Source organism: Toxotes jaculatrix, chromosome 11 (assembly GCF_017976425.1).
Source record: "Toxotes jaculatrix isolate fToxJac2 chromosome 11, fToxJac2.pri, whole genome shotgun sequence".
Taxonomy (NCBI): domain Eukaryota; kingdom Metazoa; phylum Chordata; class Actinopteri; family Toxotidae; genus Toxotes; species Toxotes jaculatrix.
The window spans coordinates 1160579-1302428 of NC_054404.1; the positions used below are offsets into that span (position 1 = coordinate 1160579).

The following is a 141850-nucleotide window of genomic DNA, read 5'->3' on the forward strand; positions in this document are numbered from 1 at the left end:
CTTGAAATCTGCACAGTTCTCCTCTGACTCTGCATACCTGCAAGCACTGCTCCCTGTGTGTGGGTTTGAATTTGTCCTCGTGCAGATGTGTGTGTGTGTGTGTGTGTGTGTGCGTGTGTTTGTGTGTGTGTATGTGTGAGTGTGTGTGTGTGTGTGTGTGTGTGTGTGTGTGTGTGTGAGTGTGTGAGTGTGTGAGTGTGTGTGTGTGTGTGTGTGTGTGAGTGAGTGTGTGGGCGTGTGTGTCTTTTAGCGTCCTAAATATAAGCTTGTCACATCGTCCACAGCGAAGCCACTGGACAGCTCAGCTGAGGCAGAGAAATGGTTTTAAGTGCTGCTGCTCTGCTCACACAGCCCAGTGGAAAGAACACACACACACACAGACGCGCACATGCGGGTGCGAACACACACACACACACATTTAAGACCAAGTGTGATATTTATGGAAGCTTGTGACAACCAATATTTCATGCATATATTCAAAATCTTTAAAGCCCAAAACTGTCAGTACTTCGCTTTTCCAGCACAGAAAAGAATTTTCTGCAACACGTCACATAAAAGTATCAGTGTGCATCAGGATAATAACCTCAGCAGACTACTGCCCATCTGGTCACAGATCTGACATATCGCTTGACCTGGTGCTCTTCACATCTGTCCTTCAGTGTACTGGATAACTGAGGGTCTTATAGAACAGTAATCATAATTATCACTGGTAAAAATAACACTGTACTAACCAAGTTAACATCTGAGATCTGTGAACGTGCTGACAAAATAAGAAACACGAGCAGGCAGATGATCAGACTTTGTTTGGTTAAACTGAGAGTGAACACACCTGAGATGTTGCTCACGACACCTAATTTCTCCTCATTCCAACTTTCCCAAACTGACGAGCTGACATTCACGCCCACGTCCCACTCTGAGACCATGAAGCCTCTGCTGCACAGGCAGAGACACACCCTGTGTGACTGGCTGTTATGTGCCCGGTCAGCGTGGCTCTGCTGTGGCAGAGGACCTGCTTGTCAATATGACAGATGCGTTCTCTGTGTCGAAGCACCGGCGGCTAAAGACAGACGCTGTGAAGGACTCTGTTTCTTCAACGTGCCCTTTAAAGTGACATATTTTGACTGAGGAGACCCCCCGTCCCCCTGTCCCCTCCCCCAGTCCGACCCCATGTGGTGAGACAGTACTACTAACACACTTCCTAAAGACTTCACAGTGTGTGCTAAAAGCTGCAGCACACACACACACTTGCACTCCCCTGAGCCGGTGCGCAAGAATGTGTACCTGTCAATCTGTGTTTACTGTGTGTGGACAGGTATCTCCACCTGTTAATGTCTGTGTCTGAGGCTGAAGTGAGATTTTTTTTTTCTATGTGTGTGTGTGTGTATGTGTGTGTGTGCTCACCCATGCTGTTGGTGGAGCTGCACCACATCAGCAGACAGCCGGTACACAGCAGGTTGAGTGATCCGAACAACAGGATCCTCCAGGACTGAAACGACAACAAACAAACACAATAACTGTTAAAGAACAATAACACAAGGTCGCGGCCCAGCAGAGCGCCTGTCATTCTGACGAGCACGCTTCTTTTTGTCCTTAAGCACATGAGCTTTTTGTTCATGATGTTTTGTTTTGAAAACAGAAAACAAAAATAATGTCATACTCAAATTCCCAACAGCTGGATAAATCTCTAGCGGTCAGCTGTAAGAATTCTGGGAAATAAAAAGTTTCCAGGAGAATCATAAGCACTTGATTGAGATATATCCGTATGGTACAGCAAATCTTAGATTATCACAGATATATCAGGGTGGGTTCATCTGTGGCCAGGGGCAAATAACAAAATATCCTGTCGGAAAAAGAAATACCAAAGAAATATCAAAGGCATGTTAGAAGCAGCTCAACCATGACGTAGTTTGTACACCACAGAGCACGTTTTTTCTATTTTTTAAAGAAGGCCCGCTGAGTTTGAAGAAAACTACTGACTAACATACGAACATAAAGCTGTGAGAAACATAACTAACTTAAATAAATGTTACTGGTGTGAACGCTGACACGGAGGAGAAATGAATCATAGCTGGTACATGTTTTATTGTTCTGCTGCACAGAATGAGCCAGTGTTACTCTCCTGCTTATTTAAGACCAGATCATTTCAGATCTTTAAAGACGCTTTAAGGACAAAAGTCAGAGAAACTCACAAGAGACAGATTCAAAAAATCAAAATGTGATTTTCTCTCTGACTTTTAAGCTTCAACAACGAGCTGATTAATCGAAGCGTTGACTGGCAGAAACTTAAACCGTACTGATAAACTGTAAGTACCCGGGCTCCAAGACATTATGATCTTTTTATGGACCAGACCATTTATTAATTTGCATATTAATTGATAATGACAGTAAATGTTTGTTGCAGCTCTAGTCATAGGCCAAGCTCTAAGAACACTGAATCCTACACTTCCCACAATGCAACTCAGCAGTGTCTTTCTTTAATCCCTTCTCACACACCACACCTGCAGGGTCTCCATTAAAAATCGTAGATAACCCTGACGACAGGAAGTCCCCCCAGAGCCACAGAAGACATTACACAACTGTGTTCACCAGCCGAGTCGTGCTCCCCCCAAACAGGGTTTCCCCAACTGTCAGTCAGTGTCCTGTGGCAGACACACACTCTGGCAGGTGACCAGCTGCTGTCTAATCTAAATCCAAACCTACAAACCGACTGGGAGCTGCTGGGTTTTGGCTGCTTTGGTGCGTCTCCTGCCCTGCAGTCCACCTGCTGTGCCGGGGATTTGGGTGAATTCTCTGACTGAACGAGGCCTGGCCGTGCGGCCTAACACGTTCCCCACCGTCTGAATCAGTTCATCACAGAAACGCCGGCTCAGGGGAAGGTCACATTCAGAACACGTGAGAGCAGAAAACAGGCTCAGTGCTGTGGAGCAGCGCTGCTCATCACTGATGTCTTCATGTTAGATCTTAACATTCAAAATACCAAGAAAGAAAAATACATTTACCAAAGTGATAGAAGTTCAGCAAACAACAAATCTGAAATACTGAAAATTAACTATCAGGGGCTTTGACAGTTTATTACTAACCATGTCCTGGATTAAACTACATTAATTCCATTACTCCAGAAAAACAACTGAATAAAACTCAATCAAAATCAAGAAATGTAAACGGTCTATTCATTTTTTCAGGACGTACAGAGAAAATAAATACTGTACCATGTAATAACTAAAGAAGGTGAAGAAGAAGAATCTGAACTTCTGTTCGACCGAGATTTTCTGTTTAAGAAAATGACATTTCACTGAATTATACAGATACACATCAGACTTAAACGGCAGAATAATTCATTTGTCCGTTCTTTCCAAAAACCCATATAACTATTACAAAAACAAGTGGCCACAGCTTTCTCATCTATCGTCAGTCATTTTAATTTAACGGCCTGAGTTTTGTGCCATTTTCTGATCGTACCTACCGAGGTTATCTGAGGAGGGGCAGCTGTGAGTCTATACGTGGCAGTCTGAAGAAAAGGAATTTCCTTCGTACAGAAATTCAGTGTGATGTAAGTTTACAAAACTAAATCTATTCAGTTACGGTTCAGAGAAGGTTGTGGTTAGGACTGCTGTTGTTTCCACGGCGAGGAGAGGCTTGTTGTGTGAGACCAGCTCATTTAGCTTCATTCAATCTGCATCTGAGCCCATTCAGCACTGTTCATCTGCCTGGATGTGAATTCAGCAGAATTTTCAATGAAGGAAAAAAATAAAACCTTGAGTCTGAACTGGCCCTCTGAGCCGAGCGTGTGTGTTCGTGTGTGTCAGAAGGAGGAAAAAAGAAATGGAACAAGGGAACGAGTGTGTGTGTGTGTGTGGTGTGTGTGTGTGGTGTGTGCGTGTGTGTCCCGGCCTGTCACTTCGTGTTGGAGTCATATGCCGTGGTGGGGAGCGCAGAGTGCTGTGAAATCTACAATTACTGTGGTGTGCTGTGTTATGACAGCACTGGGGCGTCTGGTGACAGCACTAGCCAGCGACAGGCATGGGAGACCCACAGTGTGTGCGTGCGTGCGTGCGTGTGCCCGTGCATGCATGCGTGCATGTGACTGTGTGTGCAAACATAGAGACAGCACTCGGCCCCAAACATTCCCAACCCCCCCCCCGCCCTTCTCTCTCTCACACACACGGCGCCTGGAGCAGGGTGCGCGGCCGCTGAATCCTGACGCTCTGCTGCCCCCGTCTGTCCGTCAGCGGCGTCTCTGTCCGGCGGCAGACCGGCGTGCCAGCGTATTGGGGTTACATGTGACAGTGGAGTGCCGGAGCCGCAGAGCCTGCACCGCGGCTCAGTCACCAGGTACCGTATTTAAGAAGGAGCCCCCCGCTGATGCCAGGCCTGATTACATCATCGCCGAGCGCCACGCCAAGTTGCCGCATCATCGGGCAGCGGCGGACAAATGTGTGTCATCATGGTGAGCGGAGGCGTGACTCACATTACCCTCTGAAAGAAAGGGGGACAGAAAGAGGGAGAGGACCGCTGCGCCGCAGACGGCTGGGGCGGTGTGTGCGGGGGTCTTCAGCCACTCTGAGCCCTGCAGCGCCGCCGCCTCCGCCGCCGCAACCTGCTGAGCCTCGCTTCCGGCGGCGCTGCAAATATACACGAAGAAAAAGAAAAGCCATCCTCTCCCGCTCTTTGTCTGCTCAGATCGGAGACACCAGGGCTCCGTGTCTCCAGGGTGGCCGTGTTCTTCTCTCAAAATAAACCTACTTACATAATGAATCGGCGGCGGCGGCGGCGGCCTGTAAACGCGGGCACTTCCGACCCGTTGCCGCAGCAGAAACGAGATGACGCCTGGTCCTCTCACTCTCCTGTCCTCCAGCCATGTCTTTCCTCTGCTAATGGCCTGATGTCCCTGTCCCACTTTTATCAGGACATTTTGTTACTGCAACGGTGGCTGATGAGTGAGCTCACACAGTTCACAGTGCCCGGTATAATTCTGTGTTACATTAAAAAAACGTTTTCCTGTGAATGGATCTGCTGATCTAAGCTAAAATAATGGACTTAAAACCACAAGCAAACTAAACTGTTGTGCAACTACCGATCTCCTTAATGCGCTGTAAGAAACTCAGTGTGGTTCACGGTGTCATAGTGAACCTTACTGGTCATTAACAGTCACACAATATCTTCTCCGGCTGTCGAGGTTTGTCAAAGCAGGGCTGAATAAAGGCACACTACAGAGGACATCCTGTCCTGCTTTGACTCTGACCATGTCTTTTTTTTTATAAATCTTTCAGTCTTCCAACTTTACGGCAGAGCAATAGGAAATCCTTCAAACACTCTGTTAAGCTATACGATGCGTGACTGATGGTCTGAGCTGCTTAGATCGTCTCTGCCCAGTTTTATCATGACAGCTGAAGGAGATGGAAGGATGGAGGGAGCCACCGCTGACAGTAAGCATCCACCTGTTTGTCCTGGTTTTATTCTTATACAGTAACAATGTGGGCACACCTGGTTTCACAGTTCGACAGGTGAGGTTCTTTCAGAAGCGCAGGAGAATATTACGCCCCTACATGTGAACAGATTTAGTTCTAGCAGAGGAAGAAATTTAATTATTTTCATTCCGTCCTCTGTGAACTGATGACAGAGGAAGTTACTAAGAAATTCATATCCTGTTTACTTTCACACATCCACACACCTGTGCAGTCACCGTGTAACCCCCCCCCCCCAAATCCTGAGGTAAGGGAGGTGTACGGGGAGGCGGTGTCTGAAGCGTGAAAACAAACACTTTGTTCAGATTTAAAAAAAAAAAAAAACAGATTCCAGCCCCGTCCATGTAAAAACTACCGGAACACCTGTATCAGTCAACCTGTGCCTGAAATCAGGCGTCGACAAGAATCAGTTTTATTTCACAACGTAAAACATAACGGGAGACACGAGGCGCTGAGGAAGCACATCTCAGCTTTCACCAGTTTGAACTGCGTTTGGTCCCTAAGCTGTGTACGACACCGTGTAATCCAATCCAAGGCTCTATGGGGAAGCAAGACCCCCTGCCACTGTGTGGTCAAAGTGGATTACAGCACAATAACGCTGATGCTGACACACACACACACACACAAACAATAACGTCTGAGCTCCTTTCATATTCATTATCATGTCTCCAGTGTTTTCACTGTAATTTTTCCACCCCTGTATGACTCTACATCTGTCCCTGTTTTGCTGTTACTACCCCCCCCCCCCCTCCCCCCGTCTCTAATTTTAGGAAAAAAATGATTTAGAAAATCTTTCCAAGCATTTGAACTAAACATGTTTTTAAAGGGGAACTGGGACAAACTCTGTTGTTGTTCCCTGTTTTCACAGAACAGAGTTTACTGTTGTTGCTGAGGAAATGTATGTTTATCGGGCAGGTCACAGCCCGAAGTAACAGTAGTACCTTTCTTAGCATTTAGGTCATGCTGTAAAAAAGAGATTTGTACACAGAATTTAAACAGGAAGTGAATCACTGAATCACTGACCTGAGTTTTCTCCTTCATTTACAGTCTGTGCTGTGCAGCTGTATGAACCTCCTGGATTTCTACCCAAAAAGTTATTGAAATGAGCTCAGACTAATTTTCACTGCAACTGGAAAAATCACTGACCCAGAGGAGGATGAATAAGGTAAGAACAGTTGAATCTTTCTTCGTTAACCACTGATTTAATGCTTCGACAAGCAAGCAGAACCGTTTGATTTATGCGTATTTATGGATAATTCACTCAATGTCGTCATTTAGTTTAATTTTAATTCAACTGCAGAAGAACAAAGAGCAGAATCTTTTGAGCGTTAGCTCTGGTGGAAGTTAGAGAGGTCGTTTTTCCTGCAGAAGTAGTTTGAAAACTTTCTGTGTAACTTCTGATGCATTGAATCACAGTGAAAACTGTGACTGACACGTCTCCAGGCCGAACACAGCTGCTGGTGTTTATGAGGGATGGTACTACAAATAAAGGTAAATTATGGAAGGAACGTTAAAGAGCTCCATATTTTATTTTTTTCTACTGGGGCATAAGGATTATCAAGTTCCATCTAAACAAAAGCAGCAATAAAAAAAGAGCAAAAGACGATATACAACAGGTGAAAATGGCCTAAAACCAATAGAAAAAACCTTTGACCAGCCACAGAGATGAAGACTATAGTATGAGGCTGTCCTATAATGGGAGGTCAATTTGCCAGACAGAGTGAACCAGCATTCAGCTCGTGGCTGATGGTTTTTTCACTCAGAAGACTTCATCCCTGCTGCTTTCACTGGAACATGGTGACCTACTAGGAAAACAGGATTACTGGAGGTGTTTGGGTTTGCCTCTGTGTATGAGACACAGCTTCTAACCAGCTTAAAGTATAATGGGATTAATAAAGTGAGGATTCTCCAGACACAAAACTATTGAGTGAAAACCAAGAAGAGGTTTGGATGATACAGATTTGGCTGACTGATAATCAACAGAGTGGAGCCAAAAAATACCAAAGACACAAACACACACAGACACACACACACACACACACACTTACTCGTCTATCTGAAGCAACCAGTCTGAATTCTTGCAGGAGTTTCCCCAGAACGGATCTGTGTGTCTTCCTGAATGGATGGATGGTGCCCTGCAAATTCAAACACATGAATAATAATTATCAAGACTAATTTTGAAAGAGAGAACAGATGATGAAATGTAGTCTGAAATACAGTGCTGTGCAGGAATGACATTTAAAGGTTCATCAGGTCTGTGATCGTAAAGCAGAGCAGGAGCCAAAGCCTGAGCTACACCACCACCAAGTGATGTGTTAGTGTATAACACCCACTTCAACTGAACAGGAACCTACAGAAAACGCTTTTTCTGAACTCTCGCTGAAAAAGAGGAATTTTGGATTCAATGTGGAAACAGAAAAAGGTTCAGCAGCAATCTGACATACCTGCAGATTGAATCCGATTTAATCGGAAGAGTAAAATAAATAAATACATTTACAAAAGATTACTGTAACTTCTGTTTGGCCTCCCTCATAAAACCCTCCATAAACTGCAACTGGTTCAAAACTCTGCTGCCCGTATCATCACACGCACCCCCTCCATCCAACACATCACACCCACTTTACAACATCTCCACTGGCTTCCAATCACACACCGCATCCGCTACAAAACACTTCCCCTCACTTTTAAAGCCATCCACAACCTCGCCCCTCCATATCTCTCCGACCTCCTCCATGCTGTCACACCTGTCCGCACCCTCAGATCCTCTTCCTCTGTCCATCTCACTGTCCCCTCTGCCCGCCTTGTTACCATGGGGAGCAGAGCATTCAGTCGCTCTGCCCCACAGCTCTGGAACTCTCTCCCACCCGACCTCCATAACACTGACTCACTCCCACATTTCAAATCTAAACTCAAAACTCATCTGTTCAGATTAGCTTACTCCCTCTGACCACAACTGCATTGTCTATTGTCTATCTTTAACTGTATTGTCTCTTTTTGTTTTATTGTTTTATTGTGTATGGTTTTATAATGTAAGGTGACCTCGAGTGTCAAGAAAGGCGCCTATAAATAAAATGTATTATTATTATTATTATTATTATTAAAAGATAAAGTAATTTTTTTACGTACCAAACTCTGCAACAAACAAAATAAGCAACATCAGCCAGCGTCTTCCTTAATATCAAAGATTAACCAAAGAAAAACTGCAGAGCTTCCAGTCTCTCAGAAGAATTTCTTCATTCATCTAAAAATCTACATTAACAAACTCTTTCTCTCTCTCTGCTCAACCTGCTGTAAAAAGCATGACTGCAGCGAGCTCTATGGGCTCCCCGTCTTCCTGGAATCAGTCAGTGTGCATGCATGTGCACTCCTACAGTGTTACAGGTAACAGTCATCAGCCCTGAAACCCATCTAATGGATAAAGCCACCATCAAAACCAGTAAAAGCCTCAGAGGTTACTCACCAAGACATATGTGTCGTGCTCGTGCTTCTTCCTGTGCATGGGGACGTCTGTGGAAGAAAACAGATGTCACTGTCAGCATGTTAAACAAAACCTGGTGGCAACAAGGCGTGAAAGTATGGCATGATACTGAACTCCAGGAAGTTACATGAACTGACTGTGACTAAAGGCTCCTGTGCTTTGGTGCAGATTATACTAATCAGTGTGTGTTTTTGCTTTAAAAAAAAGACAGATCAAATTCAAGTTCAGATTTTATTTCCACACGTGCACATTATATACATACACAGTCATGAACTGTTGTTTCTCATGAATCCCAGTGCAACATAGAACAGATGTTAAGGACAAGTGCAAAACAATACATACGTGAAAACCAAAATAAGTGGGAAACAGAGCAAAGCTAAACACTGTAAAACATTAACATGTGAGTCATCATAATGTCTGTCAGTTCTATTAACACTCACCAACAGCTTAGGTTAACAGAGAAAACTGACAACTCCTCTCTAGTTTGCTCCTCTGCTGATCATTTCACAAAACACGACAACACTTATGTTCTGTTTCGTGAAATGTCTGCAAATGAGAAAAAGAAAGATCGATTCGTACGCGAGCACGTACGAATCGATCTTTAGAAAATAAATTGAGAATCGATTTTATCAACACAGCTCTATGTTTAGGATTAAGTGTCATCTAGCCTCTCACCGAGAAACTACGGAGGCCTTCAGGTAACGTACAAACGCGAAAGAGCCAGTGTTTGGTTTGTCTGTTCTGGGCTACTGTAGAACATGGCGGTGCTCCGTGGAAGAGGACCCGCCCCCTACGTAGCTCATTCTAAGCCAAAGAAAATCCAGTGATTCTTAGTTCCAGGTTATTTTACACGAGCAAAAGCAAAGTTTGTAATATCATATTCCAAGTTTGACCGTAGATCCTCTTAAATCCTACACATCTGACCCGTAAGCTGCCTCCGTTAGCCCACCGGAGAACACACACACAAACGTTAACGTCAACATACAAGATACAAAGGCCCAAAACGACACACGGACGCTGCGCTGGTTTACACGAGTCGTTAAAACATTTTTAATGTTTGCGCTGTCGACATAACCAAGTAACGGCGGGATGAACAGAGAAACTCAGAAACAGCTGTTAGCAAAGATGGCTCAGCCGCCCGTTTGAATACGTGTTATTAGCCGTTAGCTTGTTAGCATAACAAACCTGAATCCTTGATGTTAATCACGTCCACCGACACCATATCAGGTTTATCCAGCGGGCCCACCTTTCTCTCGGTCACCCCGGACGGCACCACGTCCGGCTTAGGGCCGAACTTTCGGGGGTAAAAGTCCCCAGCATTGTGATAAGACAGACCCGAGGACGTGGACATCATTCCGTCCATTGCCATTTTGAACTTCCGGTACGTCTTCCTCTTCCTCTTCTTCTTTGGGCTTTTTATGGCACTTGGCATCATTACTGCCCCCTTCTGGCTGAAATCACCCGCTGTTGTCCGTTCGCAACAATGAAAAACGGATAGTTTTATTTCTTTGGGCAAAAATAAGACAATATGAATGAATGAATAACAAGTTTAGACGTCAACATTTCTAAATCAACTTCTGACATCTGCAACGACGGATCACAAGCAGACACTGTTGTGCTCTTAAAAATCTAAAAGCCTAAAATTCTGGGAAACACTGTTCTATGTGAGAGTAAACTCAAAATCTTAAGGTCTTAAGATAATCTTGGGCTATTGGAAAAGTGTCACATTTTTTTTGCCATTTTACAGGTAAAACAATTAACAGATTAATCAAAGAATATTTATCAGATAAACTGAATATGAAAATAGTTGCAGCCCTCATGGTTTTGGATGGTTAGAGAAAGAGACTTGCAGTCCTAATCTGTACAGCACTGCACTCCTTGTGCAGGTTAGTGCAGTCTGACGTTCTTTACAAGAGACTGAAAACACAATCATATCAACAAGACTGGAGCAAATACTATAAAACAATGGGGAACTAATGCATTCACCAAAAAAAAAAAAGAAATACAGATTAAATACAGAACATAATGTTAATGTTTCACTATGAATCCAGTTTGTTTGTTTCTGTTTGTTACAGTATTTTTGATCTAACTCTTATTTATATAGTCTCATTGGCCAGGTGTGGACCTGCTGCACCCGGAACTACCACAGAGGCATTATGGGTAGCCTACTTTGTCTGTTGACAGATTTTATCACCGTAACAGGGTCACAACAGTGCAAGACACAGTCACGAAACCTTACAGGTGTGTAGGTGTGTCGAGATAAAAATGAAGGCTAAGGTTGAAGATGGGTGTGGTTCACTGAGTACTCATGGGCTGGTATGTCAACGTGTCGGCAGGTGTCGCGGCGGGTGTGACCCCACGGCGGCGGTTTCCTGTTGGAAGTGTGTTTAATTGGCAGCACAGCTGAGCGCCTGCATGCGCAGTGAGGGCAGAAGGCTCAGGTTTGAGGGATGGAGAGCGATGATCATCTGACCGGCAGCCAACTGTCCATTCAAAAACATGAAATCCAACCACACAGCTGAAACAATAACACGTTCAAAGGAGCATATCTGTTCAAAAAGTAAAGTGAGGAACAAACTCAAAACTAAATCCATAAATAGTTTTTATTTATCCACTAGCTTCATACAATGAACAGAAAAATACTTAAATCAGATCAGGATTTACAGTGCTCTGTGTGTGTGTGTGTGTGTGTGTGTGTGTGTGTGTGTGTGTGCGTCACAGTCAGCAGGGTTTCAAAAATTATTCAAGAAATCAAAGAGTAAGAGAGAAAGAAGAGGAAGTGTGACAGAGGAGCGTGGAGATGTGCGCATTATGTCTGAGGCCCTGTGGAACTGTGTGTGTGGAATATATGGTTGCTCATTTGTATGGTGGTGAATGGAGATTTTTGTTTGCAAGAGTTTCTCAAGTGACACTGTGAGGCCCCCGAGCTGAGAGGGGGCCTGGGCAACCGACACTGAAATGCATAGAGAGAGAGAGAGAGAGAGAGAGAGCGGGAGGGGGGGGGTGGGGGGGTATGATGAAGGAAAGAGAGAAAGGAGTGATATCTTAGGACAGAGTGGTAGAAACCAAAGATCATAAAACTGGAATCTTATGAACAAGTGAAAGAGTGAGTGATATAAAAAGATGTTTACAAACAGAGGAAGAGTCAGACAGACAGATTTTTTTTGCTTTGTCTTTTGTCTGGTCTGTAGACTGCAGTGAAACAGTGTGGGTTTTCTCCATCTGGCCTGCAGCCTTCAGCAGCCTCAGATTAATGCCCCTTCGGCCCTTTGTGAGTTAAAACAACTCTGCTGTTCATTCACAGTGTTTGTGGAAGAAAAACGCAGCTTTTAAATATGACAGCAGCATCTGGATCCATCAAGAAGAACCTCTGTGTAGATTTGTTAGATGATGACGTGTAAACAGGCTCCGGTCAGGCTGTGAACAGAGATCACTGTGGTCAGAAACCCTCAGTTTGAGCAGGTCCATTGTTTCCAGATGGATGTTTGTGCGACACAGTAACACAATAAGCTCCCCAACTTTGTGTTAACAGTTTTTCTTTGTCCTTTTTGAAATGGCTTTTCAACAGCTGTGCAACTGAAACCGGAGGAGTGGAGGCTGCAGCAGGTTAACGAACATGGATCTGGATTCACATGTTTGGCTTTCGCGTATGAGTTTATGCTGATTGTCTGTTTGCTATGTGGTCACACTATCAAGTGAGTGACACAAGAGGCTGTAGTGCCATGCAGGGGAAGTAAGCAATGGTTCACTTTCACTGTAATCACAGAGAGAGGATATGAAATCAGATCTGCTGACACAAGCTGCTTCTTTACGAAACTACATCCTCTGACCTGACAACAAGCTGAACGTCCGACTGACGTCTGAAGCAGCAGCCACGTCTCTCATCCTGTCTCTTATTACGTTTCTATACCAAACTGCAGCAGCACATACGCTTTGTAGGAAGCTGAGTGTGACTGGGTCATGTTTTCTGAAAATCTAATGAGGAAATTCTCATTTGTACGATGGCAGAGGGAGATTTTTGTTTGCAAGAGTTTCTCAAGTAACGCTGTGACGCCCCTGAGCTGAGAGGGGGCCTGGGCAACCGACACTGAAATGTAGAGAGAGAGCGAGAGAGTCAGACAGACAGATTTCTTTTTGCTTTGTGGTGGAAGTCTGGTCTGTAGACTGCAGTGAAACAGTATGTACATATGGGTTTTCTCCATCTGGCCTGCAGCTTTCAGCAGCCTCAGATTAATGCCCCTTCGGCCCTTTGTGAGTTAAAACAACTCTGCTGTTCATTCACAGTGTTTGTGGAAGAAAAACGCAGCTTTTAAATATGACAGCAGCATCTGGATCCATCAAGAAGAACCTCTGTGTAGATTTGTTAGATGATGACGTGTAAACAGGCTCCGGTCAGGCTGCTAACAGAGATCACTGTGGTCAGAAACCCTCAGTCTGAGCAGGTCCATTGTTTCCAGATGGAGAAATGTTCATTTACATAATTGGTCAAATATGCTTCTACTGATCTTATCAATAAAATGTTCACAGACAAAATATTTGTTTTCCACCCAAGCGTCTGCTCTCGCAGTAAAATCTCTGCTCGCAGAGACGACAGCTTCCCTCCAGTTTGTTTGTTCATTGTCAGGTTAATGATTTGTTCAGTCTGCGCGGCTCTAATTAACAACACGTCCTCGTTATGTTCATCATGTAAAACATGGTCCGGTCGTCATTGATCCTTCTCTAAGGTATTTTTTGTATGTTAACATAGTTTCCAGGAGACTTGGCTGCTGGAGGAGTTTTATCAGCCTCATTCAGGACTGGATTCAGATTCCTCGGCCAACATCACTGATGTTCTCATTATTCGTACTGTTTCCATTACGCCCCCCCAACCCTCTGAGGACGGGGGTTCATGCTTTAAAGGCTCCTCTCTTGAGGCTTCTCCCATTTCCTCCTTTATGTCTCAGTTTTTGTTTCTTCTCGTTCTAGGAAATTTTTGGGGGCCAGTGGGAAACTGCTGCTGCTGTAAAAGCCTGGAAAGACCAACAAGACTCCGAACTGCAGCGAGAAACCAGACCTAAAGAGGAAGAAAGGGACGAGAGCGATGGCTGCAACTGGTCGTGAGTGTGTGTGTGTGTGTGTGTGTGTGTGTGTGTGTGTGTGTGTGTGTGTGTGTGTGTGTGTGTGTGTGTGTGTGTGTGTGTGTGTGTGTGTGTGTGGACGGGAAAGTGGGGGTCTGCAGTCAGTCTGTCAGCATGAACCTCCCATCTGGTGAACATTGTACGGGCATCTCCCATCAGTCACACCTCCATAAACAAACACAGACACACACAGACACACTCACACATACAAATTTCCTGTGTGTGTGTGTGTGTGTGTGTGTGTGTGTGTGTGTGTGTGTGTGTGTGTAGTAAAAGGAGGAGGAGGCACCAAGCACCTCCTCCTTCTTTTACTACTCCATACATTCTGTCGTTCCCTCTTTCTCAGTGCTCACTCACTCTCAGGGTAGCAGCAGATGGACGCTCAGCTGCACTGAGTGTTGTACTTGTGTGTGTGCGTGCGTGTGTATGTGTGTTTTAAGTTGAAGCTACACTTGAATTATTGTCTTTGACTCTTTGAGCTGCTGTTGTGATCTGTGCTGAATCAGGATGAGTTCTAACCCCTTCCACGATAAGCTGCAGTCCAGGATGGAGATGGCGAAGGAGCTCAGTGACGAGGAGAAGCTGTACAGATACAACGGGGTGTTGTACCCGCGCATCATGTGCCCCGAGGAGCATTTGAAGGCTCTGGAGAACATCGAGGCCAGAGAGGATGACATCATGCTGGTGGCGTATCCCAAGTGTGGTGAGTAATGGTGATTCAAAACTGTTATTTGATCCATGTGCTGTCACGATGCTATGACCTCTGACCCATGGATAATTTTACTAAATATTCCTACCAGAAACAGGCCCAGGGGCCCGAGGGATCAGGGGCCCCTGGGCCAGAGCCTCTGTTTGAAGTTAAAGGGACTTCATGACTGAGGTTTCTTCTTTGCTCCTGATCAGTGATTTAATGCTCAGACTTTAGTCTCTCCGATATTTAATCTCATAGATTTTTCCGTCCTAAGAGCAGCACAGTCTGATGAGGTGACAGCTGGACTCACAGATCAATGCAGTTATAGGTTTATCAGATGATAAAAACCTGGTTTGCAGCACTCAGAGAGGATTTTACAGCTCTGAAAAGTTACATTGGCAACTATTTTGTTTTGTGTCCAAATGAATTTGAGGTAAATGGTAGAAGAAACATGTGCAGGTGACAAAGTGATCTAACTGGAATATGTGATTGCATTTATCTGATTGGCCAATGCCTTGCCTCGCCAAATGACACAGCAAAAATTGAGACTGGCCGGCGTTTTCCACTGCGTCAAAACAAACTGGTTCCATTCAAATGAATGACTGGGCTGTATTTTTCCACACAGGGCTCAAACTGATCTGAATGCAGCATCAGAAACAAAAGAGGAAATGAAACCTGCAGTTCAGGTTTTCCATGATGGTTTCCTGTTGTAGAATATGTTGTCTCTTCATCTGCAGTGTGAAATAAATACTAAAGTCAAAGTGCAGTTTTCGTGTCTCTGTCACTCTGTGGTTTTAAGACTCAGAGGCGGGAACTTAAAAAACAGACTCTGCTCGCCACAAAGCTTCAGGAGGAACAGGCAGACAAAGACGAGGTCAGGAAAAGTAGCAGAGATCAAAAACCAGGAACACGAGAGACGAGGAACAAAGTCCAGCTGCACTGTGAGCAGTGAAAACACAAGCTTAACTCACCAGCAGGAAGATAATGAGGGACAGGTGGAGCTAATCAGGGCGGAGCAGACAACCACACAGGCGGGAAACACACAAGAGCAGGAAGCGAGGTATCTGAAACAAGGAGAGAGGTGAGCACGTCAAAATAAAACAGGAAATGACGAACAACTGACTGACAGTGAAGAAACTTAACCTCCAGAGCAGGACGGGACACGTCAGCCTGGCTCCTGTGCAGGAGCGGTGGGGGGGGCACATGTTTGCGCTCAGGGTCCCATGGTCTGCCCACGCCCTGCCCTCAGACCGCCATCCCTCTGGCAGCGATGTTAATGATTGTAACACCGGTGAAAGTGAAATGAGTGCAGAGTCAAACTGAAGTGAAATCCACTTCCTCAAAGAATCTCCCACCTTCTGCATTTAAATTAGTACTGACTGATAATAAATCTACTGATCCTGAAAAATCATATTAATCTCTTTACACTTTTACTTTTTCTGTGTATTTTATTGCTGTAAAATCAGTGTCAAGTTCAGTATCCAAATCAAAAGTTAAGTTGTTCAACCACCTAATTAGTCACGTTAACTGTGGAATGAGCCGCTGCATTGCCAAAGGAAATACTTCACTCAAGTTTCCAACTTGGCAGCAGAACAAAGCTTTGAAACACATGCAGCTCTCGGCCTTCACAGGCTGAACGACCTCTCGTTTCTCTTAACTTCTCATTAGACAGAAATAAATAAACTGGACAATATGATGTGCTTTTAAAGGAACGGTGAAACATTTTGGAAAATGTTCAGGTTGATATCAACCTCATGTCTGTGTCTGTGCAACAGAGCTGGAGTTAGGAAACAGTTAGCTTAGCATAACGACTGAAAGCAGGGGGAAACAGCTAGCAGCTAACAGCTAAAGCTCAGTGATCAACGTGTTGGATCTCCTTTGTTCTTTTGCAAACACAAACGCATAAAAAGGAAAGATTGTGGTCTGTGGTCTGTGGATCTTTCTTGTTGAACTGCAGTGACTGCATGCAGCTTCCTGAAGTCTTGTCGTCACAGTGAGGTTTCCAGGTTTGGTACCATCGTGTCTGCACAGAGACTAAAACCAAAATCTGTGCTCACAACTGCACCTGACAGCCCACGCTGTGGCTGGAGAAGCACTGCTCGTCTCAAAATGGCTGTAGCACGTCTCTGAAAATACTGAATCATTTCTCTAATGAATCATCATCTGGACCTCTCTTGAGTCCAGACACTAATGAGCAGGACAAATACATGAACATGGACTTCAGTTTCCTAATGTCTAACACAGCTCAGCTCTCAGCACAGTCAAACAGATAAATAACTAACAAATATGTTTCCTGATTTTTACATGAAGGAAGTGAAGTAATGAAAAACTGAAAAAGCTTCTTTCTTCTTGCTTCTTTCCACTCAGTTTGATGAGCTGCTGCAGAGACAGCAATCAGCACTCGCCACAAACATCTGCACAAAACCGGGAAAAACAGGAAAGCAGCAGCAAAATGTACCAACCAAACTGTAGCTGACGGTTCTGAAGCTCAGTGTTTACACGGCGCTCAGTTCATTTCTATGAGAATCAACCTGTAGAGACACTTGTCTCTATAGTGTCTTTCTCAGTGGAAACTAAATTTAAACCAGAGAAACTAAACTTTTCACCATTTCAAAAGTGTTGAACAAAGTTGTAAAGAGAGCAATGAATTGGTTTTAAAACCAGATTCTGCTCTTTAGTGCATCAAATAAAAGAGACTAAACGTTGACTGAGCAGGTTTTAGGTCGTGAGTTCCTTTTTACAGTAATGAACTGAAATGAACTGGTTGAATGAAAGGAAGAGATCAGTCTAAAAACTGATGGATGTTTGGAAATTCATCTGTTTTTTTTTTTGCACAGATTAAACAAATCACACATCACATATTAATCACAGCTGTTTTTTAATCTAACATGAAATTTCAAAGCTGACTCCTGAACAGCAACATGTGAGCTTTTCCTCACGTCACTTCACTGACATCACGTTTCAGGAGCTCTGGGCACTGAAAGGCATAAGTTTGCACCGTTACCTGAACAAATGTGGTGGTGATTTATTGATTTTTACAACCACCGTGTAACGCAGCCTTTAATCTCGTCCTCTGTCAGACACAGAGTGCTCACAGTGTGGTTTCACTGAAAGACAAGCGTGACATTCCTTCTGTCGCCGCAGTGCGTTTGAGGAATGTGACGTGTTTTCTTTTCAGGGAGGCGTTTACTTTTCAAAAGGCTTTTGCACGCCAGCTCGCTGGTGGAGAGACAACACGGAGACAGACGAGTTAATCACCTTCAGAGGAATGTTAGATTAAACACACCCGTCCCACATCTCTGTGCATAGGGGCCCGTTTGGACTTGGGCCCACATTGGGGTAACAGAGCTATTTATCTATGGGTGTAAGACTGTACACGCCTTCCTTCAGTCTGGCCAATGGGAGGCCTCTCTTTAAAAGGCTGAACGTCCACTTTAGATGTAACAGGCAGTTAAATCAGCCCCACACAGCAGACGGCCACAGATAATGGCTTCCTGACGTCTCTGTGATTTATGAGGGAGATACAGACAGATTAATCCGACCTTCACTTCAACACGTCTGCTGCTGTTTACAGCTCTGTTGTATTTATCTCCTCCACCACTTTCTGCGGGGGGTGTGTGTGTGTGTGTGTGTGTGTGTGTGTGTGTGTGTGTGTGTGTGTGTGTGTGTGTGTGTGTGTGTGTGTGTGTGTGTGTGTGTGTGTGAGAAGCCGGTCTTCTCAGAGATTTTGTTTCCTGATGCCATTTTCAGGTCACAAAGTGATTCTCAGTCACCTCAGGAAATAGCCAGGTGTTACCCTCAAAGCAGCCCCACCCAGATTCCACAGAAACAGCTCAGCTCCAGAGTGCTGGTTGGTTTCTGCCTGGGGGAAATACTGAAACAGCTGTGGATGGTGGGGGGGTCAATAGGTGCTCAACAAGTTTTTTACCCCAGGATCCTCTGTGAGGTCAATCCAGCATGTGTCCTCATGGAGACAAACACAGACTCGAGACCTTCACTTGGTCCATTATTTTCTTGTGTTGCGACATTATCACAGTCATTATCACTTACACACACAGACAAGTGTGATTTTACACTCATTTCATTTAAATGAAACCCAAACAAAAGCTTATTCTTGTGGACAGAAATGTTTTGCATCATTTGAATGACTTTTCCCTGTAACTCAGGTTCATCTTCAGCGTTTGGTTTGTGTAACTGAACAACACAACCTGTCTGAAACATGATGTGTGTGCAGGTTTTAACTGGATGGTGGGGGTGCTGAGGAAGATCATCGCAGAGGCCACGGGGGTGAAAACCGAATCCAGGATGCCGCCTCTGATCGAGTTCTTTGGACCGGAGGTCATAAAGGTACTCACTGGATGTGTGTGTGTGTGTGTGTGCGTGCGTGCGTGCGTGCGTGCGTGTGTGAATTCTGCTTTGGTGAAGTTTAGGGAAGGATCAGCAGCCTGGCTTATTTTACAGAAGTGGAGGAGCTTAAACTCACGGCACTGTGTAAATGCTGGTAACTGCCCTGTTCATTCCATGCTGTTCCTTTACTTTCGTCTCAGGTCATGGATAAAACTCCCTCTCCGAGGTTTCTGGGGACTCACCTGCATCCTGACAACATCCCCGCTTCCTTCTATGCAAAGAAAGTTAAGGTAAATTTCCAAAATTCTGCCGAGAGGCTTTCAGCTCAGGAACAAACGGATTCTCCTCACATGGCTGTAAAAACACACAACAGTAAAGGAGGTGAAGAGGTCACAGAGTTCGATCGAAGCTGGATCTTGGGTTTCAAATCTAATTTCGTAGTTATGGTGCCATAAGAAAAGCAGACCAGAAACAGAATCATACAGTTACGTCTGTAGTTTTTTTCCCTGTTTGTTTCTTTTTATTTGTCATAATTTTCATTTATTTCTTTTTGGATGATTTTATGATTCTCTCGTGTCTCTCCTTCCTCACTGATCCTTTCTTTGTTATTGTTCCGAAAACATGTCAGTGAAATATAATTTATGTATTTTGTGTGTTGTATTGTGTGTTGTTGTATGTGTTGTGCAGATGCTGGTGATCTTCAGGAATCCTAAAGACACTCTGGTTTCCTTCTATCATTTCTCCAACAACAACCCGGTCCTCCCATCCGGACAGTCCTGGGACTCCTTCTACTCTAACTTCATGAGTGGAGACGGTGAGAAACCCAGAAAAAGAAACAGCATTAAATGGACAGTGTGTGTGTTATTTTTTTTTATTGCTAACGAATCGTGAGAGAACAACGAAAGCATCCAGAACATTTCTAACCAAAAATAATGATCAGTTAACAAAACGTCCTCCTGACGACCACCTGACTCCTGACAGTTTTATGATGTTTGAGAAAGTCTGAACTAATCTCAGGTGATGTGGGGTCAGCGCCCACGTCACCTGGAGTTCAGCTGTGTTTATGGGCTAATAAACAGCGTAAACAGCCGACTCAGCAGGGTCGCTGTGGAAATATTGGACCCGTTTAACCCCGGGTGGATTTAAAGAACCGCTGCTGCTCCACTCAGTGAGTTTACAGAGCAGAGGAGGACAGTTTGTCGGTTTATAGACTGACTCATGATGAAATACTGTTATAAATGTTTTAGTGAAGCAGGGAAATAAATCATTTCAGTGTCATTACTCATTTTCAGTAATGATACTAAAACACTAAAACCTAACTCTAATCTTTATAACCGATATATCACTGCAGGGCGGCTGGATTAGACTGGATTAGTTCTGCTGAGTGGAACCTAAAGAACTGACAGCTTCACTATAAATCACCATCACTGCCCAGAGATTATGGAGCTGTAAAGGAAAGTTCACAGTTAAGGGATTTTACAACCGTCGGCCATGATATCAGAGACATTTTGATCTGTTTGACCGATCAGTTTATGAACCAAAGGTCTGTTTGGTTCTTTCCTGTCACTTCACACACGTAAAGACACCGAGGCGAAGTCTGAAACACTCAGGTTAATTATAACAGTTGTTTCAGCAGCATTACAGTGACCGTATGTTGAAATAGAGCTGAGTTTCATGAACCACTACACCTCTTTGGACCTCAGCACTCACTGCTGGATGTGTTTGTTGGTTCATTTTTGTTGTTGTTGTTGTGTGTGTGTGCATATGTGTGTGTGCATGTGTGTGTAGTGTCTTGGGGGTCATACTTTGACCACGCCTTGGCCTGGGAGAAGAGGATGGATGACCCTAATGTCATGATCGTCACCTACGAAGAGCTAAAACAGGTAGATCAGACACTGAGCGTTTTGTTTCTATCTGACAGAAAATGTTGGCTTTAAACAAACAATAATTATAATCATGTTCATTTTTACATATGAAATGTTCAAAAACCTCTTGTATTTGAATCAAATTGTTTGTGTGGCTTTGACGTTTTAAATTCGTTGATAAATTTCTGGTTCCTTTCTCATAGTTTTGCTGAATAGTTTCTACATTATCCGTAATTTTTCTGAGCGATCTGTCACACTGGACCTTCAGAGTCCTCCCTCACTGACACAGACCTGTAGCGGCTCTGATTCTGTTTCCTGTCCTGCAGGACCTGAGCGAGGGCATCCGTCACATCGCCAGCTTTTTTGGTTTCAGCCTGACGGAGGCTCAGGTCAAGCAGATCGCAGAAGAGAGCACCTTCACCGCCATGAAGGAGAGCTCGGCCAACTCCCACGGCACCATGGGAAACGTGATCTTCAGAAAAGGTGCCTGAGAGGCTCTACATTTTTCAGAGTGTTCTGTGTGGGACTGAAGAGAAACTGACTATAATTCGATCATTTTGCATCTGAAGACATTTGACAGTCCATCAGAATACAGGAGTTTACCTGTGCCATGTTTTTGTCCCTGAGCAGGTGAGGTCGGGGACTGGAGGAACCATTTTACACCTGAGCAGAGTCAAGAGATGGACGAGGCCTTCAACAAACACCTGGCAGGAACCAGACTGGGAGCCAAACTCAACTACCAACTACACTGCCAGTAGGAAGCAAGGAAGCAAGTGAGGAGGAAGGAAGGAAATGAAGGGAGAGTATGTAGGGGAGGAGTCTGGGGGACTTTTCTGCCCTGAGCTGAGTCGGACAGACCTCCCCTCAGTCAGGCGCTGCACAGATCCTTCTTCGCCTTGTTTGGACTGTAACCCCAACCATGGCATCAACCACTGAACCATGTTAACCTAAACTGGTAGAGGAGGTTGTTGGAGGCAGGGCAGAAACTGACAGGAAACACTGCCTGGGAGGCTCAGTTCAGGGCCAAAAGTCCCACTGTGAAAGGTTCGAGGAAAGACAGAAGAAAAAGACAAAAGAGAAGGAGCAAGAAGGGAAAAGGTGCTTTATGGTTTATGGAACTCCAATCTGTGAACATGTGCAGTTCTACAAGTTCTGCAGTGGAAGATATTAAAGGAGTAGTTTGACATTTTGGGAGGTCAGTGCTGCGCTCGAGTTAATTACTGTCCCCAGCAAAGAAACAGTCAGACACATGACCAACTGTAAATGGAGATGGATTCTGTAGATGGATTCTGTCACCACCGGACAGAGCCAGGTTACCTGTTTCACCTGTTTCCAGTCTTCTGGTTGGTCGTAGAGTGGAATCGATCTTCTCACCTCAATCTCTGCCAGAGCGAGAGTAAACGTGTTTCTCAAAAGGTCAAACTATTCCTTTTACCACCTCACAAGCAGCCATCTTTGGGTTCACCTGAAGTCTGGCTGTGTGCACTGTGCAGTTAAATATCAGGGAATAAAACCAGAGTTCAAAACATGACACACACACTGTTAATATATTGTTTTTTTTCCCTCAAGATTTTCACTTGAACATTAGAAGTTATTCAAATATGAGTCAGAGCAAAACTTAAAAAGCTCAATAATGAATTAATATTAATAGAAAGAGAACAGAGGTTTCTGAGGGAACCGTTTGTGAGTTTGTGGAGACAGAATATCCTGATGGAGGTGAAACACACCTCAAAATACGCAGCTCTTAAAGCTTAGATTTATCCTTTGGTGCCCCGTGTGGTGGTATCAAAAAGATTTGGTGGCAGACAGCCGTGCCTCGCATGAGCAGCTAAAGTCTCAGATGTCAGATTTTTCTCAGCACATGAATGTTAAGTCCCAGGTTGTTTTATTCACTGATGGTTGACACCTGTTTAAAACGCATAATGGCTGAATTCTCTGTATTCTGGCAGCTACATGAACCCAGGTTGATTTAACCCTGGAGACACTCACACTTCATTCTGGTTGTGAAACTGTGGCGCTGAAACAACACTGTGATGGGATTATGGGCTATTATAAACATGCACAATCACCGTTTGTACTGTGAGTATATTACATACTGCACACTTCATCTCTGTACACGGTCAGGATGAAAAATAAAAATCTTTTTCCAGATCACTTATCTGATCTCAGATTGTCTGACTCCATCTTTGCTGCTTGGGACTCCAATCAGTCTAATAACATGCATGGGACAAAAAACCAGATTCATGCTTCAAGAGCTTACAGGAGTGTTGCCATAGATACCGGAGGCACAGGACCTTTAATGATCTGTTACCCAACGAAAGAGGCTGTAACACAGAGAACAAAACAAACAAAAATAACAAACGTTTTCTAGTTCCTTTTTTGTACCAAAGAGAAGAACGTAACATTAATCCGAAGCAGTGTTTTAAAAGAAAAGTCAGAGGATATAGGAGGAGTAAAAGGCACAATTTAAAAGAGTTTGTTTTGAGGCCGGAAGTAAGTTCGTCGGTTTAATTGTGAAAGGGCTGACCGGATGTCTTGTTGTTACTGATGTGGCTAACTCGGGCTAACTCGACGTTGGTCCTCTGTTGAATTAATGACATCATTCGGGCTGCTGTCTGTCTCCATCTGCGACATGACACCTTCAGACAGTAACGGTTAGACGTTAATTTACGGTCTGCCGTTAAACTACACCCGGTAAGAGCTGCACGTTGAATCCGAGTCACGCTCCGCAATGATTCAGCGGATGTTTCTCGGCGCTAGCTAGCTAACGTTAGCCCGTGCTCTCCGCGCAGAGCGGAGCGGCGGTCCGGTGGAGCTAACGTTAGAGTTGGCTAATGAGGCTAAAGCCTGTGGGAGGAATCGACCTGTTACGCGGTTTCTTTAGACACAAAAAAGAAAGTGCAAAATGAAAATGTGCTGCTTGTTGTGTTTGTGACTCGGGGGCAGAGTCGCTGTTTGGCTGCTCCGGTCACCCGCTGCCGTCCAGTCTGTCCTCTTGGCTTTTATTCAGGTGGAAAATCGCACATACTCCGTGTAAATCACTGTGGTGTCAGGCGTCCACGTTGTCTTTGATCACAGGAATTACATAACGCGTTTACACACGAACACATAGGACGTACAGGTTCAGTGACTCATGTAATGAGCAACGTGAAATTATGCTTTAATCATTCAAGCCACTGTCGGACGCTTTGTCTGTGCTGATGATAGAGGATTGGACTCGAAGCAGCAGATCCAGGTACAGATTTCAAACTTTGCAATGCTGCTCGGGTCAGACTGGAGGGACGACAACAAACTGTACATTATTAATAGTTACCCTGGTTATTTAGGTTAATCAATGAATGACAGGTACCGGTCAGTAAGTTAGAGTAATCGTAATTATGAAATAATATCCATAAATCGCTGATATCCCATAGAGTAGGTCAGATGAGGAGACAGTGGGCCCCTGGACGCTGACAGGTAACAGGCCCCTGGCCCCTCATCATGTTTATAACATTACATCTGGTCTCACAGCGAATCACAGAACACACATTCATATATGAATTAAACTTTAAAAACGTATTAAAAATCGTAACTGATGTTGTACCAAACAAAACTAATATCAGAACAAAGTCTGTTGGTAACTCCAGTTTTTTTTCAGCATCACCCAGTTCTCAGTTTTTATTTATTTATTTCATTTATTTTAATTTAACTGTAATGATGATCAATTTCTCTGTTTTTCCAGATTTATAATTTAGTTTGTCAGAATATATGAAAACAGAGATATTAAACATGTTATCACACAGCACAAACATAAGCAGCACATCTTTAAGTTTCAGAAAATGGAGCCAGGGAATGTTTGGCATTTCCGACTGATGTCGACCTAAATGATCAATCAGTTACCAAGATAATAATATCTAGTAATATAGTACGTTTCTGTTAATTGATAAATTAATAGCTATGTTTCAGCTCTCAGTCTGACATATTTTTCTTTCACGATTAATCAGTTAACAATTTCGTCTGTAAAATTTCCAAAAAAAGTCAGTTCCCTGAGTTCAGGAAGACGTCAAGTCTACAACCCAAAGATATTCAGTGTTTTTTCTTGATAAATTATATTTATATTTTTTCTGTTAATTAAGTGATTAATGGTTTCAGGACTAATTGCTTCAGTTTTCTTTTTACATTTTCCAGGTGCAGAGTGATGCAGCAGAAGTTGTGTTCCAGAGGTTCTGGTTCTTTCCTCTTGGAGAGGAACGGGCAGGCCTGCGGCGCCGGCACTGACTCCATCACTTCCTGCGACCTTCCTTTCCGCTGCCCCCGCTGCGGTGAGCAGGAGCGTTTCCGCAGCCTGGCTTCGCTCCGCGCCCACCTGGAGTACCGCCACTCGTACCGCTCGCCGGACGTGATCACCGGTGGCTTCAGCATCACTGGGAAACTCCCCGACCCTTTGACAGCGGCGATTCCCTGGCACGACATGAGCCTGCCGACCCGCAGGGGGCAGCAGAGCGCGGGGAGGCCGCCTCATGCACGCTCCCTCAGTGACAGCAGAGACAGCGGATACCTCCATTCCTACAGCTCAGTGAGGCGGCGCACCCAGAGCGTTGGGGTGGGGACGCAGGCCGAGGAGGAGGAGGAGGAGGAAGATGAAGAGGAAGGGGTCACAGAAGATGAAGATGTAGGAGAAGAGGATGAGGAGGAAGACAATGGTGAAGAGAGAGATGGAGGCAGAAATGGGGAAGATATCAAAACATCGACTAAAAAGTCAGATGCAGGCCACCACCACCTCAACCACTATCACTTCCCGTTCCCTCCTCTGGCTCCTCTTGACCCCCCCCCTGACCCGGACCCGGACCTGGGCCTGGTTGGTGCGTTCAGATTTGTGTTCTTACCTAAGCTACACTTTTTGGAGCAAAGTCTGTTTCAGTGTCAGTGTTAAGTTCAGACTGCAGCTCAGGAGAAGCTTCAGTGGTCAGTGATCGTGATCACTGTATGAAACACTTCAGTCATGGTTGCATCTTATTTTCTTTCCTGTAACCACCAGAGCAGAACTCCTACTCGGGTTTGGAGACAGCGGCGGCCTCGGCCGCGGTGCGGCGGCGACTGGCCAGCATCCTGCGGGCGGCCGACAGCACCATGCAGCGCCGGCTGGCCAAGGTGAGCACGGAGCTGGCCCAAACCGACACGGAGCTCCTGTGTGAGCGTGCTCACTCGCAGCACCTGGCCCAGGAGAGGCAGGAGGTCGCAGAGCGGGAGAGGTCGTTGAGCCGGCAGGTGGACGTGGCTGTCATGGTGATCGCGGCGCTGAGGGAGCAGCTGAACGCCTCAGAGAATGAACTGGAACGACGAGAGAGGTAAGCAGGCAGCGGGTTAGACCAGTGTGGGCTGCTGAAGGGAAACCGGTGTGTGTCTCTGACATGAACGTCTCTCTGGAACCATCAGCGCTGAGAAGTACAGTGATTCATGTTCTGTCCTTGAACATGATGTTGGTTTTCCAGGGAGGTGATAACCATCCAGAGGTTTCTAGAAGCAGCAGCTCGACAGGAGACGTGCGGTAAAGTTCGAATCCAGCGTTTCATCGAGAACCTGCTGAGACGCATCGCTCTGGCCGAGAGACTGGTGGAGTATTACCAGGTTAACGGCAGTCCGCCACAGTGCAACCACTACAAGGTACAACAACACAACAGTCACGAACACAAACGCACACCAACTTCACATCACAGAGTTAAAGAAGAACCGTTTTCTGCTCAGATTTTTGAGTGAAAACATGAATCTTCTGTCTCCTCAGCAGCACCAGCAGGAAACTGATAATGGACCTCACAGAATTACGAAAAGCAGGTGAGTACCTGGGTCACCGCAGAATTCATGATCAGGCTGAGCTGTAACAGGTGAGCTGCTGCTGGTCTGAGTCAAAGCCAGAAGGTAAATCATTCATGAGGACTCCTGTGTTGTTGTCACATTTCTGAGTTGTCGTCATGTTTAATTCATCGTTAAACATGTGACGCTTTGTCCTCCCACTCAGTCCCTGGAGAGGGATTACCTGTCTGTCAGTGTGCTGTTCAGAGTGTGTGTGTGTGTGTCTCTGTGTGTGTGTGTGTGTATGTGTGTGTGTGTGTGTGTGTGAACCTCAGTCTAAGTGTGTTTTACACTTTGCTCATGTTCACGTGTCATTCCCAGGTCAGCGGGAGGTCAGCTGTCCTCGTCCGGTCTCCATGACAACAGGACCCAGTCCTCCTCCCAGTTCGGCAGCCGTCCTCCGTTCTCCAAACCAGGCGGGGAACGAGACCGGGAGCGGGAGCACCGGGAACGGCTGGCCCAGTCATCCAGGCTGTTCTGCCGACCCGAACACAGAGACGACATCTGGAACCACCAGCGCCGCCGGTCCGCCGGGTACGAGGCCTAGAACTGTAAGGAGACACCAGAGGGAGAGGACGTCAGCGGGTAAAACCTTCGAACACAGTGACTTTATTCCAGCGTGGTAACCTGTGGAAAAGTACTGCAAAGGTCACATTAAACTTAAAAGTAATTCCTCCTCAGTCCAGTTTTCCATTTAAAACAACACACTACACACACACACTCCATTAGATCACTGCAGTCTGTTACTTTGTCCTGAGGTGAACTCACAGAGCTCGAATCCATTTGTTTTGACCACAAACGTTTTGCCTTCATACTGAATGAGATCAGGCGTCTGAGGGAAACTGACTGGAGCACTGTCACAGGGTTTAAGAACAGAAAGCAGTGATCAGTTCTACTGTTTCAACACACTGGGATCACACTGTATTTAAGTACATAATAGTTTTTATCGTAAGGTTTTTTTTTATTGGCAACACTTTATTGTGTTATTTGTACTTTTCCATAGATTATTTACCTGAAATAAACCATTGTAAAGAGTGAACACTGGGCTGTTTTCAGCAGGATGTAACTGTGGCTGAACGTTCACTTTATTCACAGAGGTGAAAGAGAAATGAAACAAACGATGTGTCATCTCAGTCTTCAGTGCGTTCAGTACGTCCTGTATTTTAGAGAAACTTCAGGAAACAATGTGATTTTGTATTCACTGATCTAAGATCTGATTACAGTTCAGCTCTCATGAGGCAGTTTGAAGTTGAAGTTTTCTTCCTGAAGCAGTTGGACTGAGTGGAACTGGTTCCCAGTGATGATGCTGACTCGTCCTCTCCTCTGGTCCAACCTTCACGTCTCGGCCTGGTTCCCCAAAAGCTCCTGGTCAGTCCAGTTATCTTCTCTCTGTCTGTGCTTTCAAGGCTAAATGGCATCGATCGTTTGATGGGGTGGATTTTAAAATCATTAGCTGTGTCTAAAACAGTAATTAATGATTTAAACGACAGAGTCAGGCACATGTTTTGTACCTGAGACGGTATGTTACCCTAACCCTCACCCTCCTCCCTGCTCACATTTGGTTGGTTAAGCACAGACAGGAAGTTGATGACACCAGACCTGGGTCAGATGAACTTTGCATATAATTCTTGGCTTTTGTATAAAACAGGCTTCAGATGTTAGATGGTTGAGTTTCACTGCATTAGGACCAGTTCAGTTACTGTCTGGTAATTGTACATAGAGAGAGAAATGTTAGATTTGTTGACTTGAAAATACTTTATTGTGGTTTTTATTTTTCCAGGCAGTCGTGGTCCTTCTGTATGTCACCCACCAGTCTGCTGCCAAAGCAGGATTAAACCACTGATGTAGTGGAGGGTAAACACAGATATACAAGAGTATATACAACAGGTTTACCCACTTTTTGTTTTGAAGAATATTCCACCATCTTATTTTCCATCTGAGCCAGAGTCAGATGAGAAGACAGACACCAGTTTCATTTCTCTGCGTCCAGGACAAAGAGAGATTCAGGGTGTGTTAGCCTAGCTTAGCATAAAGACTGGATGGAGGGGGAATCTGCTAGCCTAGCTCCATCGAGGTGAGATGGAGGTGTCAAGTAATTCCAGGGGCACTTTTGTTGACAATAAGAGGAATATAGATTAAAAATATAGAACAACATCAGGTTTATCCTTTAGTTAAAGCTTCTGAAAGCGTGAATCATTCCACCCTGACGTCAGTCTCTGTGCTAAAGACTGTGGAAAACTGCAGGAATACCCTCCACTACATCAGCAGATAAAAGAAGCCATGTAGATGCAGGAGCAGCGTGGCCCAGCTCTGGAGGACACCGCACATATAACGAATGTACTCTGAGTTAGCGTATAGCTCATACTGAAGAGGTGCCGTGTTTTAAGACCTGGATCTGGCCTCGTCGTTCAGGCTTAAACTCGCACTCATTCACACAGAAACGGGTGGAGATTCTCCGATCACAAACGAGCGGCGTCGCGTCAGCGCTTTCATCCAAAGTGACTCTCAGTGCTGTGAACACGATCAGTGCATCTGCAGTAAACGACTCCCAGCGGCTTGTTGAACAGAATCATTCCTCTCTGCATCGTCCTGTACGATCTGTTTACACGTCCTTTTGCACTCATCCAGTCATAAGAATGTACATGTGAACGACGGTATTCGGTGTAAAGTGTATCTGTCGCTGGTTTAGGTTTCGTTGACAGTGTTCATAGATATTTTGTATACAAAGCTATTACATGTCGTCAAGTGGAAGCAGTAGTCCGACAGAACTTTAACTTGGCAGAACATTTATCTGGGTCACAAACACAAATCATGTCAAATCATTTTTTCTCTTTCAGCAGGGTGTCTGCAGGTCCTGGGAAGTCCTTAAATTATGTCAAGTAAATTCAAGGCTTTGGAGTTTGTCTTTACACAGTTACATAATACAGAAGCCACACGTTGGTGTGTTGCTGCTCTGCTGTGGTTATTCCACTCAGACTCTTCTGATCATCACCGTGATCTTCTTCTTCTTTTCTTTGTTGATCTTATTTAAATTTCTGATTGGCGTTAATAAGGTCATTAAATGTTTTAACTGGGAGTGAATGGAACTTGCAGGCACCCTCCCTCAGACTGAGCAGCAGTGCTGTCCATCACGATTTCTTCCAAATTTATCGGAAGTTGCCAATATTTTTAATCCAGATGCTGAACTGTTTTTTTTTCATCAGTTTAACGAAGTCAGATTGAAATATTCGAATTTCACTAATACCTGATGCTACGTGTTAAATGGAATATATACTGAATATAAAGTGTTAGTCATCAGTTTTTAAAGGGGCCCTGAAACACTGAGGGGCCAACATGAATTTGGTCAGTTATTACCTGCTTCTCGCCAAACTGCCCAGAGACGTGTGTGTGTGTGTGTGTGTGATTAGACTCGGTGAGTTTAGACACTGATGATCTGAGCCTGAGTGTTTCTGCTGCTGTTGATTAAAAACCCACTTTCTCTTCACTTTCCAGCAGCTGGAAGAACCAAGAACTGATAAACACACCGGTTTAAACAGGTGCCACAGGAGTCACACACACACATACACACACACACACACATACACACACACATACACACACACACACACACACACACACACACACACAGAGCTCGGTCAATCAGTGGCTCTGTGTTAACTAAACAAATAAGAAAATGTTCAGTGATGGAAACTCGTAGTCGTGTTTTGTTAGTTTCAGTTTTTTTGACTTTGAAATTCTTCTAAAGGTGAAAAGCATCGCTCTGCTGTGACTCTGCAGATTTCAGTCCTGGTACCTGTGGCTACCTGCTCTGCTCCGCTTATTGAAGCCAGGTGTCTTATTTACCTGGCGTTTAAAGAACGTGCTGATCACAGTTTGATGTTTCACTCTGAGGAAAAAACTAAATTCGAGTCGTGAGGCTTTTATGCAAACAGCAGCAGAACTGTGTGTGTGTGTGTGTGTCCGTGTGTGTGAGTTTCTGGTGCTCAGTCATTGGATGGTGGTAGAAGATGCATGATGCAGCCCTACTACTACTACACATGTAGCTGTTGTGTTACCGTGTTAGCATGCTTCATATGTAGCCAACAAAAGCAAAGTACTTATCTTATCTTGTACTGTGTGTACCTTTGTAGCAGAGCGAGGTTTATTTGAATGGGATTTGAAGGAGAGTTGCACTAATCCAACCTCGAGCTCGGAGCTCGGAGCTCGGAGCTGCTGGCTTTGGTTTGAGGGGAGTGTTGTTTGCTGGACAATCAGCAGGGTTCACACGCAGGCTTCGAAAAGTCCGGAAAATACATTTTATTACTTCTGTGTTTGGAAATGTTTTGGGGAAAATGTGGAAGCACGCTGTGGAACGGAGCGAGAAGAGAGGCTGAGACGTGGGTGAAAACATAACCAAGTATTAACTGGAGTTAATGTCAGTTTGATTATGACACTACTACCTTTGTTGCCGTGCGTCGGTAGAGATAGAGTTAGTTTCATGTTGTGTAAAACTGTTTCCGCGGCCAAGTTTAATATCCTTCAGTTCATCATGTGCGTCTGTAGGGACTTCATTCGCAGAAGTTAATCTCTAGTTTTGTGCCTTCACTCAAAAACTCTGTAGTCTGTATAACACTGTGCGAAATGCAATACTGTGAAGCCCTGGAATCCTTTTTATGTTGAAACGTGTCGGTCTGTGTGATAACGATTAAAGAACAAACATGACACCAGGATTATTACCGGAGTTATCACTGGTCATTACTGGCATCGGATTGTGTACTTTGCATTTGATTCAACCGTCGTTAAATCATCTGTACGTGTACACACAATAAACATACAGGAAACACACAGTAAACACACAGGAAACATAGTCACCTGTACACTGCTGAATCGGGGACTTGACACAACAGCAGCAACATGAAAACATTATATTAAAAACAATTAGAGTAACTTAGTGTCGGGCTGTTTTAATGGTGTTGTTGCAGTACCCACACACAGCCACTCGGTGTCACTGTTTAAAAACGGCCTGGGTTGCATCAGGCTTCACACTGTTTTGGTTTTTGACCCTTCGGGGTTCGACTTCTTGTTCTTCACCGACCGATTTCCAACATTTCCCAGAATTCTTGCTGTGAGCAGAGACGGTGGTTGTGACGGCAGACAGGGGACAGGCCTGAGTTTCTGTTCCCACACTGTCCTTTCTGCTGCTGCCACCAGGGGTCACCAGCGCCAGGCTTTTCAGTGGTGGGTTTGTGTGTTTGTGTGTTTGGAATATCACTGTCAGATTAACATCACACAGAGGAAGGAAAATGTTTGTACCTCGTTTTCTCTGATGATCCTCGTGCAGCAGAGTCGACTGTGCAGGTTCAGGTTGAATACACAACCACAGCTGATGGAAACGTTAACGTTTGTTTGGTAGTGACACAAAAATGTGTGTGTGAGTCAAGGTTTATCACGTGGTGTGTAAAACTGTGACAGCATCCAGATTTAGTGACGATGATGATGAAAACAGGACGTTCATCAGCAGACACCCACACACCCACACACACAGACACACACAGACACACAAAACCCCACATCATGATGACGACAGTGTCTCCACACTGGCTGTATTTGCCATCAGTTATTAATATGACTGCACACACACACACATGTAAGTTTGTCGTTTATTATTTGCATCACATTTGAGAACAAACAAGATTTCTAACATCTTTGTGTTTCAGTTTCAGTCACTGAGCAAAATCCCCCACTTCACTTCATATCAGCTGATAAATGAAAGTGGAAATATGAACATGCATCATTAAAGCATCAGCTGTTATCTGATCTGATCTGAGAGTAAACATATTAAAATTATAAAAACAATTGTTCTCTCACTCCAGGTTAAAGTTAGAGAACTTTGATCTATGATGTGAAATTATTATTTCTATACTTAAGACTATAACCGTGTTACCTGTACCTGTTATCACCTGAGGGCAGACGGGCACAGGTAAGATGAACAGAGGAGGGAGGAAGGAATGAGGGTCTGTGAGTGGGTTAATCTGACCCTGTGTGTGTGTATGCTGAGTGAGAACATAAGGAAGTCATTACCATGACAACACAGTTTTCCCAGGCGTTGGTGACGACTTCTCAAGTCCAAATTCTCCCAAATCCTGAGGGAAAACACAGAAACATGTTGAAGTGATAAAACTGAAGATCTCAGTCTGGTCAGTTTGTCTGAAGATGCTTCTTTTCCTCTGTTTTACAGGCGTCTGTCCGTCCTTCTTCTTCTTCTTCTTCTTCTTCTTCTTCTTCTTGTAATGATTTAATCAGACGTTTGACTCTTCATCTTCACAGACTCTTTACATCTCTGATGTTTAACAGACTTTTTAAGGCTGAAGAAGTTTGATGAATAGTTTTTTATTTACTGTGAAGTTTGTGAGTAAAAGTGAAGGATTTTTACTTTTATATTTTGTTCCAAACTTTGGGTCCTGGTGTTGAAGATGTTGACGGCGTCATCCTGATCTCATTATGTGTACTTTATCCATCAGAAGTGACTGCAGGTCTGTGAACTGGGGAAAGTTAGTCATTAGAACAGAGACGATCAGCTTCAACTCTTCTGTGAACTTACTGATCAGATTAGATGTGATTCGTATTTATGATTTGATGAGTTTTGTCTTCTCTTCAGCTGCTGCCATCCTGTCACCAAACGGCTCGTTTCTACATTTTAAAACAAAATGTTTTGTCTGTTTTTATTTATGCTTTTTTTCCCTAATTCATCAAACCATCTGTGTGTTGGGAAAAATGTCTGGGAGATGAACTTGAGGCCACAGCAGAATGTTCGATGGTTTGTTATGTTATGGTTCGTCACTGCATTACAGCATGTAAATAAATACAGCAGGCTGGTGTTGATCTTTCGTGGAGAGAGTAAACACGATAACACGGCGCTTTGACGTCACCTCGGAGGCTCACACAACGCTCTGGGTCCACACACTCGGCCGTGAAATCATCGCTTTGACGTTGGACAATCTCTGCAGAGCAAAAACTGTTTTCTGAAAGCGTCACGCGGCCGTATCAGTGTGAGCATCTACAGATTGTCACCCTGCAGGCCGGCCGCCGTCTCAGGCCATGTGGGCAACAGATAACAGATTTCTGTGAGCAGAGTCACAGCTGACACGACAGTCAGGCACAGAGCTGAGCTGTTGTTTGGCAGGCTGCACCGGGGAAGCTGTTCGAGGAGCTTTTATTGGCAGTTTTTCTGTTCTACTGACAGATAAAACACACATGACTGTGATGTTCACCGTATTTATCTGAGGGTTTTCACCCGTCTCTGCACAGAATGCTCAGTAAAGCCAACGGTTTGTTTCTGGAGTTGAGTTCACTTCATCGGCCACTTCCACAGTAAAACCCAGGGTTATGTGTGATGTCAGTGGCTGCATGTGAAGCTTCCCTGTGGGACTCTTTGGCCTCCACATCCAGTTTCCTGTCTTTACCCTGTGGACCAAAGCCTCTGTCACAAAACACATTTGGATCCACTCAAGTTGAAGTGTCTGAGGAACAACGGCACGCAATCCTCAGATTAGCCATATTTAGCTTTTACTACCACAGATTTATGATCCGAGCACAACGCCATGGTTATCAGGAGAAATAAGAACCGCTGCATGATGGAGAACAGAAGAAGAAGAAATTCAGCTTCCCTCACCGGCTGATGTGACCGATGAGAACACTCATAACTCATAACTCTCAGGGTCATAAATACCTATGTTAGTGAGTTTACTGCAACATGGAGACAAAAAGCAGCTGAAACACACACTTCCTCTGTACCTGTGGGCGTGGATGGATCACTGAGCAGGCTCAGGGGCCCGTGGGGACCGGCGGGGGGGGGGGGGGGGGGCGTGTTCAGGAGCGTTTGTGACCTTCACATCAGTGAAGTGCTGATGTTTCATCAGGTTTCTGCTAAATGTAACGTTCACTGACACTTACACGACGGAAAACCTCAAAAGAGCCTGTAGTCTACACACAACAATATACAGTGATTCTGCTGTTTACTGTTGTGTTATAAATATACAGGGCTGCGTGTGTGTGTGTGTGTGCAGTTCAGCTGGACAGCGACAGCCTGTTGCAGCACAGTAATTCATTGTGTTTGTTTGATTTGGAGGACGACCTACGCAGGGCTTCCACAGTTTGGCTCGACATCAGGTCTAAAACCGTCCGAGCTCTGAATCACGCCGTCTATTTTCAGCCCGCCTTCACTTCCTGCTAATAAAAACAACATGTTGCTTCAGGAGAACTGCGACGTCACGCGCTGACCTGCAAACACACCAGGGAGTATTTCTGGCGCACACACGAGGCCTCCGTGTCACACTGTGAGTAGGTGGATGTCAAACCGATTTTACGAGACGCGGGCCGAAGATTGCAGAGCTGAGGGGAAGTGAGGGGGTGAGCTGCGTGGGAGCAGGTGACATCTCCATGGATGGAGCCGTTTGTGTCCTCACGATCACCACAAGTTCACTCACAGCCTCAGCGCTCATTACAGTTTTACTGTGGGTGTTAAGGAGCCACCATCAGGATGTCCTGATGGACAGGAGGACTCGTCACACTCTGGATTCAGATCTGGGTCTGTTCACACCACAACGCGTGACAGATGATCTGATCCCAGGTGGACAGCTCGCATTAAACAGATCGACATCAGCTTCACTCACGAAACCAGCTCACAGAGACACAAAACCAGCTCACAGAGACACAAAACCAGCACACAGAGACACAAAACCAGCACACAGAGACACAAAACCAGCTCACAGAGACACAAAACCAGCTCACAGAGACACAAAACCAGCACACAGAGACACAAAACCAGCTCACAGAGACACAAAACCAGCTCACAGAGACACAAAACCAGCAGAGGAACCCAAAGGCATCAAGGACAGACCACGCTGAGACAGCTGACACGTCTGTGGCTGCTCTGTGTGAATGAATGAACGTAAACACACGGTGGCAGTTTCCTGCTCAGTGACCAGATGCTGTACGTTCCCTGGATGTAAACGCAGCTCTGTAGTTCTGTGGTTCACTAACGCTCCGAATCACAGAGGAAACGACAGGATGTGAACACAGCGGCTGCACGGCCTGATCATACACAGCACGTTCATACACAGCACAGTCATCTCAGGCTGTGCAGGCGACCTCAGAGGGTGAAGGCTGCAGCTCAGCTGGATGAAACCTGCTGACACCTTCACTGGACTTGAACTCAGGTCTGAGCAGGAGGCCTCTTTCTTTTCGTTGTGTCTCCATGTGGTTGTTGCAGCAGCTGCCACAGGTGCGACGCTCCTGTTAACTCCACACTGGCTTCATGAAGGTGATTAGCTGCAGATGTTCCTTTGTGGATGTGTTGCTGAGAGGAAATGACTGATGTTTTTAATGAAGTCAACTGAGGAAGAGAAAATCTTATCATGAGGAGTCACTTGGACGTGGAAACAAAAAAAAACGGCCGGTGTGAAGAGTCGTCTCCGTCCCACTGCTTCCTGTTTCTCTGCTTCCATCTCAGCAACAAACACAAATAAATCTGTTAACAAGCCGACAAATTCCACCAAGCAGAACCTGATAAAGACATCAGGTTGAATTTCCGTAAAAAGGAGGATGTCATCATCTCTCTTTTTATGAGAGAGAGTGTGTGTGTGTGTGTGTGTGTGTGTGTGTGTGTGTGTGTGGGTGGGTGTTTCCCAGTAGAAAGACGTCCAAATTAACTGCCTACGTCTTTATAATCAAATGCCAAACACGGAGGCCACAACAAGTGAGTCACGCTCACATACATGAGTCACTGCTGATATTGTGCAGCTTGAAGTGAGTCTCTTACTCACGAAAACAAAAATCAGACTTTCATTTTCACTGGTGTTTTATTTCACCGTCCTTCCATCTGGATCAGTGCGATGGAAAAGCTGTCACATGACCTCCTGACCCCAGACAGCTGAGTTTCACTCCAAAATGTGTTGGACGAACACGACGTCCACTCCTGGGTGTGTGTGTGTGTGTGGGGGGGGGGGGGGTCAGGTGAGGTCAGGTGTTCGTTGGATCATTTCAGACGTGAAACTGTGAAAAACACTGAAAAACTGAGACGAACAGCTTCTCCTCCACCTGTGAACATGTGCAGGTCCAGGTCTGGGGGGGCCCTGCAGGTCTGGGTTGGCCCTGCGGGTCTGGGGGAGCCCTGCAGGTCTGGGGGGGGGGCTGCAGGTCTGGGTTGGCCCTGCAGGTCTGGGGGGGCCCTGCAGGTCTGGGGGGGGCCCTGCAGGTCTGGGAGCAGCACAGCTCTGTTCCTCGGCCCCGGACCCTGATCACTCAGAACAACAGCTCTTTGTGTTTCTGTTCTTTTCTTCTTCTGTCACTGCAGTAAAACATCGTGTTAGCCGTTTGTTCAGTGCTGTTTAATCAGACGCAGTGTCAGCGTGTGAGCGGGGCAGTGTTCTCAGGATTGTGTGTCTTTGTGTCTCAGCTTTGTTGTTGACTTTTCCTTTCACTGTCAGCGCAGCGGAGACATTACACATGCTGACTGTTTGTATTTGATCATAACTGGGGACAGAGAGCATTAAGTTAAATATTCCGTGGCATGCTGGGTAATGTAGTTCATCCTCTGGGCAGTTGTTTGAATCGGAGGTTAATGTGTTCACTCAGAGTCGGATCATCGTGATCGTATGAAGAAAAGTGACAACAACCATCCCAACTCCGCTTCGTCAGTATTGGAATTAAACAGTTTACTGTAACTGGGCGCAGCAGTGATGGCCGAGCGGACTACGTATCCCACAATGCACGAGGTGTAAAGTGTAACGTGCAGACTGGTGCGGACGTGTTTGACAGTTCTTCAAAAATGGGGAACTGAAGTGAAAAAGACGGAGCGACGCTGAGTGAGGTTCGCCCTGAAACCACCCCCACATCACCCCTCCTCCGCCCGGTGCCTTTCTAACGCGAACCCTCATGTGTTCATCGGCGGAGAAGGCGAATGAATGAACACGTGAAGGAGCAGAAAACAGACGGTTTCCAGCGGCCAATGAACGTGGTGTCAGGCTGATCGAAGACAGGGGAAAAGAGCCGAGGTCCCACTCTGTCCTGAGGTGTGGCGCAGGTTTGCTGCCCTTCAGACGTTTCACGCGTAGTTTACTTTTCTTCAAATTATATTTGAACATGACATTGTGATATCTGAGCAGTTTAGATGAACATATTCATGGATGGATTGTGAGATGCCTGAGCACCGACGTGTAAAAGGCCCCCACCCTTCAAAGGGACGAGGCTCAGAGGATTGAGGTCGTTCGGGATCTATTTTCAGTCATTTTCTGTCTTTGTGTCTGTAATTTGTAGGTTTTTCGTCATTTGATTTACTTTTCAACAAGAAATATTAACAGTCACCCCACATGCAGGTTCTGGCCCCGGGGCTTCAAGGGGGTCAGGGGTCCCTGGGCCAGAAGCAGGTAGACCCCTCAGCCTGAAAACCCTCCCTGTCTGCCTTCGTAGCGTCTGTCATTTTTCATACTGATAAAAATATTTTTATATTTATCTTCTATTTATGTTTCTTGTGAATTCAGACTAATTAAACAGCACGGCGTCCCAAAGGGCCTAAAATCCGAGGACGAAGAATGTCTGCGGAGTGAGTCATCGCTGTGACAGACGATCTTCGGAGCTAGCCAGAGGCCACAGCTAACGATCGTCCAGCGGAGCCCGGACAGCCCGTTTCTCGTGTCGGTATGATGCCAGGCGACGGCAGCATGACCTCCATCGTTCAGAGAATCGCCCGACAGGCCCTCGTCACCTTCAGGAGCCCGCCCCGGGTCGGCGAGGACGCCGGTAAATCCTTCCTGGAGAACCTCGGTAAACTGAAGAGCCTGATGACGGAAGTGCAAGCCGCGGACCTGAAGCTCGTCCCGCGGAGAGCCGACGACAGCTCCCCCGGTGTGCCCTCTCCGCCCCCGTACCACCACGGCGCGCCCCCGGTCACCTACATGCACATCTGCGAGACGGACCAGTTCAGCATGGGGGTATTTCTGCTGAAAAGCGGCGCCTCCATTCCTCTGCACGACCACCCGGGGATGCACGGCGTGCTCAAAGTCATGTACGGCAAGGTCAGGATCAGCTGCTTCGACAGGCTGGAGCGGCCGGCCGGCAGCACGCAGGCGGCGCCGCCGCTTCCCGCGGCCCATATGGGCGCTCTGCGGCGCTCCGTGCTCCGCTCCACCGGGGAGTACACGGCGGAGAGCGGCCCGTGCGTCCTCTCCCCTGACCGGGACAACCTGCACCAGATCGACGCCGTGGACGGCCCGACGGCGTTCATGGACATCCTGGCCCCGCCGTACGACCCGGACGACGGCAGAGACTGTCACTATTACAGGGTTCTGACAGAAGCCGAGGTTCAGACCACGGAGCAGACGGAGCAGAAGGAGAAGGAGGTCTGGCTCATGGAGATCTCACAGCCTCCGGATTTCTGGTGCGGAGGGGAGCCCTACCCGGGCCCGGAGGTCTGCCTCTGATCCACCTGACTCACCTGCGGCCTCAGAATGTCTCCTTTTCTCGGGCTGGTCTGGTTTGTAGACCCTGTAGTGGCACAAGGTCGGACACGGTTGGACAGACTGGGCTAAATGAAGGAGAGTGTGATTCACAGGGTCAAACCCCGGGATTCATTTCAGACCAGGCAGAGCAGGTTTCCCTTTAGAGAAACGGTACAGCTCGACACCAGGTGACCTCAGCGACAGGTGCCGTTTACAGTTCTGCACAGGTGGAATACAACAACTCAAGTTTCCACTGGGCTCCGAGCAGAACAGGACCCAGCCAGTCCAGAGATCCCTCTGTGTGTCTGCACTGAGGACGTTAGAGTCAGGAAACAGATGAGTGGCTCGCTTCCTCATCATCTTCTCCTCAACTGTTTTCAGTTTTTAGAATTAAATCACATTTCCAGGATGCATTTGGTCCTTAGAGGGAGGAGACTTTTCAGGAGCAGCTAAATGTAAAGGTGTAACCAGGGAAAGTGTGTGTGTGGGGGAGGGGGGGGGGGGTATGTGTCAGAGGTTTGCTTCCTGCTGGGGTCACCTGTTGTCGACTGCTCAACAACTATGAAGACAACAAGCCCTAAAGGTTTTCTGCTCTGAGCTCAGTTTGATCACATGTGGACAGATTTAGTTTTTCATCGGCCTAAAAGGTTAAAAACTGAAAATCAGAACGATGTGAACAACAGGCTGAAATAAGACCCCGGGAGGGTTTTTTTTTTTTTTTGCATGAGTAATGCCAAGAAATGACAACTTGATGATGTGCAGGGTGCTAATGCTGCGTTCCAGAAAAGTCGGGAAATCTGAGTTTGCTGCTGGCATCTTAGCCGGAGTCATTGCCTCCACTTTTGATTCCAAGATGCAAAGTTCGGGCAAGATTTCAGAGAAGTTGAAGCATCACACAGCAGTGCTTCGAATGACCTTTACACTACATTTCAGCTTCTAGTGTTGCATGGCCTTCAGTCTAAAGGAAGTGCTTACTGGTGGTACGCAGCTCTTATATGAACAGTTTCCGTCCTATTTATCCGAAATATTATCTGTTGCATGAATGATGCATTCATAAAACACTGAAACATAACGTCTGGGTTTATAATGTGCTTGCTGAGAATTCCAGACTTCTGACTGCTTCTTGAATGCAGCATTAAAAGCCAGTCTGTCCTGAGCCCAGTTGGACCACAGAGGGACCGTGTCCGTGTCTTTTAACCGTCTTCCTGCTTCAGGCTTTGTGGTGTGTGTTTGTTCAGATGGAGATGTGAGCCTTCAGGTCTCTGCTGACGTGGTTCGGACTCTACGAACTGTCTGCCTGCCTTCTGTTTCTTCGGAGACAGTTTGCTCCTCAGGACTGTGTTTGTGATTTGTGATTGCTGACTGATTCTTCAGGTGTGAAGGACGTGCACTAAATCAGGCTTCGCTGCTCAGTGACCACAGAATAAGGATCTGAAGTGTGTGTGTCCCAGTTTGAGGTGGGACTGAATCAGGATTTCATGCTGTTGAAGGTTGTGTTTGTAATAAAGTTTAAAGAGTGAACAGTGATTATTAGCAGCTCAGACTGAACAAATCCTCTGCTACTTAAAATCAGCATTTACCTGTAAAGTAACACTGGTTCATGTCGGCGGCTTCATTCAAACGTTATGTGCACTACAGGAAAATGATGCTAACTCGATGCAGTGTGGGAAGTTAAACTGTTTGAAATGTGAAACGATAAATTTCCACTGACTTTTATTTCAGAGATGAAGAATAAAAACTTGCAGTTCAGGTCAGTGAGTGAGACCAACCTGCTCTGTGCTGTGTCGCTGTGGGAACGGAGACTCTTTGAATCAGGCCTGAGTCTACAGCAGATGCTCGTAGTTAAACGAACAGTGGCTGTATCCATGTGTTTCGCCTGTAATGAAGATTTTCTGTCTGTTCATATAAAATGTGCTGTTTATTTTTGCCTACATGCGTCTGCTTCGTTCACGTCCTTCACACAGCAGCTGCTGAACCATTACTCTGTGTAAAGTTCTCTGCAGAGAGGAGCATTATGGGTAGGTGTAGGCTGTAATACCACAAACTGGCCGCTGGGGGACATGTGTCTGGGAAAGTGAACGACAAAGACAGACAGTGACGGTGGTCGTCTGCGTTCAGAGAAATAAAAAAACTCCAGTTACATTCACACTTACACTAAACTGGGAAAACAGAAATCAGCCAAAAGCACGTTACAGTGGTCGGGCTGGTGTGTCCACATACTTTTGGCCTCATAGAGTAATTTAAGTACCTGAAAATGTTTTAAAGTGGGAAGAGCTCATGAGAACTGATGCTAAACAAATCAAATGGAAGTCTGAACATCTACTGTTGAAGATCATGTGACGTGATCGAAAGCTCCAGAAGAAATGTAGATGTTTTTAGATGTAGATTCACCAGCAGCTGGATGTGAGAGCCAAAATAAAGAGCAGCAGCGACGAGCAGCCACACCAACCGAACAACATTTATTTGCATCGACAAGAAGCATCAGTCCAGCAGAAGAAAAGCTTTAGTGCTCGACTTGTTTGCATAAAAATTTTCAAAACACAAAAACAGAACTTTTATTCGTCCAGTGACTCTTTCTCTTTCTCTCCATTTCACATTCATCAGGTAGAAATGCTGGTCAGATCTTTACGAGTGTCAACAGGTGTGTGAAACACCTGGAAACATCCAAAAATAAAAATCTATCCAGAGAGTAAACAGATTATCAGGCTACAGTCTCATAAAAACCCCGAGCATGTGACACGAGCAGTGTGGAACAAACCAGTGTCGACTCCTCATCAGGCCCGTTAGTAAAACTCTGACATGATACAAAACCTGGTTTAAAAAAGGCTCCATTTTGCTGCACTCAGCCAATGAAGTTTTCTCTAAGTTTCCCACCTCAGCCCCGCCTTATGTCTGACACCCCACCCCCCCATATGTTCATATGTTGCAGGGCGACATGTTACAGCACCAACAGTATAAAAACCACCACCATCATCAGTGATCTTCAGTCTCTGGCCTCACAACAGTACAGCACACACACACTGACTGTGTGTCTGTCTCCTGTAAAACCTGGAAATCATCCTTCAGCTTTGACACAAGTTCACATCTCCACCATCAGCCAGAGGAAGCGAAGGTTCCCAGCTCACCACCATCAAATCAGAATTTACAGTGTGGTGATGGTCAGTGATGGGGTGAGTCCTAAATTTCATTTTCCTCACTGCAAACATTTTTTTTTTTTTTGTTTTCAAGTGGAACAGTGTTTTTGTTTTGGACAAAGGGCAAAGTTGAAGTGAGGCTCCAAAAATCCCATTTGATTCCAGTGAAACTTTCATTTTTCTTAAAATAGATTTTGTGCATTTCACTGCAGCTGAAAGCAAACCACCCACAGCTGGAGGCTGTGCAGTAAAAACCCTCCTGCCTCTCAGATTCAGCTGACTTGCAGGATTTTGGTTCCGTCTTTGCAGCCTGAACTGTGACTGAATCCCTGAGAGCTTGAAGCACAGACCGTGAACACAACACTTTGCCACAGAGCTCTGAAGCTGTGAGCTGTAGCATCTCTGTCACACATTCTGTAACCGACTGTGTTTTAAAGAGCACTGACACCTGATGCTTCACATTCAGTCCTACAAACCAAACTCCCTTTACATTTCGCTGAATTTAACGCCAAAACGTCCAGCTTTGATCTGATGTGGCAAATCGTTTGTGGTAATAATCTGGACCAGAGAGGGATGAGTGAGGATTCGTGTTTTAGCTGATGTGATAAATAATGAAGGGATAATCAAACACACTCCCTGATTCTGAAGATATGGCTTCTTCGCTTTTCTGAGAGCAATAAACTACAAGATAAAGTCTGGGATCTGGGAGGAGGGGGTTGGGGGGGCAGGATGTGGAGCCCAAAGCTCGTGTTCACATCAAGTTTACATTCAGCAGCGTGGGGTCGAGCGCGGTGAGGATTAGGACGCAGAGGACTTTTTCTCCTTCTGCCGCAGGTGAATCTTCATGTGCCTCCTCCTCTCGTCGCTCCGGGCGAACTTCCTCCCGCACTGGTCGCAGGAGAAGGGTTTCTCCCCGGTGTGAGTGCGGATGTGGGTGGTGAGGTGGTCGCTGCGGCTGAAGTTCCTCATGCAGATGCGGCACTGGAAGGGTTTGTGCCCTGTGTGGATGCGCAGGTGCCGGCTCAGCTCGTCCGACCGGGAGAACCTGCGGTCGCAGCTCTCCGCTGGGCACGGGTACGGCCTCTGGTGGACGGGCGTCTTGCTCGGTCGGTTCGGGTACTTCCTGGGTCTCAAGATCGGCCTGAGAGGGAGGTTCTGGTGGCTGGGGAAGGCGGCGGCCATCGGACCTTCGGAGGCCGACGAGGGCGCACCGAGCGTAAAGTTCCTGATGGTGTTGAGAGGCGTGAGAGGCGGAGGAACCCTGAGGGAGTCCAGCGGGTACGAAAGGGATTTCCTCTCCGGGAAAGCCGTCTGGATGTCCCTCTGGCAGCTCTGCTGGTAGAAGCCTCCGTACTCGGGCATGATGGAGAGCAGCGCGGCGCCGTCCACAGTCGGTTTGGGCGCGGAGTTGTAGGACGGAGGCGGGTGGTAGGACACGGCGCAGGTGGACGTTGCCAGGTAGCTCCCTGCCGACTGGTCTTGGTAGATGTCCCCGCTGCAGGAGTAGGAAGGAGCCGGGTGCGGGTGCGGGTGAGGGTGAGGGGGCGCGTACATGTGGCTGATGTCCGGCTGGCCGTGCGCCATGGCAACGTCCCCCGCGTCCGCTGCGTCACCTCCTGCTCTTCCTGCGTAAATATCGGGAGATGCTGGAGGCGATCCAGACACAGTGGCCGGGCCCGGGGTGGCGATGTCCGCGCTGACCACGTTGATGATGTCCCCCGGCGTCCACGGTCCCCCTGCACCTCTGGAGTCCACAGAGAACTTGCCGGTGAACGCCACGGGGTGCGTGCGTAAAGTTGCCACGTACTGCGCCAAGTCGCCGTGGAGAGGCAGCTCAGGTGCGCTCTTCTCGTCGAACAGAAGAACACCTGAAACACGAGGAACAGTGCAGTCCGTCAGAGGGATCGCAGACCGGAAATAAAGGTTCACACTAACATCTGATGCCATGTTTGGCACCTTACAGAAAAATCACGACTTCATTACCCACATCATCTCTCACCTACCGTATCAATACAGATATTTTCCACTTTCATCCAAACCAAATGACACAAATTCTTACCGCCTTCATTCTCATCGGGTTTCCCTTCATGCTCTTCTTCTCCTACAGCCTCTTCTTTAAAAACAATGGAGCTGTGTGAAGGCAGCCCCCCCTGCGCCGTGTACACATCTTTAGGAACACTGTCTACAACGCTGCTGAGAGACGCAGAAACCTCGTCAGCTATTTTCGCGGTCATTCTGTCTCAGAGATGGAGATGAGGCGCTTTAAAGTGATGATGTGTTTAAGTCAGTTTTTCCAGTCCGCTGTCGGACTGAATCTCAAACATGATGAATATTTTCCCTCATTTTGTCTGTTCCGCCTCTCATCTCCTGTAAATAGCTCGTGGATGGTGCAGTATGGTTATGAAGGGAATCTCTAGGTGTCACGTCATTTGCCAAATATGGACTTGGATCTGGAAAAAAAAGAGGGAACTCCAGAAATAGGTCTGGTGGAGTTTTTCGTGACGAAACGTGGCAACAATCAAGATCCGCGCACCTTCGAGTTTAAAGGAAAATACACAAAACTGTCAACACAATAAACTGAAGTTTGTGATCTTATTTCAACACAAACATCAGCACGTGCTTCGTGCAGCTCGCGCCGTCTGGGAAAAAAAAGAAAGAAAAAAAAAGATGCTTCATTCGGAATTCCGGTCACACTTTGTCCATAAATGGATTCTCCGATGAGGTGAGAGGATCCCTGCCTGCTTATATGGCTGGTATCCGGGTTGTTGTGTTACATTGTGTTGTCTTTGTGCCAGATGAGCCCACACACTGACTCCACAGACCCATTTGTTTTCTCTCCTGCCTTGTCAGGAACAGATTACTGCTCTGACTTGCTATTGTTGGGCCGTTGCGTTAGATGATGTGATGAGTGAGAGAAGAATCATTTGATTCTTTGGCCTGAGGAGTTGGTTGGATTGGAGAGTGATGACAGAGCCTGAGGTTTGGAGGTTTAAATATACAGACACGTCTCATTAATCTCACTGATTTAACGGAAATCTGAAAGTTTTAAATCTACTTTCTTTTCTTTCTTATGAATAAAGAGCGTCAGGTCAGGAGCTCGTCTGTCTCCAACTGTGGTTCAGTCTTTCTCTAAAATCAGGAAACAAACAGACTCAAACTCTTTGTGCGTTTTCATTCCAGCTGTGGAGACTATCCCAGCATCCATTGCTCCAAAAGGAGGGAAACACACACAACATGTTATCAGTCATCACACAGGCAGACGCACACATCATGTCTGACAAAGATCCCTGTTTGTAGTAAGTCCAGAAATACTCCGTGAGCGAATGTAGTTAGTTACTTTCCAACACTGCAAACACCTGGAAACACACAAACACACTGATGAAGCTTCACTATCTCAACAGTTACTGGCCACGTTTCTATGAAATCCCAGCAGATATTCACAGATATTCATTGTCCCCAGAGGATGAACCGCTCTGATCCTGGACACGAGCTCTGGTGTTTAACAGGAAACTCAGACTGGATCCATCAAGGTGTTTGAGGTGTAAACGTTTGAGCATATTTAAACTGTGACCCTGCGTCTGTTTGATCGGTTAATGTGCTGATTAGAAAGACGACGAAGCTGCAGCCTTCTGCTGCGTCTCTGAGCCGCAGAGACGAACAGAGCGAGCAGGAGGACGGCAGCTCTCCGAGCCTTTTGAACGCCCACACTTACAAAAATGTTGGTGTGTATTGTCGTTGTGTGGCGAACCGCCCACCCTGTGGCAGATGGGGGTTTGGTTGGTCCATGCGCACACACACAAACACACACACACGCACTGCAATGAACAGACATGAGCTTAGGAAACACAAAAACACTCCCACACATACATGCATGCACACACACACACACACACACACACAAGTACACACTTTTACTTTCTCTCAGTGTAACTCACACACACACACTCACACTCTTAGTGAGTCCATGTAACAAACACACACACCAACACACACTTTCTCTGTCAGAATCTGTCGAACAAACACAAACCCACTCACACAAAATCTTTCCTTTTCCTCACACACACACACACACACACACACACACACACACACACACACTGCTCCGTGGGGACGGTGCCCTGCTTGCACCCTTCGCCCACGCTCCTCCGGGCCGCTGAGGCTCTGGGGGTTTTTTGGTTTTGTGTTTGGTGGCTCGAAGTGTCAGCCGGGGGTCCGGCGGCTCGGCAGACCCCACCACGCCGATTAATCATCTGTCATCTGTGGTTTTTGTTAATATGGATCTTTGTCTTGGTCCTCAAACGATGCCTGGGTCGGGCCGCCCGGCCTGCTTACCGCCTGCCACCCTCTTTTCCATTTCTGCAACCAAACGTCACAGAAAAACAACAAGAACAAGCAAACTGCAGATTTCGGAGGCTTTTTCTCTCCACGTCGAAGGTTTTCAGCAGCCATCGTCTGCTGCTCGAGCAAATGCTGTCGCCTTCAAACCTTCATACTCACAGCTCATTTCTGTCACAGTTACAGCAGGAGGAACAAAGCACCAGGCGGCTTTTCTTTGCTAACGACAAAGTCATTTGAAAACTTGCAGCTCAGCCTTCTCACTTCTGTGACACGACGCTGCTCATTTTTCTCATTCCTCTCATGCTAACTGCTGCTAGCTGCTTCACCAGCGATCCACTCTTTACTAACACGTCCCTGGGATTTAGAAAAACATTCAGTCATAAAAAATCTCCACTGATGTCTCTCTTCGGGCCTCAGCAGACTTTGTTGACATTTATCTGCCTTACTTTACGTAATTTATTATTTTAAGCGCCAAACATGTCAGTTTAAATGTTTTGAACTGACTTTTAATAATGAATCCCATCTTCTTTGCTGCTGCAGCAGTTTTTCCTCATGGATCTGTAGAGTTCCATCTTTGTTTTCACTTTGACTTTGTGATTTGTGCGTTTGAATGTTTTACAGATTTCTGAAATCCAGTCAGGTGGAATCGCATTTTCAGCAGAAGCTGCTCAGACTTTAAATAAACACCATAAATCATCTGGATTTTCTGCTGCCATTCACATCACAACACATCGGTCTTTTAAACAGATGGTGACTCACGCTTCTCCTGGTCTATCCTGCTGCACACGCTGGAAATTTAGGTTAAAACTGAGAATTCAATTATGAAGCAGTACAAATAAATGTTTGATAAATGATTCACTGAGGCCTTAAAGTACCTAAGACTCTTGCATGAAAGCACCTTAAGATTTAACTGATGTTAACCCAGTAGGTGTTGTTTAATTTGGCGAAGGGAAATTCCAGGCCTGGTTCAGACAAACAAATAAACCTAAATCATTCTGATATGATCGTGTTCTTTCTGTTAAAGCAGTAGGTGTTTCTCAGATTTCTCATTTTGGAATAACATTCTCGAGCAGCCTGCGGATGAGTCAGGGTTTTGGAGGTTTAGGCAATGAACCCACTAACCAAGCCATCAATAGAAGCGATTGCATATTCATGGGAAATGTATTGACTGCTGAGTGTCGGATAATAGACAGGCACATCAATGACCGCGGAGCTGCGGTGAATGGCTTCAACATTATCTCTGGGACCCAGAATGTGTCGTCGGCTGATATCCAATGAGGATAATTAGCTTTCTGAGGGATCAGGTTTCAAATCGCTTCGATAAAGTTTACGAAGCCAAAGAACCAAAGGTGGAAGAAGCCGTGACATGTTCGGACATTATCCAATAAAATCTGTGGCATTTCCCTTTTGCATTATTCGAAACTTTGAAAGCACAAAATGAAAGAAAAACAGAGAATAATCTGTGGACGAGTGGACGAGTGTATCTGCCCTTCACTTTTCTTTTACACTAACTGACAGATGACAGAAAAGTCCACGTTTAACATTTCGTTCTATAGAATTTTGTCACTAAAATAGGCATAAAAATGAGAAGATTATGAAAGCAGAGGCGATAATTAGGCTGCGACCACAAAACTCTGCAGATTTTCCTTCAGGTTTTACTATAATTTTGTTTTTAAAGCCTTTCGTACTGTTTCCACGTTGGACTGTTGTTTCTTTTTCAAAATTTCTTTTACCAGCCAAATTCTCAACTTTGCAGATGCAAATGCATTAAATTTAAACAATTTATGCACATTCATATGAAATTTCCAGATTAAAAAATCTAAAAATTTGGTAATGAACCATTATTTTCATCAAAGATTCATCTGCTGATTGTTTTCTGGATTAATGATTTAATCTTTTTGTCCGTATTTTTCCAGAAAGAAAAAAAATGTTGTTCAGCAGTTTAGCCTGAAAATGGACTGAAATGATGAAGCACTTATAAAGAGAAATGTCTAATTTTCTGTCAGTCGACTAATTGATTAAGTGAATAATCGTTTCAGCTCCACAGTAAATCAAATATCCGCTCTCACAGGAAGCTGTAAATATAAAGTGTAACTAACAACTCATTTCAGGCTTTTTGCCTCTGGCGTCTTCATAGTGAAGAAATCTTGGAGCTGCCATCAAGCTCAAGGAAACAAACTGCAGCGACACATATTTTATGAAGCCTGAAACTGAAGAAAAGCTTTACAAATAACTTTGGTTATCGCTATGTTTTTGCATTATTTGCCTTTACTGGTAAAACACTGATTTAAACTGTTTCCAGGTTTAAATGTTATTTAAACATTTGGACATTTCTGGATCTTTCTCTGCAACACAAACACACAAATACAAAAACTACACATCGCACTAATTAATGTTAATAAAACAAGGATTAATGCATGTAAATGTTGGTCATCAGAAGACACAGAACCATCAGTGAATGAATGAATGCATGTTTGTGGTCTGTTCTCCATCTTTTCGATGTCAGACAACATGATTTGTTCTATAAATTAATACATATAAAGATATTTATCAGCACAAATTGCTGTATTTGTCTTCATGATGTGAAGTTAGTCTGTGGGTTTACTCTCTACGACCTCCCAGCTTATACACAACTAAAGTGGATTTACACTCTTATGTGACAAATATCAAAATCACTTCAAACCTGCAGGGAAGACCAATCCTCCTTCTCCTCCGTCAGGGGTCCCACCAAGACCACGTCCACCGGGCCTCGTTCCAGAGAGATGGATGGAGAGACAGAAAGAGAAGGACCTGAGATGTTTCCTGAGACAAATGCCGCCCAACGTTCGTCCGTGCGACCACAAAGTTACCCGCTCCTCTGGGTTTCTGGCTTGTCCCCGGAAAGGGTCATCATCACCCGGGGTCTGAGTGGGCTGGCAATGACAAATAGAGAGAGAGAGCAAGAGAGAGTGAGAAGGAGAGAGAGAGAGAGAGTGTGTAGGGGGGAGAAACAATACAATTGTTCCCTCCTCACGTTGCTTCCACCCTCGCAGTTAAAATTGTTATGGTAATGAAGTGGATTTTTTGCTGGACAGCAGATTGTAACACAGAGATGTTTCTTTGACTGGAAGTGGAGGCCGGAGGTGTTCGGGTCAGCCAGAGAGCCCTGCCTCACCCTGGAGCAAGGCAGCTGCTGCTCTGGACACGAGGATGATGATGCTGGTGGTGGTGATGATGGTGATGATGATGATGATGATATGGTCAAACACTTTAAATATTAAAGTAGAAGTTTTGTTGAAAAAGTGAAAAGTTTGACCTGATGGTGGCGACAGATGCTCACTTCCATCCCTAAAACCACACAACTTGATCCAGCAGCTGAAGGCCATTTAAATCCCTATGTACTGTAATGTACTGTACTGTAATATAATAATAATACACATAATAATACACGATATTAAAGCAGCTATAGTCAATAGTTACAGATCAAATGACAACGTGAAAGGCGTCTCTGTTCGTGATGAACCTACAGAGAATTATCGGCTGAATCTGCAGCTGCTGTGAGTTTCTGACTGATTTTAACAAAATTTCCAGAAATTCAGCAAAGTTTCCAACAACTACTGTTACATAAAATATTAAGTTCAGTGCATTTAGATCAACATGAGGCGAATTCAGTTCATTTCACCCCATGTGCTGCGTAATTTGTTCCATGTGAAAGTAGGATAATAAGAAGGACTGCGTGTCCATGGTGTTCGTTCACAGATATCTGTGAGAGGGTCTGTGGGGAGAATCACTGAGGCCTTAGTGTGACAGTAAATTAAAAACCGATGCTACTGTTCTACCTGTTCTACAAGGTATTTTAACTAACTGTAGACATCAGGTATCAGATACATTCATAAAACAGAGAGTACTGAATCAGGTGAGGTCATCACCTTCAGCTGAAAACACACATGTGAACGTGGCTGTTTAAACAAACTGAGGCAAACAAGGCAACTGATGGTGTAAGAAAACAGCAAAAAGCTGATTTTTTTGTTTTGTGTATGTTTGTGTACGTGTGTGTGTGTGTGTGTGAGTGTGTGTGTGTGTGTGTGTAAGGGGTTGCCAGAGCAAAAAGGGCAACCCCCTCGTCCCCTTCAGGGGGCTGAGTGGGCGGACGGTCCAGATGGATTGCTGCTCGCCACTGGTCACATCATAAACCTGAAACAGACAAAGTGCATGAATGTACAAGATACTTTATTATTTGGCTGTTTTTTTTATTTATCACTTTATTTGTTGTTAGTGACTGAGGTAAAGCATTTGAATAGTGTTGTTTTGTTTGTTTATTTTGGAGAGACAGGCGGTTTTACTGAAATCACTCATCTGAACACTTTCAGGTCCTTTGTGTATTTGTATGATTCTGTATTTATGAACATTGAACAGAAAATCACTTATTTAAATGAGAATTCTTGTCACTGTGTTTGGATCCACTCTCCTTCCATAAAGGAACAGTAGCCACAACAATTTAATGAAAATTAGAGAAAATAGAAATAAATGAAAATAAGATTAAAATACATACACGTGTACATACACGTTAAATACATGTATGAACATATGAAATAGGTAATAAAAGTATAATACGGTGTTAAACGATTTTCTTATCAGAACCACCCAGACTCCAAAAACAATACAGAGCAGTTCACTTCCCATTATAGTCTGCGGTCTGTTTATGACTCATCATTTTAGTCTTTTATTAAATATTATTGCATCACTTGTTTGCAGAGAAGCCTCGTCCACAGGAGGAAGGTTCGGAGCCTGAGCCCGGGCGGCCCGGGCCGGGCCTCTGCGCCGTCAGCCCGGACGGACCAGCGGGTTTCACGGTAAACGAGCGTCGCTGTTACCTGCGCGCGCTCCTCGGCGGATAATCATTTAAAACCTCTCACATGAAACGGAGCAATGTCTCCATCTGCTGCGGCAACTTGGCCAGTTATAATGTTGTAACCTCCCGTGATGCCCCGCGCCAACGGCGTCACGTGTTCATCATGGCCAATGGCGTCGTTTGTTTGGCCGTTACTCTCCCGCTATTGGTCGATCAAAATTTAAAAGTACTGTTTGAAAAGTTTCTCTGCGGAGGCTTCAGAGCGCCACAGACTTCGGGACTGAGCCGTCGGAGGAGGAATTAGACGTTAAATAAATAACCTGTACATCATTTCACCGGTGGAAACAACAAACGGAATACGTTGTTAAAGGAGAGGAGGATTCGTGTACACCGTCACACGGTGAGTTATTTCAGATTAGCGCCGAGTACAGTTTGGCTAGCTTTAGCTAATAAGCTAATTTGTCGTTAGTTGAGTCGTTTCTTTCTCTCACAGCTTTAAACGGTGACTAAGCTCTGTCGGTGTTATATGTCAGCAGCCGTGAACAGTGACTGAAAACCGTCTCAGGAGCGTGGTTGTGTTTACGTGCTCATCTGAAGTGTGTAGCTTGACGGTGTTCCCAGATTAAACCCGCGGAGGAGAGCGTCTCTCTGCGACCATGGCTTCACACAACCACAGCGGAGTTAAACGGGAGGAGAAGGGGAGAAACATCCAGGTCGTCGTCAGATGCAGGTAATGGACAGAAAACCGATTTTCCTACATGTCGGTCTGGGATCCAGGTTTCAGTACCTGCTTCTCCGTGTGACACACAGGGTTTAAATCTGTTTAAATTAAACTGTGTGTAACGTGGCGGACATCTTGTGTTTCTAAATGAGTTTTTCAAGCTTGCTGTAGGCAGTGTTAATTTGGCTGGCAGAAAAATCACCAGCACTGTTGTCCCAGACCTCTGACTTTATCCACCCATGTTCTGCTGTTTGTACAGGTCATTGGTATAAATGATATTATTGGGGATGAATAAATATCCCCAATAATAAATATCTGGATTTTATCGTCTCTGCTATGACTGTGACACCTGTATTAAACTGCAGTCAGTGTGATATTACAACTCCTAAATTTAACTTGGTGAATGCCTCAGAAACTCAGTGTACAACCACTGTGTTCTGCATGTTGTTTTAATAAAAAAATTAAAAAGAATAATGGACCTGCTGCAGAAATGTGTTACTGAAACAGCCTTCTTCTCTTTTTGTGTCTGTCGTTTGCTGAGCATCTGAAAGATAAAACCCACAACACTTACTACTGCCTCTCCTGTGCTGCACTTTCAGACCTTTTAACACAGTGGAGCGTAAGTCGTCCTATGGCGTCATCGACTGTGATCAGAACAGGAAGGAGGTGATTGTGAAGACGGGAGGGATGAACGATAAGGCGTCACGAAAGACCTACACATTTGATATGGTGAGTGGATGCAGACGTTCAACATGCTGCTTCTGTCTTTATCGTGATTTATTTAATAGCAGCTTGCTGCTGCTGTTAAGAATCCATGTTGTTTTTTTTGGCTGCTGTTTCGTAAATCAAATGTCAGAAAACAGTGAAAGATATCTGCTGTAATTTCTCTGCAGCCTAAAATAATGAGTCTTCTAATGCCTTGTTTCTGCCAGACCAACAATCTAAAACCCCCAGATATCCAGTTTAGTATGAGGTTAGTATTCTTTTTATTCAGTTTTTCTAATGTAATCTTTCCTCAGGTGTTTGGTCCGGCTGCCAAACAGATCGACGTGTACAGGAGCGTCGTTTGTCCCATTCTGGATGAAGTCATCATGGGATACAACTGCACTGTCTTTGCGTAAGTTCTCTGCAGCTTAACCTATAAAATAACATCAACAAATCTTCATTTCTGCTCTGAACCGAGTCTGGGTCGGTGACGGTAATAAATCAGTGATGTGATTAAATCTAATTATTTGTGTTATTAATATAAAAGCTGGAGTTTTTATTGAAATAGAAGATGAGAGACTGTCCCCTCTCTGCTGTCTCGTTCAGCTATGGTCAGACTGGAACAGGAAAGACGTTCACCATGGAGGGAGAGAGGAGTCCAGATGAACAGTTCACCTGGGAGGAGGTGAGTCCAGACTCTTTAAAGGGGACTCTGATGTATTTCTGCTCCCTGCTTTTTTGCCGGCACTGACACGATCTTTATACAAGTCTGTTTCTGTTGGAATAAACACGATGAATTGTTGTTGTCAGGACCCTCTGGCCGGTATCATCCCCAGAACGCTGCACCAGATCTTTGAGAAGCTCTCTGAGAACGGCACCGAGTTCTCCGTCAAAGTCTCCCTGCTGGAGATCTACAACGAGGAGCTGTTTGACCTGCTCAGCCCCAGCGAGGATGTCAACGAGCGGCTGCAGCTTTTCGATGACCCACGCAACAAGGTTACTGTCGAACTGTGTGGTCCCAAAAAAAAAACCCAAATCAATCAATAAACATCTGCATTCACGATCCCAAGATATGTCATTTGAGAGACTCCTGTAGTTCGTGCAGCGTTCAGCTCAGTGCTCTGGCTGAACTCTGTGTTGCTTCTGCATTTTTAAAGGAAAACACTGTGGGATTTCCTTATTTTGCTTTTCCTCTGGACCAAAACAATAAAAATGTATTTTACTAAATGTGAAGCTTCTTTAACGGAGCACAGTGGATACAGATCCATTAAAATGTTCCCTGTTCAGCTGCAGTGATGGTCCTGCAGAACGAATGGGGATGTTGCTGCTGGTTTTTCACCCTGTGTTCTGACGACTGTGTTGTGTGTTGCAGCGTGGTGTAGTGGTGAAGGGTCTGGAGGAGGTGACGGTTCACAACAAAGATGAGGTTTATCAGATCCTGGAGAGAGGATCAGCCAAGAGGAGGACGGCCTCCACGCTCATGAACGCCTACTCCAGGTGCACGTCAGGAGGAAGCTGTAGTGCGATCGCACGTTGTCATGTGTTTTCTGTTTCTGTTTTCATAGTGGCTGCTGCAGTCACAGGAACAGCTGTGGGCAGTATTTACTACCTCGGCTGGTTCGTTCACAGATTTCAAACTTCACACACTTTGTGTTTTTTTTTTTTTCTCTCACTGTTTCCCTGTTTCGTCTGCAGTCGCTCCCACTCTGTGTTCTCGGTCACCATTCACATGAAGGAGATCACTCTGGATGGAGAGGAGCTGGTGAAGATCGGCAAACTCAACCTGGTAATAACCTCAGTGTGAAGAGCTTTAAAACAGAAGTCAGTAATGCTGAAGTGATAACTGTCCACAGTCATCGATCAGTAAGGCTTCTCATTAATTACTTTGCTGAAAACGATGCAATGATTAGTCAAACTAAATTTATCTCTTCTGTTTTTTGCATTTTGTAGATTAAACAATCTGCAGGTTAATCAGTAACTAGTTAGTTACAGTCCTACGGCCACTTAACTAAGATTAGAGTGTTTGTGAGGTGTCACCTATGAATGTTACTGCAGTCGAGCACTGTAAACGTCTCTCCCCTCCAGGTGGATCTGGCCGGCAGTGAGAACATCGGGCGCTCAGGTGCGGTGGACAAGCGAGCTCGCGAGGCGGGAAACATCAACCAGTCTCTGCTGACGCTGGGCAGAGTGATCACTGCTCTGGTGGAGAAGAGGCCGCACGTCCCGTACAGGTAGTGTGTGTGCCTGTGTGTCTGTGTATGTGTATGTGCATGTGAGAGCGGCTCTGTCCTGTGAACATGTTATATTTCCTTTTTAAACACTGTACAAAAACCAAACGTGTAAAGTTGTGGTTTCTTGCTTCTGATCAGGAAATAGTCAAAACCCTCAGTTCAGCCACAGCTTATCGTTTTTACCCTGACTGTTGTTTCTCTGGCTTCTTTTTATTCTCTGTAGCTCTTTAACATATTTAACGAGAGCAGAGGTGCAGATCTGTGCTACAGTCAAATGTTGGCTTTGAATCTTGTTGTTTACTGCTCGACATCTTGTCTTTTAAGTTGTTATTATACTAGTACGGCCCGACTTCTACTGACAGTGACGTTTAGGAGTTTGAAAAATCAGATTTACTCACAGGGTCTGATACAGAAGACTTGTTTTAAATAAATGTAACTACGTGTTAAGAACATATTACAGTGTAAAAGCCAGTTTGCCAGTTCTCTCTGTGGGACAAACTATGTAACAGCGACACTGTACTGCAGTTTCTTCAGCTGACATACAGACAGATACAGATACACCAGCCCGGCCGACTCACCGGTCCACACTGACTGTGTGTTCTCTTCCTACAGAGAGTCGAAGCTGACAAGAATCCTGCAGGACTCACTGGGAGGACGAACGAAAACGTCCATCATCGCCACAGTGTCGCCTTCATCCAGCAACCTGGAGGTACGTCCCGCTGTCTCTGTGAATACACGCTCACTCTGCTCTCTGAGATCAAATGTGTTTGTTTTAACACAGCTTGCTTATGAAGGTTTTAAAGTTCAGACGTCACACAGCTCCAGTGCACTTCACTCCTCTGACTCTGGATGTTGTTTCTCTCCGTGCAGGAGACTCTGAGCACGCTGGAGTACGCGAGCAGAGCCAAGAACATCATGAACAAACCTGAGGTCAACCAGAAACTCACCAAGAGGACGCTCATCAAGGTAGACGAGTCTGAGTAGAGCCGAGCTTCCTGTTCACGCCTGTTTGTGTTGGTGTGAAATCAGGCTCAAAGGGAAACGACTCGCTGATATGTCAGAAAACATCTTTGACTCGAACGACACGTTTCGACATCCTGAAGGAAAATGTTGATTTGTCTCCGCCTGTTCAGGAATACACAGAGGAGATTGAACGTCTGAAGCGTGACCTGGCCGCCACTCGAGACAAGAACGGAGTTTACCTGTCTGCGGAGAACTACGAGTAGGTCGCAGGAAGAACACAGAGGGGTCTTTTAGTTTTACCAGTTAAACTCGTGAGCTAAGGATTTCGTTTCTGGCCTAAATGCATCAGGAAAAAAATAATTCAACAAAAAAGTTTCAGCAGAGTACGAATTTTATCTGCGTAGAAAAATTCTTTATAGAGAAGACTCAGGCTGATGTATGTCTTTATGGGCAGTTTAAAAAGTATATTTATTTTTTGGTCGTGTACAGTCGCCTGTGGAGATGGTATGTAACAGATGAGCTGTGTGTGTGTGTGTGTGTGTGTGTGTGTGTGTTTCAGGGGTATGATGGTTCAGATCTCCGCTCATGAGGAGCAGATAGTAGAGTACACTGACCGGATCGCTGCCATGGAGGAGGAGCTCAGGAAGGTAGAGTCTGACTTTTCCTCTCACAGGTTTATTACTCAGAACTTATTATTATTAATAATAATAATTGTTATTACTCAGTGTTGCAGGTTGGTGCAGAGAGTTGTCACGTTATGGAAACTGAATATTTTCAGGGTTTTAGATTGAAGCAGGTGAAACCAGTGAACTGAAGACATGAATGTGGCCTCTAACAAACTTTTGGGCAGATGAGATGATTGAAAAGGTTTTATCAGTGTTTACACCATGAGCATGTTGACGTGTGAATAATATTCATGTGGCTGACATTCACACTTTCACACAGGCTCGTAGAAACCACTTGGCTGCTTGTAAGAGGAACTCAGATCTGTTTCTCGTAGCCGCCATTGTTTCTGCCTGTACCAGCTGTCCTCACACTTTGTCCCTCTGTGCAGGTGACTGAGCTGTTTGAGGACAGTAAAACCAGACTGGAGCAGTGCACTGTAAACCTGGATGAGAAGCAGCAGAGGTGATGATTACCCCCACCCCCCCCCCCCTCCCCCGCCCCCCCCCCCCCTCCCCCGCCCCAGCTAAGCTTGACAGATAAAAACACACAGAGTAAAAGAAGAGCCCTCTGGACAAACGGTTGCTTGCTGTTTTCAGGCTGGAGGAGACGAGCAGAGACCTGCAGCAGACCAAACAGAAGCTGAGTCAGGAGGAGTTCATCTGCTCGGAGCTCACTTCAGTCCAGGAAACCCTGTACGACACTGCTGGACAGGTACAGACTCGCTTTACTGAGGCCGACTTCACCACGACACACGATGCTTGAATTTACATGACAGGAGCGAACGTGCCGGTGTTTCTGCTCTGATGCTTCGTTAACTACATGCAGATCTTGGCTGGTTTGGTTTGTTTGCCGTCATTTGTTCCTCTTTTCTCTTCTTGTAACTTTCCCTGTGTATTAATAATGAATGCTGCGTGTCACTTCCTGTTATGCTGCTGTGTTTGGACCAAACTTCCCCCACTGGGAGATTTTTTACCTCGTTTGCATTCTGCTGTTTAAAAATAAAACCTGTGCCAGCAACAGTTCCATCAGTCTGAACATGAGATGGTCAGACGTGTCTGAACCGTACCGCTGAGCTTTAACCATGTGTTCTGTGTTTCCTCCTCTCAGCTGCTGACCACAGTGCACGCCAGCACCAGTGATGTATCAGGTCTCCATGACAAGCTGGACAGGAAGAGAAAGGTCACACAGTGCACAGATATCATACACTGAATGATTACCGTCAGACTTCCTCGTGTTTTATAGTATGAATATATGAATATTATCTGAGCCCTCAGTAGGTCAGGGGTCATGTTACACCGGGGATCAGATGTGAAGTGTTTTACAAACTTCTGTAACCGTGGACAAGCATCACACAGGAGTCGAGTCGTTCCTTGATAATTATTTCAAACGTTGACGATTATTTTATTTCTGTGGCTCAGATTAATCGACATCAGTTTGGCTCTGACACTGAGTCTAACTTAACACCTGATTTATGTTTGACTGAGCGATTGAAGGATGACTGTGTGTGTCGCTGTAGACCTGCATGAACATCAGTCGGATGTTGCATCAGGACTAACAGACACACACCTGATTGAAATTACAGGTGGAGCAGCACAACAGGCAGATCCAGCAGAGTTTTGCTCAGCGTATGGAGGGAGCGTTCAGCGCCATGCAGCGCTGCGTCCAGCAGCAAGGAGCCAAACACCACCACATGCTGAGCAGCTATTCACAGGCCGTCGGTAAGATCGGAGAGCTGCAGTGTGCGTTACAGCCACGACACGACGCCGCTGGACAGAACAAACAACACACTGATGATTTAGCTTTGCTGAGAGCGTTGACAGTAGAGGACGTGGACATGTAAAGTTGTTGTTGCTTTTATAGGTTCTCTGATCCGTGTCTCTGCCCGTTTATTCCTCTGCAGATGGTTTGCTTGTGATGAACGAGGCGGCCCTGAATGGAGCTCTGACCACCGTGGAGTCCTTCGTGGGTGGAGTCGGACAGCTGGTGGCCGAGGGCGTGGCTCGCTGTCAGGAGAGAGTGCAGCAGCAGGAGACGCTGTGTCTGCAGGACAAGGAGAGTCTGCTGCAGCTGCTGGTGAGGACCGGACCGCCCGCTCAGTGACAGTTTAACTGAAGGTTGATGTGTTTGGTTTGAAGCTGCTGTTTTCCTCAGACTTTGATTCCTGACAGGCTGAGTAATCGCTCGACTTCTTTCCTTCATTTGAGTTTTTTGTGCGTGTTTTTGTCTGGATGCAGGAGGAGCATCGGCAGGACATGGAGGAGGTCTTAGTGGTTCGGACTCTGATGGGTTTATCAGCTGTGAAGGAGCTCAATGACTCTCTGAGAGCGTCGGTGGAGACGCAGCGAGCTCTGGCCGACAAGGTCAGTACATGACTGTGTTTGTTTTATACCAGTAACACACTTAAATGTGTGAGTGTTTGATAATGTCTTTATCTGGAAATGCTTCTCTTCCAGAGATATCTCCTGTTCGTTGTGTAACCGTTACACACAAAGTTGTTTATTTCAAAGTAAAACGATGTTACTTATGCTTTTCATCACCAGCGATGGTGTCCGACATGTACCTCCGTATCACTCTGATCATGTTCCCCTCTCAGGTGGAGGCGATGAAGGAGATGGGTGTGTTTTTCAGTGGCCTGGTTCAGCAGCTGTCGGGGCTGCGTGAGGCCACCGTGCAGAGTCTGAGCGCCCTGCAGGCTGAACACCACAAGCTGGAGGACGAGATCCGACAGGCTCAGGAGAGACATCAGACGGTAAGAGCTGATCTGCAGCACCCGAGCAGGGACTGCTTCTTCTTTCTCTTTGTCCAGCAGCTTCTGTCCTGGTTGGGTTTGAATGTATGATGAAAAATCAGGGTGATTTGATCTAAGTTCACAGTTCACTAACATCATCGCTGTGCTTCCTTCTGTCAGGGTATGAAGCAGACCATCCAGTGTCTGCAGGACCAGCTCAACCTGCTGACCATGGAGACCCAGAGGGACTACACAGACCTGCGCTCGGCCTCCAGAGCTCTACAGAAACCTGTACAGAGCCTCCAGGAGAACATCAGCAGGTGAGACAAGGACAGACGAACAGACGTTCACCTGCAGGGTCTCTCTCTCAAACGTCTCTGTCAAACGTCAACGTTTCAAAATCCTAGAACAAAGAATGAAACACGTTTGTATTAAGTTTTGAAATGTGTTGAATATCCATTTGTTTCACATTGTCACCATCTTGTTTGTGGTATGTGCAGTGGCTGCAGTACAATAGAGCACCAGGCCTTGACCCAGGCGGACCTCCTCTCCTCCTCCTCCTCCTCCCTCGCCTCTTCGCTGCGACTGAACGCCGACGAGAGCCGGCAGACGGTGGAGGAGCTGACGGACTGCTGCTCCCACCTCCACAGCTCTGTGTCCGGTACCAGACTGATTATTTCTCCACTTGTCAAGCTTAAACTCACATCTGCTGTGCATTCAGTGTAAAGTTAACGCTGCTGATGTGTGACTGCAGGTCTGGTGGAGCGTGACCTCCAGTGGAGCGCCAGAGCCAGAGAGCACGCAGAGACCCGAGCCCAGGAACACCTCTCTCTGATGAGGAAGAGTTCCACTGAAGCTCAGACCCTGCACCAGGTAAAAAAAAAAAAAAAAAAAAAAAAAAAAAGAAGAAGCTGCTTGATTTCTTTCGATGAGACCATGAGATGTGAGAGGAGCTGGTACAGAAACACATCGTCGAAAATCTCCATGTCTCTTCCAGAGCGTCGCGACGTGCTGCACCGAACAGCTCCACAAAGCCAGGGACGAGCTGTCGTGCCGGCAGGAGGAGGCGAAGCGTGCTCTGATGGCCATGCAAAACCAGACCTCCCAGGACCGGACTGTCCTGGACCAACAGCGGGCTGAGCTACAGGACCACATGGAGACAAACCAACAGCTGGTCAGCGGCTTCCTGCAGGATGAGCTGCAGCAGGATGTTTCCACTGGTAAGTGATTCACCCTGCGTCTTTTTTTTTTTTTTTTTTTTTTTTTTTTTGTGTATTATTATTATCATCATGTAGTATACAGAGTCTTGTTCTCAAGTCACAAACCAGTTGCTGCTGTTGCCTTCAGGTGCCACCCCTCAGCGTCGGGAGTTTGTGTATCCCAGGCAGCTGGTGAAGTCGCGGCGCCGCAGCGAGCTGCTGGAGAGCCTGAGGAGGCAGCAGGAGGAGCTGCAAGCCGCAATGGAGGAGGAGGAGCCAGAGGAGGAGGACAAACACAGCCAGGTTGACCACGTACGTCATTGTATTTTTGTTTTTCCTCCCAGAGGCAGTGACACACATTTGAATCTGCCTCTGCAGTGTTGGACACAGGATGATTCCTCCAGTCGTTGGGTTAAATGAACCTCACTTAATATTTAATAGGCTGATTCTGCAGTCCTCTATTAATTGGTTCATTTTCACCTTGTTCCTCTTCGTTGTGTGTAGGACTCTCTGGAAGATGAGCTGAGTACCTGTAATGAAAGTTTGGCCACAGAGCCGTCCTTCATCGACGAGAACCTCGTCTTCAACGAGAGCAAACGCGTTCCCTTCTTCAAGGTGAGTGGCAAGAGTATTAAAACATATCTGGCATTCGTGATGTCCTGTTCTTTCTAATGAAAAGTAAAATCAGGCTTTAAGATTTTTTTCTGCAACTGACAAAAATAACTGAATCTACACTGTTGTAATTTCCCCTTTTCTTCCCAGCAGAAAAAAGGTGGTAAGAAGGAGACAAAGATCCCCACCAGGCCAAAAGGCTCCGAAAATGAAGCTGCATCAACGCCTCAGAAATCCAGACTGCCACTCCGCTGCCAGAACTAAATCTGTTAAAATATACCTTTAAATTCTTATTACTGCTCAGCTCTTTCTAACATTGTGAATCTCTTTGTCTTTTAAACATTAGGATGCTGTCTCATGAACTGTCACTTGTTTTAGTACCATAGTTGTCTCAACATTGTCGGGTTGCTTGTAAAATTAAAGAAGTTTATACTTGTTTTATTCTTTTGTTTGGTTGTTAAATTTGAGTAGAAAGCAGCGAATGAGCTGATGAACAGAATTCATCATGTTTGTCCAAAAATAAGGAACTAAGAGGAAAGCAACAGGATCTGTCTCAATATCCACAGGAAGTATTTGTAAGTGCTCAGGTAACATGTTTCCAGTGTTTCCTCACTGTGTAAGTCTGTGTCGACTGTTCAGGTGTCCCTGCATGGTGTAAGCACAGGTGAATTGTGAAGTTGAGTAATTTACAGCCTACATGATGAACTTAAACACGTAGCTCTGAATGCTGCTTCGTGGGAGGTGGTGCAGATTTCTTCTGTCTCAGCTCAGAGTGCTGGTAGCTGTACGTGTAAACCCTGAACAGAGCCAGGTGAGCTGCCCCCAAAGTGACTAACTGTTGCTTTTAATTCAGACAAACTGAGAAATGCATTGGGAAGGATCACAGGGACATCTGACTGTTTTTTAAGTCTTTGTAGAAGCTGGTGCCTTGGACCTTCAGAAAGTGGACCACAGTGGCGATGAGGCATCAGGACTGCTCTGGGTGGTGAACCGTGGAGACCGAGGTAACCAATGTCCATTTTCACTGACGTGCAATGTTCAGTTACATGAAACAGGAATTCCACAAAAGTCATTAACCTCAAACTGAGCTGTATAACTCATCTCGTTCTACCATAGAACACAAACTCATCAGCCACCCTTTGTAGAGTTTAAACCATTTTTTAACAGGTTAATGTAAGAAATACACTTTTAGCTGGAATTTGCTGTTTCAGAGGTGGAAGAGTACGTACATACATACATCCTTTCTTAAGTGAAGAAGTTTTATCAGCAAAATGTACTTAAAGTATCAGGGGTGTTCATTATGCTTAAAAAGGCACCTGTAAGTTTTATATTACATTAGTGTTACTGATGTGTGAGAGTGAGAGCAGCATTTTACGGATATGGGCCTTGTCTGTAAAATGCTGCCTAAATTGGGCCTAAAACTGTCATTTAAATAAAACCATCTGAGGAGTTTAGAGGGGAAATGTCTGACTGGTGGACCTGCCTAACAACACAGACACAGGGGACAGGAGAAGGGCCCAGAGTGGTTGGCAAACACTGCTTTAATCTTTCACAGTGCTATGTATTGTGTGGGATTAAAAAGTGGAATATTTCTCTGTAAAGTGGAGAAGTGAGTGGAAATACAAGTTCCCAGAGAAAAGGTACTTCAGTACAGAGCTCAGTTAATGCCTCTCCCACCACTGCTGGTCTTGCCAGTTTCAGTGTAATATCACTCGCTGATGCCTGACAGTGCTTTTTCTGGGTTGATCTGAAGTCTTGGGTTATTTTTTCCCTCCAACCTTCTAAACATTTGTTCTACTGACTTTGTTTTAATACTAAATCGCAACTGTACCAAAACTGAGCGTTTGTGGATGGTAAACACCGCGTTACACCCTGTCCTACGTGAGTTAAAAACTATTTGTAGTTCTTACGACAAAGTCAAAGCATCATGTGACCAAACTTTTTACTTTCGGTTTCCACTCGTTGCCTGCAGAGTTGACTGATAACCGCCTGATAACCGCCTGAGACAGGGCGGGCTGAAGCTAAAGCCTTAATGCTTCAATCAAACAAACAAAAACAAACAAACAAATAAATAAAGTTACAATCGCTACAACACACACGCCGAACAAGTGGTGGGTAAATCTTACGTATGGTGTGAGATGTAGATTCCAATGAACAGAGTCTGAATCGGGCACTGACACGAACACCTAAAAAATTCGGGGCCTTTCGGTTTTTTTCGCGTCGTCTCGGGAGAAACGCAGAAAGAAAGACGGAAGGAAGGGTGTGGACGCTGAGCCGAGCCAGCGTGAAAAGCCGTTTGTGTTGATATGAAGGTTGATTTTCTGTCTGTCCTGTGTCGATCCTCGGACATGGAGAGACAGGTGTGTTTCCTCCTGCTGCTGCTGGCGGCGCTGAACTCTGCTTCAGCCGGACGTGAGGAGCGATACCAGGCGGCTGGTGGAACCCTCGTAATGGCGCCTCCTTACTCTGGTCCTATCACCAACATCCTGTGGAAACATAACGGCAATCTGGTGGTTCAATGGCTGAGTTCTGGGTTGGAGTACTACGGCAGGTTTAAAGACCGAACAACCCTGGACACAACCACTGCCAATCTGGAAATCACAGGCATGAAAGAAGCTGACTCAGGGCTGTACACGGTGGAGATCAACTTCGTGGCCCAGGATCAGGAGTATGATGTTAAAGTCATCAAGAACGTGTCTAAGCCTGGCGTAAAGCCAAGACCACTGACTTGTACCTCTGACTCAGAGAGCTGTGTTTTGGTTTGTAATGGAGACACTACAGGAGCTGAACCTGTCACCTACAGCTGGAGGAAGGGAGACGGAGGGTGGATTACAGAGGGAAAGATCATGACCATCAAGAATGATGAGGAAACAAGAAGATTTGAAACGTTCTCCTGCCAGATGAAGAACCCAGTCAGTGAGAAAGAGAGTGATCCCTACAAGAATCCATTTTCTGAGAAACAAGGTGGCTCTTCAGTGGGGCTTGGGGTGGGGGTTGGGGTGGGGGTACTTGCCTTGTTGATTGGGGGTGGGATTGGGATTTGGAAGCGAGAAGAAATCAGCGAATTGATCTCTAAACATAGAGGTGGCTTTCACAGTGTTCCTAAAGATGGCGTTAATTCATCTGATAACAACCGTGATCTGACTACAGACAAACTCAACCCAGACAACAGCACTTCACAAACTGCATGAAGTTTTGGGGCTCTTCTAACAGGATCAGATCTGGACTCTAGTCCCATGGTCCTCAGATTGCTGTGTGCACCATTGACTTTTCCCTGGTCAGAGCAGAGATGGGGGGACGACCTCTCTGACCTGATTATATTTTATTGTTGTAAAACAGTGTATAGGTTGTTACACATGGGGCTGGGCAACGTGGAGTGGAAAATAATGAGGTGGAGGCTGGTGTCTGTTTCACTAAACAGCAAAATAACTCAGTAACTGCCCCATTTCAAACGTGCATGGTGGAAGAAGTATTGGGTTCATTTAGCTAAAATTATAAAGTCTTGGCATCAAAATATATTTGAAGTAACAAAATAAAAGTACTTTACATTTGATTACAATTATTAATATATTAATGTGCATTTAACATTAATGTTGCAGCGCTGGAGAATTTTTAAACTAATGAATGTACTTTTTCTTTGCTGCCAAATCTTATCACCATAATAATAACCTGACTTATTCACTGATGGATCTGAATCTGCAGACTAACAGTTATCAAATGACTGTGGTGTAAAAGCTTTGATATTTGTCTCTGAATTGAAGTGGAGCAGAAACACCCAAGGACAAAAGTACCGCAAAACTGTACTTCAGCACAGTACTTGAGTAAAGGTACTTCATTAGCTTCCACCACTGCAGAGTTACAATAACCCCATGCCATCATGCCACGCAGTAGATGTGTAATTATTAATGCTCAGCTCATCATCTGTAATGCTATGTAAGCTTGTAAATGCTCTCTTAAAAACACTCTAACTGCTCACAATTGGAATCAACAAAAAAGCACTTATTAAACATTATGTATAAGACATTTAAACATCATTGTAGCTTGTGCGTACTCCTGTATTTTACCCAGCTTCAGGCAATGGAAGAAGAACCAGAACACTGGAATGTATATTGTATACACATACACACATACACACACACACACACACACACATATCGTACATGCAAGTAACAAATTTAGTTTTTTCTCATGGTTTGAAAGGTGTATGGGAAGCCTAATGTTTTTGTATATGTTTTCTGTATGTATGTGATAAAGTTCAGCCATAAAACAAGAGACAATCTCTGTCTTCTTAAATTTATAATGTTATTATCTTTTCTCGTGCACTTCTCAGTTTCACTTTGTGTTTTGCTCTTACCATGGAGTAAGTTATTATTGCAAACATTTGAAATTCTTGGTTTTCTTATGATTGTTTTTGTTTTGTTTTTTTGTTTTTTTGTTTTGTTTGTTTGTTTGTTTGTTTTTTTGTTTTTTTTTTTTTTGTTTCTTGCAGTGTGGCTTTGAAAATAAACATGTCATGTTGTAATAATACAGACTGTAGGCTTGTCATTACGAGTCGTAGAAATGGAGGCTGTGGAGAAGCGAAGCCGGAAATAAACGCGGGTCACTCTCACACATGTCGTTCCTCTTCGGTGGCGATGCTAAACCAGAGATCCGACCGGGGATGGATTTAGAAGAAGCTTTTCAGGTCGTCGGTGAGTTTGGACCCTACCAGAAGCGGGCGGTGGCTGTCCTCGTCCTGACACAGGTTAGTGAACGTTAAACTATATTTTCTATCTGTGGGAAAGAGGCTGGGAAAGAGTCCGTGTAGTAGCGTTGCACTCCGGGCTACGGAGCGGGCGGTAGCGCTACGTGGCTTTCAGGCTCTGCCGGAGGATTTTTAAAAGTGTTTGGCCGTGAACCCACAAAATAACACGTTCACAAAATAACGCGTTCACCACTTTTATTTTCTACTGCTGCTCCTCTGCAAACGATTTAGCTAGTTGTTGCAAGGTGTTGAGAACTTTACACCAGACTTCATCCAAAAACGGAGGACGTAGTGTTGACTTGTTTATTGACGAGCTTAAAAATTAGACAGCCCACAACTCGGTACATTTTAAACATCTATAGGAGCTGCTCTTTCATTCGGCTAACAACACAAACGTAGTTTAAGCCTTAATTAAAGATATTGAAACACCTATTCTGGCGATGTTAAGTGGCTAAAATAACCTCGCTGTATACCTACATTGACAAGCTCTGCGAAACATGTCGACATTATTTTTTATTTATGGAAAAGGAAATAGCTCATAGACATGTCAATCGTATGCCGAATTTATCGTTTTATTCACGTTTTGAAGTGTTTCCCTTTTGGGTCTGTATTGTCTCCTAAATCAAATTTACTCGTAACGTCCACATCTTTAAAGGAAGTTTGTCAAATCGTCCTGCGCGGCTAAGCTAATCCTCCAGCTAGCAGTTAGATCAAACTTCACTGAGCTTGACAGAAAGAGTTTCCATGCAGATATTATTAACACGATGAGGGTTAGATATCTGGGAAACGTGTTTACATTCTTCTTCTTACTGCTCATGGTTTAGTGGCGACAGCTCTGATTAGCTGGGCATATGGAAACACAGTGTACGACACTGCTGCATCTCATTTAAGGCTGCATGTGGCTGTTTGCTGAATGACTCTCACTCTGGGATCTAACACTTAATTATGCAGTTATTTATGATCTGGGGTAGAACAATAAGCAGGTCTGGTATTGATCTAGGTAAAACGAACAAACAAAAATCTGAAACTGCTTTCATTGGTACTTTTCTGGTCCTAAGTTGATTTAAATTCTGATTAAAGGCCTTTTCACTGTGACAAGAACATATCTATTTTTACTTACTAATTTTGGGGTTGGAAAATGTTCCAATATGAAGCTGCAGAATGTCTATATCTATCAGATAGTTGCCCGTTTTGAAAAGCACTGCATGCACAGGCTTTTAGGCCATGCTGATATTTGCAGTGGTGCTGATGGTAATGTCTTTAGTGATCCTCAGCTGTGGTCTGTGTTTCAGGTTTACATGGCCTGTCAGTCCATGCTGATTGTCCTGGTTGGATCTACACCAGAGTACCGGATCAAGCAGCACGACGGCGTCCCACTCAGCCAGCAGGAGCTCCCCCAACACGTCATCTTTACAGAGGACATCGATTCCATAGTGACCGAGGTGAAGGAGCCAGAATTCATATGAACTTTTTACTCATTTACATCATCACGCCTTAAAAACACAAAGCTTAGAAAGACTGTAAGTGGTTTCTGCCTGCCTCTGTTGTTCCTCAGTGGTTTCTCATCAAGCAGCAGGCCTATAAGGTCAGTCTAGCTGGATCACTGTTCTTTGCCGGGCTTCTGGTTGGAAACGTCGTCTTTGGGCCGCTGTCTGACAAGATCGGCAGGAGGCCTGTCTACCTGACAGGTGAGTGAAACCGGTTTTTCCCTGTAAAGTTGTCCCCTGTCTGCCATTTACAGGGGCTTTGTCAGAGGTTATTGGACAAAAACAGCTGGATGCTCCTGCTGAGGCTACTTACTGTAGATGTGTCATAAAACCCATAAAACTGTGAGATGAAAGAGGCTGAAAAGCTCAGTAAAGCTGCTGAGTTGGTGAGATATCTGTAAAAATACCAAAGTAACCTTCAAACCCTTCAGCTTTCTCCCCTTTTGCTCTAATTCTCCTCCTCCCAGGTCTGTTTTTTGAGGTGGTCTTTGGTTATGTGACGGCGTTAGCGCCCAGCTATGAGGTCTTTGCCGTGTCTCGTCTCCTGGTAGGGCTGATGAACGGCGGCATCGGTCTGGTTTGCTTCGTTCTTACTCAGGAGTATGTGGGGAAGTCCTACTGGGCCATGACCGGTAAGAAAACACCAAAGAAATCTTATCATGCATCAGTTTTTCATCATGATGTCCTGCTTTTTATCTGCTGCCAGGTTATTGTCTGTTAATTGTTTTGGATATTGATCAGGTAAAGTGCTGAATCTTTTCTGGTGATAGCGTCTGAGTGATATAATATCAGTTAGTGCTAAACCATAATGTGGGAGAGTAATTTGAGAGAAGACAGCAGGGATTTTGATTGTGGCAGTGTCACAATGTCGTTGTGTTTGACCCTGCAGGTCCTTCACTGTTGGACAGAGACTTTATTTTTCGTTCTTTCTTCAGGGACGTTCACCAGTATGACTTTTGCCGTGGGCATAGCCCTGTTTGGAGCTCTGGGCTACTTCATCCGACCGTGGAGGAGCTTGGCCACGGTGGCCAACTCGTCCGGTGTCCTGTTCTTCCTACTGTCTGTGTGAGTACAAATCTCAGACCCCCCCCCCCCCCCCCCCCCCCCCACAGCCCCCAGTGAACCGCTGGGTCGTTCCCGGAATCAAACCCTTTTCCCTGAAATGAGCTAATCTGATGCAGCACTCTCTTGATGTAACATGCTGCGTCCACTTATAGTCCTTGAATGTAATAAAACCCTGCTTTCTGTTGTCCCATACAGTAATCTGTCCTCTCATTTCCTCCAGCACTCTTCCAGAGTCTCCTCGATGGCTCTATTCTCAGGGCCGGACGGAGCGAGCCGAACAGGTGAATTTATAAATACAAAAGCTTTGCACAGGCAGGTTTAGCCAACAGCTTGATAATAAGTTAACTTAGTTAGAAACTGTCTTACTGGTAAATGACTCATCGGTAACTGTGCTGCTGTGTTCTGATTGGAGGTTCTGCGTTACATTGCACTGAGAAACGGCAACGCTGCAAATCACCTGACGCTGCAGCGAGTTGGCGCTGCTAAAGCTGGTCACCATGACAACGGGGGCACAGGTGTCCTGCAGCTGGTGATACACCCAGTCCTCCGTCTGAGGACCATGGTGCTCATGTATGTCTGGTGAGTGTCGCACCACAGAAGAAGAACAAGCTGCTGCAGCCAAAACATATTTATGAACACAGCGCTGCTGGTTGAAATCCTGCTGCTGGCACAGACTTTAACGTGGTGTCGTGGTGTGTAACAGCGGCCTGTGCTGTGTGTTCGATGCTGTGATGATCACATAACATAAACTCTGCCTTCAGTTCATCCTGAGCTCAGTTAACTCTGACAGAGCAGAGAAATGTCCAAGAGCTGCTGAACATGCTGCAGGTGTGTGTGTGTGTGTGTTTCAGGTATGCGTGCAGTCTGGTGTACTATGGTCTGACTCTGGGGGCCAGTGAGACCTCTGGTAGCCGTTATGTTAATGTGGCCATGTACGGTCTGGTGGAGCTGCCCGCCTACCCCCTCTGCATATACTTCATCAACAAACACTGGTGAGAGACAGACAGACAGACAGACACACACACACACACACACACACACACACACACACACACACACACACACACACACACACACACACACACAGACAGCCATGGCGCAGCAAGTTAAGAGTGCAACTTTGGACTTTGGACCGCCCAGAGATCAAAGAGCCGCCTGTTTGATGCCTCAACCAAGCACAACAGATATACACAACGGATACATGTGGTGGGGAAGGAGACTCGCCCCCCTGCCTCTGTGACCATGGCTGTGGTGCCCCTGAGCAAGGCACCGATCCACCCCAGCTCCCTGGGCGCCTTACCAGGCAGCCCCACTAGTGCGTGTGCATGTGTGTTTCGTTCAGTTGCTGTGGGTAAAATGCAGAGAATACATTTTCCCAGCTTGAAGGATCAATGAAGTAATCAACTAAACTAAACAAAAAATACACAGTTAATTTCAGTGACAGTGTGGTTAGTGTTTTAACATGAAGCACTGAAATATCTGAACTTGTGTATTAGCTAATGAAAGACCGGAGTCTGTGTCACTTCATGCCACTTAATGATTAACTCTCTGCAGTTGTGCTTGTGTAATCTGCTGTCCTGTTGTACAGGGCTGGGAGGAGGAAGAGCATGGCCAGCTTCCTGTGTCTGGCTGGCTCCGCTTGCCTCTGCACCATGTTCATCCCTGAAAACACAGGTGAGAAACTGACGCTGGCGTGAGCTGCCAGCCTGGCAGGTACTGAGCAGTTAAAGATCTGCAGTCATTCAAACCTGCTCTGAAATGAGTTCAACATTAGGTTGAGGTTGGATTAAAACACTTTCATCTACAGAGTCACACCAGGTGTTCCAGGGTTCAGAGCTGTAGTTCTCTGATATCGCTGTGACTCCTGGGAATGATTGTGCTGGGAGTTTAACTGCCCAGTGTGACGTGTTATTGGAATGTGAGATTCCACAGTAAACACACATGAAAAGTGGCTGCAGTCACAACAACACAGACTAACTGTTCGAGGCAGCGGAGGACCAACAACTCCTGTGTCCTGTGTGGTAAAATTACTGTTTTTGTCCATGGAGTCTGGTGCGTTTGAACACAGCGATGTGTGGTTTTTCTGGTCAAACAAAAAGGATCGCACTCTTTAACAAAAAGGTCTGTGTGTGTCAGAATCATTTCCATAATGTCGAACAACAATCTGAACGTGTCAGCAGCCAAAATAAAGACCTTTAGTGGACGTACTGCTCATGAAGATTTTAGTCCCTGTCAATCTTTTACACCCAGAACAGGTTCAGAAATCCTGCAGTTCTTTTGTGTTTGCAGGGACTTTGCTGAGTGTCACGTCTTTGGCTCTTCTGGGGAAACTGATGGTCAGTGCAGCGTTTAACATCGCCTACGTCTACACCTCCGAGCTCTACCCAACAGTTATCAGGTGAACTCCGGTGCCTAGTGTCGGTCTGCGTGCTGAATAATTCAGACATCACCCTGTCTGAAGTGTGCTGCGCGCTCTGAAGTTATTTTATCTCTCTTTGTGTGTGTGTGTGTTTCAGGAACGCAGGTTTAGGGGTGTGTTCCATGTCGTGCAGAGTCGGAGGAATTCTCGCACCATTTGTTCCTTCCATGGTAAAGAACAAAGGAGCTTTTAGTGTTTTCATGACTTTCACTGACCTTCATCAGGAGTCAGAAGGAATCAGTCCAGCAGCTGAACTCTGTGCTGCACTCTCTGAGGTTTACACTGAGGTGATAGTGATAGTCACATGTTTGGGTTATTCACCTGGAAGTGACTCAGTTTCAAAGCACCAGTCTGAAACAGGTAACGACACAAACTAACATGAATGTACCTGCTGATCTATGTACTCAGCTCGATCAGATCAGCAAATTCAGTGATTTCTTTAACGCTAACGAGAAGAAGTGCATCATTTAAGAAGAGCCTGAAGCACCTGATGCCGTAAAGATGGAGTTTCAGACAGAAAATATCGTAATAAGCTCGTAAGAGATACGCGAGGCTGCGGCCCAACATCGGCCGATACACGCTGAGCGCTCGGTCTTTAGCTGTCCCTGATTGGTCCTCTGTCAGGAAGCCAATCAGAATGTGACTTTGACATGCATAACACAGAACACACAAGTGCACAATACTGTGTGTGTTTGACTTTGACATGACAGTTGACTTTGTAACAGCACATGAGAGCAGGAGGATTTCTCCCTTTAACCAGAGTTAAACTGAACTCTGGGACCTTTCACCTCAGTTAACCCACCTGAGCAGCAGGTGCAACTTAAACCTGAACATGTAGTGACACCTAGTGGTGGCTTAGGGAACCTCAGCAAGACTTAGCAAATAAACTGCAGATAAACTGCAAATGAACTGAATTTATAAACAAAGAATGCTGCGATGTGTTATTTCCAAACATTGGATTGTGCACAGAACGTGTGTGTTTACTCTGAAACACTGCAGGTAGACTCTGTTTTCTCTGAAGTCATTGTTTGTGTGTGTGTGTGTGTGTGTGTGCGTGTGTGTGTGCGTGTGCGTGTGTGTGTTGCAGCGGGCTCTCCACACATCCATGCCCTTCACTGTGTTCTGTCTGAGCGGACTGTCCGCGGGCTGCCTGGGCCTCCTGCTGCCTGAAACCCTCGACGGACCCGCAGGAGACACTCTGGAGGAGCTCAGCAGCCCCACCCACAGCCGAGTGCTGGAGAGCAAGGTGACGCAGCGCTGTGCTGGCAGAGAGGCACACATCTGTAATACACGTACAAACGGCAGAGGACGTCACATAGATTCTGAATTAAACCAGAGTTTAGGGCACAACATGAAAAAGACCCATCCACCCATAGTCCCAAACAGCCACACAGACAGACTGAGATTTAACTACAGAGGAGTTTTATACTGTGCTTTTAAAAGATGGAGCTAAGCTTTACTTCAGGAAAGGCAAAGGCACACACGACAAACAAAACCCCGTGTCCTCCGCGAGCTGGTACACAGCTGTTAGCATACACACACACACACACACACACCCACCCACCCACCGTCTTTCAAAGTGATGGAGAGAGCACAACGGAAACAGCAATGAAAGTAAGGAGGGATTTATTTCAGCTGCTGAAAACACTGGTTCCTTAAACTCCATCCATTCTTTTACTGTAGTGAGAGAGTGAATTACCTCTGTGCTCATAATAATAACCCTGTGTAGACCTGTCAGTGACACACTGTGGGGATAAGCTTTGAATTTCTGTTATCTATCATGTCTTATTGTCTTTTTGACTCCAGGCTCTTTTGTATGAAGATGACGAATGGAGGTCAAACCACAAGTGAAGGCGGCAGCCTCGTCTTCATCAGCGCAGCAGCTCAGGACACACTGTCCTCATCTCATTCCTTATGGAAGTACTGCCTCAAAACGGTGAACTGTCCCTTTAATTGACCTGAAGGGCCAATCACTGAGTTCCCGTTTACGTCTGTGAATTATGACATTCCAGATGATGCCGTGGTGTCGATTCTGAGCAGCACACTGCCTTCAAGGAAGAGGGCGACAGACTCCTCGTGTCTAATTTTACAGAAAAGACAGACAGTCCTCTTCCTTTTTTACTGTCCCCTGAACATTGTCATGGTGTTTGTGCCTTATTTGGTGGCAGACAGAGGAGAGAGGCAGGAAAGAAACGACAGGACAGATAAGGTAAGTTGGAAAATGCAACTTGCTGCTTTCACAACTGTGAAACACTCCACCCCCCCCCACGAGTCTGAGAAGACTCAGACACTTGTGAAAAAGAGGAAGGTGGTAATGAAAGTTTAAACACTAAAAGCAAACAACAAAAACATTAATTGTGAATCAGGAATCAATCAAAGCATCACAGTGGAGCACAGCAACCTTTCTGAGAGACTCCCCCCCCCCATAATGATTCAGTGTGAGTGAGACTGAACAGATTGGAAGATGGAAACACTCTGTAGACGTTCTGCGTTCTGTGCCTTCTTATGTCGCCTTTAACACTGAAGATGTTAATACACTCTGAATTATTAACATGAAAAATATTATTAGATATTATTGATGTTATTAAAACTATTAATATACAAGAAGACCAATGTTTCCTAAGATGTTTTATGTACAGTCATTTTGTATAGTGTGTACAGTTGTTTATTATGTAGAAATACTGTATGTATAATGATATCTGTGGGTAATGTTGTTTATGCAGTAAACAGCTGAGATCGTTCTCCTCTCTCTGGTGTTGGATGTTGTTCAGTGTGTGCTGATGTAGAGAAGCTGCAGTGGTTCTGCTTCTGGCTTTACTGAACATAATTTAACTTATTGTGCTGAGTAAACATCATTTTCTCATCCTGCCATCGTTCAGCCTCACATCAGCCAACACACATCGCTTGGTTTTGTGTGTTTGTGTTAGTTTTTAAAGCCACTGAAATGAACCCACAACTTAATACACAGATTCAGCACAGAAGTTACATTCACACTGTGAATAGAAGCACAGATGTTAGACAGTATTTTTCAGTTGCTCTTTGGTTTCTGTTCTAACCATGTGATTATGAATTTCGCCATAAGGATGAAAGAAGAACTCACGGAGGGAAGTGAACGGGTTGATGAACACATGACAAAGCAAGAGCACTGAAAAGTATTTGTGATATTTGTGTGCGGCTGATCAGGCACCATTTCTAAAGGGATCCTCAGACATGGAGAGACAGGTGTGTTTCCTCCTGCTGCTGCTGGCGGTGCTGAACTCTGCTTCAGCCCGACATGAGGAGCGATACCAGGCGGCTGGTGGAACCCTCATAATGGTGCCTCCCTACTCTGGTTCTATCACCAGCATCCTGTGGAAGTATAACGGTAATCTGGTGGCTGAATGGCTGAGTTCTAACTTGGAGTACTACGGCACGTTTAAAGACCGAACAACCCTGAACACAACCACTGCCCATCTGAAAATCACAGATATGAGAGAAGCTGACTCAGGGCTGTACACGGTGGAGATCAACTTCATGGCCCAGGATCAGGAGTATGATGTTAAAGTCATCAAGAAAGTGTTCAAGCCTGATGTACGGGCAAGACCACTGACTTGTGCCTCTGACTCAAAGAGCTGTGATCTGGTTTGTGATGGAGACACTACAGGAGCTGAACCTGTCACCTACAGCTGGAAGAAGGGAGACGGAGGGTGGATTACAGGGGAACAGAACATGACCATCAAGAATGATGAGGAAACAAGAAGAGTTGAAACGTTCTCCTGCCAGATGAAGAACCCAGTCAGTGAGAAAGACAGTGATCCCTACAAGAATCCATTTTCTGAGAAACAAGACGGCTCTTCAGTGGGGCTTGTGGTGTAGGTCCTCGCTGCCGTAGGTTTGACTGGGGGTGGGATTGAAACGTTCTCCTGCCAGATGAAGAACCGAGTCAGTGAGGAAGAGAGTGAACCCTACAAGAATCTGTTCTTACAAAGAATCCAGATCCTGGACCAATGTTTTAGGAGTTGTCATAAGATCGCTGGCATCTCTGGGGCTCCTGGGGGCTGTTATCTTCTTCTTTTTCTTCTGGAAAAATCAATTTGATGGGGTAACTGATCTGTCCATGTCAATGCAGAAAAGATGATGATAAAGCAGCTGAAAGTGGAAGCATGTCAGTTCTCCTGTCATGGAAAGGAAAAGCAGTGTGGCAGTTAAATATAACATAAGAAAGCAAGGTTTGTTTCTTATTATTGCTTTGAAATTGTATGTATATCATCTCGCTCTGAATGCTTCTGTAGTTTTACCTGAATACAGTTGTTAAAGCATGACTTTCACTTGTATCTGAGTATTTTTCTAATGAATTGTTGAAAGTTTGATTTTAAGATCCCCTCCAGTCGTGTTCAGATATATGTGATACTTAGATGAACCAACAGAAATCACTTGGTTTTGTGTCTTTGTGTTGGTTTGCATGTTGTGTGAGTAGAAGGACACCAGTGTGTAGGTTTTCTACACACTTAGATTTTAGTGTCTGTTTGACAAATGTTCTTCAGTGTGTGCTGATGTAGAGAAGCTGCAGTGGTTCTGCTTCTGGCTTTACTGAACATAATTTAACTTATTGTGCTGAGTAAACATCATTTTCTCATCCTGCCATCGTTCAGCCTCACATCAGCCAACACACATCGCTTGGTTTTGTGTCTTTGTGTTAGTTTTTAAAGCCACTGAAATGAACCCACAACTTAATACACAGATTCAGCACAGAAGTTACATTCACACTGTGAATAGAAGCACAGATGTTAGACAGTATTTTTCAGTTGCTCTTTGGTTTCTGTTCTAACCATGTGATTATGAACTTGGCCACAAATATGAACGAGGAAGGACATTTTATGTTGAGTGACCTCACTACACAACATATCAGGAAGGAAGTGAAGCACTGTGCATCAATTCACCTCAGAGGAGCTGTGACACTGGGACACGGTGTTCTTACTGTCACGAAGGTTGATTTTCTGTTTGTCCTGTGTCGATCCTCGGACATGGAGAGACAGGTGTGTTTCCTCCTGCTGCTGCTGGCGGTGCTGAACTCTGCTTCAGCTGGACGTGAGAAGCGATACCGGGCAGTTGGTGATACCCTCATAATGGCGCCTCCTCACTCTGGTCCTATCACCAACATCCTGTGGAAACATAACGGTAATCTGGTGGCTGAATGGCTGAGTTCTGAGTTGCAGTACTACGGCAAGTTTAAAGACCGAACAACCCTGGACACAACCACTGCCCATCTGAAAATTACAGACATGAGAGAAGCTGACTCAGGGCTGTACACGGTGGAGATCAACTTCATGGCCCAGGATCAGAAGTATGATGTTAAAGTCATCAAGAAAGTGTTCAAGTGTACCTGATGTGCGGGCAAGATCACTGACTTGTGCCTCTGACTCAAAGAGCTGTGATCTGATTTGTAATGGAGACACTACAGGAACTGAACCTGTCACCTACAGCTGGAAGACGGGAGACGGAGGGTGGATTACAGGGGGAAAGATCATGACCATCAAGAATGATGAGGAAACAAGAGGAATTGAAACGTTCTCCTGCCAGATGAAGAACCCAGTCAGTGAGGAAGACAGTGATCCCTACAAGAATCCATTCTTTCAAAGAGGACTTCCAGACTCCGGATCCTGGACCAATGTTTTAGGGGTTGTCATAAGATCGCTGGCATCTCTGGGGCTCCTGGGGGCTGTTATCTTCTTCTTTTTCTTCTGGAAAAAACGAAACTATCAGGAAACTGATCTGTCCATGTCAATGCAGAAAAGATGATGATAAAGCAGCTGAAAGTGGAAGCATGTCAGTTCTCCTGTCATGGAAAGTAAAAGCAGTGTGGCAGTTAAATATAACATAAGAAAGCAAGGTTTGTTTCTTATTATTGCTTAGAAATATCATTTGTTTGTGATCGATCTGAGTCTCTTTGCTGTTGTTTTGTCTTAGCACCATTGTATGTATATCATCTTGCTCCGAATGCTTCTGTAGTTTTACCTGAATACAGTTGTTAAAGCATGACTTTCACTTGTATCTGAGTATTTTTCTAATGAATTGTTGAAAGTTTGATTTTAAGATCCCCTCCAGTCGTGTTCAGATATATGTGATACTTAGATGAACCAACAGAAATCACTTGGTTTTGTGTCTTTGTGTTGGTTTGCATGATGATGGCGCTAAATCACCAGCCTGATAATCACCAATGTTATTACAATTCATCCAGAGGAAAACGTGAACTGCTCAAATGGCTTCCTCCAACAGAGCAATCAAATCAGAGAGGAGAACCGCCTTCATGCTTCTACCGAGCTTAAAATCTTAAAGTAAAAGTCACCATAAATCTGTACCATTCTCATTTCCCCCAACCCCCCACTGCAGACACTGAATATCTCAGTGTCGCAATACGGAAACCAGATGCACCACAGATTAGGGGAAGAGCATCTGAGGAAGCATTAACATATGACTGTGTGGTGACATACAAAGATTAACACTCCTTGTGTTTGCTCCTGTGTTGTTCTGATCCTCAGACATGGAGAGACAGGTGTGTAGTTGGCTCCTGACAGTGCTGCTGCTGCTGGAGGTGCTGAACTCTGCTCTAACCCAGTGTGTCCAGTTAAACTTGACGGTTGGTGATACCTCCATAATGGCGCCTCCTTTCTCTGCTCCTATCACCAGCAAACATAAGATTTATCTGGTACGGCACGTTTAAAGGCCACACAACCACTGCCCGTCTGGAAATTACAGGCATCTGTCTCTTTGCTGTTGTTTTGCATCATTGTCGGCCTGTTGCTTTGTGTCTTAGCACCTCACCTTGTATCATCTTACCCATAATCCTCCTGTACTTTCACTTCAATAAATTTTTAATGCATCATTTTTACTTGTCATTTCAAAAGTTTAACCACTGGAGACAAGTTGTCTCGTCCATCACAGACTTCATGTTTCCATGTCAGGTAGGTTGTTTCAGCATCTTGGAGACCTTGCCACAGTCGTCCTGTGGATTTAGTCTGTCTCAGTGTCTCTGTCTCTTTACATGATCCCAGATTGACTCCATGATGCCAAGACCAGGGTTCTGAGGGGACCAGACCATCTTGTCTCTTCAGACGGTTCATAATGACTCTGGGTGTGCGTTTGTCCTCACTGCCCTGCTGCAGAATGAATCTGGGACCAATCAGACGCCTCCTGATGGTGTCACATGAAATCAAAAAGAGCCTAAACCCTCTGCATGGCGCTTCACATCGTCCTGTACCAGAATCAGAATCAGAAGCCTTTATCGTCATTGTACAAGAATACAACGAAATTATAGCAGCCTAGAAGTGGTGTTACTCCAAATCTAAATAAATAAAAAAGTATGTAGAAATAGTCTAAATAAAAGTAGAAATAAAAGTAGAAATAAAAATAAAAATAGAAATAGAATAATACAGCAAACGTCAAACATTCAAGAGAAGTAACACTGAGCAAAACCGTTTTAGGTCGCCGGGATTTTTAAGTAAAGGATCTTAATCTTCCATCTGTGCTGTTTGTTTCAGGGGGTCAGCGGGGTCAGGAAAGCGTGCTGCAGTTACACAAAGCGACCAGCAGGCGTCTCTGTAAATCCCCCGGCGAATCAAAACACGGCAAGCCGAAGGGGGAAGGGGGGGTGACGTCATTGTTGGGGTATTTTTCAAGATGGCGCTGGACTGTGGCCGGAATGCCGCCGCTGCAGCTGAACGTTGAGGGATTTAATTAATCTTCTGCCCCGCGGCGACGTCAACTCCGCAAGACGGAGGAAACAGTGTTGTTTTTCAGACGCAAGAAATGAAGACGCTACACCTGCCGAGCGTCAGGTAACGCTGGACAGCCCCTGGCTAAAATGGTAGCCCCTTCCTCCAAGAACAACAAAACCTGCTGCTGCGGAGCTCGGCCGACGGGGCAGGGGCGCTCGTTGCAGGATTTTACGCCCGCGGCCGAGGCCCGCTCGGCGGACTGAGTGGTCATGGAAAGGGAGAACAGAGGAGGGTCGTTTGCTTTCGACCTGAACGAGAACGAAGGCGGAGGAGAGGGGGGAGCTTACACCGCCCTCAAAGACCGCAGCATAGCGCTGCTAGCCGGTGTCAGCGGGGGTCAGGAAGCAGAGACGGGTCATATTTATGTGACCGGTAACGGGAGGAATGTAAACAGAGACGCCTCGGTGCTACCGCCCCCGCACAAGAGAGAGATAATGTTGGATCTGGTTGCGGCGGAGAAGTACCTCCCCGACCAGTTGACTGACAGGTGTGTGATTTCGGGGGTTCGTGGCGACCACAGTGGCCTGAACGGATTTACTGAGTCACTCGGTCAGGAGGAGCCGACGATGGTCGCGCTGGAAGGAGGCGAAGGAGGAGGAGGAGGAGGAGGGCTCGGCCTCGCAGGGACCACGACCGCTTCCTGTCCAGCTGTGCTCGGGGGTTGGGTTTCATCGGAGACTGGCCGACAGATGCGGCTGCATCCTGCGGGGGAGAGCGAAGGGAAAACCCCGGACGTGACTGGGGGAGAAGGGCTGACGGGCGGTGGCGCAGTCACCGGCTGTACGAGGACTTTTCTCCCCTGTGATCGGCTGCCATGCCCGGGGAAGCACCAGCGGAACTGCGCTTGCACCGCGGCGGCTCTCTCGTGTCCAGTCGTAAACATGCCCAACGGGGTTGTTGACAGCCCGGGGTGCGACGATCCCGACGGGGATCTCGCTTATTATAATCCGACGGGAGTGTTTTCCAGCCCGCTGCTGAGCCAGAGACTCGGTTCATGCGACGTGGACTGTGAGGAAGTGAAGGTAGCCAACGGTGGTTTACACATCGTGAGCACCGCCAGAGCAACATGTGACTGTCCCCATTCGGACTATTCCCCCGAAAACAACACAGACATTCATTTCGGCCCGGGGGCGAGGCAAGAAAACGGGGCCGGATCAGGTTTTTGTCTTAGGAGCCAAAGAGACTGCAGCGGGAGAATGGTCTTTCAGTGCCCCGGGGAGGATGCGCCATCTGCGGCTGAGCTCCCTCCCTCCCCCGTACCCTCCGCCACAGCCTCCTCCAAGGACTCCCCCACCCCGGGATCAAGTGCCAAACTCCCCTCGCCCTGCCTGTCAACCCTGTCCAACCTGAACGGCGACAGCCCGCTCTCAGAACCCAGCACCAGGGAGGATGAGGAGGATTTCAGTGACCTGAGTTTACCGGTCAGGCCGCAGAGTCTGAGGACTAACCCCAACCTCGCGGTGTCTCTCAGCTGTGATGCCACCCCGTTGTCCCCGGATGAGGATGGGGGCTTTTATTTTGGAGACGCGGGGTACGAGGAGGACTGTCGGAACGTTTTGGAAGCGGGTCGCAGGCAGAGCGCCCCGGACAAGCTCCCGGACCTGACCGACCACACGGACTGCTCGGACCTGAAGCTGATGCCAAAGAGGTTCGGCATCGCTGATTTCTTCACCAGGTAAAATGAAGCTCAGTGTCTGACACAGACACACACACAGACACACGCACACACACACACACACACACACACACACACACACACAGCCGGTCAGTGTGTCACACAGTAGTTTCTGCTCCTTTGTGCATCCATCTCCTTCAGCTGTGGATGTTAGGGAATCCCCATCAGCTTCATCACAACACTGATCAGCAGCCAATACACACATTATTAGATTTATAACGATGTTAACCAGAGAAGAACAGTTCGTCCAGCATCGAACCACACGCAGAGACACACAGAGACACACAGACGGCCACAGGTCCCTCCAGACACACTGGACTTTGACATGTTTTCTGGCAGGTGGGATTGCTTTGCCCCGTTGCAGTGTGTGCAGGCCGGCCTGCTGAAAGCCGTGGTCACAGCAGAGCTGATGGAGAAGTGTTGCTCGGCCGGAAATGATGAGGGCAGTTACAGCCTTTAGCTTCTGAAGCTAACTCTGTGTGCAGGATAACAACAGCATTCAACAAGTAGAAACCAATACAGGTTCAAGGGTTACTGTCAGGACTCACTGTCACTGCGCTCACTGCCACCAAGCAGCATCCTCCTCTGCTGCTTGTATTATTTCACCATAAGACAGAGCATAAACAGTCAGTACCCTGAGGACAGGTCAGGCCAGCCCTCTGTGAAACTGGCTGGACAGTGGAATAGAGCTACAGTCAGTTATTTTCTCAATTAACCGAAGAATCCCTGAAACATCAGAACACACTGATAAACGCCCATCATAGCATCCTGCAGCACAAGGTGACATCTTCAGGTGTCTTGTTTTATTCACCCAACCAACAATTCACTATCCGCTAATCTGCCAGTTGTTTTCTTCAATAATTAATGAACCATTTTGTTTATAAAACACCTGTTAAATTTTCACACCTTTCAAAACACTTCCTGAATAATTTTCTGTTGATAAACTCAGAGGTATTTCTGAGGTTGAACACAGGTGAACTGTGACCCGACACATTTTTGAATACGTCTGTTGAATTGGCCTCAGCAGCAGTGAATCACCTGGAGATCAAACAGGTAGACTTTCGTGCACAGTCTTGTTCTTGGCCCTCACCTCTAGCTGGTCGATGGTGTCCCGGGGTTGGCTGACTCTGAGTCTCGTATCCTCCTGCTTCACCTTGTTACCTCCTCACCTTGTTAAGTGAGGACCTGGCGTTTGTTCAGCAGCTCGGCAGCTTTTTCCAGACGTGACATTGATTTTATTTGGACATATTTGTGGGTTAACTCTCTGCCCGTGAATGAGCTCCTTGTTCGGTCAGTGTCGAGGTCTGATGGCGATACGTGAACCCCAGCGTAATGAGGACGGGTTGTTCAGATGGGCCATAGATCAGCAGCTTGTGGAGCAAAATAAGGGTTCAGGATGCGGATGGATATTTTGCCAGATGTCATTCACCTTACAACAGCAGAAAACAGTCAAAGGCAACAAATCACCGGAGAAGTATGAGCATTTTTTCTGTGTAAAGACTTAAAAGAACTAATCCGTTCTCAAAACTGTTGTTTTTCTTTTTGTTTTTTCTGCCCATCAATTCATCAATTAATCATCTAATTGTTTTGTCACAAGCACAGTGTGAACCTTCAGGTTAGCTGGTGGTTGAGGTGATGGTGAAAGTCCTCGGACGGAGATTCTTTGGGTTAATTCCATATTAAATATCAGTTTCTGTTATAATAGCGGGATTAAAGAAGGTGTTAGCCGCACGACTGGAGCATTTGACATATATCTGTCTCTTCATAGACTCTGGGGCCTATAGCTGTGTAAACAGTTGCATGTTAATCATGCCCCAGTTATGTGTGTGTGTGTGTGTGTGTGTGTGTGTGCAGTAAGTGATGGAGCCGAGCTCAGTGAGCACTGACTCGGTGCAGCCTCTTTCCTCGGGGCTTAGCCCAGATTCACTGCTCCCTCTGCTCTTCTGCTTTCTATTTCTGAATGTGATTCAACCATTGGGCCGATTCACCGCAGCGTTTACCCTCTGCACAGCTGCCGCGACACGGCAGAAGTGTTGTGACTGTCCGTTTGTCAGGTGTGAAATAGATTACAGATTCTCACTTCCTGAAAACTGGCTTTTTTTTAGAGATGTCATTATCACATCGTCTTTTTCACGCTGGGTTTGAACGACCACACGCGCTCCGACAAAAATATTCTAAACACGTTTTAATTTTTCTTTGTGTCAAACACGATGTGGCATTTACAGTATCTGATGTTACACAGCAAAGAAGGATGGATTTTTTTTTTTAAAAAACAAATAAAAAAAAATATTTCCTTTGACCAAACAATGGACAAACCTAAAACAAATCAGTATGTAAATAAATAATGTACAAATAACTATGAAAAAGAAAAAAAACACCTTATTAAATAAATAAAGAAACACATAGAAACTGCTGTTATACAAACCAAGGCTACGTGTTGATGCATACAGAGCTGTTTTAATGTTTGCAGCACCTTTACCTGCACCCTGGCAGCATTCCTGTACGAGGAAGTGAAACAGCCTAAAAAGAGGTAGAGCATTTTTTTCCTGAAAATATTCAAGAATTCAATAGAGACACGAGTTCAGAGCCAGGGGGTAGATTTATTTCTGTTTGGTTACTGAGGCAGTAAAATCCTGTCCGACTGGCAGGTGCAGGAATATTTCTGTTTGTTAAATCTCCGCCTGTGTCAGGCCTGGTTTCGGTTTGGACGCGGGCCTCAGCAGCTGGCTTGAACGTCACGGCGTCTCAGAGGAAATCCAGACAGGCGGAGAGGAAAAACTCCACGCTGGCTGTTTGGTTCACGGCTCTGAGGGCAGGACGCGGAGGCTCCAGTCCACACAGAACAAACACGAGCAGGAATGCTGCTGCTTTTAAAGGAACAACTGTCAGCCTGAAGCCAGTGCACAAAACCCAGCGTTCAAGTTTTTACTGCCAACACTTTGCTCCTGTAGCAGCAACAAATCTGATTTCATGGCAAACAGCTGAACTGTTACTGGAACAATTCACCCAGAAATTACAGTTACAGTGGTTTTTGGATTCATCCATCGGAGATCAGATGAGAGGAGACGTCGCTTTACTGATCCACAGGGGAACTTAGGTGTTAGAGCAGGGGTCAAAATGCTGTTCACCTCAGCAGGAAATTCTCTTTCCAGCTTTCATGACAGAAACCTGCTCAGCTTTGGCCCCGTAATTCGTTTTGTTAGTTTCCGTTAGCTTACGCCGGAATTAAATTAGCTCTGATCACCTCCGTGTTTAATTATTTACACACACACACACATCCTGTCCACTGCTCTTTGGGAATTAGGTTAGATCCCATCACACATACCAAACACACACACATCCATTAATTGCTTCCTTTGTGCTCTGCTGAGCCACACACAGCCACAGTGCGATGCCTTTTAAACGTGCAGCTACAGGTGTGTGTGCCGCTCAGGTGTGTGTGCAGCTACAGGTGTGTGTGCAGCTACAGGTGTGTGTGCCGCTCAGGTGTGTGACGCTGCCGGGAGAACGAGGCAGCTCCTGATCTGAGGGACAGTTTGATGCATCCGACATAAAACGAAGCGTCCTGTTTTATTTTTGTCCTGCGGGAGGATGAATACTGACAACCGAACCTGCTGCATGCGCCCGGCGTTGCAGCAGGGCAGATACATGTTTTTACTGTATTTGATCATTTCAGCTGCGTAAACTATACACACACACACACACACACACACACACACACACACAGTTACACCCTGCAGATGGTCGGACCAGACATAAAGTTCAGAGTATAACTTCCTCTTTTCTGTTTCTGCTGTGTTGCTTCACTTGTTGCGTTGCAACGTCAGTCTGGTTTCAGTTTTAGAACTTTAATCAGCTCGACTTGCTTCAGCATCGCCGTCGAGTTACAGCAGTCAGATAATTAGACGAGAGTAACTGATGAAGTTTGTCACGGCGACAGCTTTAAAGTTCATTCATCAGCAATTAGTCGATTAATAGATCAGCAGACAATTAATTGTCTTTGGTAAGTGATCAATAACTGAGATAATTGATTGTAAACTGAATATTCTGTGATTTTTGACATTTTGAACGTATCAATAATTGATCATGAAAATGATGCAGCCCTGTATCTGACATTGGACTGGACTCTCTCACACACACACACACACACACACACACACACACACACACACACACACACACACACACACACACACACACACACACAAGCACTTCAGAGTGAAGAAACTTGAGCCTGCAGAGAGCAGAATAATATTTGCTTGGCCGTCTGCTTGACCCACGTGTGTGTGTGTGTGTGTTTGTGTGTGTGTGTATTTGCACATGTTCTCCTTTGCAGCTCCACTTCCTTTTCATAATTCCCGCAGTTCCTCTCCCTTCTTCCCTCTTTCTCTTCCCACCAACAGACTCTTCCAGTGAAGCGAATGAAAACTGTCGACCTTTGCATCTTTTTTCTTCAGCATCGCTTCGAAATCTGCTGCAGCTGCACGATTGCGGTCAGAAAGATTGGGATTCATTTGCCCCGTTACGTCTTCGGTGTTTGTAACTGCATTTCTTCCTGCATTTGTTTGAGGAACTGAATTATTTCTCTGCAGTTTCAGATGGCGACAGCTTTCTGTTTCAGAGGCCACTTGGACACAGTTTATCAGGAACTTGAAAAATAAAGAACGGTTGTGCTCTGTGAACATCAGTGAAAATCTGTGGGTAGATCTTAAACTGCCGAAACAAATGAAACCACCTGATGTGGGTGAAAATTGGAATCTTTGTGTTTTGGACTGGTAATTTCTATTTGTCGCCTTCGGCTCTGGGAAGTTTCGAGGGCCTTATACATAAATAATAAATGTCAGTCAGTCTCTGTCAGCGATAAAAGCCCAGAAACAATGATGTGTTGTCACAGCTGCATTAACCAGTGGTGGGGCAGAGTTTCAGTCCTGCCCGCAGCATGTGGAAAGTTTCCTGGATGAAAGTTTTCCGCTCGTTGCCGTAGAAGAGACTCGTGTGGATTTTTGCTTTCATGTTTCGTTTCGTGGTTTCCTGTGTGGAGACGGTTTCCTGCTCGATCATATCATCAACACCAGAATTTCATTTGGACAAAAAGAGGGGATGTGCTGCACCTTATTTTGGACAGGACAATGCTCCGTATGAGTTTTATAATTAGATAGCTGTGTTTTTCATAGACATGTTGTTCAGTGGAGAAGGTATGAAAAAAAATCATCTATGTGTAAACATAAAAAGACGGAAGTTTCTCTTCTCTGCTTCATCCTTTCTTTCTGTCTCTCTTTCAGGAGCCTATTTTCTAGGAAGTCCAAAGAGCCCAAGGCACCGTCCCACAATGCAGCAGGGTGGCGACTGTTCAGCAAGACAGCAGCCAGAGAGGCCGATCCAGCTAAAGACCCTTCCTCCACACTGTCCCTGCCGCAGGTGAGAGATTCAGTCTTCCAGTTACAGCTGCTGAGTTTGTTTTCTGGTTTGTCTTCTGCTGTCGCTGAACCGTGTTAGAAAATATCTGCTTTGATTGACTGGAACTCCCAGGGTGCATTTCTGTGAGAGGCGTTCGGTCGTTCTTCACACTTCGCTTGTTGAGAAGAACTGAGGAGGTCATTCGAAGAAAAGGTTGAACAGGATGACAGTGCATCACCTGCCAGAGACGGCCCAGATAAAGATCCGTCAGGTCACACATGTCAGAGTAAATCATGTCAGAGAACATGCGGAGTGTGCAGAAGTTAAAGCCTGCAAACTCAGTGACGTGTCATCAACCCAGATGTTTGATTGATTGGCCTGATGTGCTGTTTGCCCCACAGGGTAACGCAGTCAGCCAGCGTCTGTGTACACACAACATGGTGGCCGAAACGAGACTGTAAAATGGATTTACTCTGTGTGTATGTCAGCGTGTGGTCGCTAGGCAACTTCCACACACTGCCTGCAGCTGAGGAGGCAGATGACTACACACACTCAGACACACACGCACACACACACACAGCTCTTACTCTCATGCCATGTAGAGCAGGTGGTGTCCTGAAAACACACACACTCACACACACACACACACACACACACTGCAGCAGCTTCCTTCTCTGGTTGAATTAAATTAGATGAGGTTTGATTTTCGCATCAGTCAAACAGTGAAAACTGTCAGGCAGCAGTTGCGTCACACACCGAGCAATCGTCTGTTTAATCATCCTCCAGTTTGGGCCTCGGCACGAACTCATCTCGCTGAAGTACCCGTGGGCAAGATGCCTGATGTCTACGATCCTTATCCCGGCTCAAGGGTGGCTACTGGTGTGACCTCTGACCTTCCTGTGCAGTGTGAAGGCAGAGGGCGCAGACTGAGAGCTGACACTGCCAGCAGCAAACCGTCTGACAGCCGCCGGCCTCTGCGCTCACTCCGCTCACATGATGGCAGCCAGAGTCAGATGACTCATCAGGAAAGGAGCCGGCCAGATGTGGTTTGGCTTCAGCTGGTTGACACGTCAGACACAAAACCGTGGAGGAGGAGGAGGAGGAGAGGGAGGAGGAGGAGGAGGAGGAGGAGGAGGAGGAGGGCAGTTTGTGCAGCAGTTAGCTCACCAGCTGAGATTACTGCCCCACTGAGGATCCTAGCTGTGGAAGTGATCTGCATCATCATCATTTGCGATCATTTCTGCAGTTTGCACACATTTCACATCTCAGTGTGACTGCAGATCCTGTCCTGAAAATAAAACACCCCGCTGCCAAAAGTATGTGGACACTCCTGGCAACATACCTTAGTTTTCGTGGGCTTTTGTTTTGGAGGAGGGAGGTGGTTACACCTGTGGTAAATCTATCGTAAATCAGTTTTTAATAAAGACGCCCAGGCTCCAATACAGACAGCTTGCTTGGATCCGTTAAGGTATTAGACGTAATAAGACGCAACCCAGAGACCGGCGACAATACAATGTGACCCTGAGAGGTGAAAGGCTTTAGGCTGCGGATGTTTTTCAGAGCTGGGTTTAGCCCACTCAGTCTGCAGCACACAGGGATGTTTTAAACAATAGTGTGCGTCTGACGCCGTGGCAGCAGCTTGGGTCAGGCCTTTTCCTGTTTCAGCATTCAGCATGTGCACAAAGCTCAGAGCCCTGACCTGAACCCCATCCAGCACCTCTGGGATGGACTGGAACTCTGACTGTGAGCCTGGCCTCATCATCCGGCTTCAGTGCTGGACCTCACTAATGCTGCGGAGTCTGAATGGACGTCTCTGCAGCAGGTTCAGCATCTGGAGGAAAGACTGAGACCAGAGCAGTGGAGTCTGTTGTAGCAGCAGATTCATGCATTTTGTTTTGGGATGCCATGTTCAGCTTGTGGTTTTGTTTCATCCGTTGGACAGGTGTGGTGGGAGGACACCTGCAGGTCTGGGGACAGCTGATGGGAAGCTCACTGAGTCTGAAAAAGTCTAATTTAATGTGGTGAACACTGCAGAAATTGGACTGAAACATGGGGACATGTCAGTCTAAGTCTAAGCTCCCTCGTCTTGTGCAGACTGTTCTGATGATTACAGGGAGGAAGGAACATCTTTCTCCTCAGTTTAAACATGAGACGTCTGAGGCAGTATAAGTCTTTACCTTCTGTCTGGAGTTTTAGAATGTAGACTGAACCATGAGCAGTAGTTAAATACTGTGTTTGTAGAACTTTCCGTGGTCACAGAGAACTTTATATTTTGGTTTACACTCGCACATTTGATGTGTCGTGACCCAGTTTCGTTGGTTTTCTTAGTTTTGATTGGTTTTTGGTTTTTATCGTTGAACAGCTGTGGATTTTCTGAGACTGTAAACGACACGGAGCGGCTTTCCTGGTCACTGGATCAGTCACATGATTCTGTACATGACTTTCACTTCGTAGTGAAACTGATTCCAGAGCAGCGCTGAGCGCTGTCTCCCTCTGCTGGTGATGCTCAGAAGTCACTTTATGAAAGGCTTGTTGTCTTGTTGACCCACAGCTGTCCTGTTCCTGTGAATGAACTGTTTATTGTGCAGGCTACACACACACACACACACACACACACACACACACACACACACACACACACACACACAGATTTATTCAGACTCAGCCAAACCTCAGTTTTTCCTCCAAGAAACCAACGTCTTCCCTCTGATGAACAATCGTTCTGTTTGTTTCTGTGTGTGTGTGTGTGTGTGTGTGTGTGTGTGTGTGTGTGTGTGTGTGTGGGCCTTTTGTGTAGCTGCGTGCAGGTTGCGGTTTGGTATAACATAAACATTTAATGACACAGATGCAGCGGTGTGAACATATTTTATAGCTAAATGTTATAAACAACGATGGAAGACAACAGGATATTTTGAAGAATCAAAGCAATTGAAATTTAAATGATTCTCACACCACCAGTCACTGATACTGGTCAGACTCCAGCAGAGTGTTGATGGTTCATTCAGAGATTTAAGGTCGATCTGTGATGGATGAGAAACTCGTCATTTTAGTGAAGACGTTTTGTAAACAGCTGAGACGGGTTCCATCCGTCTGAAACGCCTTCTTTCTTTATTCACTGTCCACAGGAGGAACAGGTGAAGGACTCAGGCATGTCCTCGTGTCCTCAGCGTTCCTCGGCTGCGGGGAGGAGGAAGAACCTGGAGTTTGAACCTCTTTCCACCACAGCTCTCATCCTGGAGGACCGGCCGGCGTGAGTACCAGTCAGACACACCTGAACCGACAACTAACATCAGCACATACACGTCACACGTCTTCCCCCTGTTAGCTGCAGGATGTTATTGCAGATTTTCAATGTCCCATCATGATCTGGTGTTTACATTAAAACAGGTTTATACACATAAGCTGCTCAAAAAAACTCGGATAAATAACAAACAATCAATTAAAGACCTATGTGGAAAATAAGCAGACAAAATAACGTATAATAAATAAATAAATATAAATAATAGAAAATATCCTGCTCAACATGTGTGCTATAGATTTAATATATTACAGATTTTAATTTAAGAGTCGTGATCCTCAGACAGGTTGTCAGTAGTCACCTAGCAACAGTGAGCAGCTGGTGAGAGATGCAGGATGAAGACTGAGACACGGAGAGAGAGAGAGAGAGAGAGAGAGAGAGAGAGAGAGAGAGAGAGAGAGAGTCACTGTGGCTGAACACCTGACAGGAGTGTCTCTGTCTGTCTGCCTGTCTGTCTGATTCTGTCTCTCTTCCCTTCAGGAACCTTCCTGCCAAATCTGAGGAGGAAACTCAGAGACACAAGCTGGAGTACGAGGAGATGGTGGCAGGAGCCAAGAGAAGAGGTACACACACACACACACACACACACACACACTCACACACATTTCCTGTCCACCCTCAGACAGTGCTTTGAAGTTCTGAGGCAGAGGATCAGCTGAAGTGTCCTCACTACAGTGGTTTCACACTGAAATCCTTAATAAGACAGTAACACAGCTCCCACCAAAGCCGAGGGCAGTTTAAACCGGTGGAAAGTTTTCCCATTTTGTCATGGAGCCATTGTTCTGCTTTGATTTGATTGGCTCAGGTTCAGACAGACATTCAGTGTCCACACCAGGGACGGATTTAGCTCATGTCCGTCTGTGTGTCCCTCTCTACTCAGAGCTGAAAGAAGCACAGAAGAAGAAGCGTCAGATGAAGGAGAGACACAGACAGGAGGACAGCATCTCCAACGCCATGGTCATCTGGAACAACGAGATCCTGCCACACTGGGACACCATGTACGTCTCCACAGCTGTGTGTGTGTGTGGTATACACTGTGTGTGTGTGCAGCATGTTTGTTTAGCTCATTGTATTTGTGTGTGTGTGTGTAGGAAGGGAACGAGGCGTGTCAGGGAGCTGTGGTGGCAGGGACTTCCTCCCAGTGTCAGAGGACGAGTGTGGAGCCTCGCCATCGGCAACGAGCTCAACATCACACCAGGTACAACCTGATGCACACACACACAGACTCCTTCATCACACACACACACACACACACACACACACACACACACACACACACACACACACTGTCCTGCTGCCCCAAATACTCACTACAGAACCAAATGTGGTTTAATCCGCCACAGAAAATAGTCCCCAACAAAGTCAGCATTTCCTCCAGTTTGCTTCATATAAACTACAGCGAGCAGCTGTTTTAGGAAAATGACTGAACCTGTTTCTAAGTGAAACTGTATTTGTGAGGCAGACACAGCTGCTGCGTCGGCTCTGCACTGTGTTGATCTCACTGTAAAATGCTGCTGTTTTTGTGCGTCTTGCAGAGTAAACAGTTGATCTGAATGACTCACTGGTCTTTTCTTCTCCAGTTAACAGATCCAGTCTTGATTTGTTTGTGTCTCTCTGTGCAGAGCTGTATGAGATCTTCCTGTCCAGGGCCAAAGAGAAGTGGAGGAGTTACAGTGAAACCAGCTCAGTGAACGACAGTGAGAGCGGTACGTCACAGCACAGCACCGCACCGCACAGTACAGCACCGCACCGCACAGTACAGCACCGCACCGCACAGTACAGCACTGCACCGCACCGCACCGCACAGTACAGCACCGCACAGTACAGCACCGCACCGCACAGTACAGCACCGGTCTGAACTCTGACCTCTGTTATAATGATTTGTAGGCAGAGATGTTCAGGTGTGAAGTGACAGTTCGCCACGAACGAAAACCTGAAAACATGAACATCTGAACTGAAATAACACGCTGAAGCTTTTCTCTTGTGTGTTTCTCCGTCAGATGGAGGGGCCTCTCTGGCTGACAGAGAGTCCAGTCTGGACCTCATCAAACTGGACATCTCCAGAACCTTCCCCTCCCTCTTCATCTTCCAGAAGGTAACAGATCTGTAACAGGTGCTGTGTTTGAGCTGTCTGCAGGAAGGAGTGTGTGTGCTCTTGTATTTCTGTCTCTGTGAGAGTATTGTGAGCCTGGGTTTAGGGTTTAGGGTTAGGATCAGGATCAGGATCAGGGCTGGGGTCAGGGCTGGGGTCAGACGTGTCCTTATGATGGTCAGGGTTATGGGCTGAGAAATGGACGTCTGTAGCTGTACGGCAGGTAATCGTCCCTCATCCCGTTCTTTCCTTTTCGTGTTCAGTTTGATCTCATCCATCTTTGCTCTTTTAACTTTCTTTGTATGAATCTGTGCTCCGTCCGTTGCTGTCTCCCCCTCTGTTCTTCCCCCCGTCTGTCTCTTATTAACCCTTTTCTCTGTCCTCTCTGCAGGGTGGTCCTTACCATGACCTCCTCCACAGTGTCCTGGGGGCTTACACCTGTTACAGACCTGACATTGGATATGTAAGTTTGCTTTTTCCCCACAGTGATGATAGTTGATCTTTAGTTAACAGACTGAACTGATTTAAACCTGTTAGTTTAAGTGCTGTGTGTTTTGTGCAGCAGGGTGTGAAATGGTTGTGTCTTCATGTGTAGGGCCGTTCATCCACACAAAACCATTTAAAAATACTGTGTTTTCAATTTACCAAAAGAAGCAAAAAGCATAAAGTCTAAAAATGGTGATTTCAATCAGCAGATTTGTCAGTAAATACAAGAATTTCCAGGACAGCTTTATTTATATTTCACCAAACCAAACGTTTTCTCTTCAGGTTCAGGACCAAACTATGTGACTGAATATGATCTTTTGGATTAAACAGATCATCCTAACACACACATCTGTAATGCTGATCTGGAGTCTGTCTTTGTGCTTTTCCAGGTTCAGGGCATGTCGTTCATCGCCGCCGTGCTGATCCTCAACCTGGAGGAAGCCGAAGCCTTCATCACCTTCGCCAACCTGCTCAATAAACCCTGTCAGATGGCCTTCTTCAGAGTCGACCACGAGCTGGTATTCATACACACACACACAATAACTCGCTCAGTTTATTCTGGGAAACCATCCTGCATCATATTTTCTGTCTTTACCTTTTACTCGCTCCTTCATCCTCTCTTCACTCTGGGTCAGATGCTGAAGTATTTCGCAGCCTTTGAGGTTTTCTTTGAGGAGAATCTGCCTCGTCTCTTCAGCCACTTCCAGACCAACAGCCTGACCCCTGACCTCTACCTGATCGACTGGTGAGTCATCGAAGACGCCGCCGTCTTTCCACCAACACCAGTGATGTTATTAGATGAACAATCATGTTTGTCCTGGCCTGTCTTTCCAGGATCTTCACTCTGTTCAGTAAGTCCCTCCCTCTGGACGTGGCATGTCGGGTGTGGGACGTCTTCTGTCGGGATGGGGAGGAGAGCTTGTTTCGGACGGGGCTGGGCATCCTGCGTCTCTATGAGGACGTCCTGCTGCAGATGGACTTCATCCACATCGCCCAGTTCCTCACCCGCCTGCCGGAGGACCTGCAGTCACACACGCTCTTCGCCGCCATGGCCAACACACACATGATCAGCAGGAACCGGCGCTGGGCTCAGGTCAGGACCACGCTCAGGGTTCAGAGCAGTGTTAGCTGAGAGCAACGATAATCATATGGTAACGTTGATCAATTTGATGATCGTTGATCAACAATTTATCCCCGGTTTTCTTTCAGGTGTTTTCTGCTTTGATGAAGGATGGAAATAAAGAGTCGGACAAAAACACCAGCCCGGCTTTGAGAAGTTAACACTTGCTAACTTCGACGCTAATGCCGCTAGCTGTGCAGGCCGAAGCTCGTACCAGCCATGAACGCCCGAGGTGGATGCTAGCTCGCCCCGTCAGCGCTGAGGCCAACATCCGAGGCCAACAACTGTGAGGCTTGAAGCTACGTAGCCTGAAGTTAAACTCTCACTCCGGCGGCTTAGCTACGAAGTTTGAAGCGAACACGAGCCGGGCATGAAGGCGGAAGCTGGTGTCAGAGGCTGAACGAGCTAAGAGCCGTTAGCCTGCGTTAGCCTCCAGGCTGGCGAAGGAAGAAGCGGCTCCGGCGTTCCCTGGAATCTGTGTTGGGACCAGAGCGGGAAAGTGGTTGGTCAGTTCTAAACTTCTACAGCCATTGTCAGTATTTCACCTGACAGGTGATGTTTTGAAGAAGCGACTGGTTGTTTTAGCTTCAGTGTCACTAATTTACCAGCCTGCTAAAGGTGGACAATTAAAACTGACTTTCAGATCATGTTACTTCCCCTGTTTTAGGCTGAGAGGGAAACTCAGTCCTGGCCAGTGTTTGGCTGGTGGTAATTCTGTCTCCATGCTGGGACATAAACACCACTAACAGAGTATTACGCCCTGTGTAATTCTCAAAGACTCAAATTCTAATTTTCGGTGCTAATAACGTTCTAAAGGCTTCAGAAACACTGCTCTGCCGGTGAATTATTAATGCAGGTCCTTGTGGCTTTGATTTCACACTAATATTCATTTGCTGCATTTTTAGCTTGAGCCAGTCTGGATCTAAAAATGATGGGAATCTAGCACTAGCATGGCTGATGCTAATACACTGGCTGGAGATGATTAATTAGCTTTTTAAAACCCTGAACATTGGAGGTTTGGGTGAGAACGAATCTTAAAGACAAAACACTTTGGACATTTTGTACAGTAGACTTTCTAATCATACGTCTCATCAGTGATCCTGATCAAGTACGAGCAAATGACTAAATACTTTGTGATTCTGATGTTTTTACGGGAAATGAATGATTCCATTGGGCTGAATAAGTTCTTTCATGTGTTAAATAATTTAAAATCTTATCATGCATATAAAAATCCAGCTGTTAAAGGGGATTTAAAGGCAGATAATTAGTGACGGTAGACTCACAGTCACCGACGGTCAAACGAAGACGCGTTTGTGCTGTAAATGTTGGAGTTTTCAGTCAGTGTTTGAAGGATCCAGATTTCCTCTCTGAGCACTTTAAAACCTCAGCACTGACGCTTCATCACAAACACCGAGCTGCAAAAGACTCGTAAAGCTGCAGAGCGAGTTCATTAACGGGGCATTAAGTGACTCATTGTTTCCTCTGTCGGTTGTTAGAGGGGATTAAACTAAACGACCGCGGTTGCTAATTAGAGTTTAGGCAGAACATCATCGAATACTGGAACAACAACAGTGGCTTCGCATCAGCTTTCACTAGTTTTGGCTTGAGAACGAAGCTTTTCAGTCTTTGTAGCAGAACTTTTATCGCTTTCCATCGTCTGTGGAAAAAGTAAAAAAAAGTTGAGTATTATTTACTTAATTGCCCCATGAGAGAATTTATACACTTGACTTTAGCAGCACGTACATGTCAACTTCAGATTCAGCATAAACGGAACATGACGACACTCGAGCGGGTGATTACAGTGTTTTTCCTGCTATACTTTCTGTTGTTGTTGTTGTTGTTTGTTGAGAGTCTGCTGTTAACCTGACGTTCCATCCTGAGATACGGACCTCACCCCTCACGCCATTTATTATATCGTGTCGACTGTTTGAGCTGAAAGAGCTGCTCAATTAATCAATTAGCTGATCGACAGGAAACTAATCAACAAGTGTTTTGATAATCAGTTGATGCTTTGAGTCATTTTTCCTCAAAAATGCCAAAGATTCTCTGATTCCAGCTTCTTAAATGTTTTACATTTTATTAATGAAACAGAGCTGTCGTTATTGATTAACCTGCTCGCTGTGTTCTCCAGCGTTTGTTCTAAAATGCGTCAGTTTCCCAGAGAACAGTGTTTTTTTTTTTTACTGGATCAGATCAAAATAATCTGCAGATGTTTTTGTAATCAAATGATTATTGAGTCAAAAAAAAATGAAGATGGTTGGACGATTGGTTTAGACGTTTGAAGCCACGGACGATATTTTTCTGTACTTTTCAGACATTATTCACTGACTAAAAGTAACAATACTGAAAATAATTGGCAGATTAATGGAAAATGAAAATAACCAACTAACCTAATGAACATTAGGTTTACTATCACAGGAGGCAGAAAAAAACAAATATTAACATTTGAGTGTTGTGGGTTGAAACTTTTTGGCCTTTTTGACAAAAAAAAACCCAAATTAAGTCTGGAAAAAGCTGCAGATTCATTTTTTTTAGAGCTGAAATAATTGAAACCAGTAGTCGAGGAAATAAAGGCAGATTAACAGATGATCAGACTGTTTAATTGTTAGCTGTCAGTTCTACAGACGCACTCAGCCAACACACTGACGGACACACAGTGTGTCCATCGTGCAGGTTCATCAGCGCGCCACAACAACGACTACGCCAACAATGAATGAGTTTGTCTCCATGTGCTCGAAACCCTGGGTGCGTTTCTTAAATCATCTAAAAACACTCCTTTGATTTACACACACTATTATTGTAACCTTCAGCTCCACTTCATCCCTACCTCTACCAACACGCTACACTTCCACACACACAAACACACACTTTCCTCTCACTCACCAGCGAATGAGCAGGCGCTGAAAACATGGACCAAGCTGCTGCTCTGCAGTCGTCTCCTCACAGCTGAACTCTCTGAGCCGACAGGGACAGGGAGGAGGAGAGAGGGGAGGAGGAGAGGGGAAGAGAGAGGGGAGGAGAGAGGGGAGGAGAGAGGGGAGGAGGGGGAGAGAGAAGAGAAGAGAATGGAGACAGGAAGAGGTCAGGTGATGGAAATGGTGAAAGAACTGACAGGATATTTATTTAAGTTCAGTCCCAGTTTTTTTTTAATGAAACCTAAGCTGTTGCTCTTTTTGTTTCAGGATAATGTCAAAGTTTTTCTTCATTTTTTTTAAAATTTCAAACCAGACAGAAAAATGTTATCGCAGTAAAGTAGTGACAGCAGCAAACGGAAAATCTGCAGTGAACCAGGAACAGATTGTGTCGCTGCTGTTGTGTACAATAAAATGTTTTAATACTTTAACAACAGAGTGAGAGCTAAACCAGTGTTACACCAAATAACTCAGTTTGTAGGTAACAGTTTTTTTTTTGTTTAATGCTCAGTAACAGAAATCTGGTGTCCTACGACAAACCAGGAGGACTCGTGACTTAGTTCTGGACTGTAGGATTTTTGGAAGAAAACACTTATTTTAACACATCTGTGAGTTTGTGGGTGACTCAAGTTAAACCAATGTATTTTATCACAATCATGTTTTTCACATTTCCCAGTGTCTGTGGTCAGAAATGATCCTTGCTCGTTCTAACAGGATAAAACGACATAAAGCATCAGCTGTTGTCGACGTATATTAAGTGTTGAGAGGTAAAACATGTAACTGGACACGCAGCTGTCTGTGTGTTTGTATCCACGCTCACCCAGAAACCTCAGCAGCTCGGTTTAATGTTCCCTCGTCTCGCCTCACTCCACTTAGAGGGAAGCTGAGGTTAGTGTGAGAGTTTATTTTCCATGCATTCGTTTTATTTAAGTTTGCTTTCATTTGGATTTTATACTTTAATGTACATTCATTTAGCTTTGTTTGTTTTATGTGGGATTGTTTTGTCAAATTTCAGTGTAAATGTTTTTTCATAATGCCTTACAGGTGATGTAAATAAACTGTAAAAATGTTCTTTCTTTTCATATAATGGCCACTAGTTAAATGTGTAAATAAATATCTCAAACTGAATTTTGTTTGTCCTTTAACTTTATCATTTGTTATTTTTTACGTGATTGTTTCTCTGTTTATTTTTTAGAAGTGAAACTACAGGATGTGTCATCGCACAATGTAACTGTATTCTGAATACTATCTATTTAAACTGTAACTGTAATGGAACACAGTTACTCATAATTTGTATTCTGAATACGTAACGCCGTTACACGTATTCCGTTACTCCCCAACACTGCGTATGGAACTGGTTTGGGTTTTCTCCAAACGTCAAAGCGCAAACAACTGTCATTTGCAAAGTTTGCACAGAGAAGGTTCGAGTTTCGGATGGCAACACAAAGAACCTCTTTAACCACCTGAAGAGGCAGCATCCGAAACAATTAGCTGAGAGCCAAGCAGCGAGGCCGACCACACATCAGCCAGTGGTAACAGCTAAAGACATTACACAGAAACAACCAACTATAACACAAGCCTTTGATAAAAGCACGACATATGAGAGAAGTAGCAAACGGTGGAAAGCGGTGACTTTTTTGTCTTTAGGGCTAAGTTTTTACATAGAGAATAGTTTGGTTCTAAATTAACTTCACTGTAAAAACGAACTATGATAAAATCGTGATCGTGATTTTACCATTAAAAAATCGTGATGTGATATTTTGGCCATATCGCCCACCCCTGTTTTGAGGTCTTACAAAAACTTGACTTTTTTTGGCCCATTTTGACGCCTTACTATACTATGACATTTTTTATGACATTTTGAGGTCAAAATTTTTTTTGACTTTTTTTGGCCGATTTTGACGCCTTACTATACTATGACTTTTTTATGACATTTTGAGGTCAAAAAAATTTTTTGACTTTTTTTGGCCGAAAAAAACGCCTTACTATACTATGACGTTTTTTATGACATTTTGAGGTCAAAAAAATTTTTGACTTTTTTTGGCCGAAAAAAACGCCTTACTATACTATGATGTTTTTTATGACATTTTGAGGTCAAAAAAATTTTTTGATTTTTTTTGGCCGATTTTGACGCCTTACTATACTATGCCGTTTTATATGACATTTTGAGGTCAAAAAAAATTTTGACTTTTTTTGGCCGAAAAAAACGCCTTACTATACTATGACGTTTTTTATGACATTTTGAGGTCAAAAAAAATTTTGACTTTTTTTGGCCGAAAAAAACGCTTTACTATACTATGACGTTTTTTATGACATTTTGAGGTCAAAAAAAAATTTGACTTTTTTTGGCCCATTTTGACGCCTTACTATACTATGACGATTTTTTTGACATTTTGAGGTCAAAAAAAAATTTGACTTTTTTTGGCCCATTTTGACGCCTTACTATACTATGACGTTTTTTATGACATTTTGAGGTCAAAAAATTTTTTGACTTTTTTTGGCCGAAAAAAACGCCTTACTATACTATGACGTTTTTTATGACATTTTGAGGTCAAAAAAAATTTTGACTTTTTTTGGCCCATTTTGACGCCTTACTATACTATGACGTTTTTTATTACATTTTGAGGTCAAAAAAAATTTTGACTTTTTTTGGCCGAAAAAAACGCCTTACTATACTATGACGTTTTTATGACATTTTGAGGTAAAAAAAAATTTTGACTTTTTTTGGCCGAAAAAAACGCCTTACTATACTATGACGTTTTTTATGACATTTTGAGGTCAAAAAAAAATTTGACTTTTTTTGGCCGATTTTGACGCCTTACTATACTATGACGTTTTTTATGACATTTTGAGGTCAAAAAAAATTTTGACTTTTTTTGGCTGATTTTGACGCCTTACTATACTATGACGTTTTTTATGACATTTTGAGGTCAAAAAAAATTTTGACTTTTTTTGGCCGAAAAAAACGCCTTACTATACTATGACGTTTTTTATGACATTTTGAGGTCAAAAAAAATTTTGACTTTTTTTGGCCGAAAAAAACGCCTTACTATACTATGACGTTTTTTATGACATTTTGAGGTCAAAAAAATTTTTGACTTTTTTTGACCGATTTTGACGCCTTACTATACTATGACGTTTTTTATGACATTTTGAGGTCAAAAAAAAATTTGACTTTTTTTGGCCGAAAAAAAACGCCTTACTATACTATGACGTTTTTTTTGACATTTTGAGGTCAAAAAAATTTTTGACTTTTTTTGGCCGAAAAAAACACCTTACTATACTATGACGTTTTTTATGACATTTTGAGGTCAAAAAAAATTTTGACTTTTTTTGGCCGAAAAAAACGCCTTACTATACTATGACGTTTTTTATGACATTTTGAGGTCAAAAAAATTTTGACTTTTTTTGGCCGAAAAAAACGCCTTACTATACTATGACGTTTTTTATGACATTTTGAGGTCAAAAAATTTTTTGACTTTTTTTGGCCGATTTTGATGCCTTACTATACTATGACGTTTTTTATGACATTTTGAGGTCAAAAAAAATTTTGACTTCTTTTGGCGGAAAAAAACGCCTTACTGTACTATGACGTTTTTTATGACATTTTGAGGTCAAAAAAAATTTTGACTTTTTTTGGCCAATTTTGACGCCTTACTATACTATGACGTTTTTTAATGACATTTTGAGGTCAAAAAATTTTTTGACTTTTTTTGGCCCATTTTGACGCCTTACTATACTATGACGTTTTTTATGACATTTTGAGGTCAAAAAATTTTTTGACTTTTTTTGGCCGAAAAAAACGCCTTACTATACTATGACGTTTTTTATGACATTTTGAGGTCAAAAAAAATTTTGACTTTTTTTGGCCGAAAAAAACGCCTTACTATAATATGACGTTTTTTATGACATTTTGAGGTCAAAAAAATTTTTGACTTTTTTTGGCCCATTTTGACGCCTTACTATACTATGACGTTTTTTATGACATTTTGAGGTCAAAAAAAATTTTGACTTTTTTTGGCCGAAAAAAAACGCCTTACTATACTATGAAATTTTTTATGACATTTTGAGGTCAAAAAAAATTTTGACTTTTTTTGGCCGAAAAAAACGCCTTACTATACTATGACGTTTTTTATGACATTTTGAGGTCAAAAAAAAATTTGACTTTTTTTGGCCGAAAAAAACGCCTTACTATACTATGACGTTTTTTATGACATTTTGAGGTCAAAAAAAATTTTGACTTTTTTTGGCCAATTTTGACGCCTTACTATACTATGACGTTTTTTATGACATTTTGAGGTCAAAAAAAATTTTGACTTTTTTTGGCCGATTTTGACGCCTTACTATACTATGACATTTTTTATGACATTTTGAGGTCAAAAAAAATTTTGACTTTTTTTGGCCCATTTTGACGCCTTACTATACTATGACGTTTTTTATGACATTTTGAGGTCAAAAATTTTTTTGACTTTTTTTGGCCCATTTTGACGCCTTACTATACTATGACGTTTTTTATGACATTTTGAGGTCAAAAAAAATTTTGACTTTTTTTGGCCGATTTTGACGCCTTACTATACTATGACGTTTTTTATGACATTTTGAGGTCAAAAAAAATTTTGACTTTTTTTGGCCGAAAAAAACGCCTTACTATACTATGACTTTTTTATGACATTTTGAGGTCAAAAAAAATTTTGACTTTTTTTGGCCGAAAAAAACGCCTTACTATACTATGACGTTTTTTATGACATTTTGAGGTCAAAAAAAATTTTGACTTTTTTTGGCCGAAAAAAAACGCCTTACTATACTATGAAGTTTTTTATGACATTTTGAGGTCAAAAAAATTTTTGACTTTTTTTGGCCGATTTTGACGCCTTACTATACTATGACGATTTTTTTGACATTTTGAGGTCAAAAAAAATTTTGACTTTTTTTGGCCCATTTTGACGCCTTACTATACTATGACGTTTTTATGACATTTTGAGGTCAAAAAATTTTTGACTTTTTTTGGCCGATTTTGACGCCTTACTATACTATGACGTTTTTTATGACATTTTGAGGTCAAAAAAAATTTTGACTTTTTTTTGGCCCATTTTGACGCCTTACTATACTATGACGTTTTTTATGACATTTTGAGGTCAAAAAAAATTTTGACTTTTTTTGGCCGAAAAAAACGCCTTACTATACTATGACGTTTTTTATGACATTTTGAGGTCAAAAAAAATTTTGACTTTTTTTGGCCGAAAAAAACGCCTTACTATACTATGACGTTTTTTATGACATTTTGAGGTCAAAAAAAATTTTGACTTTTTTTGGCCGATTTTGACGCCTTACTATACTATGACGTTTTTTATGACATTTTGAGGTCAAAAAAAATTTTGACTTTTTTTGGCCGATTTTGACGCCTTACTATACTATGACGTTTTTTATGACATTTTGAGGTCAAAAAAAATTTTGACTTTTTTTGGCCCATTTTGACGCCTTACTATACTATGACGTTTTTTATGACATTTTGAGGTCAAAAATTTTTTTGACTTTTTTTGGCCCATTTTGACGCCTTACTATACTATGACGTTTTTTATGACATTTTGAGGTCAAAAAAAATTTTGACTTTTTTTGGCCGATTTTGACGCCTTACTATACTATGACGTTTTTTATGACATTTTGAGGTCAAAAAAAATTTTGACTTTTTTTGGCCGAAAAAAACGCCTTACTATACTATGACTTTTTTATGACATTTTGAGGTCAAAAAAAATGTTGACTTTTTTTGGCCGAAAAAAACGCCTTACTATACTATGAAGTTTTTTATGACATTTTGAGGTCAAAAAAATTTTTGACTTTTTTTGGCCAATTTTGACGCCTTACTATACTATGACGATTTTTTTGACATTTTGAGGTCAAAAAAAAATTTGACTTTTTTTGGCCCATTTTGACGCCTTACTATACTATGACGTTTTTTATGACATTTTGAGGTCAAAAAATTTTTTGACTTTTTTTGGCCGAAAAAAACGCCTTACTATACTATGACGTTTTTTATGACATTTTGAGGTCAAAAAAAATTTTGACTTTTTTTGGCCCATTTTGACGCCTTACTATACTATGACGTTTTTTATGACATTTTGAGGTCAAAAAAAATTTTGACTTTTTTTGGCCGAAAAAAACGCCTTACTATACTATGACGTTTTTTATGACATTTTGAGGTCAAAAAAAATTTTGACTTTTTTTGGCCGATTTTGACGCCTTACTATACTATGACGTTTTTTATGACATTTTGAGGTCAAAAAAAATTTTGACTTTTTTTGGCCGATTTTGACGCCTTACTATACTATGACGTTTTTTATGACATTTTGAGGTCAAAAAAAATTTTGACTTTTTTTGGCCGAAAAAAACGCCTTACTATACTATGACGTTTTTTATGACATTTTGAGGTCAAAAAAAATTTTGACTTTTTTTGACCGATTTTGACGCCTTACTATACTATGACGTTTTTTATGACATTTTGAGGTCAAAAAAAAATTTGACTTTTTTTGGCCGAAAAAAACGCCTTACTATACTATGACGTTTTTTTTGACATTTTGAGGTCAAAAAAATTTTTGACTTTTTTTGGCCGAAAAAAACACCTTACTATACTATGACGTTTTTTATGACATTTTGAGGTACAAAAAAATTTTGACTTTTTTTGGCCGAAAAAAACGCCTTACTATACTATGACGTTTTTTATGACATTTTGAGGTCAAAAAAAATTTTGACTTTTTTTGGCCCATTTTGACGCCTTACTATACTATGACGTTTTTTATGACATTTTGAGGTCAAAAAAATTTTTGACTTTTTTTGACCGATTTTGATGCCTTACTATACTATGACGTTTTTTATGACATTTTGAGGTCAAAAAATTTTTTGACTTTTTTTGGCCGATTTTGATGCCTTACTATACTATGACGTTTTTTATGACATTTTGAGGTCAAAAAAAATTTTGACTTCTTTTGGCGGAAAAAAACGCCTTACTATACTATGACGTTTTTTATGACATTTTGAGGTCAAAAAAAATTTTGACTTTTTTTGGCCAATTTTGACGCCTTACTATACTATGACGTTTTTTAATGACATTTTGAGGTCAAAAAAAATGTTGACTTTTTTTGGCCCATTTTGACGCCTTACTATACTATGACGTTTTTTATGACATTTTGAGGTCAAAAAAATTTTTGACTTTTTTTGGCCGGAAAAAACGCCTTACTATACTATGACGTTTTTTATGACATTTTGAGGTCAAAAAATTTTTTGACTTTTTTTGGCCGATTTTCACGCCTTACTATACTATGACGTTTTTTATGACATTTTGAGGTCAAAAAATTTTTTGACTTTTTTTGGCCCATTTTGACGCCTTACTATACTATGACTTTTTTATGACATTTTGAGGTCAAAAAAAATTTTGACTTTTTTTGGCCGAAAAAAACGCCTTACTATACTATGACGTTTTTTATGACATTTTGAGGTCAAAAAAATTTTTGACTTTTTTTGGCCGAAAAAAACGCCTTACTATACTATGACGTTTTTTATGACATTTTGAGGTCAAAAAAAATTTTGACTTTTTTTGGCCGAAAAAAACGCCTTACTATACTATGACGTTCTTTATGACATTTTGAGGTCAAAAAAATTTTTGACTTTTTTTGGCCCATTCTGACACCTTACTATACTATGACTTTTTTATGACATTTTGAGGTCAAAAAATTTTTTGACTTTTTTTGGCCGAAAAAAACGCCTTACTATACTATGACGTTTTTTATGACATTTTGAGGTCAAAAAAAATGTTGACTTTTTTTGGCCGAAAAAAACGCCTTACTATACTATGACGTTTTTTATGACATTTTGAGGTCAAAAAAAATTTTGACTTTTTTTGGCCGATTTTGACGCCTTACTATACTATGACGTTTTTTATGACATTTTGAGGTCAAAAAAAATTTTGACTTTTTTTGGCCGAAAAAAACACCTTACTATACTATGACGTTTTTTATGACATTTTGAGGTCAAAAAAAATTTTGACTTTTTTTGGCCGATTTTGACGCCTTACTATACTATGACGTTTTTTATGACATTTTGAGGTCAAAAAAAAATTTGACTTTTTTTGGCCGAAAAAAACGCCTTACTATACTATGACGTTTTTTATGACATTTTGAGGTCAAAAAAAATTTTGACTTTTTTTGGCCGATTTTGACGCCTTACTATACTATGACGTTTTTTATGACATTTTGAGGTCAAAAAAAATTTTGACTTTTTTTGGCCGAAAAAAACACCTTACTATACTATGACGTTTTTTATGACATTTTGAGGTCAAAAAAAATTTTGACTTTTTTTGGCCGATTTTGACGCCTTACTATACTATGACGTTTTTTATGACATTTTGAGGTCAAAAAAATTTTTGACTTTTTTTGGCCGATTTTGATGCCTTACTATACTATGACGTTTTTTATGACATTTTGAGGTCAAAAAAAATTTTGACTTCTTTTGGCGGAAAAAACGCCTTACTATACTATGACGTTTTTTATGACATTTTGAGGTCAAAAATAATTTTGACTTTTTTTGGCCAATTTTGACGCCTTACTATACTATGACGTTTTTTAATGACATTTTGAGGTCAAAAAAATTTTTGACTTTTTTTGGCCCATTTTGACGCCTTACTATACTATGACGTTTTTTATGACATTTTGAGGTCAAAAAAAATTTTGACTTTTTTTGGCCGATTTTGACGCCTTATGACGTTTTTATGACATTTTGAGGTCAAAAAAAATTTTGACTTTTTTTGGCCGAAAAAAACGCCTTACTATACTATGACGTTTTTTATGACATTTTGAGGTCAAAAAATTTTTTGACTTTTTTTGGCCCATTTTGACGCCTTACTATACTATGACGTTTTTTATGACATTTTGAGGTCAAAAAAAATTTTGACTTTTTTTGGCCGAAAAAAAAACGCCTTACTATACTATGACATTTTTTATGACATTTTGAGGTCAAAAAAAATTTTGACTTTTTTTGGCCGAAAAAAACGCCTTACTATACTATGACGTTTTTTATGACATTTTGAGGTCAAAAAAAAATTTGACTTTTTTTGGCCGAAAAAAACGCCTTACTATACTATGACGTTTTTTATGACATTTTGAGGTCAAAAAAATTTTTGACTTTTTTTGGCCCATTTTGACGCCTTACTATACTATGACGTTTTTTAATGACATTTTGAGGTCAAAAAAAATTTTGACTTTTTTTGGCCGATTTTGACGCCTTACTATACTATGACGTTTTTTATGACATTTTGAGGTCAAAAAATTTTTTGACTTTTTTTGGCCGAAAAAAACGCCTTACTATACTATGACGTTTTTTATGACATTTTGAGGTCAAAAAAAAAATTGACTTTTTTTGGCCGAAAAAAACGCCTTACTATACTATGACGTTTTTTATGACATTTTGAGGTCAAAAAAAATTTTGACTTTTTTTGGCCGAAAAAAACGCCTTACTATACTATGACGTTTTTTATGACATTTTGAGGTCAAAAAAATTTTTGACTTTTTTTGGCCGATTTTGACGCCTTACTATACTATGACGTTTTTTATGACATTTTGAGGTCAAAAAAATTTTGACTTTTTTTGGCCCATTTTGACGCCTTACTATACTATGACGTTTTTTATGACATTTTGAGGTCAAAAAATTTTTTGACTTTTTTTGACCGATTTTGATGCCTTACTATACTATGACGTTTTTTATGACATTTTGAGGTCAAAAAAATTTTTGACTTTTTTTGGCCGATTTTGATGCCTTACTATACTATGACGTTTTTTATGACATTTTGAGGTCAAAAAAAATTTTGACTTCTTTTGGCGGAAAAAAACGCCTTACTATACTATGACGTTTTTTAATGACATTTTGAGGTCAAAAAAAATTTTGACTTTTTTTGGCCCATTTTGACGCCTTACTATACTATGACGTTTTTTATGACATTTTGAGGTCAAAAAATTTTTTGACTTTTTTTGGCCGAAAAAAACGCCTTACTATACTATGACGTTTTTTATGACATTTTGACGTCAAAAAAATTTTTGACTTTTTTTGGCCGATTTTCACGCCTTACTATACTATGACGTTTTTTATGACATTTTGAGGTCAAAAAATTTTTTGACTTTTTTTGGCCCATTTTGACGCCTTACTATACTATGACTTTTTTATGACATTTTGAGGTCAAAAAAAATTTTGACTTTTTTTGGCCGAAAAAAACGCCTTACTATACTATGACGTTTTTTATGACATTTTGAGGTCAAAAAAATTTTTGACTTTTTTTGGCCGAAAAAAACGCCTTACTATACTATGACGTTTTTTATGACATTTTGAGGTCAAAAAAAATTTTGACTTTTTTTGGCCGAAAAAAACGCCTTACTATACTATGACGTTCTTTATGACATTTTGAGGTCAAAAAAAATTTTGACTTTTTTTGGCCCATTTTGACACCTTACTATACTATGACTTTTTTATGACATTTTGAGGTCAAAAAATTTTTTGACTTTTTTTGGCCGAAAAAAAACGCCTTACTATACTATGACGTTTTTTATGACATTTTGAGGTCAAAAAAAATTTTGACTTTTTTTGGCCGAAAAAAACGCCTTACTATACTATGACGTTTTTTATGACATTTTGAGGTCAAAAAAAATTTTGACTTTTTTTTGCCGATTTTGACGCCTTACTATACTATGACGTTTTTTATGACATTTTGAGGTCAAAAAAATTTTTGACTTTTTTTGGCCGAAAAAAACACCTTACTATACTATGACGTTTTTTATGACATTTTGAGGTCAAAAAAAAATTTGACTTTTTTTGGCCGAAAAAAACGCCTTACTATACTATGACGTTTTTTATGACATTTTGAGGTCAAAAAAAATTTTGACTTTTTTTGGCCGATTTTGACGCCTTACTATACTATGACGTTTTTTATGACATTTTGAGGTCAAAAAAAATTTTGACTTTTTTTGGCTGATTTTGACGCCTTACTATACTATGACGTTTTTTATGACATTTTGAGGTCAAAAAAAATGTTGACTTTTTTTGGCCGAAAAAAACGCCTTACTATACTATGACGTTTTTTATGACATTTTGAGGTCAAAAAAAATTTTGACTTTTTTTGGCCGAAAAAAACGCCTTACTATACTATGACGTTTTTTATGACATTTTGAGGTCAAAAAAAATTTTGACTTTTTTTGACCGATTTTGACGCCTTACTATACTATGACGTTTTTTATGACATTTTGAGGTCAAAAAAAAATTTGACTTTTTTTGGCCGAAAAAAACGCCTTACTATACTATGACGTTTTTTTTGACATTTTGAGGTCAAAAAAAATTTTGACTTTTTTTGGCCGAAAAAAACACCTTACTATACTATGACGTTTTTTATGACATTTTGAGGTCAAAAAAAATTTTGACTTTTTTTGGCTGATTTTGACGCCTTACTATACTATGACGTTTTTTATGACATTTTGAGGTCAAAAAAAATGTTGACTTTTTTTGGCCGAAAAAAACGCCTTACTATACTATGACGTTTTTTATGACATTTTGAGGTCAAAAAAAATTTTGACTTTTTTTGGCTGATTTTGACGCCTTACTATACTATGACGTTTTTTATGACATTTTGAGGTCAAAAAAAATTTTGACTTTTTTTGGCCGAAAAAAACGCCTTACTATACTATGACGTTTTTTATGACATTTTGAGGTCAAAAAAAAATTTGACTTTTTTTGGCCGAAAAAAACGCCTTACTATACTATGACGTTTTTTATGACATTTTGAGGTCAAAAAAATTTTTGACTTTTTTTGGCCCATTTTGACGCCTTACTATACTATGACGTTTTTTAATGACATTTTGAGGTCAAAAAAAATTTTGACTTTTTTTGGCCGATTTTGACGCCTTACTATACTATGACGTTTTTTATGACATTTTGAGGTCAAAAAATTTTTTGACTTTTTTTGGCCGAAAAAAACGCCTTACTATACTATGACGTTTTTTATGACATTTTGAGGTCAAAAAAAAAATTGACTTTTTTTGGCCGAAAAAAACGCCTTACTATACTATGACGTTTTTTATGACATTTTGAGGTCAAAAAAAATTTTGACTTTTTTTGGCCGAAAAAAACGCCTTACTATACTATGACGTTTTTTATGACATTTTGAGGTCAAAAAAATTTTTGACTTTTTTTGGCCGATTTTGACGCCTTACTATACTATGACGTTTTTTATGACATTTTGAGGTCAAAAAAATTTTGACTTTTTTTGGCCCATTTTGACGCCTTACTATACTATGACGTTTTTTATGACATTTTGAGGTCAAAAAATTTTTTGACTTTTTTTGACCGATTTTGATGCCTTACTATACTATGACGTTTTTTATGACATTTTGAGGTCAAAAAAATTTTTGACTTTTTTTGGCCGATTTTGATGCCTTACTATACTATGACGTTTTTTATGACATTTTGAGGTCAAAAAAAATTTTGACTTCTTTTGGCGGAAAAAAACGCCTTACTATACTATGACGTTTTTTAATGACATTTTGAGGTCAAAAAAAATTTTGACTTTTTTTGGCCCATTTTGACGCCTTACTATACTATGACGTTTTTTATGACATTTTGAGGTCAAAAAATTTTTTGACTTTTTTTGGCCGAAAAAAACGCCTTACTATACTATGACGTTTTTTATGACATTTTGACGTCAAAAAAATTTTTGACTTTTTTTGGCCGATTTTCACGCCTTACTATACTATGACGTTTTTTATGACATTTTGAGGTCAAAAAATTTTTTGACTTTTTTTGGCCCATTTTGACGCCTTACTATACTATGACTTTTTTATGACATTTTGAGGTCAAAAAAAATTTTGACTTTTTTTGGCCGAAAAAAACGCCTTACTATACTATGACGTTTTTTATGACATTTTGAGGTCAAAAAAATTTTTGACTTTTTTTGGCCGAAAAAAACGCCTTACTATACTATGACGTTTTTTATGACATTTTGAGGTCAAAAAAAATTTTGACTTTTTTTGGCCGAAAAAAACGCCTTACTATACTATGACGTTCTTTATGACATTTTGAGGTCAAAAAAAATTTTGACTTTTTTTGGCCCATTTTGACACCTTACTATACTATGACTTTTTTATGACATTTTGAGGTCAAAAAATTTTTTGACTTTTTTTGGCCGAAAAAAAACGCCTTACTATACTATGACGTTTTTTATGACATTTTGAGGTCAAAAAAAATTTTGACTTTTTTTGGCCGAAAAAAACGCCTTACTATACTATGACGTTTTTTATGACATTTTGAGGTCAAAAAAAATTTTGACTTTTTTTTGCCGATTTTGACGCCTTACTATACTATGACGTTTTTTATGACATTTTGAGGTCAAAAAAATTTTTGACTTTTTTTGGCCGAAAAAAACACCTTACTATACTATGACGTTTTTTATGACATTTTGAGGTCAAAAAAAATTTTGACTTTTTTTGGCCGAAAAAAACGCCTTACTATACTATGACGTTTTTTATGACATTTTGAGGTCAAAAAAAATTTTGACTTTTTTTGGCCGATTTTGACGCCTTACTATACTATGACGTTTTTTATGACATTTTGAGGTCAAAAAAAATTTTGACTTTTTTTGGCTGATTTTGACGCCTTACTATACTATGACGTTTTTTATGACATTTTGAGGTCAAAAAAAATGTTGACTTTTTTTGGCCGAAAAAAACGCCTTACTATACTATGACGTTTTTTATGACATTTTGAGGTCAAAAAAAATTTTGACTTTTTTTGGCCGAAAAAAACGCCTTACTATACTATGACGTTTTTTATGACATTTTGAGGTCAAAAAAAATTTTGACTTTTTTTGACCGATTTTGACGCCTTACTATACTATGACGTTTTTTATGACATTTTGAGGTCAAAAAAAAATTTGACTTTTTTTGGCCGAAAAAAACGCCTTACTATACTATGACGTTTTTTTTGACATTTTGAGGTCAAAAAAAATTTTGACTTTTTTTGGCCGAAAAAAACACCTTACTATACTATGACGTTTTTTATGACATTTTGAGGTCAAAAAAAATTTTGACTTTTTTTGGCTGATTTTGACGCCTTACTATACTATGACGTTTTTTATGACATTTTGAGGTCAAAAAAAATGTTGACTTTTTTTGGCCGAAAAAAACGCCTTACTATACTATGACGTTTTTTATGACATTTTGAGGTCAAAAAAAATTTTGACTTTTTTTGGCTGATTTTGACGCCTTACTATACTATGACGTTTTTTATGACATTTTGAGGTCAAAAAAAATTTTGACTTTTTTTGGCCGATTTTGACGCCTTACTATACTATGACGTTTTTTATGACATTTTGAGGTCAAAAAAAATTTTGACTTCTTTTGGCGGAAAAAAACGCCTTACTATACTATGACGTTTTTTATGACATTTTGAGGTCAAAAAAAATTTTGACTTTTTTTGGCCAATTTTGACGCCTTACTATACTATGACGTTTTATAATGACATTTTGAGGTCAAAAAAATTTTTGACTTTTTTTGGCCCATTTTGACGCCTTACTATACTATGACGTTTTTTATGACATTTTGAGGTCAAAAAAATTTTTGACTTTTTTTGGCCGAAAAAAACGCCTTACTATACTATGACGTTTTTTATGACATTTTGAGGTCAAAAAAAATTTTGACTTTTTTTGGCCGATTTTGACGCCTTACTATACTATGACGTTTTTTATGACATTTTGAGGTCAAAAAAAATTTTGACTTTTTTTGGCCCATTTTGACGCCTTACTATACTATGACGTTTTTTATGACATTTTGAGGTCAAAATTTTTTTTGACTTTTTTTGGCCCATTTTGACGCCTTACTATACTATGACGTTTTTTATGACATTTTGAGGTCAAAAAAAATTTTGACTTTTTTTGGCCGATTTTGACGCCTTACTATACTATGACGTTTTTTATGACATTTTGAGGTCAAAAAAAATTTTGACTTTTTTTGGCCGAAAAAAAACGCCTTACTATACTATGACATTTTTTATGACATTTTGAGGTCAAAAAAAATTTTGACTTTTTTTGGCCGAAAAAAACGCCTTACTATACTATGACGTTTTTTATGACATTTTGAGGTCAAAAAAAAATTTGACTTTTTTTGGCCGAAAAAAACGCCTTACTATACTATGACGTTTTTTATGACATTTTGAGGTCAAAAAAATTTTTGACTTTTTTTGGCCCATTTTGACGCCTTACTATACTATGACGTTTTTTAATGACATTTTGAGGTCAAAAAATTTTTTGACTTTTTTTGGCCCATTTTGACGCCTTACTATACTATGACGTTTTTTAATGACATTTTGAGGTCAAAAAAAATTTTTGACTTTTTTTGGCCGATTTTGACGCCTTACTATACTATGACGTTTTTTATGACATTTTGAGGTCAAAAAAATTTTTGACTTTTTTTGGCCGAAAAAAACGCCTTACTATACTATGACGTTTTTTATGACATTTTGAGGTCAAAAAAAAAATTGACTTTTTTTGGCCGAAAAAAACGCCTTACTATACTATGACGTTTTTTATGACATTTTGAGGTCAAAAAAAATTTTGACTTTTTTTGGCCGAAAAAAACGCCTTACTATACTATGACGTTTTTTATGACATTTTGAGGTCAAAAAAATTTTTGACTTTTTTTGGCCGATTTTGACGCCTTACTATACTATGACGTTTTTTATGACATTTTGAGGTCAAAAAAATTTTGACTTTTTTTGACCGATTTTGACGCCTTACTATACTATGACGTTTTTTATGACATTTTGAGGTCAAAAAAAATTTTGACTTTTTTTGGCCCATTTTGACGCCTTACTATACTATGACGTTTTTTATGACATTTTGAGGTCAAAAAAAAATTTGACTTTTTTTGGCCGAAAAAAACGCCTTACTATACTATGACCTTTTTTTTGACATTTTGAGGTCAAAAAAATTTTTGACTTTTTTTGGCCGAAAAAAACGCCTTACTATACTATGACGTTTTTTATGACATTTTGAGGTCAAAAAAAATTTTGACTTTTTTTGGCCGAAAAAAACGCCTTACTATACTATGACGTTTTTTATGACATTTTCAGGTGAAAAAAAATTTTGACTTTTTTTGGCCGAAAAAAACGCCTTACTATACTATGACGTTTTTTATGACATTTTGAGGTCAAAAAAAATTTTGGACTTTTTTTGGCCGAAAAAAACGCCTTACTATACTATGACGTTTTTTATGACATTTTGAGGTCAAAAAAATTTTGACTTTTTGTGGCCCATTTTGACGCCTTACTATACTATGACGTTTTTTATGACATTTTGAGGTCAAAAAATTTTTTGACTTTTTTTGACCGATTTTGATGCCTTACTATACTATGACGTTTTTTATGACATTTTGAGGTCAAAAAAATTTTTGACTTTTTTTGGCCGATTTTGATGCCTTACTATACTATGACGTTTTTTATGACATTTTGAGGTCAAAAAAAATTTTGACTTCTTTTGGCGGAAAAAAACGCCTTACTATACTATGACGTTTTTTAATGACATTTTGAGGTCAAAAAAAATTTTGACTTTTTTTGGCCCATTTTGACGCCTTACTATACTATGACGTTTTTTATGACATTTTGAGGTCAAAAAATTTTTTGACTTTTTTTGGCCGAAAAAAACGCCTTACTATACTATGACGTTTTTTATGACATTTTGACGTCAAAAAAATTTTTGACTTTTTTTGGCCGATTTTCACGCCTTACTATACTATGACGTTTTTTATGACATTTTGAGGTCAAAAAATTTTTTGACTTTTTTTGGCCCATTTTGACGCCTTACTATACTATGACTTTTTTATGACATTTTGAGGTCAAAAAAAATTTTGACTTTTTTTGGCCGAAAAAAACGCCTTACTATACTATGACGTTTTTTATGACATTTTGAGGTCAAAAAAATTTTTGACTTTTTTTGGCCGAAAAAAACGCCTTACTATACTATGACGTTTTTTATGACATTTTGAGGTCAAAAAAAATTTTGACTTTTTTTGGCCGAAAAAAACGCCTTACTATACTATGACGTTCTTTATGACATTTTGAGGTCAAAAAAAATTTTGACTTTTTTTGGCCCATTTTGACACCTTACTATACTATGACTTTTTTATGACATTTTGAGGTCAAAAAATTTTTTGACTTTTTTTGGCCGAAAAAAACGCCTTACTATACTATGACGTTTTTTATGACATTTTGAGGTCAAAAAAAATTTTGACTTTTTTTGGCCGAAAAAAACGCCTTACTATACTATGACGTTTTTTATGACATTTTGAGGTCAAAAAAAATTTTGACTTTTTTTTGCCGATTTTGACGCCTTACTATACTATGACGTTTTTTATGACATTTTGAGGTCAAAAAAATTTTTGACTTTTTTTGGCCGAAAAAAACACCTTACTATACTATGACGTTTTTTATGACATTTTGAGGTCAAAAAAAAATTTGACTTTTTTTGGCCGAAAAAAACGCCTTACTATACTATGACGTTTTTTATGACATTTTGAGGTCAAAAAAAATTTTGACTTTTTTTGGCCGATTTTGACGCCTTACTATACTATGACGTTTTTTATGACATTTTGAGGTCAAAAAAAATTTTGACTTTTTTTGGCTGATTTTGACGCCTTACTATACTATGACGTTTTTTATGACATTTTGAGGTCAAAAAAAATGTTGACTTTTTTTGGCCGAAAAAAACGCCTTACTATACTATGACGTTTTTTATGACATTTTGAGGTCAAAAAAAATTTTGACTTTTTTTGGCCGAAAAAAACGCCTTACTATACTATGACGTTTTTTATGACATTTTGAGGTCAAAAAAAATTTTGACTTTTTTTGACCGATTTTGACGCCTTACTATACTATGACGTTTTTTATGACATTTTGAGGTCAAAAAAAAATTTGACTTTTTTTGGCCGAAAAAAACGCCTTACTATACTATGACGTTTTTTTTGACATTTTGAGGTCAAAAAAATTTTTGACTTTTTTTGGCCGAAAAAAACACCTTACTATACTATGACGTTTTTTATGACATTTTGAGGTCAAAAAAAATTTTGACTTTTTTTGGCTGATTTTGACGCCTTACTATACTATGACGTTTTTTATGACATTTTGAGGTCAAAAAAAATGTTGACTTTTTTTGGCCGAAAAAAACGCCTTACTATACTATGACGTTTTTTATGACATTTTGAGGTCAAAAAAAATTTTGACTTTTTTTGGCTGATTTTGACGCCTTACTATACTATGACGTTTTTTATGACATTTTGAGGTCAAAAAAAATTTTGACTTTTTTTGGCCGATTTTGACGCCTTACTATACTATGACGTTTTTTATGACATTTTGAGGTCAAAAAAAATTTTGACTTCTTTTGGCGGAAAAAAACGCCTTACTATACTATGACGTTTTTTATGACATTTTGAGGTCAAAAAAAATTTTGACTTTTTTTGGCCAATTTTGACGCCTTACTATACTATGACGTTTTTTAATGACATTTTGAGGTCAAAAAATTTTTTGACTTTTTTTGGCCCATTTTGACGCCTTACTATACTATGACGTTTTTTATGACATTTTGAGGTCAAAAAAAATTTTGACTTTTTTTGGCCGAAAAAAAAACGCCTTACTATACTATGAAATTTTTTATGACATTTTGAGGTCAAAAAAAATTTTGACTTTTTTTGGCCGAAAAAAACGCCTTACTATACTATGACGTTTTTTATGACATTTTGAGGTCAAAAAAAAATTTGACTTTTTTTGGCCGAAAAAAACGCCTTACTATACTATGACGTTTTTTATGACATTTTGAGGTCAAAAAAAATTTTGACTTTTTTTGGCCAATTTTGACGCCTTACTATACTATGACGTTTTTTATGACATTTTGAGGTCAAAAAAAATTTTGACTTTTTTTGGCCAATTTTGACGCCTTACTATACTATGACGTTTTTTATGACATTTTGAGGTCAAAAAAATTTTGACTTTTTTTGGCCGATTTTGACGCCTTACTATACTATGACGTTTTTTATGACATTTTGAGGTCAAAAAAATTTTTGACTTTTTTTGGCCCATTTTGACGCCTTACTATACTATGACGTTTTTTATGACATTTTGAGGTCAAAAATTTTTTTGACTTTTTTTGGCCCATTTTGACGCCTTACTATACTATGACGTTTTTTATGACATTTTGAGGTCAAAAAAAATTTTGACTTTTTTTGGCCGAAAAAAACGCCTTACTATACTATGACGTTTTTTATGACATTTTGAGGTCAAAAAAAATGTTGACTTTTTTTGGCCGAAAAAAACGCCTTACTATACTATGACGTTTTTTATGACATTTTGAGGTCAAAAAAAATTTTGACTTTTTTTGGCTGATTTTGACGCCTTACTATACTATGACGTTTTTTATGACATTTTGAGGTCAAAAAAAATTTTGACTTTTTTTGGCCGATTTTGACGCCTTACTATACTATGACGTTTTTTATGACATTTTGAGGTCAAAAAAAATTTTGACTTCTTTTGGCGGAAAAAAACGCCTTACTATACTATGACGTTTTTTATGACATTTTGAGGTCAAAAAAAATTTTGACTTTTTTTGGCCAATTTTGACGCCTTACTATACTATGACGTTTTTTAATGACATTTTGAGGTCAAAAAATTTTTTGACTTTTTTTGGCCCATTTTGACGCCTTACTATACTATGACGTTTTTTATGACATTTTGAGGTCAAAAAAAATTTTGACTTTTTTTGGCCGAAAAAAAACGCCTTACTATACTATGAAATTTTTTATGACATTTTGAGGTCAAAAAAAATTTTGACTTTTTTTGGCCGAAAAAAACGCCTTACTATACTATGACGTTTTTTATGACATTTTGAGGTCAAAAAAAAATTTGACTTTTTTTGGCCGAAAAAAACGCCTTACTATACTATGACGTTTTTTATGACATTTTGAGGTCAAAAAAAATTTTGACTTTTTTTGGCCAATTTTGACGCCTTACTATACTATGACGTTTTTTATGACATTTTGAGGTCAAAAAAAATTTTGACTTTTTTTGGCCAATTTTGACGCCTTACTATACTATGACGTTTTTTATGACATTTTGAGGTCAAAAAAATTTTGACTTTTTTTGGCCGATTTTGACGCCTTACTATACTATGACGTTTTTTATGACATTTTGAGGTCAAAAAAATTTTTGACTTTTTTTGGCCCATTTTGACGCCTTACTATACTATGACGTTTTTTATGACATTTTGAGGTCAAAAATTTTTTTGACTTTTTTTGGCCCATTTTGACGCCTTACTATACTATGACGTTTTTTATGACATTTTGAGGTCAAAAAAAATTTTGACTTTTTTTGGCCGAAAAAAACGCCTTACTATACTATGACGTTTTTTATGACATTTTGAGGTCAAAAAAAATTTTGACTTTTTTTGGCCGAAAAAAAACGCCTTACTATACTATGACGTTTTTTATGACATTTTGAGGTCAAAAAAAATTTTGACTTTTTTTGACCGATTTTGACGCCTTACTATACTATGACGTTTTTTATGACATTTTGAGGTCAAAAAAATTTTTGACTTTTTTTGGCCGATTTTGATGCCTTACTATACTATGACGTTTTTTATGACATTTTGAGGTCAAAAAAAATTTTGACTTCTTTTGGCGGAAAAAAACGCCTTACTATACTATGACGTTTTTTATGACATTTTGAGGTCAAAAAAAATTTTGACTTTTTTTGGCTAATTTTGACGCCTTACTATACTATGACGTTTTTTAATGACATTTTGAGGTCAAAAAATTTTTTGACTTTTTTTGGCCCATTTTGACGCCTTACTATACTATGACGTTTTTTATGACATTTTGAGGTCAAAAAAATTTTTGACTTTTTTTGGCCGAAAAAAACGCCTTACTATACTATGACGTTTTTTATGACATTTTGAGGTCAAAAAAAATTTTGACTTTTTTTGGCCGAAAAAAACGCCTTACTATACTATGACGTTTTTTATGACATTTTGAGGTCAAAAAATTTTTTGACTTTTTTTGGCCCATTTTGACGCCTTACTATACTATGACGTTTTTTATGACATTTTGAGGTCAAAAAAAATTTTGACTTTTTTTGGCCGAAAAAAAACGCCTTACTATACTATGACATTTTTTATGACATTTTGAGGTCAAAAAAAATTTTGACTTTTTTTGGCCGAAAAAAAACGCCTTACTATACTATGACGTTTTTTATGACATTTTGAGGTCAAAAAAATTTTGACTTTTTTTGGCCGAAAAAAACGCCTTACTATACTATGACGTTTTTTATGACATTTTGAGGTCAAAAAAATTTTTGACTTTTTTTGGCCGATTTTGATGCCTTACTATACTATGACGTTTTTTATGACATTTTGAGGTCAAAAAAAATTTTGACTTCTTTTGGCGGAAAAAAACGCCTTACTATACTATGACGTTTTTTATGACATTTTGAGGTCAAAAAAAATTTTGACTTTTTTTGGCCAATTTTGACGCCTTACTATACTATGACGTTTTTTAATGACATTTTGAGGTCAAAAAAATTTTTGACTTTTTTTGGCCCATTTTGACGCCTTACTATACTATGACGTTTTTTATGACATTTTGAGGTCAAAAAAATTTTTGACTTTTTTGCCGAAAAAAACGCCTTACTATACTATGACGTTTTTTATGACATTTTGAGGTCAAAAAAATTTTTGACTTTTTTTGGCCGAAAAAAACGCCTTACTATACTATGACGTTTTTTATGACATTTTGAGGTCAAAAAATTTTTTGACTTTTTTTGGCCCATTTTGACGCCTTACTATACTATGACGTTTTTTATGACATTTTGAGGTCAAAAAAAATTTTGACTTTTTTTGGCCGAAAAAAAACGCCTTACTATACTATGACGTTTTTTATGACATTTTGAGGTGAAAAAAAAATTTGACTTTTTTTGGCCGAAAAAAACGCCTTACTATGCTATGACGTTTTTTATGACATTTTGAGGTCAAAAAAATTTTTGACTTTTTTTGGCCCATTTTGACGCCTTACTATACTATGACGTTTTTTAATGACATTTTGAGGTCAAAAATTTTTTTGACTTTTTTTGGCCCATTTTGACGCCTTACTATACTATGACGTTTTTTAATGACATTTTGAGGTAAAAAAAAATTTTGACTTTTTTTGGCCGATTTTGACGCCTTACTATACTATGACGTTTTTTATGACATTTTGAGGTCAAAAAAATTTTTGACTTTTTTTGGCCGAAAAAAACGCCTTACTATACTATGACGTTTTTTATGACATTTTGAGGTCAAAAAAAAAATTGACTTTTTTTGGCCGAAAAAAACGCCTTACTATACTATGACGTTTTTTATGACATTTTGAGGTCAAAAAAAATTTTGACTTTTTTTGGCCGAAAAAAACGCCTTACTATACTATGACGTTTTTTATGACATTTTGAGGTCAAAAAAATTTTTGACTTTTTTTGGCCGATTTTGACGCCTTACTATACTATGACGTTTTTTATGACATTTTGAGGTAAAAAAAAATTTTGACTTTTTTTGACCGATTTTGACGCCTTACTATACTATGACGTTTTTTATGACATTTTGAGGTCAAAAAAAATTTTGACTTTTTTTGGCCCATTTTGACGCCTTACTATACTATGACGTTTTTTATGACATTTTGAGGTCAAAAAAATTTTGACTTTTTTTGGCCGAAAAAAACGCCTTACTATACTATGACGTTTTTTATGACATTTTGAGGTCAAAAAAATTTTTGACTTTTTTTGGCCGATTTTGATGCCTTACTATACTATGACGTTTTTTATGACATTTTGAGGTCAAAAAAAATTTTGACTTCTTTTGGCGGAAAAAAACGCCTTACTATACTATGACGTTTTTTATGACATTTTGAGGTCAAAAAAAATTTTGACTTTTTTTGGCCAATTTTGACGCCTTACTATACTATGACGTTTTTTATGACATTTTGAGGTCAAAAAAATTTTTGACTTTTTTTGGCGGAAAAAAACGCCTTACTATACTATGACGTTTTTTATGACATTTTGAGGTCAAAAAATTTTTTGACTTTTTTTGGCCCATTTTGACGCCTTACTATACTATGACGTTTTTTATGACATTTTGAGGTCAAAAAAATTTTTGACTTTTTTTGGCCGAAAAAAAACGCCTTACTATACTATGACGTTTTTTATGACATTTTGAGGTCAAAAAAATTTTTGACTTTTTTTGGCCGATTTTGACGCCTTACTATACTATGACGTTTTTTATGACATTTTGAGGTCAAAAAAAATTTTGACTTTTTTTGACCGATTTTGACGCCTTACTATACTATGACGTTTTTTATGACATTTTGAGGTCAAAAAAAATTTTGACTTTTTTTGGCCCATTTTGACGCCTTACTATACTATGACGTTTTTTATGACATTTTGAGGTCAAAAAAAAATTTGACTTTTTTTGGCCGAAAAAAACGCCTTACTATACTATGACCTTTTTTTTTGACATTTTGAGGTCAAAAAAATTTTTGACTTTTTTTGGCCGAAAAAAACGCCTTACTATACTATGACGTTTTTTATGACATTTTGAGGTCAAAAAAATTTTTGACTTTTTTTGACCGATTTTGATGCCTTACTATACTATGACGTTTTTTATGACATTTTGAGGTCAAAAAAATTTTTGACTTTTTTTGGCCGATTTTGATGCCTTACTATACTATGACGTTTTTTATGACATTTTGAGGTCAAAAAAAATTTTGACTTCTTTTGGCGGAAAAAAACGCCTTACTATACTATGACGTTTTTTATGACATTTTGAGGTCAAAAAAAATTTTGACTTTTTTTGGCCAATTTTGACGCCTTACTATACTATGACGTTTTTTAATGACATTTTGAGGTCAAAAAAAATTTTGACTTTTTTTGGCCCATTTTGACGCCTTACTATACTATGACGTTTTTTATGACATTTTGAGGTCAAAAAAATTTTTGACTTTTTTTGGCCGAAAAAAACGCCTTACTATACTATGACGTTTTTTATGACATTTTGACGTCAAAAAATTTTTTGACTTTTTTTGGCCGATTTTCACGCCTTACTATACTATGACGTTTTTTATGACATTTTGAGGTCAAAAAATTTTTTGACTTTTTTTGGCCCATTTTGACGCCTTACTATACTATGACTTTTTTATGACATTTTGAGGTCAAAAAAAATTTTGACTTTTTTTGGCCGAAAAAAACGCCTTACTATACTATGACGTTTTTTATGACATTTTGAGGTCAAAAAAAATTTTGACTTTTTTTGGCCGAAAAAAACGCCTTACTATACTATGACGTTCTTTATGACATTTTGAGGTCAAAAAATTTTTTGACTTTTTTTGGCCCATTTTGACGCCTTACTATACTATGACTTTTTTATGACATTTTGAGGTCAAAAAAAAATTTTGACTTTTTTTGGCCGAAAAAAACGCCTTACTATACTATGACGTTTTTTATGACATTTTGAGGTCAAAAATTTTTTTGACTTTTTTTGGCCGAAAAAAACGCCTTACTATACTATGACGTTTTTTATGACATTTTGAGGTCAAAAAATTTTTTGACTTTTTTTGGCCGAAAAAAACGCCTTACTATACTATGACGTTTTTTATGACATTTTGAGGTCAAAAAAATTTTTGACTTTTTTTGGCCCATTTTGACGCCTTACTATACTATGACGTTTTTATGACATTTTGAGGTCAAAAAAAATTTTGACTTTTTTTGGCCGAAAAAAACGCCTTACTATACTATGACGTTTTTTATGACATTTTGACGTCAAAAAAATTTTTGACTTTTTTTGGCCGATTTTCACGCCTTACTATACTATGACGTTTTTTATGACATTTTGAGGTAAAAAAATTTTTTGACTTTTTTTGGCCCATTTTGACGCCTTACTATACTATGACGTTTTTTATGACATTTTGAGGTCAAAAAAAATTTTGACTTTTTTTGGCCGAAAAAAACGCCTTACTATACTATGACGTTTTTTATGACATTTTGAGGTCAAAAAAAATTTTGACTTTTTTTGGCCGAAAAAAACGCCTTACTATACTATGACGTTTTTTATGACATTTTGAGGTCAAAAAAAATTTTGACTTTTTTTGGCCGAAAAAAACGCCTTACTATACTATGACGTTTTTTATGACATTTTGAGGTCAAATAAAATTTTGACTTTTTTTGGCCCATTTTGACGCCTTACTATACTATGATGTTTTTTATGACATTTTGAGGTCAAAAAATTTTTTGACTTTTTTTGGCCGAAAAAAACGCCTTACTATACTATGACGTTTTTTATGACATTTTGAGGTCAAAAAAAATTTTGACTTTTTTTGGCCGAAAAAAACGCCTTACTATACTATGACGTTTTTTATGACATTTTGAGGTCAAAAAATTTTTTGACTTTTTTTGGCCCATTTTGACGCCTTACTATACTATGACGTTTTTATGACATTTTGAGGTCAAAAAATTTTTTGACTCTTTTTGGCCGATTTTGACGCCTTACTATACTATGATGTTTTTTATGACATTTTGAGGTCAAAAAAAATTTTGACTTTTTTTGGCCGAAAAAAACACCTTACTATACTATAACGTTTTTTATGACATTTTGAGGTAAAAAAAAATTCTGACTTTTTTTGGCCCATTTTGACGCCTTACTATACTATGACGTTTTTTATGACATTTTGAGGTCAAAAAAATTTTTGACTTTTTTTGGCCCATTTTGACGCCTTACTATACTATGACGTTTTTATGACATTTTGAGGTCAAAAAAAATTTTGACTTTTTTTGGCCGAAAAAAACGCCTTACTATACTATGACGTTTTTTATGACATTTTGAGGTCAAAAAAATTTTGGACTTTTTTTGGCCGATTTTGACGCCTTACTATACTATGACGTTTTTTATGACATTTTGAGGTAAAAAAAAATTTTGACTTTTTTTGGCCCATTTTGACGCCTTACTATACTATGACGTTTTTTATGACATTTTGAGGTAAAAAAAAATTTTGACTTTTTTTGGCCGATTTTGACGCCTTACTATACTATGACGTTTTTTATGACATTTTGAGGTCAAAAAAATTTTTGACTTTTTTTGGCCGAAAAAAACGCCTTACTATACTATGACGTTTTTTATGACATTTTGAGGTCAAAAAAAATTTTGACTTTTTTTGGCCGATTTTGACGCCTTACTATACCATGACGTTTTTTATGACATTTTGAGGTCAAAAAATTTTTTGACTTTTTTTGGCATATTTTGACGCCTTACTATACTATGACGTTTTTTATGACATTTTGAGGTCAAAAAAAAATTTGACTTTTTTTGGCCGAAAAAAACGCCTTACTATACTATGACCTTTTTTTTTGACATTTTGAGGTCAAAAAAATTTTTGACTTTTTTTGGCCGAAAAAAACGCCTTACTATACTATGACGTTTTTTATGACATTTTGAGGTCAAAAAAAATTTTGACTTTTTTTGGCCGAAAAAAACGCCTTACTATACTATGACGTTTTTTATGACATTTTCAGGTGAAAAAAAATTTTGACTTTTTTTGGCCGAAAAAAACGCCTTACTATACTATGACGTTTTTTATGACATTTTGAGGTCAAAAAAAATTTTGGACTTTTTTTGGCCGATTTTGACGCCTTACTATACTATGACGTTTTTTATGACATTTTGAGGTCAAAAAAAATTTTGACTTTTTTTGGCCCATTTTGACGCCTTACTATACTATGACGTTTTTTATGACATTTTGAGGTCAAAAAAATTTTTGACTTTTTTTGACCGATTTTGATGCCTTACTATACTATGACGTTTTTTATGACATTTTGAGGTCAAAAAAATTTTTGACTTTTTTTGGCCGATTTTGATGCCTTACTATACTATGACGTTTTTTATGACATTTTGAGGTCAAAAAAAATTTTGACTTCTTTTGGCGGAAAAAAACGCCTTACTATACTATGACGTTTTTTATGACATTTTGAGGTCAAAAAAAATTTTGACTTTTTTTGGCCAATTTTGACGCCTTACTATACTATGACGTTTTTTAATGACATTTTGAGGTCAAAAAAAATTTTGACTTTTTTTGGCCCATTTTGACGCCTTACTATACTATGACGTTTTTTATGACATTTTGACGTCAAAAAAATTTTTGACTTTTTTTGGCCGATTTTCACGCCTTACTATACTATGACGTTTTTTATGACATTTTGAGGTAAAAAAAAATTTTGACTTTTTTTGGCCCATTTTGACGCCTTACTATACTATGACGTTTTTTATGACATTTTGAGGTAAAAAAAAATTTTGACTTTTTTTGGCCGATTTTGACGCCTTACTATACTATGACGTTTTTTATGACATTTTGAGGTCAAAAAAATTTTTGACTTTTTTTGGCCGAAAAAAACGCCTTACTATACTATGACGTTTTTTATGACATTTTGAGGTCAAAAAATTTTTTGACTTTTTTTGGCATATTTTGACGCCTTACTATAGTATGACGTTTTTTATGACATTTTGAGGTCAAAAAAAATTTTGACTTTTTTTGGCCGATTTTGACGCCTTACTATACTATGACGTTTTTTATGACATTTTGAGGTCAAAAAAAATTTTGACTTTTTTTGGCCGAAAAAAAAAACGCCTTACTATACTATGACGTTTTTTATGACATTTTGAGGTCAAAAAAAATTTTGACTTTTTTTGGCCGAAAAAAACGCCTTACTATACTATGACGTTTTTTATGACATTTTGAGGTCAAAAAAATTTTTGACTTTTTTTGGCCGAAAAAAACGCCTTACTATACTATGACGTTTTTTATGACATTTTGAGGTCAAAAAAATGTTTGACTTTTTTTGCCCGAAAAAAACGCCTTACTATACTATGACGTTTTTTATGACATTTTGAGGTCAAAAAAAATTTTGACTTTTTTTGGCCCATTTTGACGCCTTACTATACTATGACGTTTTTTATGACATTTTGAGGTCAAAAAAAATTTTGACTTTTTTTGGACCATTTTGACGCCTTACTATACTATGACGTTTTTTATGACATTTTGAGGTCAAAAAAATTTTTGACTTTTTTTGGCCGAAAAAAACGCCTTACTATACTATGACGTTTTTTATGACATTTTGAGGTCAAAAAATTTTTTGACTTTTTTTGGCCGAAAAAAACGCCTTACTGTACTATGACGTTTTTTATGACATTTTGACGTCAAAAAATTTTTTGACTTTTTTTGGCCGATTTTCACGCCTTACTATACTATGACGTTTTTTATGACATTTTGAGGTCAAAAAATTTTTTGACTTTTTTTGGCATATTTTGACGCCTTACTATAGTATGACGTTTTTTATGACATTTTGAGGTCAAAAAATTTTTTGACTTTTTTTGGCCGATTTTGACGCCTTACTATACTATGACGTTTTTTATGACATTTTGAGGTCAAAAAAAATTTTGACTTTTTTTGGCCGAAAAAAACGCCTTACTATACTATGACGTTTTTTATGACATTTGGAGGTCAAAAAAATTTTTTGACTTTTTTTTGGCATATTTTGACGCCTTACCGCCGTATTATAGTGAGACCTCAAAATGTCATAAAAAAGGTCATATGGCCGTATTGCTTCAAAATATGAGCTCATCGTATCGGCCCATTAAGAAATAATAAAACGCCACCTAGGACACTGATCATGAAGTTACTCAACTACAAGGACAAGCTAACAGTCACCGTACGGCGCGAGTTAAAGGGGAATATACCAGGACCAACAGGTGCGGTTTTACCTGGGTAAGAATACAGCAACTGAGGAAACAGTTCGACCTGGTCTGCAAAGAACTGCGCATCCTCGGGATCCGTCACGGAATAATTCATCCGACAAGGTTGGCGTTCTTACACGAAGGGAGATCCCACACTTTGAAGGATTCATCAAGGAAATCCAAAAGGAGACTGGCGGGAGCTAAACATGAACATGACGCAGGTAGAGCATCCGAGTACGCACCTGTACGGTTAGAAACATAAATATCCCTACGAACTACGGACTGTGAACTGCCATGTCCTCATGATGACGTTCACCCAATTAAAAGTTAAGACAAAAATGTTTCTTCATTGGAAAAACAGAAGAGACTACAATAGTGTGGATTCTTATTGATGATTGGGTGGGCAGCCTAAAGCCCGCCTCCAGAATTAAGCCACCCTTATCATGAATCCCACGTGATATCACACAAGACCCGCCCTATTCAGTCAGTGATTGGTTGTTTTGTGTTGTCTAACCTTCACTCAAACACGTAGCTCACAGCCGCTGTGTGTGCGGTTCTGTCCGGTCATTGCTGCACCTGTCGGGCTCTCTGCTCTGCACCGCTCTTTTCCAGTGTGATGTCTCGCTCTTTTAAGCCGATAAGCAAGTCAAAGGCTGCTGCTACCGGTGTTAGCAACACTGCTGCTAGCTCGAGTGAGGCTCCAGCTACTCCTCATGTGAGCACATCAGAGGTCCCACCTCGTGTTCGTGTTTCCTCCACACGCACTGCTGTACTGCACGTCCCTCTGCCCAGCTCCACCTAACACAGTTAGTGACTTGAATGGCAACACGCCATCCGAGGCAATTATTAGCTGGCTATCCAAAACGTGTGTTTGGTGCTATGCCACGTTCATTCATCCCTGCCTGGTACCGCACACGACCGCGGCTGGAGCACTCTGTGATGCAGGATGCATGCTTCCGTTTCCCTTGTCGGAAATATGCCACTGCCAATGAGAGGGATGTTGTTTTCACCTTGCGGGGTTTTAAAGGCTGGGAAGCAGCATTTGAACGTGACAGGGGGTTACAGAAACATCCAGCCGCCTGGTCTGAGCACAGGTGCAGAGGCTCATCAGAAATCTATCACAAATCATCTGAACATGGATGTTTTTGTAAGAAAAAAATCAGGTGATTGATGTTCTAGATTGTGTCTTCCTTGCTATTGGATCTACAACAAAACAATACAATAAAAATACACAAAAAACAAAAAATGCACAAAAAAAGAAAAGTGAGTAAAGTGTTTTCTACAATGTTCTGATTTTGTTATGTTGGTTTAGGCTTTTTAAGTGGATTAAGAAAGATTTATTGTATATGGAACAATAGGAGGGCTAGACTACGTTTGTCTTTACTGTACTTAGCTTTTGATCATGGGGGTCTGAATTGTCTAAACATAATATTGTATTATTGGTCTGCACAACTGAGGTCTATGACATATTATTTTTGAACAGCTGATCCTCCTCATTGGACTGAAATGGAATCGCACAGTTTGCCTTTACCTCTTCCCTTATTCATACATTCTGCACTCGGCTAAAAAAAATTACAGAAACAAATTAAAAATCCAATTGTAAAACACATGATCAAGACATGGTGATGTTAAAAAGTAGTTAAAAGAACCACAATCACTGTCACAATTTAGCCCAATATGGGGCAATTACAACTTTACACCAGGCAGAGCAGATGCAGCGTTTAGAATATGGAATGTAAAAGGAATTCAAAAGGTCCAAGATTTATTTCTGCTGCATTCAAATAACATGTCTTTTGAAGAGCTGAGGATTAAATTTAATCTTAATAGTTTTTGTTGGGTCTGTATCCAGAAAAGCATAACTTCAACAACAGTGAAAGAACACTCATAGACCTCGGTTTGCTCAGTGCCAAAGAATCACTGCACTACTATGGAAAAAGACTCATAGACCAGATGTGACACAGTGGTTGAGACAGATGTTAACAACCCTTCCTCTTGAAAAAATAACGTGTTTGAGAATATATGGCGCCCTTTCATTGACTGTGTTACGAATTTAAACATAATATCTGAAGGAGAAGGTGAATGAGTGTTGACGAATGTTATGAAGAGTTCTGGCCACTAGATGGAGCCTGAGGACCAGCTTTAACATGGCAGCATCAGCAGACACAGGTGAGCCTTCAGCTCCTGATCATCAGGTTTGAGGCACAATTTTTATTTGAATTTTCGTTAAACATCTTCACATGGAAAAAGATGAATATGTAAAAATGAGTCAGAGCTTTGAGGTATATTTTCTGCTTGATAATTAGAATGTTCTCTTTTAATTGAATAATTTTTTTTAAGTCTTCATGTTAATATAATTTTAATTTGTAAGGAATTATCTTGAGCCTGGAGCATCATGGGACATGTGGAGGTGATTAAATGTTCCTGTCCAGTGTAGCAGTAGATGCTTGTTTTTTTTTTTAACAGAAAACCCCAAAAGTTTCACATTTTAATTTTCAGACTCATTAAAGAAAGAAACCTGCACATTCACTTTAAGTTTAAACCAGTTTTATTTGGTTTTCTTAATAAATCATATCACAGCTGAAAAACCATGACAAACATGGAAGCAGCTCCTTTTCTTACAGTCTCTTCATGTGTATTTCCTGGTTTTGTGACTTTGAGATGTAATCTGTATTTATAAAACCTGATCTGAGATCTGGTGTAAACAGGGTGTGAAGATCCTGGCAGTGAATCTGGTTCAGAGAGGAGCAGAGAAACGTCGCCCACAGTCAGGATCTCAGGTATTTCCGCGGCCTGCGGTGGAAGTGAGGCGAAGCCGCAAGGGGCCTCCTGCCGCATCTGAGCGAGGGGAAGAATCTGTGGAGGTATTTGGCGGCAGTCTGGGGGCTTTCCTGTGGAGGTGGGGCTGAAGGGGAAGAAGGAACCTGGTGCCCCGGGGGCCTCTGGGATACCACAGCAGGAGGTGGGGAGGCTGAGGTCAGGGCAAAGGAGGCTGCACGGAGGAGGATGGATGAGAGTTTAAAGAGCAGGAAAAAAATCTAAATACCAGCAGCAACAAAAGAAAATTCAAATATCAAAATTAGCTGCAGTGTTGAGCGACACACAAAACACACACACACACATACACAAGACAAATGGACAACTTCATTTAACCTCAGAAGAAGAGAAACATATCTGTGGAATAAAGTCAACAGCATCCCCGTCACTCTGATGGACTCCTCCTTTGATTTGTTTTTTTTTTCATTAGTATGAAAACATGTTTTTAGTTTTTGTGAGAAAGAGAAAAACTGTAAACAATTTAGTTAACTTTTAGTTTGATCCTAATTACAGAGCAAAGATTTTTTGTTTTTTTAAAAGTTGTGTTTAGTTTTTTTTTACTTCAATGATTTTCCACAACAGAAAATTCTCCATTTACTCCAGTAAACATTTATCACTTGTTCCTTTATTATTGGGAACTTTATTCTTAGAAATAAATTGGAATTTATTGACCAGTGAAATAAAATGTTACCAAAAATAACATTAAAAAAAACTTATAAATAGCGGCAGACTGGAACAACAACACCTGGTAATATACAGAGACAACATAAGATAATGATTCTGATTTTTAAATACCATCATATCCTGTCATACAATCCAGCACATAAAAAGATTCTCCTCTTCTTCTACTGTTTTTGGTTTAATCATCTGAACCATTGGTGTCACTGATCAGAACAGAAACTGGAATGAAAAATAAATATTCAGTAATTCTCTGTTTTAAAAGCAGCGGAGGAGGAAAAAAAACAGAATGTGGGGTGGAGGTGGGGGTTGGACTCTGGGTCGACTCTGTGTTTCCTGTCCTCTGGGACGACCGGATCACTCATCTCACCTCCTGCACTCTTTCATCTCTCCCTTCGCTCTCTCCCTCTTCCTCCACTCATCACTCCGTCACCACAGGCTGTTTGGTTTCAGTCCACATTAACGTCCGCAGAGGACCGTCCAGTGATCCTACCACCGTTACCACGACTACCACATTGTTTGACTGACAGCTAAATTCTGAGAAGTCACCTGTCGGCTGGCACCAAAGAGCCCGAACGTCCAGTTCCTCTGTGGACTGTGGTCGAGAATCTGGTTCAGTGTAATTATTTAAGTTCCCTGCTGCTTTTAAAATGAGACTTAAATGAAATTTGGTTGAACCATTGGTTCAAAGTCATTTTACAACATTTACAACTCCTGACATGAATTAAAAAAAAAAAAAAAAAAAAAAGCAGGTTCTGTGGGGTTCTGCTCTAGAAACAATGCATGCTGGGAGTCCTGCTAATATTCTGACAAGGCTCGTTTAGAAACTTAATGAGTTTTAGATTGAACGGCTCAGAAGAAGACACTCAGTGAGTTCAACAGACTTCAAGCTAAAACACTTCTGCAGGAGTCGGAAAATAAAAGCGAAAAGCTTAAAGTTTTGGCTGCTGTCGTCATCACATCTGTACTGTGTGCTATTATTTTATATTTTTTACATTTGTTTTTTTACTTTTTACATTTTATACTATTTTTATCTGTTGTTTATAAGAAGATTAAACATTTTTGCTTTAAAAACACCACAACGTGCTTGTAAGCAGCGATACATATATTTTAAGGTGTTTATTAATGCAGAGTATTTATCTATAATTATAACTTCATCGTTTGAAGAGCTGATAACCAACACATTTCCTGAAGAAGACTTTGAAGCTGACCCTGTGGCTGATGGGAGATTTACGATGCAACTTCAAATGTGTTTTGACTCCATCCAAATGGTGGCGTCACCCAGGGACCACAGAGATGACAGAAACCTAAACATCAGATTTGAATTTCCTGTTCTTCTTCTTCCTTTTAACAAAGTTTCATCTGATCTGTTATTTAATAACACAAACATATGATCTAATAGTCAACATCAACTTTCCATACAACCGCTCGCTCCCTTTACAAGACAGGACAGGACGGGGCACAGATAATCCTCCATACACGCAGCACTTTGCTACGGCTTTTATCATGAAAAGAAAGGTTTTGCATGAGTGATAGACTCTGAACGGCGGCTCATTCATGTGTGCGCTGGCTTCCCTGTTTTCCCAGTGTCATACATGTCTCCGTGCTCCAGCACAAACACGCACAGGATTAATAGAAAATCTCGGTGCTGTGTGGCTCACGTGTTCACAGAGTGACGCACAGCAGGCAGGAAACAATTCAAAGGTTAAATTTTACATTTACACTTAAAGCTACGGACAGTTTCTGCTCCACTGGTTTGTGGACCCACGTTTTCACCTTGTTAATCAGCCTCAGCTGTGCTTTGTGTTCAGTGCTAATTAGCAAATGTCACTATGCTAACACACTAAGATGGTTAACATGGTAAACATGATACCAGTGTGTTTGCATTGTCAAAGTTTCCCTATGTCACAGAGCTGCTAGCGTAGCTGTGGACTCACCTGTAATATTCCAGGTGTGCAGCAACACCGAACCTGTTGAATTTTTCTCAGCTAACAGAAACGACCCTGACTTTTTTTTTTCCTGATTCACTTTCGTGTTTTTTAAAACTTTAGAATAAGACTTAGAAAGAAAGAAATGATAGCACCTGAAGAGCTTGTTTGAGTCTCCCAAATAATGTTTACAGAAGTTTAAAAGGGAAAAAAAAGAGTGAGATTGGTACTACGGAGGTGGGGTTGTTTAAAAAGTACAGGTGCTGTAACCTGGGGCGTCCCACCTGTGGAAAGCCTCAGACCTCCAGCAGCGGCAGAAACTCGCCCGAGCCGGTTTCCCATTAGGTCAGTGCTCGCCCCGAGAGGCCAATTCTCTTTAGCTCCCCTTTCACTCCTCACACACCAAATACCGCCGGGTCAGACGGAGGGAAAGCCGCTAGGCGCCGAGTTGCAATTAGACGCTCCATTATATAAAGCCATATTCAGATAACAGGGGCACCAATGAGGTCAGTACGTGCCTTTTGTTGTGGGATTAATGAGATTTTTAATAAAACAAAAAAATGCCTCCTTCCTTATTGTAATGACCTAATGAGTGTGCCGATGGCGCCGGGCCATGTTGGTGGGAAAGTCCCGCGGTTGTACCCGTCTCTTGGTGGCCCCCCTCCACTTCCATCCCTCCATCCTTTCCCTGCACCTGCATCTCCCCAGTGCTGCCCCGTGCTTTCCAGACCCCCTCCTCCAGTGTTTGTATTCAAAGCTAGGAACCAAACGAGAGTTTAATTACCATAAAATGCTATCGGCATTTAGCCCTCTGACACAATGAATGGCAACATAGAGCTCATTGAGGTTATCAACAAGGGGACCACTGGTCAATTGGGTCATTGATTTGGATTGTTTGACAGACTCAGAGCCAAGGCCGCAGGAGCAAGCAAAGTTCAAAAATCCCCCTCAGTTGAATCGAGAAGTTTGTCACAGAATCTGTTGGAAGGGGCTGTCAGGAGCGATTAGGGGGCATGAAAGGGCTCAGCGATCAAACGGGGCCTGTCCCAACGCTGCACATTTAATTAGAATTTGCATGTCTTTGTCCCTGACCCTTCAGCAGGCATGATCTGATTACAAGGGTGAACAGTTACCACCAGGGGAAACAGGAATTTGCAGTGTACAGCCGAGCTTATTTGTCTAAGAAAACCGAGCAATTTTTTTAAAAAATGAACGTTCTCAGCCTCCACACGTCTCCGCACCGAGACGGAGGATCAGCAAGGGCGAAGCAAACAGGTGGAGGGATGCTCAGGTTTGCAAAGATTCACCCTTTCTCCTGATTAATTCCTGTCTCCCACTGAATTGTGGGAGTTTGGGGAGTGGAGGGACGGAGGGGGATTGAGGCGCTCGCTGGCTCATTAATTGGGAGGCACAGCGCCCTTTGACCCCAATGATGCAGGGTGACAGGGAAAACGAGGAGAGGCGATTGGCTAGCAGCTTCAGCGGTTGAACGTGCCACCAGTGGTGTTCCAGAGTGGAAAAGGGCAGCGTGGAACAAAACACTGCTTTTCTTTCTTCTCTCTGTTCTTTGTTCTTTTTGATTTTATTCTGTCTTTTTACAGTTTTTTCTCTGTCTTGTTGATCTCTTTCCTTTTGTCTTTCATTTCACACCCAAATGCTGAAAATGAATTTATTACCATGTTGACTTTTTAAACATTTAATTCTGATGTTGCTTCTCCACGTACTGAATGTCCGCCTGTCCCGGGGGAGGGACTCGTTCTTTGTTTCTCTTCCTGAGATTTTGAGACAATGATGTTAAGTCTTTAGATTTGAACTGTATTATTATTATTATTATTATTTCCAAGACATGGAAAAACAAGAACAGCATCTTTTTTATTTTAGATTTTTTTCATTTTAGACTGAAGGAATCTGAAAAATTCATTTACCAGGACGAAGATATAATATTCATCTGGAAACTGTATTTTACACAAAAATATTAATTTCTAAATTAATTAAAAGTGTCTTAAAACATATTTGTCCTTTTATTATGAAGCACTTTGATACTTTTGTTTTGAAAATGCAAATAAATATATTATAGATGAGTCTGGACTTGTTTACTTATTTACTTTCCTATATTTATTGGTGGTTTTGTTCACTCTGATTAAAAAAGTATCAGTAAAACTTGAGTTGTAGACCATAAAAGTTGTACAAATTTATTTCCAGTTTTCATCTTTTTTTTTTTTTTTGGCTGTGTCCAGGTCTTTCTGAACAGCTTCACATGTAAAATAAAGCTTTTACATTCATGTGTCTTGTTTTGTGTAGAAAAACAGGAACATTTAAAATTAAAGAATTCAATCAGAATTATGAATTTGAACTTTCTTTGTTTCAATACAAAAAATACATCAATATTATTGTTGTTAATATTATTATTTGTAGTAGTTTTGATTAATTTAGGTGTGAATACTTTTACAGCAGTAATCACCTACTTTTAATTACTGGGTGAATCATTACTGGCTTTAGTTAATTAGATTTAGCGTTTGTCATTTGTCTGCTTATTAATTTTCATTTAATTCTTAAAGTCTGACATTTTACTAACTTTATTTTTCGTTATTCTTTTTGCCAAACTGACGTCATTTCGGTTCCCACGTCCTTAACGTTCCTCGTGGTTTGGATACGTGGAAACACAGACACAGTTCTGAGAGTCCGGTTCTGTATCAGTAAAACGTGATTTGATGGGATCTGAAGGTTTCATGCGTTTGGGGAGAACCAGGCCTGTTTTTTGTGACGGAGGTCATTAGTGTGTTTGCATGTCGTCTCCTCTCCCGTCTTTGTTAAAGAGTCTCCAGTGTGTCTGGGATGGAGACACGCACCCTGTCCTGCTCCCACATGTCTCTTTACCTCCACCTCCTTTTTCTGGTCATCAGGCTTCTCTGTTTTCTTTACCTCTGTTCATCTTCAGATTCTGTAACTTCTCCTTTCCACTTCATTCTTCTGGCTTTTTCCTTCCTCGTCTGACGTCTCCTCCTCTAACAACTTGACATCAGGTCATCTTCTCTGGAGCTTCCCCTCATCAGCACCTCCCACATTTTGTCCTGAATCCTGTTCTTGCTCCACCTGTGCCTCCTCAGCCTGATAATCATATTGATTTGCTGAATTCACCGTGTTCACGCTAAAGATTTCTGTTTGGGAGGGATTGGTGTCTTTCGCTCTAACCAATCAGAAGTGACTGATACATCAATCCACTATTAACATCACAGAAGCTGCATGACGTTTTCCAGTGGACTCACATCAGCTTCTACAGCTGCTTTGATCCTGATTAACTCACTTGGTCGGAGAGAAACCCCCCCTTCCCTCACATCTTTCAAACGACGAACGAGAACAAGCTGTCCGACAATTTCTGAAACCAACAGTCTGACATTCACATCTTCCTCACAGAGGCCATCCAGCTGTGCAGAGGTTGTTCGAACTTCTCTCTCTTTTGTACTTTTGAGAACTGCTGTAAAAAGATGGCACACAGATTTATAAGTATATCTTCTTTATCTATATTCTTCCACTCTCTCTTGTAATTTTCATTCTGGTACCCTCTTGATTTGGAGCATGAAAATGTACTTTGTCAGAAACTGCTGCGCACGTTTACGCATTTGAATCGGCCTTCCTCCGTCACAAGCTGCCATCTGTTGGAGTTGGCAGCGTGCTGCTGCATTCAGAGGGCCCATCGTTCATCGTGTACTTTTGATTATGTTGTTTGTTTTATGAATGTCTCAAAGACAAAAGACAGAAAGTCCTGGGAATCACTTTATAGCAGGTCATTTTCCAAATGACAGGGGCTGACGTTGGAATGACGAAAGTTGAAATGATATGATTTCGCTCGCCGAGCTCGGTGCATCGAGGCGGAAAACGGACTTCTTGTGCTCAGCTGTGGTTTCTGTACTCCCTGAACCCTGAAATAATGACCCTTCCTTGTTCATTAGTGTTTACTCGGTCAATCATAACACATCAGAAATGAGTTTAGCATTCAGGCGCAGGACAATTGACCTTGTGTGTGCCCTTCCTCACCAGCGAGCTGTCACAGGGCTTCATCCAAATTGAGGCAATTAGCTGCGATGTGTCTCCCCCATTAAGCTGAGTGTTTCCACTGTGTCCTAATGACAGCAGCAGGACATGGCCTAATCAGCCCCGGCGTTTCCCCAGAGTTCACATCCACTCCTAGCTGGCACACCCAGGGTGAGCAGAGGACTGAGGTTACCAGCCAAAAATCATCCGCAAACAGACAGCGTGAGGATAATGTCCAGAAAAACAGCAGCAGTGAAGCCAGAGGAGGCTCAAAGAAACAGGTAAACAAGCGTCAGCAGCCCAGTACACGGGGGTAAAATCCCCACTCTTCAGTGGTTCAGCCACGTTCTGAATCACACTGCTACACTAAGCAAATCAGACAAGCAGCCAACTTTAACTTCTCCAAAACGAGAAAAGAGATAATGTGATGAGGCTGGACACAGGCTGTATGAGCTGAAGCACGTCTCGTTGGTGATTATGAGACTAACATCAGCCTGGTGTTTACACATTACCAAACTGACTGTGACAGATTTTTCCTCTGATGTTCAGGAAAAGATTTCTGCAAACATACAAGGATTAAAGATTTATGGATTTATTTGTAATACACTCTTATTTCTCAGAGTGCATAATGTGACTGACAAATCACTGTCAACTCCTGAGCTGAAAACAGATGCACCTTCAACAGTTAATGGAGACAATAACAGCATAAAGTAGTAAACTGAACCAGAATGCTGGACTTGTCCTCATAGATAAGCAGAAATGCCAGAGTCTTGCCCAGATTCTTTGTACCAAAGGAGGGATTTGAAATGGCAATGGTCCAGTACCAAACCCAGCCCTGAAACCACCAGGCCACCGCCTGAGCGCCTAAATGGGATCCGCACTGATGAGATTCCTGTCCAGTTGACCTCCCCTTGTCCTCGCTCAGTTGAAACATCCCATAATACACCTTGTTTTGTCCTGTCCTCACATGGTCCGAGCTTGTTGGGTTATGTAAGCTCACTGGGCTGAATTTACACAAACAGATACTTCACTGGCAGCAGATTCAATCATTTCATCTCAATAAAAGTTAAGTGACTATAAGTACTGACAAATGAGCTTTTCTTTCCTCTTGTTTTTCATCATATTTAGTCACATGAATGTGTAATTGTGGCAGCAGTATCCGTTTAACGTGTTTACATTGCACTTTGTGGCATTTTGTTCTGAATCATTACAAATTTCTAACTTATTTGAATTTCTGGGATTTTCACTCTGAAAATGTGGATTGAAAACAGTTGGTTGGAGATGAATTAAGTCACTCATGAGGTACTGACCACGCTACATAGAATGAGAACTGGTAGCAAACTGTAGACTCTAATAGTTGAAAACTGCATGTTTTAGAAGGTTTTTCAAACGCCTTTCTTCTTCTGTTGACCCATTTCCACAAGAATCACATAACAGGCCTATGACTTAAATATAAAATGGCAGAGCTGTGATAAATCCCATACAAACCTTTGGACAAGATCCTCCATGGCACCAACAGTCTTGGCCGGTTGACAGCACATCTACCTCCTCAGTTCAAGGACCATCAGCTGTTCAGGATGAAACACAGTGCAGTCCTGTCCGAGTCTTGACAAGAAGCATCCTGCTGTTGGAAGAAAGAGGAGACAGTGACGTGTCCCCTGCTGTTTCTTTGTGAGTGATATCAAACTGTCTTAGTAAACTCTGATATTGTTAAGAGTCACATTATTGGCTTCTTAGATGGGCTGCATGAGTAAACCCACCTTCTGATCTCTCCAATCTGGTGCTGAAGTTTGACAGCAAATACAACAAACATGTCAGGTTTGTGGGGGTTTACGTCTAGAGTCACTGTTGAGGCAATATGTTTGTTCAGCAAATGCCACAATTGGAAGATTCATGAGGCAGCCATGTGACAGATAATTAAGTTCACGATAGGCTCATGTGAGACGGACAGGTCGCGTTATAGTTCCTCAGTCTTATCAGATTCTGCAGTGCGACGCAACTCAAGAGGCCACAGAGTCATCCAGGTTTTAGCTGCTCCAACCATCGGCCTGGTGACTCTGGAAGATTTGAGTTTGATGTTTGACTCGTTAATGATGCCTGCAGCTCACCTGAATTAACAGAAGACAAATCTACAGGCGAGCAAACTACAGACGCTCTGCATCTGTGCTAACAAGATCTGATCAATTCAAAGAGCAGCCTGGTCACTATGGTAGCATTTAGCTCAATGGGCAAAACAATGAAACAATGAAAGGTCAGTAACATTAGCAGCAAAATTTGGCTGCAGAGATTAACAGCAACGGTCGGGCACATAAATGCTAATGTGAAGGCAAAGTGACACAGTCTCAGTAATATTAGCTGCTAACTTTAGCTAACAGCTTTCCATCTGGCCTAACCACATGCTGGAGGATCCTGGACCAGCTCCCACCACTTTCCTCTTCCAGGTCAGTGAAAACACCTGTGCTGAGGCTCAACACAAAAGCAGTCCACTCCAACCAAACCTTTATTAAACCCACAGAATCAGAGGGTGGTCCTCGAGGTTAGCCACTAGCTATGAAAGTCAAACACTCACCCACACAGCTGATCCAGTCCTGAAGAACTGTGCTCAGAGAAGGATCCTCAGGAGAAACTCCAGGGAACATGGTCAAGACAAACTTTAAACTTCCATTAATACTTTATATAAGAGTAAAACAAAAGCTCCACACAATGTAACTCCAAGAAACACAGCACTATAAACTCTTTTTGGGTATTAACTTAGGCAGGTCACCCACCTGACAGCACAGGTATCCATTCCCAGAAACAGTCACGTCATTCGTGGTTTCAGAAGTTTCACTTTTATTTCAAATTGCCTTGTACTACATCTGAAAGTACAAATCAGAACCTTTACTTTGATATACAGCACCTCTGGGATGTCTCCTTCCAGTATAGACTTATTAAGCAAATTCCAATACCCATGATCCTTTGCAGTCATTAGAGCATTTTAACTCCATTACTATCCTACCAAACAGAAAGGTCCAAATTTTCATGTCATCAGGCAGTAAGAAGAAGAAAGGATGAGACAGAAAGGAAAAAAAGTTAAGATTAAAAAAAAAAGACCATGAAAAACGTCAAAAACAGATAGATGACAAAACAACAACGGGAGATACAGAGCCTGCTGGTGCACATGAATCCGTGCCTGCCTGGTTTGTGTGCATGTGTGTGTCTCTTTCTGTGAATGAAATAAAAGCTTGTCTTGTTTAGCGGGCCGCTAACAGTGAAAAAGGCTAATAGGACTGACCTGCCGCTCACCCCGCAGCAGCAGAGGCAGAATGAGAAAGAAAAACAGAGGGAAGAGGAGCCGGTATTCTTCTTGTGCATGAATGAGAAGGGTGAACGAGGGAACAAACCAGCGCCGGGTGGCAGATTAGTGCAGGTTGTGCCCCTTTGAAGAATGGACAGAGAGACGGAGGAGGGAGGAGAGATGAAGGGATGGAGGGATGGGAGGCGCCTGTCAATAGAGCCGCTGATGAGAACAGAGGAGAAGAGGAGGGAGAGAGGAGGCAGAGGAAACGTCTGCACGTGTTTCTGTTCGTTGAGGAGGAAGAAGAGTCGCCTGAAACTTCACCGTCACGTTTAGAAAATGGGTCTGGGGGTTTAAAAGTTGTTGTCTCTATAGTTTAAGAGCAAATTTGGAACAAATACAGAACGAGCTCAAATACAAGCTCCGTCCATCAGAACATACTGAAACACGCTGAGCTTTAAGGTTTATTCTTGACCTCAGAAACATGAAATGGGAATTCTGCACAAGGTCCAACTTTCAGGATCCAGAGCTTTCAACCACATCTCTCTGGCTTCCTCAAAGCAGTTGAAGTTGCTCAGGAAGTTGGAAACAACTGGGTAAAGTTTTGTCAAGCTCTGTTGTTCATCTGCTTCTTGCAACAGCGAATCCATTTTGTCTTTCTATTAATAAAATGAAGAAATGTTGTTCACTTAGATTTTTGTAGAGTCACAAATGTTTTGATATCGAACAGATCTGTTAAAGGAGACGTGTTTGTTTTCTGCCAAAACACCCAGTGATATATCTGTAAATGTACAACATATATCTGCACTGATTACAGCATTCAACCGTTTTATGTTTTTAACACACACACACACACACACACACACACACACACACACACACACACACACACACACACTTTCTGTTCATCTCTTATCACTTCTCAGATGTTGGGGGTCACTCTCAGAAGGAAGATGCACACTCATACACACACTCAAACATTTCATATGAGACTTTGCGGCCACACACACACACACACACACACACACACACACACACACACACACACACACACACACACACACACACACACACACACACACACACACACTCCAGGCTGTCCCTGCTCTGTCAGTAGCTGGCAGCCCGTCTCTCTTTCCGTCTCGGGGCTGATGAAAGCAGTGAGGCGGTTGGCGTGACTGCCACGGTGGCAGCGAGCGAGAGAAGCCGTCATTAAGTGCTACAGCTTGTTTCCACAACAACATATCAGTGATTATTATAAGGTGTCACTTCCTGGTTTGGCATCCCCACGGCGACCAAACTATTAAAGAGGAGGGGCCGGTCGGGCGCCAATCACCTCTGAGGTGCACTGAGTTGAAAAGTTTAGAACAACAAATACACAACGGCTGCAGGAAGTCTTGTCGGCCTTGTCTGGAGTTTAGATTTGAACCTCCTGTTACACAATCCATCACTTCCTCTCATCTCTAACTTCATCTTCTGACAACTTTCACTGCCAGATGTTTCGTGTTGATTACAAAGGTCGTCAATAACACAAGAGAAAGCCTTAAATCCATAACACTGCATCGTTGGTAGGTTGCAAATAAAAACAGAATTCATAGTCAAGCATCAGGGACAAGAGACAGAGACAAAACAAGCACTTTCACCCACACCACACTGTCCTCATCAGCAGATGGACTTTGTTCAGGTGATATAAAGATGAATCTGTTGACACAGAAGCTTTAGCTAGCTGTTCGTTAGCTGTTCGTTAGCTGTTATCAGTGTTTCAGTAAAAGATACCTGACGTAAAAGTGAAAGTTAGAACCAAACTCTCTGATCTTCAGGTTGAGTTATTTGGTAAAAACAGACGATAAAAGAAACAAACTGGGCTGAATTTCAAATTCAATTTCAAATTTTTTTCCATCCGATGTGTCGACACCTTTGTCCAAAGAACTGGCTTTGCACCGCCTGTGTGAAGATACTTTACACACACACGCAAACACCACCCAGTGGTTAGTGGTTACCAGGCAGACTTACTGGTGCGGAACAGAGGACCAGTAAGGAGGTCTGAGATGCTAACTGACAGGCCCAGTGTCTGACGGGGCGTGGAGGGGCGGCGGTGTTCTTATTAGGCAGCGCTGCGTGGGCTCTGACCTCTCACACACTTCATGAGTTCACTTAATGAAGCCCTGAGCCTCAGCACCTCTCTGCTCCCTCCAGCCTCACATATATATATATAAAAAAAAAAAAATCAGCAGTTTGTTGTGATTTATTTTGTCCTCACTCTCTGTCTCCGAGAGACGGGACGGCTGAGAAGTTTAAGTTGAAAGCCAAGTGTCCACAGCCGTCCATTTTTTTAAAGAAAATGTTTCAGGGTCAGAAGCAGCACGCTGCTGACTGACGTGAGGACTCAGCTCCTCCTGTGTTACCAACACATGTATTTCCTCAGTGTAACTGTCCTGATGCTTTTATCACTCTGATGATTTTGTGAATTGCAGGTGTAAATAATCTGACAGTGTTCAGGCTGAGCTCTAAGTGAAGCTCAGTTCAGTAAAGATGTCTCACTGTGTTAAGTTAAGTTAGTTAAGTTTAAGTTTATTTCTTTATTATCCCTGAACGGGGAAATGACGCCGTCATTACAGTCGTGAAACTGGACATGCAGCTCTGGTTCCAGGTCAGCAGAGCTGTTCTGGGTCAGGTTATATCAGCTTAGCATTAACTGAGCTATGTTGTGTATTAAAAAGGACTTAGCAGCATGCCAGGCCTTTATGTGTAAAGAACCATGGACACCCCTTCCCCCCCGCAACTGCCTGACTGGGATGAAGTTTTGCTGTGTGTGCAGCTGATATATTATTTTTCAAGATTCAAGAGTCTTTACTGTCATTATGCAAACATAATGAAATTTTGCAGAGACTCCCGGCTTTAAGGCACACATATAGATAAATAACACAAATACTTAAAAAAAGAACACTTATGAAAATATAAACACAAAGTGGAGTAAGTAATAAAGTGCAGGCATCAGTCAACCACCTGTAAAGTCTACTGTATTCATGAAAGATTTGAGCAGACAGTTTGTATTTAGCAGTCACAGGAGAAGCAAAAACCCCGTCCTGTTCAAAAAGGACTCAGTCTGTTTTATATATTATGTAGTATATAAAGCAGAAAGCAGTGAGAGAGTCAGCAGATCAACCTCCTGTATTATTTATTTTGATGATAAAACTGATCCACCGTCAGGCTGAACGGTTAACCAGCGAAATGCAAAGTGTCTTGACATGACTGGAATGTTTCATCAAAGCCAGCTCTTCTTTAATTTACTTGAGGGGAGGGGTGGGAGGGCGATAACTGCCGCAGATCACTGATAATAAAAACTCTCTGTCAGCTATGCAGTCTTGCACAACAGCTGAATTGTTTGAAAACAGAGCAAACATCAGGGCGAAGAGTAAACTGACACAACCAGACAATTAGAACCGCAAATGAGTGACGGCGGCTCGATGTTTGACCTGAAATATTCAACAACAACTATAATGATAACATCAAAGTTGATTTATAGAACCTGAGAGCAGACTTTACAAAACAGTTTACAGAGTGGCAGAGAGGTAAAAGATTTCATGTGGACTGAGATAAAAACACGGAGCAAAGTCAAAGGATTAAAGACAGATAATGAAAATCAGATAAAAATGAGCATAAATAATAAAAAATGTTGATGAAAACTCTTTTCCCTGCCTTCCTGCAAAGTGGTTTAATATCAGAATGTGAAATGTATGTCATTAACCTGCAGCCTATAGTTCTTCAGTTACACAGGTGCCAGAGACTGAACCTGCTCCACCTCTGACCTGTGATGAACTTTAAACTCGGGACCTTTATTTGTCCAATGTGGTATCAGTACCTTTATTTTGAAGGATTTGAGACGTCCTGGCCTCTCATTCGCTGGCGGGCTGACGGGGCTACACTCGCTCACGCTGGGTGGCTGCTGGTACTCGCTGACATCAGCAGGAACCACAGGAAGAAGCCTGGAGGTTTCAGAAAAGCTGGTGAACTTTCATTGCACTCAGGCGTTTATGATTAAATTATAGGCTTTCATGTTTGCGTGGAAGCTGGCACAGGCAGGTGGATCTTGTGTGTGTGTCAGTGTGTGTGTGTGTGTGTAAACATTTGTTTTTACAACTGCATTTATTTTATTTTCATTCCTCATCTTCAGTGCACACTTGTGCTTTGGTAGCTTCTTGCATGTTGCTGCGTTTGCATCGTATATAAAATGTGTCCTTGTTTTATGTGTGTGCTTCTTTGCTTGTGTGTGTGTGTGTGTGTTTTGTCGTCAGTGGCTGTTATTTGCCTCTTGGCTACAGGTGTGAACTGCTGTGCCCCCTCTGTTGTGTAATACAGCTCTATGGAAAAAAGGAAGAGGGAATGTGTGTGTGTGTGTGTGAACATGTGTGTAATGA

General features: G+C 42.0%; 10 protein-coding genes across 20 annotated transcripts in view; 8 read left to right on the top strand and 2 right to left on the bottom strand.

Annotated features, from left to right (window-relative positions):
• Positions 1–10317, bottom strand: part of slc30a6 (solute carrier family 30 member 6) — a 43754-nt gene extending 33437 nt beyond the window's left edge. The window contains exons 1-4 of the mRNA XM_041050362.1: positions 10129–10317; positions 8926–8972; positions 7514–7600; positions 1402–1486 (exon numbers count right to left, since the gene is read on the bottom strand). Coding sequence (XP_040906296.1) covers positions 1402–1486; positions 7514–7600; positions 8926–8972; positions 10129–10312 — 403 coding nt within the window. The 5' untranslated portion in view covers positions 10313–10317. The remainder of the gene's footprint in view (positions 1–1401; positions 1487–7513; positions 7601–8925; positions 8973–10128) is intronic.
• Positions 10318–14385: 4068 nt separating this feature from the next.
• On the top strand, positions 14386–23117 carry sult6b1 (sulfotransferase family, cytosolic, 6b, member 1). Its single transcript, XM_041049696.1, has 7 exons — positions 14386–14763; positions 18986–19098; positions 19299–19388; positions 19786–19912; positions 20887–20981; positions 21290–21446; positions 21594–23117. The coding sequence occupies exons 1-7, from the start codon at positions 14568–14570 to the stop codon at positions 21719–21721; spliced, it is 906 nt and encodes a 301-aa protein (XP_040905630.1). The 5' UTR covers positions 14386–14567; the 3' UTR covers positions 21722–23117.
• Positions 23118–23526: 409 nt separating this feature from the next.
• Positions 23527–56743, top strand: znf365 (zinc finger protein 365). 3 transcript variants are annotated; one of them, XR_005894892.1, is made up of 7 exons: positions 23527–23657; positions 25131–25804; positions 25981–26290; positions 26435–26606; positions 26725–26774; positions 27114–30191; positions 56712–56743. XR_005894892.1 is itself a non-coding variant. In XM_041049589.1 (6 exons), exons 2-6 carry the CDS (start codon positions 25141–25143, stop codon positions 27337–27339), a joined length of 1422 nt encoding a protein of 473 aa, XP_040905523.1. In that variant the 5' UTR covers positions 23527–23657; positions 25131–25140; the 3' UTR covers positions 27340–32761. The 3 variants fall into 3 exon arrangements, 2 of the variants coding, with proteins under 2 accessions (XP_040905523.1, XP_040905524.1); XM_041049589.1 differs by lacking the exon at positions 56712–56743 and having other exon boundaries at positions 27114–32761; XM_041049590.1 differs by lacking the exon at positions 56712–56743 and having other exon boundaries at positions 26728–26774; positions 27114–32761.
• Positions 37518–53360, top strand: adob (2-aminoethanethiol (cysteamine) dioxygenase b). 4 transcript variants are annotated; one of them, XR_005894893.1, is made up of 3 exons: positions 37518–37843; positions 38312–40704; positions 53350–53360. XR_005894893.1 is itself a non-coding variant. In XM_041049597.1 (2 exons), the coding sequence occupies exon 2, from the start codon at positions 38471–38473 to the stop codon at positions 39248–39250; it is 780 nt and encodes a 259-aa protein (XP_040905531.1). In that variant the 5' UTR covers positions 37518–37854; positions 38312–38470; the 3' UTR covers positions 39251–41197. The 4 variants fall into 4 exon arrangements, 3 of the variants coding, with proteins under 3 accessions (XP_040905531.1, XP_040905530.1, XP_040905532.1); XM_041049597.1 differs by lacking the exon at positions 53350–53360 and having other exon boundaries at positions 37518–37854; positions 38312–41197; XM_041049596.1 differs by lacking the exon at positions 53350–53360 and having other exon boundaries at positions 38312–41197.
• LOC121189459 (early growth response protein 2b-like) lies at positions 42651–44636 on the bottom strand. The gene is made up of 2 exons (XM_041049591.1): positions 44462–44636; positions 42651–44270 (listed from the first exon to the last, which is right to left on the bottom strand). Exons 1-2 carry the CDS (start codon positions 44634–44636, stop codon positions 43201–43203), a joined length of 1245 nt encoding a protein of 414 aa, XP_040905525.1. The 3' UTR covers positions 42651–43200.
• Positions 51784–61833, top strand: kif11 (kinesin family member 11). 3 transcript variants are annotated; one of them, XM_041049585.1, is made up of 27 exons: positions 51784–51971; positions 52108–52301; positions 52892–53021; positions 53312–53409; positions 53604–53682; positions 53808–53993; positions 54370–54494; positions 54693–54783; positions 55083–55228; positions 55841–55937; positions 56099–56194; positions 56362–56450; positions 56751–56838; positions 57246–57319; positions 57454–57568; positions 57965–58036; positions 58440–58575; positions 58758–58930; positions 59092–59217; positions 59451–59606; positions 59766–59905; positions 60086–60246; positions 60340–60458; positions 60583–60805; positions 60933–61096; positions 61289–61399; positions 61547–61833. In XM_041049585.1, exons 2-27 carry the CDS (start codon positions 52228–52230, stop codon positions 61658–61660), a joined length of 3183 nt encoding a protein of 1060 aa, XP_040905519.1. In that variant the 5' UTR covers positions 51784–51971; positions 52108–52227; the 3' UTR covers positions 61661–61833. The 3 variants fall into 3 exon arrangements, with proteins under 3 accessions (XP_040905519.1, XP_040905518.1, XP_040905521.1); XM_041049584.1 differs by having other exon boundaries at positions 51785–51971; positions 52193–52301; XM_041049587.1 differs by having other exon boundaries at positions 51785–51971; positions 52193–52301; positions 61550–61833.
• Positions 61834–63624: 1791 nt separating this feature from the next.
• On the top strand, positions 63625–75344 carry LOC121189460. Of its 3 annotated transcripts, none has more exons than XM_041049592.1 (2): positions 63625–64360; positions 74938–75344. In XM_041049592.1, the coding sequence occupies exons 1-2, from the start codon at positions 63703–63705 to the stop codon at positions 74964–74966; spliced, it is 687 nt and encodes a 228-aa protein (XP_040905526.1). In that variant the 5' UTR covers positions 63625–63702; the 3' UTR covers positions 74967–75344. The 3 variants fall into 3 exon arrangements, with proteins under 3 accessions (XP_040905526.1, XP_040905527.1, XP_040905528.1); XM_041049593.1 differs by having other exon boundaries at positions 63625–63756; positions 74334–75344; XM_041049594.1 differs by having other exon boundaries at positions 63625–63744; positions 74322–75344.
• Positions 63646–77971, top strand: LOC121189462 (natural killer cell receptor 2B4-like). The gene is given in 3 exon segments (XM_041049595.1): positions 63646–63708; positions 76079–76468; positions 76470–77971. Coding segments are annotated over 3 exon segments (816 nt in total). The 5' UTR covers positions 63646–63702; the 3' UTR covers positions 76890–77971.
• slc22a15 (solute carrier family 22 member 15) lies at positions 65986–74320 on the top strand. Its single transcript, XM_041049588.1, has 13 exons — positions 65986–66140; positions 67433–67582; positions 67696–67828; positions 68095–68259; positions 68563–68692; positions 68913–68973; positions 69105–69271; positions 69544–69684; positions 70281–70366; positions 70982–71090; positions 71209–71281; positions 72199–72357; positions 72918–74320. Exons 1-13 carry the CDS (start codon positions 66009–66011, stop codon positions 72960–72962), a joined length of 1551 nt encoding a protein of 516 aa, XP_040905522.1. The 5' UTR covers positions 65986–66008; the 3' UTR covers positions 72963–74320.
• A 790-nt stretch (positions 77972–78761) lies between the features above and the next one.
• LOC121189504 (TBC1 domain family member 12-like) lies at positions 78762–95283 on the top strand. 2 transcript variants are annotated; one of them, XM_041049675.1, is made up of 13 exons: positions 78762–80540; positions 85823–85958; positions 89063–89187; positions 89716–89798; positions 90116–90233; positions 90327–90433; positions 90858–90941; positions 91236–91330; positions 91719–91790; positions 92203–92331; positions 92449–92558; positions 92648–92906; positions 93023–95283. In XM_041049675.1, exons 1-13 carry the CDS (start codon positions 79075–79077, stop codon positions 93092–93094), a joined length of 2856 nt encoding a protein of 951 aa, XP_040905609.1. In that variant the 5' UTR covers positions 78762–79074; the 3' UTR covers positions 93095–95283. The 2 variants fall into 2 exon arrangements, with proteins under 2 accessions (XP_040905609.1, XP_040905611.1); XM_041049677.1 differs by lacking the exon at positions 78762–80540 and adding an exon at positions 84450–84543.
• The last annotated feature ends 46567 nt before the right edge of the window (positions 95284–141850 follow it).

Bases quoted from the DNA above. Each gene is read 5' to 3' on its own strand.
- LOC121189504 (XM_041049675.1), top strand. From the start codon at position 79,075: ATGGAAAGGGAGAACAGAGGAGGGTCGTTTGCTTTCGACCTGAACGAG. The intron at 80,541-85,822 runs GTAAAATGAAGC...TCTCTCTTTCAG, and splicing joins ATCGCTGATTTCTTCACCAG to GAGCCTATTTTCTAGGAAGT. The intron at 85,959-89,062 runs GTGAGAGATTCA...CACTGTCCACAG, and splicing joins CCACACTGTCCCTGCCGCAG to GAGGAACAGGTGAAGGACTC.
- sult6b1 (XM_041049696.1), top strand. From the start codon at position 14,568: ATGAGTTCTAACCCCTTCCACGATAAGCTGCAGTCCAGGATGGAGATG. The intron at 19,099-19,298 runs GTACTCACTGGA...CTTTCGTCTCAG, and splicing joins TTGGACCGGAGGTCATAAAG to GTCATGGATAAAACTCCCTC. The intron at 21,447-21,593 runs GTGCCTGAGAGG...GTCCCTGAGCAG, and splicing joins AAACGTGATCTTCAGAAAAG to GTGAGGTCGGGGACTGGAGG.
- kif11 (XM_041049585.1), top strand. From the start codon at position 52,228: ATGGCTTCACACAACCACAGCGGAGTTAAACGGGAGGAGAAGGGGAGA. The intron at 55,938-56,098 runs GTACGTCCCGCT...CTCTCCGTGCAG, and splicing joins CTTCATCCAGCAACCTGGAG to GAGACTCTGAGCACGCTGGA. The intron at 60,806-60,932 runs GTAAGTGATTCA...TGTTGCCTTCAG, and splicing joins GCAGCAGGATGTTTCCACTG to GTGCCACCCCTCAGCGTCGG.
- znf365 (XM_041049589.1), top strand. From the start codon at position 25,141: ATGCAGCAGAAGTTGTGTTCCAGAGGTTCTGGTTCTTTCCTCTTGGAG. The intron at 25,805-25,980 runs GTGCGTTCAGAT...TGTAACCACCAG, and splicing joins CCCGGACCTGGGCCTGGTTG to AGCAGAACTCCTACTCGGGT. The intron at 26,291-26,434 runs GTAAGCAGGCAG...TTGGTTTTCCAG, and splicing joins GAACTGGAACGACGAGAGAG to GGAGGTGATAACCATCCAGA.
- adob (XM_041049597.1), top strand. From the start codon at position 38,471: ATGATGCCAGGCGACGGCAGCATGACCTCCATCGTTCAGAGAATCGCC.
- LOC121189460 (XM_041049592.1), top strand. From the start codon at position 63,703: ATGAAGGTTGATTTTCTGTCTGTCCTGTGTCGATCCTCGGACATGGAG. The intron at 64,361-74,937 runs GTGGCTCTTCAG...CTGAGAAACAAG, and splicing joins TCCATTTTCTGAGAAACAAG to ACGGCTCTTCAGTGGGGCTT.
- slc22a15 (XM_041049588.1), top strand. From the start codon at position 66,009: ATGTCGTTCCTCTTCGGTGGCGATGCTAAACCAGAGATCCGACCGGGG. The intron at 66,141-67,432 runs GTTAGTGAACGT...TCTGTGTTTCAG, and splicing joins CTGTCCTCGTCCTGACACAG to GTTTACATGGCCTGTCAGTC. The intron at 72,358-72,917 runs GTGACGCAGCGC...TTTTGACTCCAG, and splicing joins GCCGAGTGCTGGAGAGCAAG to GCTCTTTTGTATGAAGATGA.
- LOC121189459 (XM_041049591.1), bottom strand. From the start codon at position 44,636: ATGACCGCGAAAATAGCTGACGAGGTTTCTGCGTCTCTCAGCAGCGTT. The intron at 44,271-44,461 runs GTAAGAATTTGT...CTCGTGTTTCAG, and splicing joins ACCCGATGAGAATGAAGGCG to GTGTTCTTCTGTTCGACGAG.